The 122,767-nt window shown below is 41.8% G+C and overlaps 2 protein-coding genes across 2 annotated transcripts; both read left to right on the top strand.

The window, feature by feature from the left end:
* The first annotated feature begins 9,087 nt into the window (after positions 1 to 9,087).
* Positions 9,088 to 22,252, top strand: xiap (X-linked inhibitor of apoptosis). Its single transcript, XM_084332244.1, has 8 exons — positions 9,088 to 9,225; positions 12,019 to 12,294; positions 12,633 to 13,203; positions 14,349 to 14,448; positions 14,800 to 14,890; positions 15,626 to 15,665; positions 15,825 to 16,007; positions 20,939 to 22,252. Exons 2-8 carry the CDS (start codon positions 12,055 to 12,057, stop codon positions 21,130 to 21,132), a joined length of 1,419 nt encoding a protein of 472 aa, XP_084188370.1. The 5' UTR covers positions 9,088 to 9,225; positions 12,019 to 12,054; the 3' UTR covers positions 21,133 to 22,252.
* Positions 22,253 to 37,163: 14,911 nt separating this feature from the next.
* stag2b (STAG2 cohesin complex component b) lies at positions 37,164 to 113,446 on the top strand. The gene is made up of 34 exons (XM_084332416.1): positions 37,164 to 37,314; positions 39,322 to 39,449; positions 39,539 to 39,620; positions 42,641 to 42,784; positions 43,044 to 43,140; positions 44,207 to 44,283; positions 44,837 to 45,041; positions 46,507 to 46,658; positions 63,081 to 63,154; positions 63,311 to 63,434; positions 63,530 to 63,628; positions 64,608 to 64,687; positions 64,877 to 64,984; positions 68,308 to 68,419; positions 68,957 to 69,074; positions 69,180 to 69,283; positions 69,945 to 70,037; positions 71,972 to 72,061; positions 75,622 to 75,825; positions 78,834 to 78,904; positions 79,038 to 79,125; positions 80,080 to 80,160; positions 83,724 to 83,816; positions 84,530 to 84,704; positions 93,437 to 93,576; positions 94,649 to 94,750; positions 95,031 to 95,179; positions 101,812 to 101,940; positions 106,187 to 106,413; positions 107,623 to 107,851; positions 108,176 to 108,283; positions 108,396 to 108,522; positions 109,492 to 109,569; positions 111,510 to 113,446. Exons 2-34 carry the CDS (start codon positions 39,406 to 39,408, stop codon positions 111,531 to 111,533), a joined length of 3,828 nt encoding a protein of 1,275 aa, XP_084188542.1. The 5' UTR covers positions 37,164 to 37,314; positions 39,322 to 39,405; the 3' UTR covers positions 111,534 to 113,446.
* Positions 113,447 to 122,767: the final 9,321 nt, after the last annotated feature.

Below are 122,767 nucleotides of genomic sequence, written 5' to 3'. Positions count from 1 at the left end.
ATGCATGATACTTGGTAGGAGCGGTCGTTGAGGTGCGCAGAGCTTACAACTCCCATTCCTGTGAGGAATGCAAGGAGGATCTGATGGTTGACGTCAGGGTTAGAAATAAAAAAAAAATTCCCAGGGCTTTTTTTGTATTTCGGGGGCACCGAATTTTTTAATGAAAATTAACAAAGATTATAAAACATTGTCGACACTTTTTTTTATAGTCTTTGTCCCTATGTTTGATAACGTAATGTTAATGTCTCCATATATATGGCATATATAACCTTTTTCCCAAGGAGCACATGTGCTCCTAAATAAAACTTAAATAAATAAAATCTAAATAAAATTTTTGGAGCACACAAAGAAATTTAGGAGCACAGTGAAAATTGTTCAAGTAACACAAGTTTATTAACAAACTATTTATTACATGCATATTCTGTGCGTGTGTAAAGGCTAAACATCTGTGCAAATAGCACATACCACCAAAATCACAAATTGGCCCATGCCTACTAGACGCAAAGGATATCAGTTGTCAAGCTGCTTTTGTATGTTGTAGTCTTGTCACGATACCAACATTTTGACTTTGATACAGATAGGAAAGGCAATGGAATATATTATTAGATGACAGAACATGGAAAATTCTTTATACAATTCTTGAATTCATTATAATTGAAACGCTATTGAATAATAGTTAATTAATAGTTAATACAATTATTCTGTTACAGCTACAACCAGGGGCGGACTGGGACACAAATTCAGCCCGGGACATTCAGACGCACCAGCCCACGCACCGGCCCCGAAACTGGCCCACACAACGGCCGTTATGAAACACTCGTCCAGTATTAAACAACCCAAGGCTGTGGCTAAGGAGTCCAAATCTACACCCCGCCCCTAGATGTGCACTCGTGCACAGTGCATGCACACACACACACACACATATATACCGTTACTTCCTGTCATTGGCATATGTTCTTTTTTTTTTACTAACATCTTAGTGCCTCATTAGCCTAGGGATTAAGGATACATGAAATATTAACTACACCATAATAATATTGAGGTTTTGATCCATAGAAAGGCCTGTGCTACACAATTTCAGTTAGATTAGATTTATTGTCCTTTAATTTTGCACTCATGACATTAGTTGCTTTCCGTTTAATCAACATCGAAAGATTCCCCACTTCCTCACCCAGACACCCATTCCAAGAGCCTGTTCGCTTTCCAGGTCTCTCTCTCTCTCTGTCTGTGTGTCGCTCTCTCTCTCTCTCTCTCTCTCTCTCTCTCTCACACCTTTGTAAAACACTCATGAGACCAAAGAAAATGCCTTTGAAAACAACATGTAAAGATATATAAGATGGTATATATACATATTGTTCACACTATGGTGAGGCATAAGACATGGTGTTTACACATTCAAGTGGTTAGGGCGGGGGCGACATAACGATAATGATAATTATCGCAATATATTTAAATAATCGATATCGAAAAAACCCAGAGACAGTGGACAGACTTATCTTTCTTGCCTGCAACTTAAAGTAATGGCTTTGCTTGTCCAAATGACAATACTGACCAAATTGAGATTCATTTTTCTCTTGTCCATTTATTTTGTTTGCTTTCTAATATAAAATACAGTTTGAAACCGTCTGTAGTCACGGGTCACAGTGCACATGTGCGGTGGTTTGTCCACCAAAAAAGCGCCAAAAGATAGAAAAGAAACTAGCAGAGCCAGAACTGTTCAACTCCCCTGGTGCCACAGCCAGCAGAGAAGCCTGTTTACTTTCGCTTTCAAACCAGCTGCAGCCTGAGAACTGGAGTGTGAGGGGCTGTAACACTAAAGATGGCGGCAACGACAAAGAATTGCTGCAAAATAAACATACATCTGTTGTTTAAAAAAAAATATGATGCCTGCCTCTGCCATCTCGATGATGCCCGCCTCTACCATCTCGATGATGCCTACCTCTGCCATCTCGATGATGCCTGCCTCTGCCATCTCGATGATGCCTGCCTCTGCTTTCTCTCTGATCTCTTGCTCTGCTGCAGCCTGCTTGATGAAAGGTAGGCGACGTGGCTGGAGACAAATGGGATGAGCCAGGGTTAGAAATTAAAAAAAATTTCCAGGGCTTTTTTTGCCCCCCTTAATAGATTTTCGGGGGCTTTTTTTGTATTTCGGGGGCACCGAATTTTTATGATGAAAATGCACAATGAGATCTTCTTCTTCTTCTTATTTGAATTTCCGGCAGAGTAGACGCATCGTGGCGTATTACTGCCCTCCGCAATTCTTTTTATGGGCACTTCTTCTCCTTCTCCTTCTTCACCTTCTTTTTCTTCTTCTACTGGACCCCGTCATCAACTACATTGTCCATTGGAGTGCAGCTACTGCTGCTACTTCCTGCCTGAGCCCCCCTCCGCGGGACCCTCCTTGCCCCCTGCTATCTTATCCTGGGCTGCTTTGTCCCTCGCAGCCTTGTCCCTCGCAGCCCCCTCAGCCAATTCATTACACACCTCCTTCCAGTCCAGACCTTCCAATCCCAGATGTTGAACCGCTATCCTAACAATCATCTTCACCATCTCTGTTCTACCCTTAGCCTCTGCCATACCAGTAACTACCCCTGCCACGAAGGCCACAATACCTAATTTCTCCTCCCTTCCCCTCTCTCTTTCCACCTGCTCTACCCTCACTGCCAAATGCCCTCCTTCAACCCCCTGCACCCTTTCTTGGCTACCCTGTCCTGCCCTGCTAACCGCCCCAGCATACGTCAACTTACCCTCCCTTCTCTCTCTCCGATCCGCGACCTCCTTCATCATCACCTCGCACCCCCGAAACACTACACTATGCTCCCCACCACAACTACAGCACTTCGGCTTCACTCCCTCTCCACAATTCCCATAGAGAATTGTTGAATATATATAGAACACAAATGTTCTAGAATGTCTATTATGACATCAACTCAAACATGTTCCGTTGTGATGTCCCAGTACGATGTCATAAGAACATTTGTGATGGCACAGTATGATGTCATAATAGAACATTTGTGTTATATATATATATTCAACAATTCTCGAGATTGTTTAATTGGATAAAGGATTTTCTATTAGACAGGACGATCCAAGTACGTGTGGGGGGGCAAACCTCAAAAACTGTAAAAATAGAAAATGGCACCCCGCAAGGAAGCGTGATTAGCCCGGTCCTCTTCGATGTGATGATTAATGACATTTTTGGGCAAATTGGAAAAGGATAATGGTTGTCTTTATTTGCGGACGATGGGGCCATATGGAAAAGAGGGAAGAATGTTGAGTATTGTTTAAAGCAGGTACAAAGAGCTCTGGGGGATGTAGAGGAATGGGGAGACAAGTGGGGTTTTAAAATATCCGCCTCTAAGTCTAATTATATGATTTTTGGTTTTAGAAAGAGGGTGCCTAGGGGAAGGCTGGTTATGTATGGATCTCCCTTAGAGAGAGTAAAGGTGTTTACATTTTTGGGAGTTTGGTTTGACGAAAGATTGAATTGGGCTGTTCATATAGAGAAAATCCTGGCAAAGTGTGAAAGAATAGTGAATGTGCTGAGAAGTTTGGCTGGGAGTGGGTGGGGAGCGGATAGAGAGACCACGTGCATGATATACCAGGCGATGATCAGGTCAACAATTGATTATGGTTGTTATGTGTACGGCTCTGCGGCCAAGTTTAATTTGCGAAAGCTGGATGTGCTTCAGTGCAAGGCTTTGAGAATCTGCTGTGGAGCTTTTAAGACCACCCCTGCTTCAGCACTATTGGTGGAAATGGGGGAGTTGCCCCTAAACCTGAGGAGAGTAAAGTTAGGGCTACAGTACTGGGCAAAATTGAGTGGGACAAGTCTGTCCTTCCCAGCTAGGTGTTTACTTTCAGGAGATGGGGATAAGTATAAACCTTTTTTGGGCAGTATTGATCAGTGGGCCAGGAAGTTGAGACTGCATCAGGGGGGAGTGGCGGAGCACACTCGGTGGCTATCAGTGCCATTTTGGCTATTGCCTGATCGAGTCATTGAACTTAGGTTCTTGAAGGAGGAGGATAAGGGCGAGATTGTGGAGGAAATAGAGAGGTTCCTTCTGGAATCAGGGGCTCTGGAGGTGTACACTGATGGCTCTGTGGATCCTGAAAGTGGGAGGGCAGGATTTGGGTGGTGGGTGCCTTGGTTAGGGATCGGTAAGGGACAAAGAATATCCGATGGCAGCTCAGTATTTGTGACAGAGTTGCTTGCCATCCTCTGGGCATTGTGGTGGGTGGAGGAAGTGGGACCAAGCCAGGTGATTATATGCTCTGACTCGGCTGCTGCACTGATGGCTCTGAGTGCAGGTGGGTCTAAAGCTCGCCCTGATCTCATTCAGGAAATAATGTTGGTTTTATATAGGATTGCGAAGGCAGGCTGGTCAGTGGAGTTTTGTTGGGTCCCGGGACACGCTGGGATTGCGGGGAATGAGATGGCTGACTCCCTTGCCAAACAGAGCCTGGGAAGGGAGGAAGAGATAGGTATTTCAATGGGAAGAGTAGAACTCAGAGATAAGATAAAGAAAGGAGTTGAGGCTGAGTGGCAGGATGAGTGGGAAAGGGGGACCAAGGGAAGGCACTATTTCTCTCTGCAGCCTCGGGTCAAGATCAAGGTGGAGGGATATGGGTCAAGGAGTGATAGGGTGAAGATGTGTAGACTGAGGCTGGGGCACTGTGGGTTGAACAGTAGCTTGTTCATTGTGGGCAAACATCCAGATGGGGTGTGTGAATGTGGAGAGACTGAAACTGTCGGGCATGTCTTCCTAAAATGTGAAAGGTATAGGAAAGAGAGGGAAATCTTTTATAAAAGTCTGGTAGAGCTGGGAGTATCTTCCTTCTCTCTTAAATCATTCTTTGGCATGGATAATGAGAACCACCAGTTGATCACAGAGGCAGTGCTGACATTTCTGCATGCTTCAGAGTTGTACCAGAGGATATAGCGTTAGTGTATGTATTAGTATTGGACAGGCAAGAGGAGCAGAGAAGAAGGAGAAAGTGTGAGTTGGAGAGGCCTAAAGATGGAACACCACTAGTGTAGTATAAGAAATGAGGAGGGAAGAAATACGCCAAGAAAGAAGAAGAAGAAGAAGAAGAAGAGATCATCAAAAGAAGTGCGGAGGGCAGTAATACGCCACGATGCGTCTAATCTGCCGGAAATTCAAAAGAAGAAGAAGAAGAAGAAGATCTCATTGTGCATCTTGAGACAGGATAGATAGACTGTCTATCCTACAACACATAGACTGAAACCTGCATTTCTCAACCAAGGTGCCTTGCCTACCGTTTTGCTGTGGAAAGGTGAGTGTCCACGCTAGCTGTTCTACTTGAATACTGAATGTTAATATTGAATCAGACAATATTGAATACTGAATGTTAATATCAGACCATATTGAATACTGAATGTTAATTCAGGTTGACAGTTGACATCATTTGACAGTTGACAGGGGGCTGGAAAGTTGATTTAAAGGGGACATGCATTAGAAATGCCTTTTTTCTGTGTTTAGCATGGTTTTATAGTAATACAGATTAGTATCAACGGGTCTGTGTCTCTAATTACCATATTGACTCATCAGTCTCGAGTTCACGAGATCTTCCCTCACTCAACTAAACTGTTCTGATTTGACGGTTTCTGTGACGTCGACATAGCATTGATCTGCAGTAACGCCCCCTCTATGGTTGTAGTGCAGTGTAACCCGACACTTCCTCAAACAGGTTTTCACAGGCAGAGAACGAGCGAGAGGGAGCTAGAGAGAGAGGGACGGCGGGAGGGACTGCAGAAGTGTGTGTAATGTGTGTGCGCGCCATCTCTCCCTCGTCGGGGACACACATACACAAACTTGCCTGCGTGTGTGTCGGGGACGTAGGCATAGTGTTTGTAGACATTTGTGATGTCACAGTATGATGTCATAATAGAACATTCTAGAACATTTGTGATGTCACAGTATGATGTCATAATAGAACATTCTAGACCATTTGTGATGTCACAGTATGATGTCATAATAGAACATTCTAGAACATTTGTGATGTCACAGTATGATGTCATAATCAAACATTCTAGAACATTTGTGATGTCACCGTATGATGTCATAATAGAACATTCTAGAACATTTGTGATGTTCACAGTATGATGTCATAATCAAACATTCTAGAACATTTGTGTATCTATTCAACAATTCTCTCAGAAGATCTCATTGTGCATCTTGAAACAGTACTGAACGGTACTGAACAGATAGACTAAACAACAAGTTTCAAGTTTCTTTAATAGTTGTCATACAGAAGTACAGAATACTTTTATACAAAATGCTTCTTACTGTTACGCTCCAGAGACTGTGCTAGACAAGATAAGTATGAAATAACATAGTATAGCATGTAAATTAGAAGTAAAAATTAGGTCACAGTGTTCAGTATCAGTATAGACATTTATGTACAATGTTCGATGCAGAATAGACGTAACTGAGTTACCATATAATATACAATATACTATGCAGTGTACTAATATACAATTTAGGTACAATTTACAGTAAGGTGTACGAGTTGTAGTGCAAATCCTTTATCAATAAATATAAAGTGTGTTTAGGTGATCTAAAGTGTGGAGAGTGGGTGCTGCAGTGTGGGTGTGTGTGCTGTGTGCATTTGATGGTTGTGTAGTGTTTATTGTTCGTTGAGCAGCCTGATGGCCTGGGGATAGAAGCTTCTTCTGAGTCTTTCTGTGCTCGCCTTGAGATCCCTCCGCTCAGACTACAAAGAGTGAACGTGTCACTCTTTGTAGTCTGCTTCGGTCTTGTGCAGTGCTATTCCCAAACCAGGAGGTGATGTTGCCAGTCAGGATGCTCTCTATTGTACATGAGTAGAAGTTCTTAAGGATCTTCTGACTGACTTGGAACTTCCTTAGGCGCCTGATTGAAGCCTGCATTTCTCAACCAAGGTGCCTTGCCTACCGTTTGCTGTGGAAAGGTGAGTGTCCACAACGGCTAGCTAGCTGTTCTACTTGAATACTGAATGTTAATATTGAATCACAATATTGAATACTGAATGTTAATTCAGGTTGACAGTTGACATCATTTGACAGTTGACAGGGGGCTGGAAAGTTGATTTAATAAAATAAAAAAGACTCATTTAATCAGATTAATCACTTTATTCAAATTGAGGATTTAGTTTGAGGATATATAAAAAAGAAATAAAAAATAAAAATTATAAAAAAAATAATAAATTTTTTAATTTAAATTTTAAAATGTTTAATCCGTTCGAAAAACCCTGACAAAGTTTTAATCACTTTATTCAAATTGAGGATTTAGTTTGAGGATATAAAAAATAAAAAAAATAATTTATATATTTTTTTTGAGTGTCTAGAAATGCGCTATATAAATGCAAGCAATTATTATTATTATTATCATCATCGAGATGGCAGAGGCAGGCGTCATCGAGATGGTAGAGGCGGGCATCATCGAGATGGTAGAGGCGGGCATCATCGAGATGGTAGAGGCGGGCATCATCGAGATGGCAGAGGCAGGCATCATCGAGATGGTAGAGGCGGGCATCATCGAGATGGTAGAGGCGGGCATCATCGAGATGGTAGAGGCGGGCATCATCGAGATGGTAGAGGCTGGCATCATCGAGATGGTAGAGGCGGGCATCATCGAGATGGTAGAGGCGGGCATCATCGAGATGGTAGAGGCAGGCAGGCATCATCGAGATGGTAGAGGCGGGCATCATCGAGATGGTAGAGGCGGGCGTCATCGAGATGGTAGAGGCGGGCATCATCGAGATGGTAGAGGCGGGCATCATCGAGATGGTAGAGGCGGGCATCATCGAGATGGTGGAGGCGGGCATCATCGAGATGGCAGAGGCAGGCGTCATCGAGATGTAGAGGCGGGCATCATTGAGATGGTAGAGGCGGGCATCATCGAGATGGTAGAGGGGGGCATAATCGAGATGGTGGAGGCAGGCATCATCGAGATGGCAGAGGCAGGCAGGCATCATCGAGATGGTAGAGGCGGGCATCATCGAGATGGTAGAGGCAGGCGTCATCGAGATGGTAGAGGCAGGTGGGCATCATCGAGATGGTAGAGGCGGGCATCATCGAGATGGTATAGAGGCAGGCAGGCATCATCGAGATGGTAGAGGCGGGCATCATCGAGATGGTAGAGGCGGGCGTCATCGAGATGGTAGAGGCGGGCATCATCGAGATGGTAGAGGTAGGCATCATCGAGATGTAGAGGCAGGTGTCATCGAGATGGTAGAGGCGGGCATAATCGAGATGGTGGAGGCAGGCGGGCATCATCGAGATGGCAGAGGCAGGCAGGCGTCATCGAGCCCTCCAGTAGCCCCTGGGCAACTCCGACCAGTCTGAAAATTTTCTTTCAAGAAAAAGGAAATCGATTGCAACACTCGATAGACCTGGGGATTGAAGTTCCACGTGTGATTCCACCCCCCCCCCCCCCCCCCCCCCCCCCGCCCCCCATCAAAACTCAAAAGCATTGTTTTAGGCTCAATAGACCTGTGTGATAAAGGGCATCATTTAATCACCTTGATTAGTAAAGATACTCATTGAAGAGAATCTCTTACAACATGACAGTATTGATTGTGAGGAGGGAGTGAAGAAGGAAGAAGATAACTGTAACATAAGGAAAAAAATCAATATCATTGTGTGTTCGAGTTGTGATGTTTCACTGACCCTTCACCTTTTGTGGTGAACATGGAGTATCAATGAGACAGCATCAGAAATAGAATGCTGACATGCTGGGATTCCTAAAAATCTGCTCAAACCACCTGCATTGAGAAAGAAAGGTTGAATAATCTGTCTGAATCTGCTGCATTCTTGCATCTGATTGGTGCTGACCTCGTAGCCTATATACCATTTGGTCACATCATGATGATTAATGTCCAACGTGACTGTAGTGTCCGCTTGTCGCTCCCCAATGAATCGACAAGCGGCCACTACAGTGACGATCGACGAGGACCGAGCGAACGCACCTATGTGGAAGTACACCACCATCACATGCTGTCACACGATCGATTCCCACCCCGCCGCTCCCTGGGTCAGCTGTATGCGCACAAAGAGGTGCGCAGCAGGCTCTCTTTAGCGACGCCGCGCACACTTCCTGAATGCGAGGTCACACAAGTAAACAGTCCCTTTAAAAAAGACATTTCTCCAGTTTAATGGGACACAGACTTCATCCAGTTTAAATCGAAACGTGAAATAAACGGCTAATCGTTGTCTTAAAGGTAAGTTTGAGGCTTGATGACGTCGGAGAGGCTATGCAAAGGTTATTCTACGCCATGGATGTATGCTATATAGTTAGCCACTACAGCTCAGACACTGATCAAAGGGCAAATTGATATTTTGGGGGGATAATAACGTATAACGTTTTGTACTGCTCTACTGCAGTGATGTATAATCTTGTGATCGGTTTATTGGTTGTTTTAAAGCGCAGTTTGATACTTGTGCTAACACCGGGAGCATGCATTTTCCCCCTAAGCTAAAGTCTAATGAAACGTTAGGTTAATTGCCAGCTGCCAGACACACACACACACACACAGCAGTGAAGTGTTGTGTTGTTCTGTTCTTGTTGCGTTTGCTAGCTAACGTTACCAAACTCTAGTATTGTTGTGGTGCCTGCCCCATTGTGTGACTCAAAGCTTTTGTGAACTTTCCAGAGTGTACGTGGTCAGTCAATACTGTCTGACTTTTTATCCTCAACCCAGTCATACCCGATGAGAGATGGTTAATATTTCCACAATGAGTCGGATCATTATGAATCGGACTGTATTCTGGGCCTTCTATGGCACAATGTTGTGTTCTAAAAAAAAACAAAGGTCAAATAATGTCATCATTAGGTTTAGACAATGAATGGTAGTCTGAATCACTGGTGTTGGGAGGAGGGGTTGGTGGTGGGTATCATGGGCTTATCAAAGAATACCAATGCCAGTTATCGCAGAGAAGTCAAAGGTCATTCTGTGTTGTCAATATAAGAAAACTTAATGTTTTTGGATGATTGATTGATTGATTGAAAACTTTATTAACAGATTGCAGAATGGGTACAGTACATACAGTACGGCTCAATACACACAATTGTTAAGGGGATGCAGACCAGAGAAAGACTTTCGTCTTGTTTACATCAGGGTCCCCCATTTTCAATTAATCATAACATATGACACACACGACCTACATCTAGTACATCTCACTCAAAAAACGTTTAGTTATTAAATGGTTGGGATGCATATTGTGGTTAGGCAGTTTAGTCTTTATTTATACATGTATTTAAATTGTTGTCCAGCCAGGAGCAATGTTATGGGATTTACAAAATCACCAAATGTTCAATCGGGTTGAGTTGAACGTTTCTTTGGAGACCCTGGGTGCCACATATCTCTGTTGTGCTAAAGTGACTCCCATGTGGGAGAATGTATGAGAGTGTGAAAAGGCTGGGAGACGTCACCGTACCCTCTTCCGCCCCATGATTGATCTGTGGAGCATCGATCTGCGCTCTAATGCAGCACCAGAGATAGTTACAAATGTAGGGAACTTGTCGAATTTAGCATAACATGTAGTCACCGATCACATTGTAATCGTACATGTCCACGATCCATTAAAATCCTCTTATGTCGGTAGGTTTCCGTGTGATCCCAACATAAATTATGTAATGATTATGTAACGTGCCCAAGCCGGTTCACGGGAGCGGTGGGCGTCACTTTACATGGCAGTGTATTCATGTGCGTTTGTGGTGGGTGTATACCATTGTTTATTGTGCCCAATGAGCCTATCCCGCTTTCCCGTTTCCCCATCGCTCACATGGAACTGCCAACGCCTCCATGTGACGACGGACTGTCTGCCTCTCTCACAGCGCCCCAACAGGCTGAACTCTGCTACTGCATCCTGCAGCCACCCTCGAAATTCCATTAACCTGCCGAGTTGTTGGACTTTGAATTGTTGTTGTTTTTCCTAGGACTTTAGTATGACCTTCTTAGCTTAGTATTTCTCAGGCGGCATTCAGAGAACATCAGGGGGCGCTGGGTGCAGAATTGAGATGCTTAAAGGGGGGGGGGGGCGCTAGTTTATTTTATTTCTTTATCATTGTTTTAATATCAGGACAACAACTTGACTGGGACCAGAGAGGAGCCTACATGCAGTGAGCACTAAAGATCATTCAAAATCCAAAATCTCACTTCAGAAACAGGGAAAGTGTAACTTTTTAGCAAATAACATTTTTACTTTTTGTAATGTTTAATTTATACACACATGGTAGTAAGGAGTAAAAATCTGAATACAGAAAAAAATAATTATTTGAGAAAAATATTTTATTACACCCTACCTAGGTTGGACACCTTCATTTGACACACAACACTGATGGGCTTAACCAACCCAAAAACTGAGCCAAATAGAAACATTAATAGCTGAGAATGTCATAGATACCTGTGATAAACAGAAAATAATCATAAGCATCAACATTGAGAGTCAAAAACTCAATTCCCATTGGGTGGAGGGCGAGTTATGGGCGTCAGATAGGGGGGTGTTGACCCCAAAAAGTTTGAGAACCGCTGTCTTAGCTGATTATTTAGGCTACACAGATATGCATAGATTATAAAAAGAAATCTTCAGATTTAGAGAGCTGTGAGGTTTTTATAGATTTTATTTTGCCTAATAACTAGGGATGCTCGATATTGGCTTTTTTACCTATAACGATATTGTCCAACTCTTAATTTCCGATATCAACCGATATATGCAGGGTTCCCCCCCCCCCCCCCCCCCCCCCCAAAACAGAATAATTTCAGGTAATTAACATTACATATCTCTTGTTGTGGAATTAACACAACATTATGCATACTTTTGACAATAATTAAAATCAGAATTTGTTCTTACTTGCTTGCCTGGGTAAATAAAGGTTATAGAAATGTAAAAAAAAAAAAAAAAAAAAATTTAAACCGATACCGATATTTTCCCATATCACATTTTAATGCCAATATCCCTACTAATAACCTATCATTTCTTTTTCTTCCGTCCGTCATTCTCTCCCTGTCAAGGTGATCACTTCCAACACTACCCAGCCTGGTGTCAGGATGGCTGACCTCAGACGTGACGGCGACCTGGAGGCAGACGACTCCATAGACTGGTCCATGATGAACAGCCGCCTGGACTCCTTCCGGGGCTCCAGCCTGGCCCGGCAGGTGTCAGCGGAGAGACTGGCGCGCGCCGGCTTCTACTTCACGGGCCAGGCCGACCGCGTCCGCTGCTTCAGCTGCCAGAAGACGGTTGAAAACTGGTGTGGGGGAGACACGCCTGTAGAGAGACACAAAGAGGTTAATGATGACAATAGTGGTCTTCAAAAGTATTTAATAATTGAATAATCAGAATGTTGGGGCCTTAAAAAGGTCTTAAATATAATTTTGATAGGTCTTAAAAATGTATTGAACTCTGGAAGTTACTTCTATGTTGCGATAACCTCTCTGTATCCCGTTTAACGGAAACGTTCGGGCCACAAAGTGGAATAGGTATTCAATTATATTCAAAGTGGTCTTAAAAAGGTCTTAAATTTAACTTGTTGAAACCGGGAGGAACCCTGTAACAGAATAAACAGAGAATCCTCATTTTCCTATCCCCACTAAATAGCCACATTGTATTTTCCATCATGCTGTAGGTTTCCCCATCATGCAAGTTCCTCAGCTGCACCCACCGAGCCAGGTTCAGCCCCGCGTCCGATGTCCCGCTGACCAACGGCTCCCCCTACAACGAGGAGGCGGAGGACATGGAGTTTCGCTTGAGGACGGGAGAGGTGGTGGACGAGTCCACCTACCCCATGGCCCCCCACATGAGCAGGGAGGACGCCCGGCTCCACACCTTCCTCTCGTGGCCCTCTGCCTCCCCGGTGAGACCTCGAGGTCTGGCCCAAGCCGGCCTCTACTATCAGGGCGAGAGCGACCGCGTGCAGTGCTTCTGCTGCGGAGGCATGCTGGGGGGCTGGGAAGCCGGAGACACGGCCTGGGGAGAACATTCCAAACACTTCCCCTACTGCTTCTTTATTCTGGGGCACGATGTGGGCAACGTGCCGTCACAGGCGGTCATGGAGGAGGAGGAGGAGGGAGAGAGGAGACCACACCCGAGCTCTCATGTCCCCATGGAGAGCTTTGAGGATAGGCTCAGCAGCTTTGCGGGTGTCCAGCACCCCATTGACCATGAGAGACTGGCTAGAGCCGGGTTCTACAGCACAGGTAGCCGGGACAGGGGGGGCAGAAACCTCTTTAGATTAGGTTCAAATTGATTGTTATTATACAGCACAAATACAGTACAACGAAAATAAGTTTGGCATCTAACCAGAGTGCAAATGTAACAAGTTCAAGTTCAAGTTCTTTAATAGTTGTCATACAGAAGTACAGAATACAGTAGTTACAAATGAAATATACAATGTACACGTGATTCAACTGGATATATAAATTAGTACTACTGAGTAATAGTGCCAATCAGATGTATGTACACTACAGTGTTATAGTAATATGGTCATTGCTGTAATTTCATCCCCAAGCTTGCTTTCTGTAATCTGTTGCCAAAGTCATATTTAAAAAAATGAATTAAACTGCCACTTTCATGAGGACCTGTATGGATTTTCTCCTGAACCAGGAAGCCCAGCAGTCACTTGAAAAGCACATGGTGTGACCAGAGTCTTCTCTTCATTGGTTATTATATTGAAAATGTCATTGCAGTGAGACGACCCTGAAGTGTTTAATTTGTTCTGTCCTGTGACGCAACACATGTCATCTATAAATGTAAAGAGATGTGAACATGTAAAGGGACCTAGACATTATATATATATATATATATTTTTTTTATTATTATTGAATAGTATGACTTTGAGGCATAATAGTATGCAAGCTCCCCCGACACCACTCACAGGCAAGTGTGGTGACAGAATCAGCTTGACTTATTTTTTTTTTATATATTTTAAAATATTTTTGTATATATGTTTTTGTTTATAGTTTCCCTTGCCTCCTTCCCCCAAACATAAACACATTATTAGTTGCTGTCTCCAAGCATTTGGCACGGTCTCTCCAACACAGTGCCCACCCCAACCCTTCAGCTAGTAAATCTCTCATCCCTACATTTCCTTTTTCATCAGAGCCACTTGCACAAGCTCTGATTTATTATATTTTGGGGTCCTTTTAATCCTAGCTGACCAAAAAGGAAGTGACTAGGGAAAAGGTATGATATTATGATATGATACATTTATTTATATTGCGCCCCTCAACCAATAGTTACATCGGCCGTCCAACCAAGCAGATAGAGAACATACAGACATAATACACCACACATACAACAATACAAAAAAAAATAGTGATTGTATTTCCATGTGTCATTGCAGGAGCACAAGACAGGGTGGTCTGCTTCCGTTGTGGAGGAGGTCTGAAGGGCTGGCAACCCGAGGAGGATCCCTGGGAAGAGCATGCAAAGCACTATCCTGGGTGAGAAAAGACAACCATCACACACGCACGCACACACGCACACACACACACACACACACACACACACACACTACAGTGTTACAATAGGTATGCAGGGCTTTCCTCTGGTTTTTCAAACAAGATGGAAAGATAATTCAAAGCAATAAATAAAGTAATTTCCTGCAACTTAAAAACATAATTTCAATAAAATAGCAAACAAGGGTAAGTTCCAAATACGTTATTTATTTAAGTACAGTCTATAAGGTTGTGCAATAGTTTAACATTAAACACAAAAAGATACGCGCACACACACACACAGTATGATTATACTGTGCCTTCATTCTGACTTTTACCTCTTTTTGATAAAACCAGATGCAGTTTCCTGTTGACGGAGAAGGGGCAGGAGTTTGTCAGCAGTGTTCAGCTTCAAGACCCGCGACGGAACGGCGCAGTCGGTCATCAAGTAATCTATGATCCTTATCTTCCAACTTCCACCCACAGACCTCCTTGATACCCTTCTATCCTTTACACGTTTAAAACAACTTCTCATGAGACATGAGTTGTTGCAGGAAGACAACACGGGTCAGCTGTGGAGCATGAGAGAGTACCGCGAAAACTTTGTTGCGTTGAAAGCTAGCATAGCATTATCTAAAAGTTAAAAACAGTGGTTTGTGTTTGTGTATTTCCAAATTGTGCTAACAACATATGTTGCCCACTTTGCGTAGCGTTCATAGACTAGTATTGATTCAGACAAGCCATTCCATGAGCAGAGAGTGGAGGTAATGTAATTATTACAAATGGTAACTGTTTTGACTAATAATATGCATTAAGCATCAGGTATATTGCTGTACATTATTATGTCAGCGGAGCGAGTGTGTGTGTGAGACTGCAATATCTCGTTACTGCTGCTGCCATGCACTTTAACATGTGTTCTAAAAATGTATTTCCCTAAACAATTACTAGAGTAATTCATGCAAGTACTCAATCTGGGAAAACAGTCTGCTTACGTTGCTCTGAAAATCATACTTCTAATACATAAAGAGGGTCACGCAAAAAAGCCTGAACACTTGGTGGTGAATACACACTCCAGAGGTCATGTCTTCATGACATGAGTTACAGTATGTCAAGATGAGCCTGCTGTAAAATGAGAATGTTGCACCAGAGTGAGTTATCATACCACACTCTCTTTCATCCCCAGACTTCAAGTCATCAGAATGGATTTTCGAGCCACAGGAATGGTAAACATTAATAAGCTGGTTTAATTTTTTTGCCAACACTTAATATTTAATAAAAAAAAGTAAATTAAATAACACCTCTTTTAATATGTTTTTACAAAAAATAAACTCCCTGTAAGTCCATTCATATTACCTCCTGCTTTGGTTTTCGTCTACGTCCAGAGGTGCTGCGGTCGCCCTTGGCTCTGAGAGCTGTAGAGATGGGTCTGGAGCCCACCGCGGTCGAGAGCGCCATCCTGGAGAAGATCAGTAGGACGGGATCAGGCTATTGCAATCTGGAGGCACTCGTGCAGGACTGTCTAATCAAAACCCCGGACTGCAACATGGCCAAATCACAGGAGCAAGGTGCGTCTCTCACAGGCACCACCGACGGTGTTATAGCGACCTGAGGTGGTGTTCACATCAGTGTTAAGAGGGGCGTTGTTTGCTGCTTTGTATAGTGCAAATAAAGGTTCATTCAAACCTTTATTTGAACTCATTAGGAAGTTTCCCTCGTGTACAGCAACGACGAGTTTACAATCAACAGAAATGACAAATAACAGTCACACAACACAATACAAATGAGTTAGTGCGGCTGGGTAGCACAGTGGACTAAGCACTCGCCTACCACCGCAGAGACTCTGGGATCGAATCCAGCTGTCAGCGGTACCTCCGGCTTGGTCAGTCGTCCCTACTAATACAATTGGCAGTGTTAGCGGGTGGGAAGCCGGTGGGGTATGTGTTCTGGTCGTTGTAAACTGTGACTCCTACTGGTCGATCCTACGGGGCGGGGCGCCTGTTCAGCATGTATCGGAGGAGGCATGTGGTAGTTCTACACCCTCCCCAGGCCGACAGTGGGGCAATGCGCACAACAACCATTGGCATAATGACAAAAATTGGGATGGGTGAAAAATACAGAAAAAAGCCCCAAAAAATGTATAAATAAATAAAGAATGAGTTAAACGGTCACAGGTTGACACACAGTGATCGAAAATCCTTCCGATCCACAGTTCGCAAGGTATTTGTAATCCTGTCACTGAGGAGGAGAGGGGAACACGCTGGTGGAAGGGATGTAGATGGTACTGAGGCCAGCGTGCCGGTCACACTTATTTACTTACGCCTATCGCTCCTTTTGGGGGAGCATAGGCCGTCGACAACAGTTCGCCAGGGTCCTCTGTCCTGTGCTTTGCTTTCCAGCTGTTTCCATGTCAGTCCGCTCTGTGTGATGTCTGTCTCCAAGTCCCTGCGCCAGGTGTTTTTGGGCCGGCCTCTCTTCCTTTTGCCTTGGGGGTTCCATCTAAGGGCCTGTCTGGTGGTGCTGGTGTTTGGTTTGCGTAGTGTGTGGGAGTGTGGCCGATCCATCCCCACTTTCTTCTCTTGATTTGTTCTTCCACTGGTTGTTCGCCCGTTCTCTGCCAGAGATCATTGTTACTGATGGTATCTGGCCAGTGGATGTTCAGGATCCGCCTCAGGCATCTGTTGATGAATGACTGCACTCTAGTCATTGTGATCTTGGTTGTCCTCCACGTCTCTGATCCGTATAAGAGTACTGGCTTGATGTTGGATTTGAATAGTCTGATCTTTGTCTGCTGACTGATTACCTTGGAGCTCCAGATGTTCTTTAGTTGGATGTATGAGGCCCTTGCCTTGCTGATTCTTGCTCTGACATCTGCCTCCGTGCCACCCTTCTTATCTATGATGCTACCTAGGTAGGTGAAGGATTCTACTTCCTCAAGTGCTGTTCCCTCCAGGTTTACTGGGTCTTTGTTGTTTGTGTTGATCTTGAGTATTTTGGTCTTTCCTTGGTGGATGTTGAGGCCTAGTTGTGTTGAGGTGTCTGCCAGTATGTTAGTCTTCTCCTGCATCTGTTGTCGACTGTGGGATAGTAGGGCAAGGTCGTCTGCGAAGTCTAGGTCGTCCAGTTGTGTTGTGAGTGTCCACCGGATCCCGTTTCTCCTCTGTGCTGTTGTGGTCTTCAATATCCAGTCGATGGCCAGGAGGAAGAGGAAAGGGGACAGGATACCACCATGCCTTACTCCGGTCTTCACTTGGAAGCTTCGTGTGAGCTGGTATGACTCTGCAGGTCATTCCTTCATAGGAGTTCCTCATGATGTTGACAAGCTTTTCTGGTATGCCGTAGTGTCCAAGCAGTTTCCAGAGGGTGTTTCTGTGGAGGCTGTCAAATGCCTTCTCATAGTCTACGAAGTTGATGTATAGTGGAGAGTTCCATTCCAATGATTGCTCGACTATGATTCGGAGGGTTGCAATCTGGTCCACACATGATCTATTGGGCCGGAAGCCTGCCTGCTGGTCTCTTAGCTGCGGATCCACCGCTTTCTTTATTCGTTCGAGGAGGATTCTGTTGAAGATTTTTCCTGGCACTGATAAAAGCATGATTCCTCTGTAGTTGTGGCATTGGCTGAGGTCTCCTTTCTTAGGTATTTTGACCAAGTAGCCTTCTTTCCAATCTGTTGGCCCTTCCTCTTCCTCCCAGATCTTCTCAAACAGAGGGTGTAGGGTCTGCCTTCAGTGCCTCTGCAGGGATGTTGTCTGGTCCTGCTGCCTTACTATTCTTTAGTTGTGCAATGGCCTGTTGGATTTCCTGCTTGCTGGGCTTTCCACAGTTGATGACTATGTCAGTCTCCGCAGGTTGAATGTCCGGGGGGTTAGGTGGTGTCGGTCTATTCAGGAGTTCTTCAAAATACTCTGCCCATCCCTCTTGTTGTTGGTCCAGTCTTTGCCGGTCAGAGAGAAGAGTTAAATGGCCTACTTTACTTTCTTTTAGCAATGGGATTGGGTTTCTTCATTGAGCGCTTATCATTAGGGCACAGGTGTTTTTATATTATAAATAAATACATAGCTGTTTATTATTATATGTTCACATGTGACTGAGTGGCTCTGCGAGCAGCTCACATACGCACACACACGCACGCACACACACACACACATACACACACCAAACATTCACCATTCCCTTCTGTTGTACTGAGAACATCAAAACCACCCCCCCCATCCTTCATTTCCTTTACCGTCTGTAGAGGAGCCAAAGCTATATATTTAGGTTATTGTATTATATGAATGTTTATATGTTTATTTTTATAACCTTACATTGAAATGGCATTAGGAATATTGATTGGATTCAGATAAAGTCTTGAACCGTCTTATTTGTAATAATAGAACATTCTAGAACATTTGTTATGTCACAGTATGATGTCATAATCAAACATTCTAGAACATTTGTGATGTCACCGTATGATGTCATAACCAAACATTCTAGAACATTTGTGTATCTATATTCAACAATTCTCTCAGAACAGTCAGTGTGCATCTTGAAACAGTACTGAACAGATAGACTAAACAACATAGATTGAAGCCTGCATTTCTAGACCAGGGTGCCTTGCCTACCGTTTTGCTGTGGAAAGAGCCGGCAAGGTGATTTACGGCTTTCCAGTGTGGAGGAATTTTCATGTGTCGAGTCGGCGGTGATTTTGGAGACTGGGAAAATACAGTTTTCTTACCTTGTAGTAGTGACGTGAATATTTAGGAAAATAGCTTTAGGACCACTTCTGTAAAGAAAGCCTTCGCTGTGGAAGAGAAATAAACCATTTGGATATCTTTGTTTTACACTGGAGCGGCTGTGGACATTATTTTTCTTTATCAACGAACGTACTACTCACGAGTAAGCAATTTTAACTAGTAGAGTGGAACATTGGCCCTCATATTAGTAAGAAAACTCTGTTCCAAGAGGAAAAAGGAATCAACACGAACTACTGGAGCGCTGAAAGAAGGATAACGACAAAATGTCGTAACCTAAGAAGGCTGAGATGACACAAAAGGTCTATGAGGAAGATGTCCATCATGCCATCAATAAGAGGAGAGCTAAGCTAGGTCAGCTAACTGGTCACATGAATAAGATTAATCAATTAATGGATGAGGACGGTAACTTGGAAGGTGTACAGACAAGATTGGTAGAATTCAACAAGCTATTTGGAGAGTTCTGTGCGCTTAATACTGCAGTCCAGGTGGTACTAAGCAAAAACAGAAGCAAGACATCAGAAGAGGAGAAGAAGAAAGATCAGGATGGATGGTTCACGCCGAAGGCATGGATGACATGGATGAAAGAGGTGCATCAGCGTATAGCGGAGTCTAGGAAGCACCAAGATGAGGTCGGGCCTGAAGACCGTGCATCCAGCATTGTAAAAAAGAAAGGGTCTAGAGCACCATCCACTACACTTTCCAGAACATCATCTGCAAGCGTGCGCCTGAAAGCTGAATTAGAGTGGGCTGAGTTGCTAGCCCAGGCTTCCGCTCAAAAACAAAAACGACAACTCAATGAACAGGAGGCTCTGCTCTTGGCTAATGAGGCTAAGCTAAGAGCAGAGGAGGCTATGCTAAGAGCAGAGAGAGTGAAGTTACAGGTCCAGACTGCTTTAGCTTGGAGAGTACTGGAAGAGTACGAGGGCCAGCGAGCCTCATCCAGAGTGTCCCGTAGGGATGGAATGAACTCTTACATAGAGAAAAAGAAGCCATGTGTACATGAGGGCCATTTTGGCCAAGCAGAGGAGTCTTCATCTGCTGAGTTGCAAAGTAGGTAACATGGTGAAGCTCCGTAAGTGTCTTGGTACTTCTGTTTAGTATTGTGTTATCGTGGAACTCATTTTATATTGTAGGTATAGTGTATTTTTGTTTTGTTATTTTGCTTGTGTCACGGTTTAGTAAATTAATGTCGTCTCTGCACCTTGGGAGGCCGGCGAATAAAAACACCAACTGTACTTTTTCCGACTACGTCATTGTTTGTGGGAGTTTTGAGGAAACTAGAGAGAACCCCGCCACAGATGGTGTCAGAAGTGGGATAATTGTACATATAAATGTAATAATGCTAATATAAAGGCAAAAAAAGAGGTCTGTTATCAATGGTGTCAAGGTCCATACCTGAGCGATCCTAACCCCATACCTTTCCCCTCCTGCCCTTTGCCCCATACCCCCCTCTCCTGAACTTCCCTTTGTCCCCACACCCCTCCCCTAGACCCTTGTTCCTTAAAGGTGCACTTCATCAAAAACAATGCTGATTTATTTTGCACATAATGTCATAAACATAAACAGTTTTGCACACATTGATTTAGTTTTGACATTTATTGAATCCTTGTATCCTTGTGTTGTGTTAATTACAGCTCAATGAAACAATCCATGTTTTTGGATGTGTGTGTGTGAGATTATGTGTGCCCGATTCATCGACACCAGTACTGATCAGGAGCCACCTGGTGGGCGACTACTAATCATTCTCTTGCTTTCTTCAGATGAGGACCCGCTGGAGAAACTACGGAAGCTGCAGAGGGAAAAGCAGTGCAAAGTATGCATGGACAGAGACATCTGCATAGTGTTCATCCCCTGCGGTCACCTGGTCACCTGCAAGCAGTGTTCAGAGTCTCTGAGCAAGTGTCCCATCTGCTGCGTGGCCATAGTCCAGAAGATCAAGACCTATAACGCTTAACATGACCCCTGTTAAACAAGTGCCCAGGACCAGGCTCAGTCCACTAGATCAAGACCTATATCACTAAACATGACCCCTGTTAAACAAGTACCCAGGACCAGGCTCAGTCCACTAGATCAAGACCTATATAACTAAACATGACCCCTGTTAAACAAGTACCCAGGACCAGGCTCAGTCCACTGCTTCTTCATTACTTTTTTCCATTACGCTTTCTTGAAATTATATGTACAGTATATAGAGTTGTATTATATTCAAGGATCGTTTTGTGTATATATGAATAAGGGTATTTTCAAATGTCGGCAGATGACTTTATATTTTCACAATCCTTGTGATTTACAAATCCTTCTTGTTAATATTGTGTATTGTAAAAAGACTCACCGGGCAACTAATGACTATTTTCACATGTTGGTAGACTCTAAAGGACGTGGTAACTCCCACTTTGCCTGTTTTTCTTGCCAGAGGTGCCTTTTTTTCCTCAAGTTTAAAGGTGCTATAGATAACATTGAGCCACTAGATGTCCCACCAGATCACCAGCATGTCTGCGTGTCTCGACTAGCGGCGCATTTATCCAATCAGGATATTGGAAGTAGGGAGAGGCTACATGCATGCAACATGTAAATAATGACATTCATTTTGGACCCGCCAAAAACATGATTTGATACATTAAAATCACAAATCAATCAAACATCATAAATCAATAAAACTGGATGTATCGTTTTCTTTTAATGATTAGTCTACATAGAAATTGTATCTATAGTACCTTTTAATTACTCATGGTGTGTCATTTTAACTTGGTCATTGATCCAGATTTGAATATTACTCTGTTATAAAAGCCAACGATTGGGCTGTAAATATGATTTCAAATCTGTCTGTTTATTTCTACTCATTTGTCTTTCTTATCGTTTTTTTTGTTTTTCTGGTGTGCATTCAGCTTCAGAATTGGAAATCAGAAATACTTAAAGCCTATACAGTAAATGTACATTAAATCATCTTGGTTACATTGGAGCAGAAACACAACTGATTACATGTGGTTCAAAGACAATAGATTCAGTCTTATTTTTCTCCATGTGTGCTACCCTGTATTGACGTTTATATTTAAACAAAGATTTTGCTGCATAGCTAACGGGGGGGGGGGGGGGGGGGGGTGTTAGCCTCTGCAATCATGTGATTCTGGGTTTAATTTTCCTTTTGGCATTCCATCATGCAAATTGTTTATCACAGTGTGAAATAAATGTTCATGACTTGTTGATGCTTCCACACATTTAATGGGTCCATTTTTAGGCATAGACTAGACTTACTGATCTATGGTCACAATGTGTCCGATGCCTTCCATGCAAATTCACTCTTAATAAAATTCCTTGGATCTACTTAACTGACGAGGAAAATCAGTTGAATTCAAGATGAGTGATTTAGTGTTGAGACAAGCTCGATTCTATTGACCGTGGCCTCGTTTTAGATCTCTGCTTTATCATCTTTTGTCCATAATTTCACACATGTGTTGTTTAGTCATTCAGAGTTAATGAGTTTGATTTTGATTTCAATCATCATGACTAAATCTTTAGGAAATAAAACAATATTATTCTGAAATACACATGTAGAGATCACTGACTAGAGTTCATAGTTTACCCAGCTTTTATTTGACCGTGTATCACCTGTCCTTTTACATTATAACCAGAGATGGCGAAAAATACATTCATATTTATCACATTACACATTACAAATATTCCTTCAAAAGAATCATCAAAATAAATGACAAAATACTGGTAGGAAAAAATACATGTATTTGGAAAATACATCCTTGCATTGAAACATTCTGAAAATCTGTCAAAACTAACATAATTCCAATACCAATCATATACCCTCCAATATTCAAGGATGGTTTTGTATATACAGTATAAACAAGGGGATTTACGAACGTCAGCAGATGAAAGTCATGAAAAGATTAAAGAGTAGGAAGTTGTGTAAATTGTGGAGCACATAGTCGCTCATATCTATGGTATATGTTGTTGAACTTCATTTTCTAGGTTTGCATTCCAGGTTTTGAATGGTTGCATAATTGAACAGCTGTAGGCCCTAGGATGGGTGTACAGTATAGATGATACTCCTAATATCTATGTAAGGTAAGATATTCCTTTATTGGGGAAATGTGGGCATCATAGCAGCACAGGAGGGGGGGACTCTGAATATAAAAATATGAGAAAAATAAACAGTAAACAAAGGTGCAGATAACGGTCTGTAATGCCCTATCGGTTATATTATATACGTTACAATAAATATAGGCAATAACAAATTTGAAGTACGAGTAAACAGTATTCATTCAATTAGTCTGACCAGTGAATAGTATTCCACTGGTCTAAAGTTCAAGTTTGTTTTTATTTGTCACATATAAAGTACATGTACATTGAACTACAGTGAAATGCTTGGTTCTGTATGAGCCCCTGAGAATGCTTCATACAGTAAAAAAAAAAAGTAAGTAAAAGACGAATAACACTATACAATATACAAACTAAAGTACAACCTAGTAGAATTAATTCAAATGCAGACAATGAGGTACAAACGTTTTCTTTTTAAAGGCAAGGTGCAAATGCAAATAGGTATGGATGTAGTGCAAATCTCTTTAATAAATAGATAAATATGTAGTGTTAAAGTGAGTGTTAATTAAGCATTACATCACGAGCAGGAGTGGTTTGTGAACAATAAACCATGCCTAGTTTATTGTTCACAAATCACGACTGCAAGTGGTGTAAAGCTTTTATACAACTGCCAGATTCATCCAACCTTATTTCTATACAATAAACACACATTAATCGAAGATTTATTGAAAAAACCATCCGCCAGAAAAAGTAGTTCCCACAACTACAAAAAAGACAAGTTGCCTCCATGTGGAAGCAGCTTGAAGTGCATCCAACCAAACTAACACATCCAACTGTGTGTTATTGGAATGATTGAGAGAAGTTGCCTCATGTGGAAGCAGCTTGAAGTGCATCCAACCAACTAACACATCCAACTGTGTATTATTGGAATGATTGATTGAAAATTTTATTACCAGATGCAGAATGGGTACAATACAGTACGGCTCAATACACACAATTGTTAAGGGAATGCAGACCTACTTTCCATAGAACTTCATTCTTAGATGCTTCTATATAAAGTAGGTAAAACAAATTTAAAAGTTTTCTTTGCCCTATAGGAAAAAAACGTTTTCTTCGCCCTATTCTTTTATTTATTTTTTTAAACCTACTGTAGAGGGCCTAAACTTAACCAGTTGGAAACCAAGCGTACAGTAATAAAATTAGCAATCAATCAATCAATCAATCAACTCAATAGGCCATGCTCACTTAGAACAGCGCAGCACCCAGCTCTCTGACTATCCCCCGCGTTGCAGGCAGAGTGTGTGTGTGTGTGTGTGTGCGTGTGTGTGTGTGTGTGGGGGGGGGTGTGGCGGTGGGTGGAGACTAGAGTGAGCGCTGACAGTCGAAAGGAAAAAGAAATTGAAAAAAATTTGAAAATTAATCAATCAATCAAATCCGCGATTTTTCTTTTGTTACAGAATGATTCAAGACCCATCAATTACATCTAGGGTGACCAGATACAAAAAGTCCAAAAGCAGGACAACAGTAAGATTTTGGTGGGACAGATAGATAATGTAATTTTTTTTATTATAATAACTCGTCTTCACAGAATAGATAAAGGTTAAATCTAAATAAATACAAATTAAATACAGAATTATATCTCTCCACATTCATCTTGGCACTGGCAGCCGGCTTGTTACCACCTAACATCTGTTTTAAATATTCAAACTTTATCACTTGACAGGAATGTCTTGTGTTAGATTTTTTTTTTTGCTTCAAAAAGAGGGACATCCTCTCAATATGTGGGACGCGGTCTCAAATGGTGGGACAGTACAACCAAAAGGGGGACACCTGGTCACCCTAATTACATCATCCAACATTGTTTAAACGACTAAGATCGCTGTGACAGAATCGCTTGATATTTAGTCGTTTAGTCGCTATCAACATATCCATTTGTAAAGATTATTGTCCACCTTCTTGTGATCCTGCGGAGTGATGTGATGTGGTTCGGTTGTGGGCGGGTCCTGGGCCAGCAGCGTGGAATTGTTGCCAATAAAGACGTGTAAAATGACTGTTTCAGCCAATCAGAATCGAGAAATTTGCATGCCGTTGTATAAGCAGTGTTATAAAACATGACCTGCAAGTTTTGTTATGTTTGGATAAAAAACCTTTGATTTATAGTCAGATTCGTGTTATGCCACGTACATTTTGTGCATTTGTCTGCTGGTCTTTTCTAGCACCAGTTATGCTCTGCGTTGTGTTCTTTAGGCCCCAATGGGCATGACATCATATACCACAGGAGAGGAGACCGGTCTGGTGTCTGCATTAACGGCCATTTATTGTGTTCTGTACACAGTGGTTGGGAAACTTGATTTTAAAGTCAAAATGGAGAATGGCTGCAAATTTCTTCCCGAGTTTATCACTGAGATTATCCATGCCGTGCAACTGTTATCTGCAGAAATCGATAGACGTCAGAAAGGAGAGGCCAAAAAGGAGGGAAAAGCCCAGAAAGAAGAGGGCAAAAAGGAGGGAGAAGCATACAGAGGGAGTTCCACAAATCATGTTAAACCCAGATTCGGCTCAAACAAGGGACTAAACACGTTTTGCAATTATGCCACATCAATGTGGAACGCCCTACCCACAGCCGTAAAAAATTTGAATCCCTACCCACCTTCAAAACCGCTCTCAAAGAGCACCTACGGGAGGCTGCAATTCGAAACTGGCCCCTGTAAGTGTCCAAACCCCCCCTCCTATATGATTGCGCCTTGCACCCCCTCCCCCCCACCCACCCCCTCCCAATAATGTACAGTCTCTTCCCCCTCGTATGTATATATTTTCTGTTAGGATCTCTGTAAATGTCCGAACACCCTCCCACCCACTCCTTATGTACATTTCCATCCCCCTCGTATGTATTTACTGTTAGGATCTGTTTAACAGTACTGTATATTTGCATATCTTGTATGTCACAAATGTAACAGTACTGTATGTATGTCATAAATGTCATGATTAGATTAGATTAGATGATTCGATTAGATTCTTATATCTGTATGTTGTGTATGTCATAAATGTCATTATGAATTGAAAATGGGGGACCCTGATGTAAACAAGACGAAAGTCTTTCTCTGGTCTGCATCCCCTTAACAATTGTGTGTATTGAGCTGTACTGTACCCATTCTGCAATCTGTCAATTAAAATGTTCAATCAATCAATACATTTCAATTAAAAATGTTCAATCAATACCTGGAAGGAGAGGGCAAAAAGGAGGGAGAAGCATACAGTGAAACAGTCATTAAATCAGTCATGGTTCCTTTGGACGTTCACCTGTTACTTGGATAACTGTGGCAATTCTAGAGCTAATACATGCAAACGAGCGCGAACTCCGGGGATGGATGCATTTATCAGACCAAAAACCCATGCAGGGTGTGCCCTCGGGCCGCCCTGGCTGCTTTGGTGACTCTGGATAACAGTTAGCCGATCGTTGGCCCTTGTGGCGGTGACGTCTCTTTCGAATGTCTGCCCTATCAACTTTCGATGGATGATATCTGTCAGGAGCAATTAATGGAGATGGGCTACCTGAACAGGGGCCAGGAGCACGGGGCCCGAGGCAGAGGGGGTCTACTCCAACCACCTGCTGGGGCACCCAGAAATGTGATTAGGGGAGGTGGGAATATGGGCGGTCCAGCAAGGGGTGGGGCACCAGCGGGAAGAGGACACCCAGCAGCTCCATCCAGGGGAGCGGCAGCCTCTGGGCCCCCACAGAGAATGGGCCCTCCGCCTCCCCATGCACCAGCATGGTCCCAATGCAAACCAGTCCTACAAGCAATATTCCCATGATGAGAGCTACAGAGAGCCGGCCTACAATTCATACGACGGCTACTACCCCCAGGCAGAACCAGAGTCCTATGCCTATGGTCACGGAGGGATATGACAACTATGGCCAGGATGACTGGAATGGAACCCAGAGACGAGGCCCAGGGAAGGCCCCTCCCCCCAGATCCGCCAAACCGGGAACACCCCTATATACGGGATATTATCTAAAATGTTTATATAGCAAAATTAAATAACTTCTTTCACATGTTCTGTAATGTAAAAGAAAATGTAACAAGTGTTAAATGAACCTTGTATTTTATTTATGTGTATTTGAAATGTCACCAAATCCTGGTGTTTATTAATACTATTTTATGTGATTCTTTTATGGTTTCTTTCTACCAAATTATCAAGACAAGTGAGCTCTTAAAGTGACAGTACATGTCTTGAGAATTTGGTAGAAAGAAACCATAAAATAAACACATAAAACAGTATTCATAAACACCAGGATTTGGTGACATTTCAAATACACATAAATATAATACAAGGTTCATTTAACACTTACACCCCCTATTGGTCGATTTGAATGGGATTCTCCTGATATGTTTCCGGTCGTTATGTGGACAATCACTGCACAATTGGTGATGATTGGCCACACCTTCTTGAAGTTCATTGGTTAATATTGTGAAAACAAAAAATGATATCAACAATCCCTATACTGACTTTAATAAGCTTCATCCAATAATGATCCACAGCAAATATGGTAGTAATCGGACCTACGGTTTAGGAGATGTAAAAAATTTGATTTTACATAAAATCCAAAATAGCTTAAAATCCAATATGGCGGACTTTATGAGTCCTTGAGGCAAATTTGTAGAGATGGATGTCTGTATCAAGTTTTGTGTAAATCGGACTCAGTGTAGGAGTTCTGACCTTTCAAAATTAAAAAGTTTGACCTTTTAGGCCAATTGGGGTCCAAATTCCTCAGAGACTCAGCAGCCACCATCACCCCAGTCATCACACACATAATAAACCTCTCCATAAAACAGGGACACGTACCCAAAGACTTCAAAATTGCAAGAGTAACACCCCTGCACAAAAAGGGCAGCAAATTGGACCCAGGCAACTACCGCCCTGTTTCTATTCTTACCTGCATCTTAAAAGTCATGGAAAAAAAGTATACGAACAGGTCGAAAAGTACCTTGTGGAAAAAAATTGAATCTACGAATTCCAATCTGGCTTCAGAACATCCCACTCCACTGACACAAGTCAAGTCAAGTCAAGAGTTTTATTTGTCACGGCATACAGGGCATACAGTGAAATGCGGGTGGTCATGCCTGCAGCGATTGTGCAATAATACAAGTAATAAGAATAAGACCTAACAGGTATAATGTACATAAAGTTTAAAATGCATGGTAAAGACCCGGTGCAAGACCCCAGAATAATATGGATGTCGGTAAAGGGAATGATCAAAGACTTCACGGATAGCTTTTCCTCCAAAATGCGCAAGAATCAAAGCACAAAACTGGATGAGCTGGAAACGCTTTACTCAACGTTATTTAATTCTCTGAAATACAACAACTCAACTCGACTAGAAAATCAAGTTAACGTACTAAAAATAGAGATCAATGCCATATACAGACAACAATCGGAAATACAAATACGCAGCACAAGACAACAGCAGTACTCCCATGGTTCCAAACCCAGCCACCTATTAGCCATGCGATTAAGAATTAATGCAACATTTGCAGATATAACTACCATTAGAGCACAACAAGTACTTGTAACAGATCCTGTAAAAATAAACGATACATTCAAAGTATTCTACTCCGACTTATATAAATCAGAAATGACCTTCGATCAAAACAAAATGGACACATTTCTTAATCAAATTATTCTCCCTAAACTTTCAGAGGATGACGCTAAACAGTTAGAAATACCGATCACACTAGAGGAACTCAAGAAGGCCATAAACGCAATGAAAAGTGGTAAGGCTCCAGGAAGAGACGGTTTCCCATCAGAAATGTACCTTTCTTGTTGGGACATAATTGGCCCCTTATTACTAAATATGATCTTATACTCAGTCAAGGAGGGGAACTTCCATAAAATTGACAATATTGCACTCATAACAGTCCTCCTTAAAAAAGACAAAGACCCCAACGAGTGCGGTAGTTATAGACCTGTAAGCCTCCTCGGAACAGATATCAAACTGTACTCTAAGGTATTAGCCATCAGATTACAAAAGCATATGACGTCTTTAGTTCACCCGGACCAAACTGGCTTCATAGGAGGCCGCCTGATCACTGAGAACATAAGACGTATACTGCACGTACTTGATGCCGACAAGGAGGACACCATACCTAAGGCGATGCTGTCCCTGGATGCTATGAAGGCCTTTGACAGGCTGGAATGGTCGTATCTGTGGGCAGTGCTAGAAAGGATGGGGTTAGGAAAAGGATTAATCGATATGATTAAAGTATTATACAAAGACCCATCGGCCATGATTACAACAGGCACAATCATCTCTGAAATATTTCCGGTATCACGCTCTGCCAGACAGGGTTGTCCTCTTAGTCCCGGACTGTTCAATCTATCATTAGAGCCTTTAGCACAATATATAAGACAATCCCAATCCATAGAACCTATCGTAATCAAGGGCACACAACAAAAAATTTGTTTATATGCGGACGATGTAATATTGTTCATGAAAAACCCCAACACCACATTGCCTCATCTGCTCAAGTTGATTGAGGACTTTGGTGATTTATCGGGATTTAAGATAAATTGGCCGAAGTCGGCTTTCCTTCCACTTAACACCCCTGCAAAAAAAGATACAACCCTCCCAGGACAGATACCGATGGTAAAACATTTCAGATGCTTGGGAGTGGAAATATTCCCTACCATAAGACAAACGGTGAAGCACAACTACACAAAAATCCAAAACAAAATCAAAGACGACCTTGATAGATGGGCAAAACTTAAGAACACAGTACAAGCACGGATGTCAATAGTTAAGATGGATGTACTACCTAAAATCAACTTCTTCTGTTCAATGCTACCGTTACCCCCTCCAGAGGGTTACTGGAAAAGATTACACTCCTCCACATACAAATTTATTTGGAATAACAAACCACCACGTATAAAAAGATCCACCGCACAGAGAAATAAAGCAGATGGTGGCATGGCATTTCCAGATTTTTTCCTATATTTTAAGGCGTACTCATTAAGTCCATTGACAACATGGTTTGACTCCCAAGCATTAGCATCTTGGAGAAAAATAGAAGAAAACATAGTAGCCCCACATAGACTGAAGGACATAGCATACACTAAACTACCAATCAAGCACTGTGAACAAAAATTTGGCCCCATAATTACTCATGCGATCCGGATATGGCGTGAATCACAAAAAAAAAATCCTAACCCACAAGAATGGCACAATCATACTCCCTTATTCAATAACAATGCTCTCTTAATTGGAAAACGACCTATAAGATTCCCTATATGGGAAGAGCAAGGCATACACTCATTAGGGGATGTTTTTAACAAACAGGGTTTTTGTAGTGATAAAGAAATACGCAAAAATTTTTATCTCACCAAGTCCACATGGCTTTTTCACAAACAGTTAGAGCTATGTTTGAAGTCTCACGGTGTTCCATTAGACAGACCAATTGAACACCACAGATACCACAAATTCTTCTACTCAAGAGAGACATCGAGAGGTTTTGTTTCAGAATTTTATCATCAATTACTAACGTCCTCGTATGAAACCCTCCAACTTGACTCTGTCTGGAGGAGGGATATACCAGACCTGGAAAATGACTTTGATTGGCAAGGAGCCTGGGCAAATGTCCGACTTACATCAAGGAACCCGGATCATCAACAAATCAATCTTAACTATATTCACAGGACATACTTGACTCCTATAAGACTGTGCCGAATGGGGCTCAAACAAGATTCCAAATGCACCCAATGTACAAATGGGGACGAAGGGACATTTATGCACATGTATTGGGACTGCTCACCAGTTAAGGCATTCTGGAAAGATGTGACCCAACAAATATCAAAACTCGTATCTTGGAATATACCTGTACACCCCTCGGTATTGCTGTTGAATGATGTTTTTGAGTTTGCAGTGAATCCACAGCTAAAGAGATTGGTTTTATCGGGTATCACAGTAGCCAAAAAGCTGATCGCATCACGCTGGTTTCAACCGGAAAAAATGTGCCGTAAAGTTTGGTTTCTTACATATCTCGATGTAATTTACCATGAAATATCTACAGCAAGAATTCTGGGTCTCAATGAATCCAAAATGTCAATGTGGTTAGAAGTGGTGGAGAGAATAAAAGCTAGCTTATAATGGTAGTGTCTGGTTAGGTGCGAGGGATAGTGGAGGTACTTCTCAAGGTGGGGTCCGGGAAGGGGGGGTTCGAGCTGAGCATATGTGTGTAGGTTTTTTTTTTAGATAACAGGTATTATGGGTATATCTTATATAAAACAACTAACCAAAAGGTGATCTCATTGAATGTGCCCTGACAATTAATGCTTGTATATCTTATCGTGTGTTGTCATGTTTGTTTATATGTTTGTTTAAAAAATAATAAAAAAATAAAATACAAAAAAAAAATGCATGGTAAAATACATGCTAAGGTCCTGCGATAGTGCAATACAGTGTTAAGCTACAGATGAGGCACTGGGTCTTATATACACTACTATACAATACTATACAATATACAGTTATACTATCCTTATGCTATCTTGCTATATCCATCTATTGCTATACAAGAACCACTCCCGTTCTTTATTTTAATTTTTTATAAAGTAAGTGACCTTTTCATTTTGTAAAGTGACCGTTTGGTGTGAGCGTGTGCAGCATGTGTGTGTGTGTGTGTGTGTTCGTGCTAAAGTGACTGTTAGTGTGTGAGCGTATTGTTTCTTTAATAGTTGTCATACAGAAGTACAGAATACTTTCATACAAAATGCTTCTTACTGTTACGCTCCAGAGACTGTGCTAGACAAGATAGTATCAAATAACATTGATGCATTAACAGATTGCAGAATGGGTACAATACAGTACAGCTCAATACACACAATTGTTAAGGGGATGCAGACCAGAGAAAGACTTTCGTCTTGTTTACATCAGGGTCCCCCATTTTCAATTCATCATAACATATATGACATGCATGACATACAGATAAACAGTACTGCTACAACTATACATTTATGACATACCAGATTTACAAATACAGTACTGTTTGTGATACAAAAATAGTCTAAAAAAGAGCGTATATACATTTGACGAAGAAACTGTACATTGAAGGAGGTTGGGTAGGTGGGGTGGATGGGGGGGGGGAAACTGTACATTGGAGGTGGTTGGGTGGGTGGAGTGGGTTGGATAGGTGTGGTGGGGGGGCAATTGTACATTGGATTATCGACGAAACCTTACTTGGTCCCAAGAAGAGGGTCTTGTGTATTATTGGGTTAGGACATTTACTGTACATTGGAGGGGGTTGGGTTAGGACATTTACAGGGGCCAGTTTCGAATTGCAGTCTCCCGTAGGTGCTCTTTGAGAGTGTTTTTGAAAGTGGGTAGTGATTCACATTCCTTTACAGCTGTGGGTAGGGCGTTCCACATTAATGTGGCATAATTGCGAAACGTGTTTAGTCCCTTGTTTGAGCCGAATCTGGGTTTAACATGATTTGTAGAGCTCCCTCTGGTGTTGTGGTCGTGGTATTCACTGACCTTTGGGAAATATTTTGACATGTACATGGGTACCTTAGTCGTGTAGTGTATCTTGTAGAACAGGCCCATTGCAAGTTGCTGTACTCTGTCGTCTACTCTAAGCCAGTTTGTCAAAGTGGGCAGGGGTGAGGTGGGTTCTAGGAGTAAGGTCAAGCAGTAGTCTGATCAGTTTGTTTTGTGATGTTTGTAATTTAGTTTTTAGCCTTTGAGGTACTTTGGTACCATGAGGTGCAAGCATAGTCGTAGTACCCTTGAATGAGTGCTCCTGCCAGAGTCTTCAGGGTATTCTTGTTTACCAGAGAGGAGATCCGGTACAAAAATCTAGTTAATTCATTGGTTGACTTTTTTTATGCCTTCTTTAGACATGCCTTCTCTATTTGAACGACCACATCAAACAAGAGGTGGACGCGGGCAAATACTGCGGCATGGTCATGCTGGACCTACAAAAGGCCTTCGACACTGTCAATCACTCCATTCTGATTGACAAGCTCAATTGGTTTTGATAGTCTATCAGTGAGCTGGATGCAATCCTACCTGGAGGGAAGAGAACAGATGGTGGAGGTAAACGGTATTCTACCCCCCCCCCCCCCCCCCCCCCCAGTGAGCTGTGGTGTTCCACAAGGAAGCATACTAGGACCGTTACTGTTCCTTATTTATGCAAATGACATGTCGTCAGCTTGTGACTCCAACTTGTTCCTGTTCGCGGACGACTCAGCCCTGCTGGTCTGACAAGTTTCAAGTTTCAAGTTTCTTTAATAGTTGTCATACAGAAGTACAGAATACTTTTATGCAAAATGCTTCTTACTGTTACGCTCCAGAGACTGTGCAAGACAAGATAAGTATGAAATAAAATAACATAGTATAGCATGTAAATTAGAAGTAAAAAAATGAGGTCACAGTGTTCAGTATAGACATATGTACAATGTTCGATGCAGAATAGACGTAACTGAGTTACCATATAATATACAATACTATGCAGTGTACTAATATACAATACTATATAGTGCAAGGCAGAAATGGGATGAGGTACAATTTAGGTACAATTTACAGTAGGTGTACGAGTTGTAGTGCAAATCCTTTATCAATAAATATAAAGTGTGTTTGTGTGATCTAAAGTGTGGAGAGTGGGTGCTGCAGTGTGTTGTTTGTTTAAGTGAATGTGTGCGTGTGGGTGCTGTGTGCATTTGATGGTTGTTGCATAGTGTTTATTGTTCGTTTAGCAGCCTGATGGCCTGGGGATAGAAGCTTCTTCTGAGTCTTTCTGTGCTCGCCTTAAGACTCCGGTATCACTTGCCTGACCGCAGCAGTTCAAAGAGGCAGTTGTTCGGGTGGCTCGAGTCCTTAATAATTCTCTTAGCCTTCCCCCTGCACCGCTTGTTGTAAATGTTCTGGAGGGTGGGAAGCCCCCCTCCAATTGTGCGTTCGGCTGAACGTGTCACTCTTTGTAGTCTGCTACGGTCTTGTGCAGTGCTATTCCCAAACCAGGAGGTGATGTTGCCAGTCAGGATGCTCTCTATTGTACATGAGTAGAAGTTCCTAAGGATCTTCTGACTGACTTGGAACTTCCTTAGGCGCCTGAGGAAGTAGAGGCGTTGTCGTGCCTTCTTCACAACACTGTCAATGTGTGTGGTCCATGTCAAATCCTCGGATATGTGGGCTCCGAGGTACTTGAAACTGTTCACTCTCTCAACCGGTGCCCCGTCGATGCTGAGGGGGCTGTAGTCCTTGACCCCCGACCTCCTGAAGTCCACAATCATCTCTTTTGTTTTGCTGACGTTCAGGGAGAGGCAGTTCTCCTGACACCACTGTGACAGATTCTCTACCTCTTCCAGGTAGGCCCTCTCGTCGTTGGCAGAGATCAGGCCCACCACTACTGTGTCATCAGCAAATTTGATGATTGTGTTGTTGTTCCGCTGTGCTACGCAGTCATGTGTGTACAGGGAGTAGAGGAGTAGAACAAGTTACAGGTTGAAAAAACCCTCAGCTCGGAACTCGGCAGAATCTGCACCTGGTTTGCTGATAACAAACTATTACACCTGGGTAAAACAGAGTCCATTCTCTTCGGTTCAAATAACAAACTCAGCAAGACCGACGGCTTCTCAGTTACAGTGGGTGACAATATTGTCACAAGGAAAGATGAAATTACATACCTGGGTTCTATCCTAGAGGCAAATCTTTCCTGTGACAAAATGGCAAACAATGTAATCAAAAAAGTCAACCAACGAACTAGATTCTTGTACCGGATCTCATCTCTGGTAAACAAGAATACCCTGAAGACTCTGGCAGGAGCACTCATTCAAGGGTACTACGACTATGCTTGCACCTCATGGTACCAAAGCACCTCAAAGGCGCTAAAAACTAAATTACAAACATCACAAAACAAACTGGTCAGACTACTGCTTGACCTTACTCCTAGAACCCACCTCACCCCTGCCCACTTTGACAACCTAGGATGGCTTACAGTAGACGACAGAGTACAGAAACTTGCAATGGGCCAGGTCTACAAGATACACTACACCACTAAGGTACCCATGTACATGTCAAAATACTTCCCAAAGGTCAGTGAATACCACGACCACAACACCAGAGGGAGCTCCACAAATCATGTTAAAGGAAAACTCCAACATTTTGGGAAATTTGCTTATTTGCCATCTACCCTGGAGTTAGACAAGAATATACATTTTTTCTTCTCTGTGCATGCACTAGTAGGAAGACACGCACCGTTAGCCTAGCTTAGCGTCAGTCACTGGAAGTGGGTTCCTCCATTAGCCTAGTTCCCAACCTCTTCCTACTCCTACTGCATGCACAGAGAAGAAAAATGTATGCATCTTCTTGTCTAACTCCAGGGTTCCCAAAATGTTGGAGTGTTAAAATACATACCTTTTTCTTCTCTGTGCATGCAGTAGGAGTAGGAAGAGGCGCACCGTTAGCCTAGCTTAGCGTCAGTCACTGGAAGTCCATTAGCCTAGTTCCCAACGTCTTCCTACTCCTACTGCATGCACAGAGAAGAAAAAGGTATGTATCTTCTTGTCTAACTCCAGGGTAGAATGCAAATAAGCTAATTTCCCAAAATGTTGGAGTGTTCCTTTAAACCCATATTTGGCTCAAACAAGGGACTAAACACGTTTCGCAATTATGCCACATCAATGTGGAACGCCCTACCCACAGCTGTAAAGGAATGAGAATCACTACCCACCTTCAAAACCACTCTCAAAGAGCACCTACGGGAGACTGCAATTCGAAACTGGCCCCTGTAAATGTCCAAACCCAACCCCCTCCAATGTACAGTTCCCCCCCACCCCACGGCACGGTGGTGTAGTGGTTAACACTGTCGCCTCACAGCAAGAAGGTCCAGGGTTCGATTCCCGCTTGGGGACCCGGTTTCCATGATGCCAGTTACCCAGGTGGGGTATCTCCCAGGCCTTTCTGTGTGGAGTTTGCATGTTCTCCCCGTGCTCGCAAGGGTTTCCCCCCCGATAAGATAAACCCAAATGGAAAAACATGCACAACAACAAGATCGCTAATGCTGTGGCGTCCTTGACGAAGCACTTGGATTGGTCCCCTGGCGCGGCTCCCAGCTGCCCTTGGGGGGGAAGGACGACGGGATGGGTTAATCGCAGAGACGAATCGCATGCATGCATCGCATGTGTGCCGATTGATGACCTCTGAGCAGGTCCTAAATTATTATTATTAACCTCCTCCAATGTAGTTTCTTACCCCTCAAATATACTCTCTTTTTAGACTATTTTTGTACTCATAAACAGTACTGTATATTTGTAGATCTGATATGTCATAAATGTCTAGATGTAACAGTACTGTCTATCTGTATGTCATGTATGTCATATATGTTATGATGAATTGAAAATGGGGGACCCTGATGTAAACAAGACGAAAGTCTTTCTCTGGTCTGCATCCCCTTAACAATTGTGTATTGAGCTGTACTGTATTGTTTGTACCCATTCTGCAATCTGTTAATAACATTTTCAATCAATCAATCAATCAATCAATCAAAGTCTATATGTTGGAAAGCCACACACAACTTCCAACCAATGGGTCAAAGTTCATGTTGCTATACCATTTACCATCTCACGGGAATTTGCAAAACCAATGCGGAAGGAGAAAAAAGAAATTCACACAAAAACAATAGGGTTGTTTCTGCACTTCGAGCTTGAAACGCTAAATATATTTATACGTATTTCAAATACATAAAGGACAATGCGGTCCAGCTCTGATTATTACGACAAAGCAAAACCGGCTTCCGCGTCAATTAATTCGCAGACAGCTGCGCTCCTTTTAAACGTCCACTAGATGTCAGGTCGCGCACGGTCTACACAGGCGACGCCACTCTGGCCTCTAGGTGGCAGCACTGGACCAGGATTTCCTCCCCACCAGGTCGTCGAAACAACAAACCGAGAACTACGGAGCAAAGCGGGGTGAACGTCCGAAACCAGCTTCTGACCGCGACTTTCAAACTCCTTTTAGAGAATTGTATTGAAATTCAGACAGTGCCTTCATAAGAACAGTAGGAGCTGGGATCCTGTAGGAATTATATTTCACAACAAGGTAAGTTAGCTATAAAATGGCGGAGAGCAATGTGGAAGTTAGTTGATTTGTGTTTTGCTCTGCTAGCTAGCCGGGCTAGCATGATGATGAGCCCCAGCGCGCGGACGCTGCCTGGTTCCTGCTGAGCTCGCGACGCAGCCCCGCCGCTGCTGGGGAGTGGGAGCTAGCGCGAGCTAACCGTTACTTCGGGTGGTTTAACTCACAACAAATGAGCACAGCTGCGTGAAATTGTGTCATGTGTTCGTCAACGGTAACATTTCATTATTACGAGCCGCTTAGTTGTACTTTATATATTTGTAAACAAAGTGTTTGTTGCTTATACAATGCGTTACTGTGGAACTCCCGAGGCAAGATGGAGGACGCAAGGACGTGATGTTTTTTTTTTTTTTTTTAAGGTAGCTAGCTAATGTTAACGTTAGCAACACTGGGCTAGCTAGCGTTAGCTCTCGTCTAGCTCGCTAGTCGCTACGTATTTAAAGGTATGTCCCTCAACAATCTAATATTTTGCGCAATTGTAGACTGTAAAGAGCCATTGCTCCTTTTGGAAATAGTAGAGTGCATTTGCGTCTAGCCGTTAGCTCGCACTAATACAGTAGAACAGACGAGCTACGTTGTTTTGTTATTGTGGCCTAACTACCCCGAGCTACTAGACAACGCTGGCTTGTTTACTGCACAATTATAGCGAATATTTGTGCAAATAACATCCCTGCCGACCGACTAGTTTGGTACGTTTAGTACGTCTTTGTTTCCTCTGTTTGCTTGGTCAGTGAATGAGTTGCTAACCCCACAGGCAGCTCCCTCAGCTAGTTACCGCGAGCAGCAGCAGCACCGGGCTCTAGTTTGACAGGCGCCGGCGGAGAACACGCCGTTATCGGCTCTGTCGGCAGACACGGAGCCGCCGAATTGTGGCAACGCAACGATGGACATAACCAGATTCTAGAATGCACATTTGATAGATTCCAGTGCCGTCTACTCTCTGGGTTGGTATACTAACTTTATGACACACTTAAGCCGGGTTTGGCGCCACTTTTTCTCAGTCAACACCCCTAGAATCCTGCCGACTTGTCATGCGATCTTGCCACACCAGCAGGGAAGCAGGCATAGTGCACGACTCGAAAACAAGAGTGTCGATACGAGAAAACCAAATGAGCATTTTGTGATGCATCATCGTTCACATTGGCCATTTTGCAAGACTATATTGCGTGTTTTGTTGAACTGGGTAAGTATAGATATTGAATCGATCTGTATGATATTGTGGGCAAGGGGGCCATGCTGTTTGCCTTTTGATTTTTAGCAGTTTTCTTGTATAGCATTAAGGTCTAATTTTGAATGGCACACTTGTATGTCAGTACTGGATGGATGTTCATGTACTACAGCTGAAAGACACACCCAGATCAGGCCTATCACTTAGGTGGGAGGAGTTATGTTGGCCTCCCATAGTTGCCCTAACCCAGCTATATGAGTATTTGTATTGTTTTTTGTGTGTATAGTTTGCGCACGTAATGCTTGGGATTTGTACATGAATTTAGCTCAAAGCTGCAAGTTATGCTGGAGATGTTGAGTTCTTTGTTCATTGAGCTCAGTTCTTTCACAAATTCACATATCACAATTCACAACAGTTCTTCTGTAGCCTACTGTTTCTTGTTGATGTTGATACCTTGTTTTGATTGGTTGAGATATATATGGGGCGGATAGGCCACTGCCATATTTGGATATTGAGGAAGACTATGATCTGCCTCCTAAATCAGGGGGAGAGGAAAAACAAGGAGCCAATGAGCATACAGCTGCGCATGACAGGAGCATTAGTGTCCGCCCCCTGTTACCATGTGAAACATTTTTTTCTCCCTCTGAACATCATCAAAGGAGCAGTAGCTTACTACAGACAATGTGCTGTCTGAGAGCAGACATCCATGGACTGCGCTTTTATAGCATTTTCTCTATTTTTGTTTTGAATATCAGAGTCTCCTTCCATATGACTACCTCTAAATCACTCCTTTGCATGTCTAGGTCACATGCGACCCCTCCTGTCCTTGGGTTTCTGAGAATCTTAAGTCAATCATAAGTTGATCCTGTCCAGAAGATGTTACAGAAATGATAGCAGCACCAGAAATACCGTCAGAATTCCCCTTCCCTCAGTAAGTGGCCTCTTAATTGTTGCATTCTTACTCAGTGCTAAACTTTAAAATCGACTTGATGTGAATATGCGCTGTTTTCCTCCCATCAGGGATACAGACACCCGCTTCTCCTCAGACACAGACTTCTCTGAGGATCCAGATGGAAGGAGTGCAATCCCTGTCAAAGGAAAGGTACACAACCTGGGTCACTTTCACCAGTCTAGATCTAATGCAGATGCCTGGGACTTCCTAGTCACATTACACTATGCTTGAATGAAAGAAAAACAAAATCTTTTTTTGTGTCTCACAAGATGTACAAATACACAAATTGTTTATTCTGCATACCTTCATACTTGCCATACATTGATCTCACATTTAAATATGTACAACAAACTGGACAATCCACCTGCTTCCCAGCTTAAGTCACCAGTGTGACTTTTTTGCCTTTCCCATCAGTTATATATAAACAACAAGACCGTGACAAGCGTGTGGCCAGGTCAGATCCATCACAAAGGAAGCCTTTCCAAACAACTTGCCTCATCAACAAAAATATCTTAACGTTCACAGTTAGCAAGGTATCTCAGCTTCTCACGCCATTTCCCATGTTGGGAGTGAGGCGGGAGCTAACAGCAAAACAGGAAGTGACGGGCTTTATGGGAAATGTGGTCTTATCATGACAGTTAGAATATAATTTGTTTCAGTAATGATCTCATTTGTTTAGAGATATCCCAACCAATCTGACAATGATATATTTTGTTGAAAATTCTCCTTGTAGTAGCTGTTGTTAAAGGAAAACGCCAACATTTTGGGAAATTAGCTTATTTGCCATCTTCCCTGGAGTTGACAAAAAGATAACATACCCTTTTCTTCTCTGTGCGTGCAGTAGGCTTAGGGAACAGCCGCACCGTTAGCGTAGCTTAGCTTCATCACTGGAAGTGGGGCAGTCCTTTACCCTGAAGTTTCCTACAGTCACGAAATACACTCCAAACACAACTCCAAAACATTCCTGTAAACATGTTGTGACCTGTGTATTTACCACGTGGAGAAATAAAAAATAATTTAATTCGACAATTACGTTTTCTAAGCAAATATACTCGGAACTATTTTTTGCCGAACCACTGCTCTCTGGGCTCAGTCAGTGATTTCACGCAACGCAGTGATACTTACTAACGTGACGCCAGTGTTTGTTTACATTCTCATTTCATTCAAAGGATCCGAACCGATTGAAGTTTATGGATACCATGCCTTCCTTACCTTGACGATTAAAAGCCTCCCCAATTTAGAAAACAGTATTCCCATGGCTGGTGTTGATATGCTGCTAGCTAACGAAAACCAACAACCGGACACTAAAGCAGATAACGAGGCATAATTTTTACTTCCGGTCGGGGGGTTTCAAAATAAAAGAGCGACGTCTATAGAACCGGAAATACGTTTATTTTGTACATTATCTAACGTTAACACGAACCTAAACTAACGTTACAACTAGCAGCATATCAACACCAGCCATGGGAATACTGTTTTCTAAATTGGGGAGGCTTTTAATCGTCAAGGTAAGAGGATTTGAAGGCATGGTATCCATAAACTTTATCGGTTTGGATCCTTTGAATGAAATGAGAATGTAAACAAACACTGGCGTCACGTTAGTAAGTATCACTGCGTTGCGTGAAATCACTGACTAAGCCCAGAGAGCAGTGGTTCGGCAGAAAATTGTTCTGAGTATATTTGCTTAGAAAACGTAATTGTCGAATTCAATAATTTTTTTATTTCTCCACGTGGTAAATACACAGGTCACAACATGTTTACAGGAATGTTTTGGAGGGTATTTCGTGATTGTAGGGGACTTCAGGGTAAAGGACTGCCCCACTTCCAGTGATGAAGCTAAGCTACGCTAACGGTGCGGCTGTTCCCTAAGCCTACTGCACGCACAGCGAAGAAAAGGGTATGTATCTTCTTGTCTAACTCCAGGGAAGATGGCAAATAAGCTAATTTCCCAAAATGTTGGCGTTTTCCTTTAACCTAACCCTATCTCTTAACACATTAACTGCCACGCTTATATCCATCGATGTTTGATCACTGCCACCAGTCTAAGTCTATGGAGATGTTTACCTTCTTTGCAGGGCTATAACTTTTTAAATTGTATTGCTAAATTGACATTACTATGGCCCATTCAACATCGATTATCTATCGTTCAGGATATAGGAACGTTTTACTTTTTCATTCACACATTCATACGAAAATACCGTCTAGAGTATAAATATGTTTTTATCGTTTTCTGCAGTAATTCCTAGAACGTGAGATATAGGCATAAATGCATATATTAGATTATCAAATGCTGTTTGTTACCGATCCACGCTATATAAAAAATTTCAACTGTACATGGTCCTAAACGTTATGACTGATCACGCGCGGGTGAACGGGGGGGGGGGGAGTCGTTTATAATTCCGTGATCGTCGTTAAATGATTTATGTAGTATGGGTGATATATAGATCAGAGCAGTTTGCATCGATAATAATAAACAAAAACGATAAGTCACGGCAGCCTCCTCTTACCGTTGGGCGATGATACTGGAGCAAACAGATCCCAGTTATTTGATGGGGATCGAGGCGATCCATTTCCGGTTTGTATAATACTAATACACGCCCAAATCATGTTGATGATTGAGTTGTGGCAGCGATCCATATCCACGGTGTGTGGCTAGAGTCCTGGGATGATATGCGAGTGGCCGGACGTAATTAGGAGACTCACCGAGATCCAACCGGCATATCCGGTTTGGCAACTCGCCGATCATCCACCAGGTGGCAGTATTGAAGCGTTGCAGAGTTGTGCTGAGTCCCACAGCATCAGACAAGGCTCTGTGAGTGAAATCTGAATACCATGGCGAAAATATGAAATATGATCACAATAACGTTGTACGCCGTGATCTGGCAGAATTAACATGAACTTGAAACACGTCGTACAACGTGATTGGCGCAGGATGTGTTAAAGAAGAATTGGAAAATGTAAATGACAGTTGCCGTGGCATAAAGATAAAACCAATGATCTGTTGATCTTTACAAATCGAGACTTGATCGCCTAACAATGACATAGCCGTCACTGCTGAATTATAATTTTTATGGAATTAATTGTGACACCTCTAGTCAGGTTTATAGTGATGTTAGTGGCCTCTATTTTTGGAAACTCACCAGTCTTTCTCCTGACTCCTCGTCTTCCAGGGGGGTAAGAAGGGGAAGAAGGCAGCAGGGGAGAAGGGCAAAGGAGGGAAGGGAGCAGGCCGGATCAATGGCCACCACCAGGAGAACGGCATGGAGAACATGATGCTGTTTGAGGTGGTCAAGCTGGGCAGGAGTGCCATGCAGGTATAAACGTCTACAATTGCCTTTCTCCCCCACAGCGTGCGGGGAGGGGTCCAGATAATCTAGATTCTATTTATGGAAAGAGTGAACACACAACCATCTACAGTATAACCTCTAGTCTTCATCAGCTTTTATTTAAATTTTATTTTACCCCTCGTTTCAGTATTTTATAAACTTGACATTCGTTTAAAAATTTAGCTGTAGCTGCTTTGTAATGTATTTACCCCAAAAATGTCTGTTTACTTTTTCTCTATTCCTACAGTCTGTCGTCGATGACTGGATCGAGTCTTACAAACATGACAGAGATGTTGCTCTGCTGGACCTCATAAATTTCTTCATCCAGTGCTCGGGATGTAAAGGTGTGTGTGTTGTAGCAAACCCACAGCATGGCTTTCATTAGCTCGTAGACCCAACCTCTACTGTGCTCAACCGCATAGCATGAGGTTGGGTGAAAATACCATAGGCCAGAAAACAAATCCTTGGCAATTGGGTGTGACATAATATAAAAATGTGAAATTACTTTGTTGGCTTTGTTATTATACTACCTTAGTTGCAATATTCAGTCGATTGTTTGTAAAGTGCAATGTTTATAACCCCAGCACTGTTTACATGACATTTCCTCAAACTGAGCTATGCAATCTGACACGTGCATGTGCAGGTGACTGGCCATGCAAAAGTTAATGACCTGGCAAGTAACTCCAATTAGGGAAACCCATAGGAACTCTAATTTTGGCCTGGCAGGTCACCTGCAATGCGATCACACACATTGCATAGCTTGTTTTGAGGAAATTATTATAAACATTGCACTTTCTAATAGGGTGTAACAATGCATCGATCCTAAGGTGACGATTAGACTTGCAATTTATATATATATATAGGTTGATTTTTTTTATTGACCTATAGTCTATTTGTGATGAGTGAATCAGTTCCCCCAGCCACATTTGTGTAAATTCTTTTTGGGAATTAACTGATCGAAAATGTATCTAATCGTGGTCAAATGAAGAGATTTCATGATGCATTGAATAGTTTCCTGAAGAATCGTAATCTAATCGTTGTGGGGTCAAATATTTACACCCCTTTCTGAACAATCGACTGAATATTGTAACTTTGTAATTTCAGATCTTTACATTAAGTTGTGCCCAATTGGCATTGATTGGCAAGCATTTGTTTTCTGGCCTATGGTATTTTCACCCAACATCATACTATATGGTTGAGCACAGTAGCGGTTTGGTCTACCAGCTAGGCTTACATCTATTGTCATCAAGAAGGGAAATGTTTTGAATGACTGTGTATCCAAGGCATTGAAGGCAACCACCAAGTGCCCTGCAGGAATAGCTTCCTCTGCCATTGGATGTGGCTTGGGAGAGCTCGACCTGTTCAGCCATGTAGGAAATCACCATCTGTGTCTCCCCTCCTGTTTGTCAGGTGTGGTCAGCGGAGAGATGTTCCGCAACATGCAGAACTCGGAGATAATCAGAAGAATGACAGAGGAGTTTGATGAGGTACGGACGCCACTCTCTGTATCATTCCACATACTCAAAACAAAACACCATGTCATTTCCCATGTCGTTTTTATTTCAGTCTATGTGCGGCTGGTTGTTTTTGTTTGGTGGTTCAAGTTAATTTTAGTTGGGACAAAGGCTGATCAGTTTATCAAATTTGTATTGATATTGCAATATGACTAAACTCAATATACGTTCCGTGAAAGTTGCAATATGGGCATTTACATATATATAAGTGGAGAACAGCCTGGTCGATGCACTTCACTCCTGCCTACAGGTACTATGGCTGCATAATGCAAGGAGTTTGGTTATCACTGCCATAGTGCATTTTAAGTACATTTTAAGTTGTAAATTGTAAGTAAATATGATTACTAAAAGAGTTGGACATGAAGAGGAAATCTAGATTCTAAGGTAACTAGAAAGTTACATCGTGATCACAACATCAGTGAGAAACAAACGCACTATGACACAGCGCTCTGCCCTAACCTGCACGTGTACATAAGGCGACACGCCGTATTTACCAGTTATCTCCTTTCTTGTGCGACATCTACAGGACAGCGGCGACTACCCTCTGACCATAGCAGGGCCCCAGTGGAAGAAGTTCAAGTCTAGTTTTTGTGAGTTCATTGCGTGGCTGGTCCGCCAGTGTCAGTACAGCATCATCTACGATGAGTACATGATGGACACAGTCATCTCCCTCCTCACCGGACTGTCGGACTCCCAAGTCCGAGCCTTCAGACACACCTCGACACTGGCGGGTAAGGAGTGTTTTTGTCTTGTCTCAAAGGGTTTAGCCGCGCTGTGACCTGTCTGGCACACAGTGAAGCGTCTCCTTGTCTTTAGAACTTGGTCAAACCTGGCTGGACCCCGGCTGAGACGGGACACCTTTCATAACCTGGCCAAAGCTGGCTGGGACTGTTGTATCATCATGGTTTAGCTTGTGTACCACAGTTAGTGGTAGGGGTGGGAATCGCCAGAGACCTCACGATACGATACTATCGCGATACTTGCGTCACGATACGATAGTATCGCAATACTAAATATATCGTGATATGCTGAGTATTACGATTTTTTTTTATCAAATTTAATTTATTACCTTTTTTCAACTGCAAAGTAAAACTTTGTCAACATGTTTTATCTAATAAAATAAAGTCTGTTCATCTCACTTCAATAATTTTTATTGCAGAACATGGTATTTTCTCAAGCAGACAGTAAACACTGTAATCTGTGTTGCATGTACCTGACAAACTGAACTGTTTGTATTACAGTCATATTCCAACTTAACTGAATGCACATGTGTGTGTGTGTGTGGACTATTACAGGTATTGAAATGAACAATGCAACTTCCTTATACAATTTTTTTATGAATAATTAAATATCGATACTTGGCGTCCCTGTATCGATACAGTATCGCCACGCAACTACTACGTATCGATTTCCCCCACCCCCCCCCCCCACCCCTAGTTAGTGGTGTGAATTTTGAAAGGTTGCCCAGCAACCGGAGGGTTTACAAGTAATGCAATGGAGACTCTAACCCAACCATACCATTCTAGACCATGGCTAGCCCCAGCCAGGATGAACATTAGGGTTGGCACGGTGATGTGGAATTTCCCATGACTAATAAACGTATGACAACACCGGTATTACCGGTGACACCTGGCATTTTACAAAATTATGCTCAATATCTGTAGATCGCTTACTTTGATCTTTAATGTTATACGGCTACATTGATCCGCTGTGTCCGTCTGTCTACATCTGTTTTTAATTCATTTTCAATGATTAGTATCCATTTGTTGGACAGACAGAGTTGACGTTAGGTTATAATTAAAAAATAAACCAATATCATCCATCACTTGTTCAAATGTAGCTTGCAAACATACGTTTGCTGGTCTGGACTGGTCCTCTGAGCTCCTCTCCAGTCGAGCTGTTGCAGGGTTTAAGCTGAGATATTTCTGAACGTACACCGGTGGGGGCCATGGCCTAGTAATGTACTCGTGGATGTCCTAACACAGAGTAACACCGGTATCACAGACTACTGCGGCAGGCCTAGTGAACATAGCTAATGGAGACCAGGCATTTGTGTGTTGATCTGAGGTAATGTAATGTTCTTGAAAGGAAGAGAGAAAAACGAAGACCCTAATGACAAATTAGTCAGCCATGGGTTAATATCACACTGGATCAGAACAATAAGCAAACTGGGTCCGACTGTGTGTCTCACGGCAGCCATGAAGCTGATGACGGCCCTGGTGAATGTAGCTCTGAACCTGAGCATCAACATGGACAATACCCAGCGCCAGTACGAGGCTGAGAGGAACAAGATTGTGGCCAAGAGGGCCAACGACAGGCTGGAGCTGCTCCTGCAGAAACGCAAAGAGGTGAGGCCAGGCATTAGTTATCCACACTCGCTGAACGTGAGGGCACCTGACATGGCTATTCACAAACAGTCATTTTCGCCCCTATTTTTCCCAGCTGAGGCAACCTGTTACTTTTCAATTTGTTGGACAAATTGCTGAAATTCCATCCGTATTTAATAGTCTTGCATGATTCATGTATAGTGGTACGGTACAGTTGCAACACTCTTGAGAGGCATTAGATGGGCTACATGCTTCCACTGCCAGTATGTCCCAGAGGATTTATTTTTACCCACCAAAATGACAGGCCGACATTAACTCGTTCACGCACACACATACACACACAGACAAAGGACACATCCACCCAATGACGGAATAATTAAAACCTCTAGCCTAAAGCAAAAATGCCTTCTGATTCATTGCGTTTGTAGTCTGTTTTGACGCTGGCATACCTAGGTGTTGGGCTGGCATTGGTGCTGTTGGGGCTAAGTGTAGTTCAGCCTACATTGGTACTGTTAGGGCTAAGTGCATTTGCATTAGAAAAAATCACTGTAATGTACATGTACTTTATATGCGAAAAATCAAACGGAACATGTAGTGTAGCCGGCATTGGTACTGTTAGCACTGTGTAGTTCAGTCTGCATTGGTACTGTTAGCACTGTAGTTCAGTCTGCATTGGTACTGTTAGCACTGAGTGTAGCTCAGTCTGTATTGGTACTGTTGGCACTGTGTAGTTCAGTCTGCATTGGTACTGTACTGTTAGCACTGAGTATAGCTCAGCCTGTATTGGTACTGTTAGCACTGAGTGTAGCTCAGCCTGTATTGGTACTGTTAGCACTGAGTGTAGCTTAGCCGGCATTGGTACTGTTAGCACTGTGTAGTTCAGTCTGCATTGGTACTGTTAGCACTGAGTGTAGTTCAGTCTGTATTAGTACTGTTAGCATAGCCCCTTTCGTGACTGATGCACGCCAACAAGGTTTGGCCGAGTGAATACACAGTCACTTGCTCCTCAATGGGAAACCAACCTAGATTTACCACGAAGGACTGGTTCTAACCGAACCGTTCGTTATACAAGTATCACAGATACATTTCAAAGGTACTCACAGTTGCATGAGGGTTTCGAACAGAGAAACGCTAGGGTTTAAAAGCTCGGCGTTGCTAATAAACATTTTAAATAATTTTTATAAACTGGTCAACACAGCTTTATTTCCGGCATTGGGTGCCTGATGCGCATGCGCTGTGATCACAGGCAGCTAAATAAGGAAATAACGCAGTGTTGACCAGTTTATAAAAAATATTTAAAATGTTTATTAGCAACGCCGAGCTTTCAAACCCTAGCGTTTCTCTGTTTGAAACCCTCGCGCAACTGTGAGTACCTTTTGAAATGTATCTGTGATACTTGTATAACGAACGGTTCGGTTAGAACCAGTCCTTCATGGTAAATCTAGGTTGCTTTCCCATTGAGGAGCAAGTGACTGTATTCACTCGGCCAAACCTTGTTGGTGTGCATCACAGTCACGAAAGGGGCTACTGTTAGCACTGAGTGTCGTTCAGCCTGTATCAGTACTGTTGGCACTGAGTGTCGTTCAGTCTGTATTAGCACTGAGTGTAGTTCAGTCTGTATTGGTACTGTTAGCACTGAGTAGCTCAGTCTGTATTCGTACTGTTAGCACTGAGTGTAGTTCAGTGTATTAGCACTGAGTGTAGTTCAGTCTGTAATCTGTATTGATACTATGCTGTTAGCACTTAGTGTAGTTCAGCCTGCTTTGGTACTATGCTGTTAGCTCCGCAGGCTCAAATGCACCAGGGAGATTATGTTTTTGGTTGTGTGTGTGTGTAGTAGGGGTGTAACGATGCATCAAATTAATCGTTGTGAGGTTGCATCGTTACACCTCTAGTGTGTAGTTATGTTTGCAGGCTTCAATGCGCCAGGGAGATTATATTTCTGGTTGTGTGTGTAGTTATCTTCGCAGAGAGATTATGTTTGTTTGTGTCGTTTTGTGTATCTGCAGCTAATCTCGCATACTACTGTGATCAGCCTAATGTTGTATGTGCTGCTCACACCCACCCAATGTGCTTTGTTTGCAAGGATATTGTTTGCATCAGGCAACGGCAATTATTTGATTTGAATTCATTTCTATCGTTCATCTGTCCCGTTAGTGCTGAGTGTAGTTCAGCCTGTATTGGTACTATGCTGTTAGCGCTGAGTGTAGTTCAGCTTGTATTGGTACTATGCTGTTAGCGCAGGGCTGTACACTGCGATGATATCGTCGCGAATTGCCCCTTTAATTGGCCGTTGCGATTGGTAAATATTATCTGGGGGTGGGCTTGCGAGTAGTGCTTTCAAGCCTTGGATTCGCATTTCACTCCTAAATTATCCAAGGCGTGTGATGACGCGATGACGTCACTCACGTGAGCTGAGCAGTGAGCACTCAGCAGGTATGATCAGCGGGAACAATCGACTGAGCACTCACGCTGACTGTCTGATTTAGCTATGAAGAAAAGTAAAGTTAGTATTGCTTCGCGTTCGACCTCCTATAGTGAGCCGAACTGAACTGAACTCAGACACACGGAGAGAGCTGCGGCGTCTGCTCCTCCTCCAGCCCTCTCGCACCCGTGGCTGTTGTAAACACTGGGACCTCGGTGAGCCTGCCAGCCGGCTAGCTACTGATAGCTATCAACAAATGCTCCAGTAAGTCTAGTAGTGCATGATAGCTTGCGTTAGCTTACTGTTCAAAACGAAACGTCCCATTAAACTAAATAGTTCAGATAGCTCCGTCCTGATATCAATGTCTTATAACACTGAGTCGATGCGTATTCGAGCTGATGGCACGCTGAATATAGTCAATAGGGACCAGCTGCAGCGCCGAAGAATCCTGGCCGTAGCTGGAGGCTACAGTATAGGGCCCAGCTGCAGCTCCGGAGAATCCTGGCCGTAGCTGGAGGCTACTCAGTACACACAGACAGTGGAGCTGGTTGCATATAGCGAGCATTTAGACTTGTTGCGTGGTGGCGATGTCTCGCAGATAATACAACTACAAGTATGATTATATAATATATATATTTTATTAAAAAAAAGAATTATATATATATATATATATATTTTTTTTAAATCAAAAACAATCTATAAATAATGGTAAAATTGTTATTTAAAAATGTGCCCCTAAATTTTTTTTTTGCCCCTAAATTTCTCATTTAGGGGCAAGTGTGCCCCTAGTGAAAAAGCTTAGCGTACAGCCCTGTAGCGCTGAGTGTAGTTCAGCCTGTATTGGTACTATGCTGTTAGCGCTGAGTGTAGTTCAGCCTGTATTGATACTATGCTGTTAGTGCCGAGTGTAGTTCAGCCTCTATTGATACTATGCTGTTAGCGCTGAGTGTAGTTCAGCCTGTATTGGTACTATGCTGTTAGCGCTGAGTGTAGTTCAGCTAGGGCTGGATGATATGGAAAAAAATCATATCGCGATAACGATATGATAATGTTATCATATTTCTCTATCGATAATTATCGAATTGTTATAAGTATTACATTTTTTCTTTTCTTTTTTTAACAACAGATGTATGTTTATTTTGCAGCAATTCTTTGTCATTGCCGCCATCTTTAGTGTTACATCCCCTCACACTCCAGTTCTCAGGCTGCAGCTGGTTTAAAAGCGAAAGTAAACTGGCTTCTCTGGCTGTGGCTCCAGGGGAGTTGAACAGTTCTGGCTCTGCTAGTTTATTTTCGATCTTTTGGCGCTGTTTTGGTGGACAAACCACAGCACATGTGCACCGTGACTCGTGACTGGAGTCTAGTTCTGCTAGCACACATAGCCTACTGTGTACAGACGGTTTCAAACTGTATTTTAAATTAGAAAGCAAACAAAATAAATTAAATAAAGGAGAAAAATAAATCTCAATTTGGTCAGTATTGTCATTTGGACAAGCAAAGCCATTACTTTAAGTTGTAGGCAAGAAAGACAAGTCTGTCCACTGTCTCTGGTTTTAAAACTGCCCTGTTGCAGGTCACAAAAAAAATAAAAAAAGATTTTTCGATTTTTTTTATTTCGATATTCGATATCGATTATTAAAATATATCGCGATATTTATCGTTATATCGCCCAGCCCTAACTTCAGCCTGTATTGGTACTATGCTGTTAGCGCTGAGTGTAGTTCAGCCTGTATTGGTACTATGCTGTTAGTGCTGAGTGTAGTTCAGCCTGTATTGGTACTATGCTGTTAGTGCTGAGTGTAGTTCAGCCTGTATTGGTACTATGCTGTTAGTGCTGAGTGTAGTTCAGCCTGTATTGATACTATGCTGTTAGTGCTGAGTGTAGTTCAGCCTGTATTGATACTATGCTGTTAGTGCTGAGTGTAGTTCAGCCTGTATTGATACTATGCTGTTAGTGCAGAGTGTAGTTCAGCCTGTATTGATACTATGCTGTTAGCGCTGAGTGTAGTTCAGCCTGTATTGATACTATGCTGTTAGCGCTGAGTGTAGTTCAGCCTGTATTGGTACTATGCTGTTAGTGCTGAGTGTAGTTCAGCCTGTATTGGTACTATGCTGTTAGCGCTGAGTGTAGTTCAACCTGTATTGGTACTATGCTGTTAGTGCTGAGTGTAGTTCAGCCTGTATTGATACTATGCTGTTAGTGCCGAGTGTAGTTCAGCCTGTATTGATACTATGCTGTTAGCGCTGAGTGTAGTTCAGCCTGTATTGATACTATGCTGTTAGCACTGAGTGTAGTTCAGCCTGTATTGGTACTATGCTGTTAGCGCTGAGTAGTTCAGCCTGCATTGGCAGTTTGTTATTAGGTTATGTAACGGCAGTTCCCACTGGGCATCCATCTGCTGCTCCAGTCTGCACCCCACCACAGCATGGTGGCATATAGAGGACTATCAAGTTCAAGTTTCTTTATATTAGTTGTCATACAGAATACTTTTGCATGAAATGCTTCTTTCTGTTTTGCTCCTAAGAGTGTGCTAGATAAAATAACAAGATAGTATTAAATTATATAAGTATAAAATAGAAAGTCAAGTACGTAAACAAAAAAAGTTCTATATACAGTCTATACTTCTGTACAGTCTATACCAGGGGTCAGCAACCTTTTTGACATGGAGTGCCTGTTTGAAATATAGTTGTAACTAGTGTGCCTCAACAATATTCCATGCATCGTAATTTTTTTCTTCTCATAATCAGGTCTTTTTAATGATAATTTTTACATTATTACATCATTATTGTTATTGTTATTATTAACAATATTATTATGATGGTTGTATCAACCCTAAATCTGAGTTGGGGGGGGGGGGGGGGGGGGATGCAATGCAGACAAACAGCTGCATACAGTGCGACCATTTCACTCACATTTGCCCATTCATTTTTGGACACATCACACACCATTGGTGTGTGTACTGTACGACGTGCTGTCATAGCTCCACCTACAGGCCTAATGGAGAACACCAGGATGTGAATGGAGGGTGAATGTGAGGTATATCGTGTAAATAAGTTTTGATTGATCGCAAGACTACACTGTAAAAAAATATATAATAATAAGTTACCAGAACTTAAAAATATTGAGTTCAGTTACTGTGCATTAAGGTTTTCAGTTTTCAATCCATAATAAGTTAACAGAAAAATAAGTACACAACCACATTATTTCAACCTAATAAAACTATGTTTATTGTCATTGTTTTAAGAACACAAGTTGACTTGGTAATACTCACATTTTGAGTAAAAAAAATGGCTTTTAACATGTGCAATGTTCAATGAAATAGAAAGATAAATAATACAATTTGTTGATTAATCCCACTGGTCACAATGGAGACCGTAATAATGTTTTTGTTATAAGGCTCTGCAAATGTTACTGAATGATGTAGCAATGTATTTCCAGCTAAATTGAAATAATAAACAAATAAAGGGTCTCAATTAAATATGTGGTAGTAAAAAGAACCTGTGGGAGGATTTCAACAAGATAAATGCGACAAGTGCAAAATATTTCACTATAATATTTCAAAGCAAATTTTTTTTTTTTTTTTTTTTTTTTAAATGCTGCCCCCTGTGCCTATGCAAATGCCCCCGCGTGCCTATGCAGGCACGCGTGCCTAGGGTTGCCTACCCCTGGTCTATACAGTCAGCTTCTATAGTGTAGAATGGTGAGGTATAGCTTAGCTTGTGGTGCCACCTTGTGGTGCAATGAGGTGCATGAGATTGATGCCAATAAATATAAAGTGTGTTAGTGTCTAATAAGTGGGTAAAGTGGGTGCTACAGTGTGTGGTTTATTTAAAGTGAGTGTGTGTGTTGTGGGTGTATTTGATGGTCTGTTATAACAATAAGTCGTTGTTCATTGAGCATCCTGATGGCCTGGGGGTAGAAGCTCCTTCTGAGTCTCTCTGTGCTTGCCATGAGACTCCGGTATCGCTTGCCTGACTGACCGCAGCAGTTCAAAGAGGCAGTTGTTTGGGTGGCTGGGGTCTTTGATTATTCTCTTAGCCTTACCCATGCAGCGCTTGTTGTAAATGTCTTGGAGAGTGGGAAGCCCCCCTCCAATTGTGCGTTCGGCTGAACGGGCCACTCTCTGTAGTCTGCTACGGTCTTGTGCAGTAGGGGTGCACCGATATATCGGTCGGGTATCGGTATTGGCCGATAAGTGCCTTGTTGACTGCCATCGGCCGATGAGGCCTAAAAAATAATAATGGTTTGTTTCCGGTTGCCGACCAACCCTGCCGACCGACCCTGCCGACCCAATATATTTTATGAGTAAATTTTTTCAAAAAAAAAAAATTATTTATTTTTTAGAAACAGTTTCATAGAAATCTTAATCAAACCTTTAGTATTATGGATATTAAACATGCTGGCAGAGTACATGCATCCATGTTGTTGTAAACATTTTAATTAAATAAAGAAATTCCATAGTCTCCGTGGGAAAGAATAAAATAAAAAATAAAATAAAATAAATTTAACTGACAACCAACAGGAACCAAACAATATTTTTTGTTATGCCTCATGGTGTGTGTCTTGGATGGGGATGTGGTGGAGATTGATGTGTGGGGTGGAGTGTTTGGAAAACTGACTGTTCCGGGGGGGGGGGGGGGGGGGGGGATTCCTCAGTCTAAAGAGATGACCTTGCCCCTGGCAAGCCTTCTAGTGATCCATTGTTAAAGCGCCTCCGAGTGAATCTCTTCCAGTAATGAAGAACACTCTTATCTCAGTTTTTGGATGAATCCCACTCATGTGAAACGACTAATATGCGATTCTTCTTGTAGGGAGTGCAGAAACATCTGCACTCCTAAGATTGCTGATAAATGACATTATTAAATGTAGCGTAATACTAAAACAAACTAAAAGCTCAAGGACTCCTATAGGAGCCAAAGCACTCATGAGTTATACCTTATTTCTATTGGCTTAGTTGCCTACACTGTTAAAGTCTACATTTCAGAATACAATGGGGCTTAGCTGTATATTTAGGTTATTGTATTATTATTAGTGCTGTCAGGCGATTAAAAAAATGAATCTAATTAATTACAGGATTTGTAATTAATTAATCTAATTAATCGCATTTTAATCGCATTACCATTTTATGCCTCATATTCTATATTCTATAATCATATTTCAAATTGCATGTGTCCGGATGGCAGAATTCAGTACTGTATCTACAAAACCTTCTCTTTAATCATCTTCCATCTATTAATTTGCTTAGATTTTTCAGGTCTGGTCAATTTGAGCATGGTGTTATTCACAGTCAAAGATAATAAAAAAAAATGTATTGATATTCTCATTTGGTTCATTACAATTTACTCAAAAATAAAATGTTCATTCAATCAATCACCGCGCAGATTGATTGATTGAATGAAAATGTTATTAACAGATTGCAGAATGGGTACAATACAGTACGGCTCAATACACACAATTGTTAAGGGAATGCAGACCAGAGAAAGACTTTCGTCTTGTTTACATCAGGGTCCCCCATTTTCAATTCATAATGAATTGTAAGTAAGGGTGCAACTTGCACCGTACAATCCATTCTTTGTGGATCTAGCCCACAGTATTTCTGACACTGGGAATACATTCCCTGAGATTCATAGATGTCCCTAGAATCAGATACCAAGAACATGCAAATGGACCATATTAAAAAAAAATCTGTAAATGTGTATTCTACATGCTTATGGAATGAATGAGATACAAAAAAAATATTATTATAAAAAAAAAAAAAAAAAAAAATTTGTAATTAATTTTCATAACGCGATTATTTGCTGTGTAATTAATTAATCTAATTAACGCGATAAACTGACAGCCCTAATTATTATATGAATGTTTATATGTTTGTTTTTATAATCTTACATTGAAACGGCATTAGGAATATTGATTGGATTCAGATAAAGTAATTGAACCGTCTTATTTGTCATAGGGCCTAACAAAAATAATGGTTTGGTTCCGGTTGCCGACCGACCCTGCCGATTTAGGTGCTATCCATTTTTTTTATTTTTTTTTTTTTTTACAATAAAGTTTCATAAAAATCTTAGTCAAACCTTTAGTATTATGGATATTAAACATGCTGGCAGAGTACATGCATCCATGTTGTTGTGAACATTTTAATTAAATAAAGAAATTCCCTATCCATAGTCGCCGTGGGAAAAAATAAAATATAAAATAAAATAAATTTTAACTGACAACCAACAGGAACCAAACAATATTTTCTTTTATGCCTAAGCTCAAATGTGCAGATGGCAGTGGCCGATGAATATCCGTCAATTTGTGTTGCGTCAATCTGGTCCAGACAGACAAGCTACTGCATCAAAGTTACTACTTATGATTTAACAAAGGCATTCGTTTTGTGGCATTAAGTAAGGGATAATGTATAGCTACGAGGTCATTGTCGCAAAATAATTGACCGACACGGACAGGGAACAAAATAAGCACCCGCCAAACGCCAATGGCATGTAGATTTCCTCTTTGGCTGGTAAATTACAGAGGCTACTCAGCCACTCTGGCATGTAAAAAGATTGGGAGCCATATGAGCATATTGGAGTATTCTATCAGGGCTATACAGTGCAAGCAATAGCGTTTAAATAATGAAATAAAATAAATAATTGTATAAAGAATTTCCCATGTTCTGTCATCTAATAATATATTCCATTACCTTTCCTATCTGTATCAAAGTCAAAATGTTGGTATGGTGACAACACTACAACATACAAAAGCAGCTTGACAACCGATATCCTTTGCGTCTAGTAGGCATGGGCCAATGTGTGATTTTGGTGGTATGTGCTATTTGCACATATGTTTGTCCCTTAGTATGCACACGCACAGTATAATATGCATGTAATAAATAGTTTGCACACGCACAGTATAATATGCATGTAATAAATAGTTTGTTAATAAACTATGTTACTTGAAACATTTTCACTGTGCTCCTACATTTCTTTAGGAGCACATGTGCTCCCTGGGGAAAAGGTTAGCGTAGAGCCCTGTAGTAATAATAATTACACATGGCGATATACTAAAAAGCTATTTCAAATTTTTGGCTGGTAAAAAATCTTCCTGGCTGGTAGTTTTTTTAATCTACCAGCCACCTTGGCTGGTAAGCCAAAAAGTTAATTTTGTTCCCTGGACACTGAGTTTAAAATACAGAGCCGCCTCTGCGAGGTGTTTTAAACGTCAGTGAATGTCAATTATTTTGCGCTGATGACAGAGTATAGCTATACATTATCCCGCTTATTACATGGCTAACTTACTAACAATATACCTAATTCATTTTACAAAATCGACAAGACGCGATCAAATGCAGACGCAGTTGTTCTGTGGCTCTGTCAGCCCAAATAAAGTGATTATTATTATCGCCGGCAGCCCGGCAGGTGTGTCTAATTGCACTGAAACAGTGTGTCAGTGGGGCTTGATTGCGAACAGCTGCGCACAGCGGTCATTATTGTTCCACAGAGGTCAGTTATCAAGTAATATCGGACCTCTGACGAGCGCTATTGACCAATCACAAGCAAGCATTTTGGCAAATGTGAAAACGCCATGTAATAACGTTATATAGTTACACGTTCAATAACATCAGCATATTTACCCGAACATAGCAAGCATTATTCTTTCATATCTCTCACTTCCTTTGCTCAGAGAGCCCGTACTGAATTGTACCCATTCTGCAATCTGTTAATAAAGTTTTCAATCAGACAAATGTATAGAAAAGCTTTTATTATAACACTTGTTGCAGTAAAATCATTATGCCTCGTTTAGTACTCCTGCGGAGCGGAGCGCTGGTAGTCTACTCGTAGCCGGCGGGAGCTAACTTTATTAGCGCCGGTAGGTTTGTTGTTGATCTCGCATGCAGATCAATGGCGGACTTCCCGGAAGTAAAAAATGAATACGCGCTTGCCGATTGGTGGTAAGAACAGCAGAGGCGGGTGCAAGCGGTGTGATGTAATTGGCAGAATCGACTGTCAATCAAAATTGTTCTGTTGCCATCTACCTGCATTGCTTTGGTTGAGAGAGATAGTGCTCTCTTATTAAAACTCATAAACAAGTCTTGAGCAAGACAAGTTAGTCTGTTAGGTTATGAAAGTCAGTGAGTATTGTATGACTCAGACTTCAGCAATAATCATCACTCATGAGCATTATAAAATAAAAACACACATGGCATGGTGGAATTAATACCATAAACATATTTCTTGATGTTTCCTTTTTTTAAGTAAGTAAAGAGGCCTATGTTCATATCGGTGAGCACAATTTGTAACACAAAAAGAGAGACGTGTAGCCTATTTATTTATTTAATATTTTATTTATTCATTTTATTATTATTTTTATTTGTTGCTATGCCTAAAATAATAGTCAAGCCTAGGGGTAACACATTTTAATAAACAATATAATTTTTTGTTATATGGTTATAATAAAAGCTTTTCTATACATGTGTCTGATTGATTGATTGAAAACTTTATTAACAGATTGCAGAATGGGTACAATACAGTACAGCTCAATACAACAACAGTGCTAAGACTGGAGGATGAAGACCAGAAAAAGACTTAAGCTTTTTTACATAAGGGTCCTCTATTTTCAATTCATCAAAACATTTAGAGACATACAAATATACAGTAGTTTCATAAAAAAAAGAAAAAAAATTATTTTTTGCCACAAATATCGGTATCGGCCGATTGTGTTAGTTGAAGTATCTGTATCGGCCGCAAATTTTCATATCTGTGCATCCCTACTCTCAACCGGTGCCCCGTCGATGCTATGGGGGCTGTAGTCTAGGGCTGGACGGTATGGTCTAAAATGTATATCGCAGTATAATTTGAAGCATAGACGGTAACGGTATATATCACAGTATATTAACTTATCTTTAAATGTCTATATAAATGCTTCTGAAGGGGTAAAACTCTGGTATGGCAGCTATTACTGTACTCTTGTATTACTAGGACATATTTCACATAGTACAGAGGTATTTTAAGAACATTTATTGTGCAAAACTGCAATAGAAAAATACAAAGCCTTTTCTCAAGTGTCTGCAGGCAGGTAACGCGTATCTTGGATCCAGTGCTTTAGCCCTTTCGATCGACAGTTTGAAAAGGAACCATGTCCTTACACAAGTAAACAGTGTTACTGTAATGCTTTCATGCTTGCTTGAATTTTGGGCAGATAAAAACATACAGCAAGAACTGGACAATACCCACAAAAACCATATTTATGGACCATTTGGCGAGTTCAGACCTCAACCAAACAAGCATGTTGAGCCTCACGGCTCAGTGTATGATAAACTTCTAGATGAAGCCTTGTTACAAGCCCCTGGCTCGCATTAGGCCTGTCAATTATTTTGCTATTGCTATATACATTGGTTTCTTGTTCGAATGCATTTATTTCTATAGACTGATATATTTTTCTGCCACGAAAAATAGAGCCTCTAATAATTGCCCAAAACGTAAGCTGTAAAAGATAAGCTACAACGCGTACAAAGCCACTTATTCTGAGATGATAATTCATGTATCTGGATAACCAATGCACGGATTGTGTCGAGGCCGGTAGCGTTATTTTGGGGAAATTGATATCTATAGTAGGGTTGCACGGTGTACCGGTATTAGTATAGTACCGCGGTACTAGTGTGTTCGAAATGATACTATACTGCGTTTGGAAAAAAAATGTTTTATTTAATCTTTATTTATTCATTTATGCATGCGAATGCCTTCCTATTGGAGCACAGCGCTGCTGTCAGTAGTGACGTTGCGCTAGTTTACCGGAAGCAACCTTCTGGAATGAAGAACAACAAACTAGTCACGAGAGCTAGCATAGCTCGTACAACGAATGTTGGCATCAATGGCATGACTACAGTACTGATAGGAGCTACTGTAGCACGTAACGTTAGTTATCACAACCATCGGCAATCGCAGTGAGGATCTTTATTGATTAACGCTAGCTAGCTTTAACTAGAATTATAGTTCGCTAGCTATATAAGCTAACGTTAGCCGAGTTTATTCTATGCAAAATGTGCTAGCTAGCTAACGTTGATCAATAAAGATCCTCACTGCGATTGCCGATGGTTGTGATAACTAACGTTACGTGCTACAGTAGCTCCTATCAGTACTGTAGTCATGCCATTGATGCCAACATTCGTTGGACGAGCTATGCTAGCTCTCGTGACTACAGTTCCTTATACGAGCATTAGAAAATGTCCACAATGCTATTCGCAAGAATAGAAAATAAATTGAAAAGCCTAATAATAAACTATACATAGCCTAAACTGCTGTGCTGAAAGCTAGTAAACACACATCCCCTGTTGCCTACCCACAACAGAAATGAATTGATGCACACTGCATCTCTATAGCTTAGTCACAAACGTGATTTATACAGAGACATTTGACAATTGCCCATTAATGGTTCATACATACTGTATAAAGACAACGGAAATCTATTTTATTTTTGTTAAACGGCCTACAATATGACAACCTAGTTCTAGATTATGATGGGCTATAATCAGTCTCACTCATAAATGTTTTCTAGGTTATGGTATCTCAAACTAATTAGGCCCTCTGCTATGACGAATGTATAATAATACAACCATACTTTTTCTACCCCTTGAATTTTTTTAACTACAGAAGTCTGCTGCATTTGGCTCACAGTGACTCCCCCCACACCCCAGAAGCAACCTAACCTCCGCTTTTTTTGAGCAGCATATTAAGTACACAAATTAGTCCAAAGATGATAAAAGGATCAACAGGGCAGTCGCAGAGTTCATCTGTATGGACCAAGTTCCAATATATATACAGTTGAGAAAGCTGGGTTCAGAAACCTTGTACAGCAACTGTTTTGAGTGCAAAAAAAGTTCTCCAGCATTTTGAATGCCATTGCTTTTAATTTATTTATTCTTGTCATTTTTCATTGTTGTGTTTTAAAATAAATAACAATAATGACATCTGAGAGTGTTTCCCTGATTTTGAGAAAGTATTGAAATTCATATTGGTATAGTATCGAAACAAAATTTGTGGTATCGTGACAACCCTAATCTATAGTCTGGTGTAGTTTTCATCCACGAAAAATGGAGGCTGTAATAATTATTAATGCTTGAGAGTCTCTATGAATAATAATAATTAGAGCCTTCATTTTTCGTGGATGAAAACTACACCAGACTATAGATACCAATTTCCCCGAAATAACGCTACCGGCCTCTACAAAATCCGTTCATTGGATATCCAGATACAGATGAATTAGCATATTAGAATAACAAAATAACGCATAAAAGACACACACAACATCCAATTTGGTTTTTCTCCAGCGCGACCAGCACGTCTTTCGTTATTGACATGTCTAATAATGCTATTATTAGAAAATGCGTGCACGGGTACAACAGATCAGTCAACAATGTCGAGCTAAAAAGTGAAGAAGATGAGGCTTCAATATCTTTTCCGTGGTTTGATGCAGTGGACAGCATAATCGGCCAAAACCAACCAGTGATCCCTCCGTTGTGCACAGTAATGTGGCCGGTTAGCCCATATCCAAAGCGCCCGACATTGTGACTAGTTGTGTTCAGCGGGACTATAGTGATCAAGTATATATGCATATTATCTTTTACGTTGTTCGTTATATATCATATGTTTTGTCTAGAGAGAGGGAGGGAGCTGCTAGAGTGGAGCTAACGTTAACTTGCTGAGGCTACATCAACATTTAACATTACATAAGGTTTTAGCGCGATGTGGGCATTCCATAATGGCGAGGATGCAAAGCATGTTAGACGATTGGACCTGTCGCAGAGTTTACATTACACATAGAAACTGCGGGACTCGCGAGAGAAGTTGTCACACAGCCTTCAAACGCAGGGCGGAAGAGCTTGTTTGCTTCTAGAATTGAAGGTCCGCTCTGCTCTGTCTATTTTGAAATGACAATTGCACGTTGACACGCCCACTGCGCGAAGCCTCTGTGCGCCTAAATAACTTTTTCCAGTTCGCACATATCTATTATCTATATCTAATTCTATCTATTTTTAGGGGCAAATGCGAGTGAAATAGTTGCACTGTCGAGCCCTGGCTGTGGTTACGTGACGTCATTGCTATTTTAGAGCTGCTCTACCGGTTACAAGGTAGTCAAAATTCATACCGTTTATACCGTCCACCCTACTGTAGTCCCTGACCCCCGACCTCAATCAGTTTTGCTGACGTTCAGGGAGAGGCTGTTCTCTTGACACCATCCCGCTAGAACCTTTACCTCTTCCAGGTAGGCCCTTTCGTCGTTTGCAGAGATCAGGCCCACCACTACTGTGTCGTCAGCAAATTTGATGATTGTGTTGTTGTTCCGCTGTGCCACACAGTCATGTGTGTACAGGGAGTAGAGGAGGGGACTCAGAACACAGCCCTTGGGGGACCCCTATGTTGAGAGTGATGGATGAGGAGGTGCAGTTGCCTGCTCTCACCACCTGGGGTCTGCCCGTCAGGAAGTCCAAGACCCACTGGCAGAGGTCATAGTTCAAGCCCAGGTCCCTGAGCTTGGCTGAGTTTGGAAGAGACTATGGCAGGGCTCTACAGTACGAGCATTTCACTCATTTGCCCCTTAAAATAGATTTGTGCGAACAGGACAAATCATTTAGGAGCACAGTGTGCGAGTAATGGTTTTGGGTAGTGGGCGTGTCAAAGCGCAATTGTCATTTCATAATATACACAGAGCAGTGCGGACCTTCAATTTTAGAAGCTACAGGTATGACATCTAACTATTCAGCCCTGCGTTTGACAGCTCTGTGACAACTTATCTCACGAGTCACGCTGTTTTTATGTGTAAGGAAAAGTCCGTGAGCAATGGTCTAAACGCACCTCGTCGCGGTAAATCTCTCTCGCTCGCTCGCTCTGGAAAACTCTGCATCCCCTCTCTCCTGATTCCTGATCCTATTTCATTCAAAAGGAAGATATTGATGGACATTAGCTAATAGCTATAGTATATAGCTCAGCAGCTGTAACAATCTTTTGATTATTTATGTTTCAACAGTGTCAAAATATTAATTTAAATTATAATGATTAAAGAATTTTATAAAGAACTTTCCATGTCTGTCATCTAATAATATATTCCATCCCCTTTCCTATCTGTATCGAAGTCAAAATGTTAGTATCGTGACAACACTACAACATACAAAAGCAGCTGGACAACCTATATCCTTTGTCTAGTAGGCATGGACCAATGTGTGATTTTGGGGATGCTATTGCACAGATGTTTGTCCCTTAGTATGTGCACACACACGCACAGTATAATATGCATGTAATAAATAGTTTGTTAATAACTCTGGTACTTTTTTCACTGCGCTCCTAAATGTATTTGTGTGCTCCTAATTTTTTTCATTTAGGAGCACATGTGCTCCTTGGGAAAAAGGTTCGCGTAGAGCCCTGTATGGTATTGAATGCTGAGCTGTAGTCGATGAATAGCATTCTCACATAGTTCCCCTGCCTCAGGTGTGATGCTGCTGTGTGCAGCACATGGGCTATGGCGTCCTCCGTGGACCTGTTGGGGCGGTATGCAAATTGCAGGGGGTCCAGGTTGATGGGGAGGGAGGAACAGATGTAGCCCTTCACTAGCTTCTCAAAGCACTTCATGGCTATGGAGGTGAGAGCTACAGAGCGGTAGTCGTTGAGGCAAGCAGGCTTGGCTTTTTTGGGTACAGGGATAATTGTGGACTTCAGACAGGTGGGGATGACAACCCACACTGTCATTAAATTCACACAGCTTCTTTAGTCACCCTGTCCTTCATACTGTCTTTTACTATAATGCACTTTGCTACTAAGTCTACTATGCCTATACTACTACATATCATGCTAATATGTCTATTATATTATGCACTAAAGAGTGTAGCACTAAAGTTCGACAAACGACATCACTTACCCTTAGCCGCCAGAGTTGTACCCTTCCTGCGGACCTGTTACGGAACTTGTAAGTCGCTTTCGATAAAAGCATCAGCTAAATATAAATGGAAAGACTTCATGTTATTTTCTGCCTTTTTTTATTTCAGCTCCAAGAAAATCAGGACGAGATTGAAAATATGATGAACGCGATATTCAAGGGCGTGTTTGTCCACCGATATCGGTATGGCTCCATGTTTTCCAAATACAATAACAAACATGTTGTCCTCTGTGTTGATAGTGCTAGTAAGACACCTATCATGTTAGTATATACTACATCTCTGATTGACTTGGAACTCCACAGTGAGTGCTGATGTGTGTGTGTGTGATATTTTGACAGTGATTCAATAGCGGAAATCAGGGCCATCTGTATAGAAGAGATTGGAGTTTGGATGAAACTCTACAGCGATGCCTTCCTCAACGACAGCTATCTGAAGTATGTGGGCTGGACGATGCACGACAAGGTGGGCCAGAGAAAACTTAGCACCGCTCGCAGTGATACAAGATAAAGGCCTTTTTAATTGCTACCTTGGTAACCCGTGTCTGTGTGTGATTACAGCAAGGTGAAGTGCGTCTGAAGTGTCTGACAGCCCTGCAGGGTCTGTACTACAACAGAGAGCTCAACACAAGACTGGAGCTCTTCACCAGCCGCTTCAAGGTCAGTGCCTCCTGGTGGACGACTTGGCACACTGCAGTTAATTTTGTATTCATAGTTGGACACACTGAAATTGTGGACATGTATCCGTGATTCCTGTTTTGGGAATCCATCCTGGGTGGAGGGGGTCAAAATTAAGCCACTCTAGTAGAAATCCAACTAAAAAGGGCTGTGATAATATCAGATTGTCGTTTTTGAAACATTGAAAATTATTGCAAGTGGCTTTTAGGGTCACACAGCAATCCCTGTCAAAGCTACACAGCCCACTTTTGCTGCTTGACTGCTTCTAAACAGTTGTCGTCATTGACCATTTCAAAGTAGCAACTTGATTTTTGTATCCTGGAGGAAGGGTACATTGTTTCATCTGCTTGTGATAGTGTGTAATCGGCACTTTGTGAACACACAGGATAATTTAGTGACCTCAATATGGGGTCACCTGTGGAAAAAGGTTTTAGTCCCTGGTGTTGTTGAACTGCCAGAAGTTGATTTACTTGTATCAACCTTTAACCTTTTTCCCTAAATATCTATATTAAAATACTGCAATTTTACCAGCAGGAAATTGCACTTGAACTGCTAACCAAGTGTTGAATACCAGTGGTAAACGCTATTTACGAGTTGTGTTTTTCTTTCACCTTTTGTGGAGCAAACATACTTTATTAGTGTCATGAGACGTTATCAGAGATATGATATTACTATTGACATTCCTAAAAGTTGATTAAACCACCTGCAATACGAAAAAATATTCTGAATAATTTAATAATCTGATTGAATCTGCTGCCTTGGATCTGATTGGTTCCGACTTTGTAACCTAACTAGCACACCTGAATGTTATCACCTTGTGTATACAACTTGGTCGCATGGTAAGTTTATGATGTTACAAGTTCACAAAGACAGACTGACGCACCATTAACCAGTACAGCAGCAAAAGGACCATGTGTTTCATTACTCTTTTTAAAATGTCGTTCTTTCCCTCTTTGCACAGGATCGTATCGTCTCAATGACCCTAGACAAAGAGTATGATGTTGCAGTACAAGCAATAAAGCTACTCACCCTCGTCTTGCAGTAAGTAGGCAGTTTATATTTTGTATCGGATACTGGTTATTGCAATAAAACGAAATACATATTCAATCCATTCAGTAGAATATTACAATCACTTTAACACACCGATCATACAGGTTAGATCAGGCTCCTGAACGCTACCTTGAATGTGACTGACCCTGTCTGTGGCGCTCTGTCTGTTTGTCTCTGCAGTAGTACAGACGAGGTGCTTAGCCCCGAGGACTGTGAGAGCGTCTATCATCTGGTCTACTCCGCCCACAGACCTGTCGCCATAGCAGCCGGGGAGTTCCTCTTCAAAAAGTACGTTGCACTCCTCTCTTGATTAGAGCCCGACCTATACTCGATTTTTCAGGTCAAAACCGATATTTGGGAGTACGATATATAAGACGATAGTAGTAATATATATATATACTTTTTTTTATGTTGTCATACACCTTACTTCTTCCACCCTCAACCATCTATTAAAAAAAAGTTAGACATTATCTAGTTTGCTTTGCATGTTCTATTCTATATTCTATTCTAAATGGCTTAACCCAGAGATTTATTTAACGTTGCACAAATTGATCAATACAGTCTGTATTAAGTGATGTTGTGTTTCTTTTTCAAATGTAGTCAAGAGTACTAACTCTATCAAAACACCAGTCAAGATTTATATTTTCAGCACTACGTTTGTTTAGCAAATAATTTTTTTACGTGTTAGGGAAATATGAGCTTATATAAATCTCTGCTCGTTGCACTGGAAAACAGATGATTAGACACGAGAACAAGAAACACTCATAAAATCTCATGAAATCGTTGAAGTCTCAGTGTTTCCCACAGGATTTTGTGAGACTGTGGTGGGTGAACCTCAGCCCCTCTAGGGGGGTCTGGGGGCATGCCCCCCCCCGGAACTTTTAAAAAATTGTTTAAAGTTAAATGCATCAATCTGGTGCACTTTGAGAGCAAAATAAAGAGGCTAGATCTATGATGAACTTTGTGCTCAAAACACAAAATCTAGAGCATATTTGAGCCATCAAAGAAATGAAGCAAAAGTGCTTACCTGTGTTGAACTGGTTTATTTTTTAGAAAATAAAAAAATATACTGGATTACTATTACAACTACTACCACTGCCAATACTACTGATACATCCCTATTGGCAAACTTTATATTTAATAAAATTAAAAAAAAAAAAAAAAAACTGACAACATTTCTAAATGACCCCAAGCATTTTCTCTGCATTATGTTCTGTAAAAAAAAACAAGTTGTAATATCTGCACCTATTGGCCAACATAATTCCCTGGGTTTCTGGTGGCCAAGAAAATCAGATTCCAAGTCAATTGAAGAGTGATGAGATGATTTCAATGTTTCAAGAGGCAGGTTAGGAAAGGGTGCAGGGAGGATGGAAGGTAACGTTGGGTTATATATTTATATATATATATATATATTAGTCAATAAGTAGAATCTTTCTCCTCCCAACTCTTTGAGACTATGAAACTTCCCATTTTCTCAACATCAACAAAGGATGTTTTGAAGTGAATTTAATGGGGTACATTTTTGCATCGCTGCATATTTTGTTCATTATACTCATCCATTGCTTTTAATTGCATGTATCCATAAAGGAATTAATCAACAGTACATAAAATGTCAAATGTTTTTGCAACACTGCATATAATGCTAATTCTGTTAACCTCTTAACACATTCAGCGCTGGAGCTATATGACTGAATTAGGTCTAGATGGCCACCGCTTGAATCAATGGGAGGACTGTGATATTTGCGAGTGCTTAAAATATATCTTAAATTATGGCTATGGGTCTAATACACCCGTCGCTTATCAATGAGTTGCTTGCAGTCAACATGTACAAAACGGATTGTTTTTTCATCTGTACATTTCCGTTTTATACCGTTTTGAATATGAATATAGTTTGGGTGCTTCTGTGTAATTCCAGGAAAAGACGTGATAATAGCGTTTTAGTGGAATACACTAAACACGTTGTCATTTGTCGCTTGATTTATGAATAGTTTTCAAATAAACGCTAGATTATCGATATTATATGTGTCCTTATGCACGATACAGAAGCGGGCTGAAAAATCGCTTATCCGTGCATTGGTCGGCGCCAACGGCACGCACACACACGTTGTGATTGCTGTGAAAGAAACATCTGATTAACCCAAGATTCGTAACATAGAGTTCTTACCTCACATCTGATGTCCTGCAAAAAGATTAATCCAATTCCTGATCGCCATTCCAAATATTGATTGCGCTTATTGATCCAACGTTATATATCCAAAACACATAATCCACGGTGCTCAGTGTCCCCAGTCAATGTGGTATAATATACTGCATGCCCGAGAAGGAAAACCTGGACTGGACTTTTTTTTTTGATGCACATCCCCAGCCAATCCAATCCAATGATGTGCAATACCATCCGGGAGACGATAGGCGGTGGTATTTGCCTTTTTTGCAAGCTCAGACCCATTCCCAACGATAACATCAGGTTGGATGGATGAAAATGAATGGATATCGCTAATAAAATAAATAACGATTAAAATCCGACTATACTCGTGATTGGCGCACACGCGTCGGCGAGTTAACCAGACTATACTCGGGTCTGGCGTCCAATGTTTTAACAGGCACCCAGAAAAGTGGCCATTTTTTACTTTAACTTGAGGACTGCATACTTTTTTTGCAAAGCTTAGCTTTATACTTATAGCACATGCATGAGCCTGGTCTCTTTTGAAAGATAACATTCTGAAGTTACTAATGCAAAAAAGGAAAATCACTTGTGCTAATGAAATAGAGTAACAGAGGTCTGAACTTGACTTGAACTTGTGTACTCACATTTTTCTGTAGTGGTTGCAATAAAAAAAGAATTGGTATACGCTTGAAAACACAGCGGATCCATAGCCTGAAGTCTTATGTAGTCTGAATTTTCTTTTCAGAAATGTATCCGAGAGAGATCCGGGTAAACCATGCAGGAAAAAAAAAAGCTCATCCACAGCCGTTCATTCTGAAGTGTGATTCACTTCTGGTTTTTGCTAGTCAACTTTCACCTAGATCCCTTATTCGCACCCCCCCCCCCCCCCCCCACGTGGGGTATCATTGTAATGGTACACTCATTGGCTACAATGCTGACCATCATTTTCGCCATCAGCGGATGACTGGCAGTTCTGGAGCGTCGGAGTCCGGGGCGGTCATCTGACGCGCAGCCCGTAAAAGGACGCTCACCTGACATATCGTGATGTAACCCGAGAACGGAGGCACGGATTTGGTCGAGTGAGGTGGCGTTCGAACAACAACAAATAGATCTTTCAAACTAATTTATATGTTCGGAGAAAAATGCAGCCCGAGCCGCTAGGCGCTCGCAACGTGCCGTGACTTTCGTGTGCTCCGCGCACGGGCACGTCGGGATGGTGCACGTTATGTGGTTAATCTGGTCAGTTGGAATAAATGAGGTTCTGCTATGTAAACTGTCTCATGTTGTAAATTGCATCTCACTACAGCCCGATATACTCAGAAGAGGTCTGGACTACCTTACTCACTGCTGCTAGTGTTATTAACTGATGTCAGGAAAGATGCAAGTTTGAGGTGTTTGTGAGAGAGAGGGAGACGGATAATGATCGATCTGTTCACCCTCTCTACAGATTGTTCAGCCACCGAGAACCTGAGGAGGAAGGTGCTCCCAAGAGGAGAGGCAGACAGAGCCCCAACGCTAACCTCATTAAGACCACCGTGTTCTTTTTCCTGGAGAGTGAGGTACGCAATCCCTCCCGTTGCCTTCCTCGTCACACTGTTTGCAGGCAATACATAAGCTAGCCAAGCATTCATCCTACAAGATACATCATACTTTATTGTTATGCAACCGCATTGGTGGTAATTGTTTTGGTACAGCATGGTAGCTCAGGTCTGGTGCAAAAAAAGTAAGAAACAAACATACAGCCACCATAACCCATTACAACAACACATACAAAAAGAAACATACACATGTGAGAATATGTACAGTGACTACAAAATAATAATAAATAAATATATGCTTTTAGATGGCCTTGTAGATAGGACCACACTACTTTTAGATGGCTTTGTAGATGGGACCACACTGCTTTTAGATGGCTTTGTAGATAGGACCACACTACTTTTAGATGGCTTTGTAGATAGGACCACACTACTTTTAGATGGCTTTGTAGATGGGACCACACTACTTTTAGACGGCTGTGCCACCAGACTCTTGATGTCAGTACTATAGTCTTTGAGTACGAGGTCATGCTGACTCCGACTGTGTACCTTTTCTCTCAGCTCCATGAGCATGCAGCCTACCTGGTGGACTCTCTGTGGGAGAGTGGCGCAGAGCTACTGAAGGACTGGGAGTGTATGACGAGCTTACTGCTTGACGACCCGCTCCCCGGGGAGGAAGGTACAGCAGAGACACCCGTAAGGGGCACGGCATTCAGTCCAAGGCAGGGGGGGGGGCGCGCACGCGCATAACCAAATTTTTCTGTCTTGTGTTTTTCCTGTGTAGCTCTGACTGACCGACAGGAGACTGCTCTAATTGAGATCATGCTGTGCACTGTTCGCCAGGCTGCAGAGTGCCATCCGCCTGTGGGCAGAGGCACAGGGAAGAGGGTAAGAGGCACACAGACACTGAACTGTGGAAACATATCTGCAGGGTTCCTGCGGTAACGAAAAAGGTTGGAAAAGTTAACAATTAGAAAATTGTGGGGGAAATTGGTTAATGTGGTTTTCACACATTAAAAATGTATGTCAAGTTAGGCTGCTGCTAGATCTAGTTATCAACATTCAAACTATTCGGCAATAATATAAAAAAAAATATTGAACATACATTCACAACATAGACATTCTCACATATACTGTAGTTGATGGACATTGCACTGTGATAGACAAGTCATGGAATTTGATCAACAAAATCGTGTAGGTGGCAGGGGTGACAGTGGCTCAGGAGGTAGAGCAGTCAGTTGTCTGATAGTCGGAAGGTTCCTGGTTCAATTCCCGGGCAGCGTATGGATGTGTCCTTGAACAAGACACTGAACCCATAATTGCTCCCGATGTGCAGGTTGGCACCTTACATGGTTGCCTGGACCATTGGTGTGTGAATGGGTGAATGTGAGGAACAAAGAATTGTAAAGTGCTTTGGATAAAAGCGCTATATAAAAATGCACCATTTACCATTATATGTAATATTAATAACCTTGAATCTTTATCCCAAATTGAGTTTTGGCCTGAAAGATCAGATGTACTGAGCTTTACTGTCTGTCTCTCTGCTCAGGTGATGACAGCCAAGGAAAAGAAAACTCAGTTGGACGACAGGACCAGGATGACTGAGCTTTTTGCTATCTCATTGCCCCCTCTACTGGCCAAAGTAGGTCACATACATCCTGTTCCTTATTTTCAGCCTGACAACAGAAACTGTACCCCACAAAGACTTCTAAAGTCTGGAAATAGCTGCTAGAAATGGACAAATGTCTAAACTGACTCACAAATAGTTTGATGTCCAAGTCAGAAATCTAAATTTGTTGCTCGGAAATCATATGCATATTTTTTCTGAAAACATTTAAAAAATGTGTTTAACACTTTAACTGCCACACACGAGATATCTCTGGTTTATTTTTATGTGGTTGAAAGTTTTTTTTTAGCGATCTGAAATCGTATTGCATCACGCGAGCCTACCCGAGTATACACGAGCACCGCCGGAGATTATATGTGGAAAAAAGCGCCCCCTATCGTCTTTCAGATGACATAAGGGATTTTGGAATGGACTCAATGAAAATGGATGGGGAAAAAAATCCGGTACTCCACATTTTCCAGTCCACTGATCCAGCCGGGGTTACCAGAGTTCATTCGGGATCCTCTGAGCCCCGCTGATCATGGAGTTCTACTGTATCGCGTTGGATCTATACACTTATCGATTTTTTCGAATGGTGATCAGGAATTGGAATATACCAGTTGGATACCATCTGATGTCAGGTAAGGACTCTATGTTATCAGTGTTAGGATAATCAGACTAATTTTGATGAAGTTATAGGCTGTTTTGTGAAATGGACTCTTTCGGTTTCACTGTAAAAGTCAGAGAGGAAATCAACGCGGCGATTATCCGTGCGCGGCCCGAATGTGCTTGCGTGCACGTATAATATTGATCATCTAGCGTTTATTTGAAAACGATTCATAAAAAGGCCGACGAATATCAACGTTGTGGAATATTCCAGTAAAAGACGATTTTCATAGAATCGTCCAGAATGGGCTGTTTTTGATCTGAAAACGGGTGCTTTTCTAAATGCTCTGAAACGGAAATGACGCGATAAAAAAACAATCTGCCTTGACAGCACTGACTGGAAAATAGTCTTTGATAATGCGATGGGCAGATTAGACACATAGCCATAATTTAAAACATAGATTAGGCGATATTAACGTTAACATTGGCGCCGATGGTGGCATTCAGGGGGTAAAAAGGAAAACCCGGCGTGGCACTCAAAGTGTTAAGGAACCAGTATATCTCGGAACCATCCCTTCTCCCTCTTTTATTATAGGTTCTATAGATAACATTTGTATGTTTTTACTTTGTGTTTTTATGTTAAAAAGAATACATCCACAGAGATTTTACAAAGGTGCAGAATAAAAGTATTGCTTTCCACCCCAAATAATTATTGATTCATGAAGGCATGTATCTCCATAGACATATATATATATAACGGCTAGATGACTCACCCGCGCTGCTGGCCAATGGAGACTGACGTTGCCACATGGTGGCCATCTTGCCACAGGCAGCATGCCCACTCATAACATGTGTGAATGTCTATGGTTCATGTACTATTGAAATAACCATAGCGTGCTACATTTTCAACCGATTTTCAAATGGTTTGGTTTGTTATAAACGTCAGATGTAGTTATCATACTGCATACTTATAATGGACTTTCATATGAAAATAATTTCAACATGTCCAAGCATCCTGAATCATAGCCACGTTAATAACGTTTGTAATAAACCAAATCGGTTGAAATTTGAGCAAGCTATGTTTATTTCAATAGTACATACACCATAGACTATCATGTTATGAGTGGGCATGCTGCCTGTGACAAGATGGCCACAAGATGGTGAACTATGCTGGAGACTCCGCTTTGCACCATCTAGTTATATGTATCTCCTCCCTACTTCCCATCTCCCCTCGTGGAATGAACCTGATTTGATAAATGACATGCTGGTGCTCTAGTCAAGTGCGACATCTAGTGGCTGTAAAATATAGAAAACTATAGATAAGATTCATTCTGTTAACTTTTCAAACCTTTCTTGTCATGCAGTATGCGGTGGACGCGGAGAAGGTGACCAACCTGCTGCAGTTGCCTCAGTACTTTGACCTGGACATCTACACCACAGGGCGTCTGGAGAAGGTAAGACGGGGCACTCTATAAAGGGGCACGCTAACATTAGATTAAAATGTATTGTCATTATACAGAACAAGTACGGTACAACAAAAATAAGTTTGGCATCCAACCAGAATGCAAATGTAACCGTAAAGTGCAATAGAGAGATACAATGTACAGAGTTGTATTATTATTATGTAGGTATAAAGACACTATGGTAGTGGGCGGCTACGTGGCATAGTGGGCAAGGCGCTCGCCACGAAATGCTGGAAACGCTGGGCTCGTCAGTTCGAGCCCAGCGCTCCACATTTGCTTTCAGTTTAGCTGGTCGTCCGTACTAATACACATTGACCGTATTAGGGGGTGGGAAACTGATGGGTGGGGATCGGGCGTTGTGCACAGCGACTCCTACAGGTCGGTTGGTGCGCCTGCGCAGTAGAATCAGGAATTGTCAGGGGCAGCGTGAGCCTCCCACGTGTTACTCCTCGCCACTGAGAGATCGAGCTGCGCAGGTGAAAAAGATGCGACTGCTGTTACCTCAAGTACCGGAGGGGACTTGTGCTATGTATGACTTAGTCCACATTGCAGCCGGCTTGTGGGAGGCAAGAAACAGCGTCCGTGACAGGGGAGGGTTGAATTGGATGATACGAAATTGGGATGGGAGGAAATATAGAAAATGGGAGAAAAAGTGGATAAAAAAAAACCAATGTGTTTCCCTGAACAATGAGTGAACTAAAAACCAACAGGTAGATAGATAGATAGATACTTTATTAACACTTTGATCACCGGGGTTAAATTCATAATTTACCATCCCTCGCCAGCCCTATTTAACATGGAGAAGTTCCCCTTCTTTGCAGGGCTATAACTTTTTAAATTGTATTGCTAAATTGACATTACTATGGCCTATATCTATTGTTCAGGGTGTAGCAACGTTATACTTTTTCATTCACATATTCATACTAAAATACGGTCTAAAGTATAAGTATGTTTTTATAGTTTTCTGCAGCTTTCTCCAGAACTTTATTTATAGCCCTAAATGCATTATATTGATGATCAAATACAGTTTGGTAGGAATCTGTGCGAGATAAAAAAATTTCAACTGGACGTGCTTCTAGGAGTTACTACGTATAATCTGATGTTGACCGGATGGGGGGGGGGGGGGTCGTTTATAATTCCGTGGGCAACGTTATATCATTCATCTAGTGTGGGTGATATGATCATTAGAGCAGTTAGTATCGAAGACATTAAAAAATAACGCTGAAACTCGCCGTAGCTTCCTCGCGCCGTTGGGAGATGAGCGTGAAACAGGCATTTTTCTATTATGGGATGTCGAAATATCCTATCCATTTCCAGGTTGTATAATAGTATATACGTCCAAATCATGTTGTTTATCGAGTTATTGGTAACGGATTGCTATCCGTTGTGATCAGCTCGAGTCCTGGGACTATTAGCGAGTGATCGGACCGAATTGAAATGAGCACCAGCTTCCACTTCCTGTTTCTGCCCTGGGCGATCCGCCGATCGGCCACCAGATGGCGCTCTTGAACCGTTGGAGAGTTGAGAGGGGCTCACCAGTACATATAATGTCTCCGGGGGAGAAATATGATTTCGATCACAGATTTTTGAAATATTGATATCAAAGACGCTGTCCAGCGTCTTCGGCAGAATAAGCATGGCGGGGAAAGACGCTGAACAGCGTCTTCGGCGATTAAAGTGTTAATCCCCTTGGGGAAAAGGTATTGTGCTTTGTCAGCAGATAAAACATTTGACGCTATAGGAGAGGAGACTGTTGTGGCCTTGGTCCATGAAACAACTATTACTTGGCATTTATAGGACAGCACGCCTCAAAAAGAATTAAATAAACCAAACAAATCATCTCTGTCAAACGTCTTACATTTTGCAAACGCCTCGTCAATAGGTACAAGCCGTGCCGCTTCCTTTGCAGCTGGCTTTGGATTAGCTTAGCCTTTAGCTGCTCGGCGTCGTCGTCGGATTTTAATACACCATCGTAGCGGCGGTGATGTTTCAGGTGACTTATTAGGTTGGATGTGTTATAGCTTGTTGCCCCTTTCCCTCCTCGTGGAACTTCTGCATTTGTTACAAATAGCAAGCGAACTGTTTTCCTCTGAAACTTTGAAAAATTCAGACGACGCCATCTTTGTTTACTATCTGTGCTGCTTCTGAATGTTACGTGACTACGTCACAGCCAGGCATGAGAAGGGGAGCGGCTGGATTTGTGAAAAACTCCCTCTTCCTAAACCACACGCCATCAGTCGTACCACAGTACTGGCAAAACGGGAGGAGCCTACAGTAAAAACAAACGCCATTCATCCCAATCCACCCACACCGGATTTCTTTTAACCAAAAAATTTATTATATATTATCGGAGCTATCAATAATGTTATCGGGTTTATCGGTATGACGTCATAATTGCTGATATCGGCCCGATAATTATCGTGCATCCCTAGTACGCACCATAGAAAGACGGTGTACTCATCATAGAAGGGCAGTGTACTCATCAGGGGCGGGGCTAGGGGGTGGCTACTTGGGCTCAAGCCCCGAATGTTTTCTGAAAAGCCCCGAATCTATTAATTTTTTTTTTTTTTTTTTTTTTTGACAATTCATCATTGTTACATGAAAATATGTTTGCACCAGATTTAGCAGAAGCTCATTTCCATCTGTGGTCTATCCAGCTGCTAACTGTATTTGAGTGAGTTAAGTCTTGGTGTCATGGTAGACTCAGACCTAAGCTTTAAATCACAATCAACAAGTTGACAAAAACTTAATTCTTCCACCTTAGAAACATAGCTAAAGTACGGCCATTTATAAATCAAAAGGATGCTGAAAACCAGATCCATGCCTTTATCTCAAGCCAACTTGACTACTGTAATGCACTCCTTACCGGCCTCCCGAAAAAAATACGATGATAACTATTTTATTGCAATGCACTATTGCATTATTTTATTCTATTTTACTAACTATTTTATTGCACTGCACTATTTTACTTTGTATCAGTGAATCATAGACGCCTGGCCATAAGAGCATTCGGAGCATCTCTGCTCTCCCACTATTGAACTTGGGGGAGCAAAGGTATGCTCTTGCTCCACCACTTTTTGATCATATGAAAAATATGATATATCCCCCCCCCAATATATAAATCTAACCATAACTACGTTATGGTTAACTGAGTTTTATAGTGAAAAGAGCAGCTTTATTGGTCAAGATTGAAGGCTCTATATTGCAGGAAATTGCATGTACAGGTTCATTCAATTCAAAAAAAATCTGCCGTTCAGACCACCCCTTGCCTGCAAAAAAAAAAGAAAAAAAAAAAGAAAAAAAAAATATATATATATATATATATATATATATATAAAAAAAAAGCGGGCACCTATCTGGGCTAAGCCCCGGATCTCCTATAATCCTAGATCCGCCCCTGGTACTCATCATAGGATTCTGACTGTGAAGGTGTCAATTTGATTAATCAGGGAAGAAACATCCCGTGCGAAACTAAGTCAAACGTAGTGTCATGTCATCTGCCTTGGCTTTCATGGTGTTCCTTAAATTCTTCCAATCTCACCACCCCACAGCACCTGGAGTCCCTACTGCGTCAGATCAAGGACATCGTAGAGAAGCACACGGACACTGAGGTGCTGGAGGTCTGCTCCAAAACCTACCACTCCCTCTGCAACGAGGAGTTCACCATCTTCAACAGGGTAGACATCGCTCGCTCACAGCTACTGGACGAGCTGGTGGACAAGTTCAACAGATTACTGGAGGATTTCTTACAAGAGGTGAGGCTGACGGCAAGGAAGAGGAGATGTATGTGAGGATACTTAGTAGTGGGGATGCACCAATACCACAGCAATTAATTGCATTACCCTTCTTGACCCCAACTGTCCCATTTGTCGCGGTGTGGGCAAGTGTGTTCTTTGTTGGGAGACTGATGAGCGACCGGTCATCCTCCGAATGGCTTATACATTATGCATAGTTTCCGAATGGACGTTTGGATTAAACCAAGTTGTATAAACAATGTTATAAATGATAAAATTCCCACAAATGCAGTCGCATCACAGATTATGTAGTTCCGGAAAAGCCATATGCAAACAGCGCTGGGATTATGAAAATTGTATTTTTACAAATGATTGACTGAATATTGCAACGTTGTGACCGAGGTATTGTAATGACAAAGTAATTTCGCGTCTTTGCATTAAGTTGTGACCAATTGGTGAGCATTTGTTTTCTGGCCTATGGTATTTTCTCCCAACCTCATACTATGCGGTTGAGCACAGCAGAGGTTGGGTCTACCAGGCAGCTACCTGGATCTGTGATCAACATTGCTTGCTTGTTGACGTCTAACTTACCCAGCCCGGGGCTTGTGTCATTATAATTGTTGTGCCAACATTGTCAGGCAAGCGCAAAGTTTATATGCTTTAATCTCAAGTGTGTGTGTGAATTGACCTGGATATGAAGCATCTGTAGTGCTAAATAATATAGCATAGTTTCTAAAGAAATAAGACCGCATTTGACGGTCATATATGACGTTGCTGACGGTTAACTTTGCTTAAAGTGTTGTATTCAGAGTTCTGATGGCTTCAGGGAAAGACTATCTGGCAGACCTGGCCTGGATGCTCTGAGGAGGTCAGAGTGGCGAGAGGAGTCAACTGCTATGTTGGTGGCCTTTTGGACACCATGCATAGATGTCCCTGTCCAGTCCACTATGGCAATGTTGTTCACCTAACTCTGGCACCCCGTCTCCTTCATTATACATGGTGTCAGAGTGAAAAGCTGCAGATGTTTTTCTCAGCAAGTAGACACTTGGTGAGCAGCTTAGTAGTGCAAATTAATAAGTGCCGAAAACAGCGACAAATGATGCTTGCTCTCGAATGCTAGCGTAATATGCAGGCTACATCATGATCCTTACTCATCATGACTGGCCTCTAGCTTGATATATAGACTACATCATGAATCTCAGTTTGTATGTTGTCCATGAGGGGAATTCTTTGGCTTCTGTTCTGACTCATGCTGTGGTAACTTATTGATTGCTGCTATCAGCTATATTCCCCTCCTTATGAGGTGACCTGAGGTCAGGGGGTGTTGAAACCCTATTGACTTTGGTGACCCAGGCCTTTCTTCTAGCACCACCATCAGGCCAAACTTTAGAATTTGTGTATCTAATACCTTTTGTTCAAACATATTCTAATTTGCTGTTCACATTCATAGAGAGGATAGACGGGAGCATTATGGCTATTTATACTTATGATGCTGCTAAAGCACCACCTATTGGTCATATCATATGGCACCATATCTGTCATGGTCACTCATACATCATATCTACACATGTTCACCACATGTTGTTGCAATAGCACAAGGTGTTTAGGAGATATGACATTTGTTATAATATAACTAAGCCCTGTCCACAGTATTTGAGCAAATTTTGCGCCCCAGCTATAGCAAAACTGTGTGGAATATACAAAATCTGAAAAAGTTACTTTTTTCAGCTTGGTTCTTAGATGCAGTGTTTCCCATTAATTACTTAGACTGGGCCCCGCCACAGTCTAATTAGTCCCGCCACAGTTTTATAATGAACTTTTTTTTATTTATTTATTTATTTTTACAATTTTTTTTAAATATAAAGTTTGCCAATAGGGATGTATCAGTAGTATTGGCAGTGGTAGTAGTCGTAATAGTAATCCAGTAAAAAAAAAAAAATTCTAAAAAATAAACAGGTTCAACACAGGTAACTACTTTTTCTTTATTTCTTTGATGGCTCAAATGTATGCTCTAGTCCAGTGGTTCCCAAACCTCTCCTCGAGACACCCCAGCCAGCCGTTCCATGTATTTGTTAAATTCCACCACCAGCAGCACACCTGATTCAACTAATAAAGGGCTAATAAAGGGTTGAATCCGGTGTGCTGGTGGTGGAATTGAACAAATACATTGAATGGCTGGGGTGCTTCGAGGAGAGGATTGGTGCTTCGAGGATTTATTTTGCTCTCAAAGTGCACCAGATTGATTCATTTGACTTTAAAATGTACAAAAAAAAATTACGGGAGCATGCCCCCGGACCCCCCTAGAGGGGCAGAGGTTCACCCACCACAGTCTCACAAAATCCTGTGGGAAACACTAGATGCTCTGTACCAAATTTTGTAACATTTGTTCAAAGGTTATAGGAGTGGTCAAGAAAACGGAAATGGGCATGGCTTACATGGAACGATCCTAAACCCACAGGAATCCAGGAAACATTTTCTTTAGTTTTATAAATTTACAGGCCAAAACATGAAGTTTGTTATAGTGCCACCATCTGGCCAAATGGCACCAAATTCAACACTGCACTCTGCTGGGTCCTCAGCGATTCAATCAAATTTTGGTAAACAAGAAATTACGGATTTCCACCAAACCTGACAAATATGTTCCCTTACAATACAACTCATGGTGGCGCTATTCTCATAAAATTTAAAACATGGACTACTCCTCAGCGGCTCAGATTCGGGACATGGTCAGAAGGTGGATTGAGAATTTGGGCTGTTAGGGATATATGCATACAGGGCTTTCCCTAAACAATGGTATAGAGGCGCAGCGCCACTCGACAACCCACCAGCGCCACCATGTTTATAAAATGTTTTATATAGACATTATATTTTTGCAGTGAAAGCTAGCTTGCGGCCAGCTTATACACTGTAAATATGAATTATAAATAATTATTTGGAACTTTTGTTTGCTATTTTATTGTAATATTTTTTTGCTTGGGGAAAGCTCTGTCACACCTAGTTTTCTAACTTTCACACGTCTCCCTTTTTAGGGCGAAGAGGTTGATGAAGACGATGCCTACCAGGTCCTGTCCACTCTGAAGAGGATCACGGCTTTCCACAAGTATGGGAACTCCTCAGACAGACTAGTCTTTACACCTCTTACCATCTTTTCATACCCTCTTTTCTCTCCGTTCTACTTGCCTGTTTTTGTCTCAAAAAACTAACTGAGACTTCCTCTCCTGCTCTGTGTTCAGTGCCCATGATCTGTCTCAGTGGGACCTGTTCACCAGCAACTTCAAGCTGCTCAACACTGGCATAGAAAATGGAGATATGCCCGAACAGGTTAGTGTACACACACACACACACACACACACACACACACACACACACACACACACACACACAGCTAGAGTATAACTGTAGTCCTAACTGTATTGTAAATGATAAAACTGAATAATAAATAAAAATGGTACTAACTGTAACACGTAAAACAGATAAACACACATACATACAGTAGAGTATAAAGTTGTCCTAACTACAACATGTAAAACAGATAATCAGAATAAATTATTCTTTCTTTATTTGAATAATCTAGAATATTACATTTGTGTGTGTAGGTATGTTGATCTTAAAGGTCATTCATTTTGTTTACATAATGCGCAATAATAGATATTCAAATGGTTCGAACTAGGGATGCTCGATATTGGCTTTTTTACCTATACCGATATTGTCCAACTCTTAATTTCCGATACCGATATCGATATATGCAGGGTTTCCCCAAGAAACTGAATAATTTCAGGTAATTAACATTACATATGTCTTGTTGTGGAATTAACATAACATTATGCATACTTTTGACAATAAATAAAATCAGAATTTGTTATTACTTGCTTGCCTGGGTAAATAAAGGTTATAGAAATGTAAAAATAAAATAAAAAATAATTTGAATTTTTTGAAAACCGATACCGATATTTTCCGATATCACATTTTAATGCCAATATCGGCCGATAATATCGGACATCCCTAGTTCGAACCTATGTGTTTTTAGAAGGAATAGTCTAACGTCATTTTATACCAATTGTGAACTAATGACTAACTAATCAAACTGTGGTCACAGTGAAAAACATGCATAAAACAATGCATCAAATCTTTGCCTGAAGTGGAGTTGTTTGTTTGAGTTGGTATGATACATAAAATCTTTGCCTCAAATTGATTTTTTTTCCTGAATTGTTACCATCTACACACACACAGATTTTTCTTGCTAACCGCTTCCACTTGTTTGTTGTTTGTGAGCAGATAGTCATCCAGTCACTGCAGTGTACCCACTATGTCATCCTATGGCACCTGGCCAAGGTATCGGAGGGCAGCTCTAGAAAGGTGAGCTCAGCTAAAACTGTCTTCTCTGGTCACTGATTTTAGTTCACTTTTTGTTTAGTTTTTTTTTTAGTTTGTCCTAAATAAAGGCAGGGTGACTTCAGTGATTAAAGCAAATAAAAGTGCAAGCTATTAATTGAAGTTTTATGGTATGTATTATATACATGCATGTATGTATAATATGCAGGTGTGGGTATGTGTATTTATATGTACATTGTCTCTGTGTATATTGTATGTTAAAACATTAACACTTTGAGCGCCAGCTATTACCCTCATCCCTGTAGTCAATGCGCCAGCTTTCTATTGCCTATTTTCACTGCGTCACAATGTTTGCAGAGCTATATAATTATCTATATTCTATATTATAGCTATGGAGACAATACTATGGCTCATTTGACAGTCACTATCTCTCGTCAACATGTAAAAAAATAGTGAATTTTTTTAATGTATACGTTCGCGTGTTATCCCGTGGTGAATATTGTATAGTTTCAGAGTGATGTGGGCTAATTCCTGAAAAGCTGAGTTATGTTAAATTTGCTAACGTCGTTCGCGTTGCTCGCCTGGACACGTTACTATTTCAAAATCAAAGGTATATAATAGGTATTATATTTCATCATGAATGCATCAAAGGGGGGGGGGGGGGGGTCGTTTTTTGATGCTCTGATCATCAGCAACGTCATACGTTTTGCAGTACGTTACATATGATCGATGTGAAGTCATTGTTAGGGATGGGAATTGATAGGATTTTATCGATACGATATCTGCTTATCGATTCGATTCTTTATCGATTCCCTTATCGATACCTGATCAATTTATAATTTAAATAAATAAATTGGAAATGCAACAGAACTACATTTAGTCATTTAGCTGACGCTTTTATCCAAAGCGACTAACAAGTTCTGTACGACAAGCCATCAGGAAGGGCACAACTCTATCAGCTGAGCAACAATGTTCATCAAAGTGTTGAGTGCTACAGTGTAGGTTAGTTTATTAGGACAAGTGCATGACAGTACGGTTAGTTAGGGTTAGATATATTTTTTTTTATTCAGATAATGGTTGAAGAAGTGCGTCTTTAGTCGACGGCGAAAGATTGGACGTGATTCGGCTGTCCTAACTGCGTCTCTACAATTCGTAGCCGCATTTCTGCAGACCCCTCTCTGATTGGTTGAGCTCCATTTCTGCAGACCCCTCTCTGATTGGTTGAGCGAAGCCCCTCTCTTGATTGGTTTAGCTCGTCACGCCGTAAAAGACGGATGTAATGTTATCATATCAAGAAGATAAGCAGAAATGTACTACCAGATTCGCGTATAACGTTATTTATTTCGCGTGACTTCGCGGTTTATTCATAACGTTATGCACATTTCACAACACAGCCAGCTGTTAGAAACTGTACATTGTAACATTATATAACATAACGTTGTTGTTTCGCAGTTATTTCGCGGTTTATTCACATAACGTTATATTGTTTACACTGTCTTTCTTCTATTATAACCCTCCCAAATCATATTCAGAAAGTATCAGAGACTTCTATTGACCAAGGAATTAGTTATTATTTCGCGGTTTATTCACATAACTTTATATTGTTTACACTGTCTTTCTTCTATTATAACCCTCCCAAATCATATTCAGAAAGTTTATTATTGGTTAATGACAAACCAATTAATCCTATCCAACATATGTGTAAAGGCACACACAACATATTCCAGTTAACGGTATATTTTTTTAATGATTCGTTATGGCGTAATCAATACTTCCATGCGTATAAATTGCGTTCGCGACCTCCATGTTTTGGGGCTATTCATCAGAAAACTCGGATCCGGGATTCGGCTCCCATCCGTCGGGCAACAACTGAGGGTTTTCAGCCTCTCCCTCTGGAGCTTAACGGAGTTTCGACTCCTGGCTAGAGGAGCCTGTCGCGGCTCATGCGCATGCGCGCGCTTGGCCAATCAGAGAGGGGTCTGCAGAAATGGCCTCAACCAATCAGAGAGGGGTCTGCAGAAATGCGGCTACGAATTGTAGAGACGCGTCCTAACTGGGGTGGGTAGTTCATTCCACCATTGTGGGGCAAGGACTGAGAATAGGCGACTTCTCTTTGATGACCCTCCCGGAGCTCGGATAGGAGTAGGTCTGAGGCGGCCAGAAGATGCAGAACGTAGGGGTCTAAGCTGGTTAGAATAACAACATGCAACTTGACATTTCTGATTGTCATTTATTGTTGAGCCCCCATGTCAGAAAAATACAAAAACTGTAAAAAATAAAACATCAACTATAGCCTACACTTAAATAAAATAATGTATTTGAGATTCTCTTAAAATGTATTTATTTTTTTATTCTTAAACTAATTTAATCTATTGAATAACAGGTCGTTATTCCTCTGACTTCTGTCACTCACTCACTCTCTCTCACGCACGCACTCACGCACACACGCACGCACGCACGCACGCACGCACACACACACACACACACACACACACAGAGCGCTCGCTCCCTCCCCGGGCCCCTGTCCTATAAGGTATTGGCTTGTGTTGCTACACGGACACATTTGTATGTTGCACCACTGTACTTCCTGGCTTACAGACTTGTAAACAAACACTCTGCCTCTCATTATATGTGAACTAAAGAGTACAAGGTTTACACAACAGTCCCCACCTGCTGTTTTATTGTATTTGTACCTGTACTATCCGCTGTCAGCTGTTTATCTCTCTTTGTGAGCTTGATTAAATAGTGTTAGCTCACGTTAGCTAGCGTTAGCTCCGCGGCTAATTTTAGCTCACCCTGATCTAAATCAATGACTAGGTTCTAAAGCATTCAAGTAGTTTTCACTGCACATAGAAGTAGCCAAACAGCGGGAGCATTTCGGTAGCACCAAAACCCAGGCAATTTCGAGCCCTTAAGGAATCAAATAGAGTCTGCCATGGCTACATGCTAACGCTAACATTATTGCGCAACTAGGAAAAACCTGGCAGCGATAAGGGAATCGAAAGTCACGGGAGCCACACGGTTCCAGGCATCGGCCAATTAGGAACCCATCCCTAGTCATTGTTGGATCAAAGTAGGTTTGATGTCATAATAGTCCTTACCTTTACTAGGAGGTATCCCAAAATGAATATTCCAATTGTCTATCACGATTTCCAGTATTGATGTCCATCAGGTCCTTGACATGAACTGGCATAAGATATGCCTCAAGTGTGCTGAACGCGTTTCAAAGTGCTCGGATGAACCGTTTAACTTGCACGGTTCCAAATTCTCCGCCCGGATCATATACAATGTAACACAGTGTGAAATAAGGTTTCAAAGGGTAGGCGATACTGCCACCTAACAGGATTCGGCCGGTATTACACTCTCGGGGTCTCAGAATGAGTTCCAATGGTAACACGAGGTCCGTGAGAGTGAATATTACGTTTTTGGCGCTCAGCGGTTGTCTAGCAAACACCTAATATTACGTGATTGGCCGTGAATGAGTTAAGACATTTATCATAAAAACTAAAACTTGATTTGCAAAATCCTGGATTGGGTGAGTGATGGTGGTATTTATGATGTTAAAATCCTGTTTGGTTGTAAATCAGGAGGACCTTGTGACACTGAGGAAGCAGATGAGAGCATTCTGCATGATGTGTCAGCGCTACCTCACCAACGTCAACACGGCAGTCAAAGAACAGGTAAACTACAACTAGACATTCAGCGTATCTAGTAAGATGAGATATTCCTGTATTAATTAATTCATTCATTAAACATTGGGAGGGCTAGGTGAAGTACATGTATGTGTAACCGGTCTTATTTGACATGTCCCGAGTGGGAGTTGAACCCTGGTCTCCCGTGCCGTGGGAGGCATCACAGACCACTATACCAAGAGGTGAACTTGGTATAGTGGTAATGGGTCTGGATGCCTCTGGGGAGTGAGTTTACTTACAGTACTGCTTAACGTCCACAGCCACTTCACTACACTGTCCATCATGACTGTGGATAGACACGCGGTACCTCTGTTGCATATGGGTAGGGCAATAGTAGAGAGACATAAATATAGGCAATAAAATTGGCTCTGAATATAAAAATGGGAAAAATAAATGGTGTAAACAAAGGTGCAGATGAGGGTCTGTATGCCCTATCGGTTATGTTATACGTTACAATAGATATAGGCAATAAAGAATTTTAATCTTAATATTTACTATGAGCTTAATATATATATATATATATATTATATACTATGAGTTAAAGTAAAATGGTCTTTTCAGGCTCTTCGAGGAGTCTGATTTGTAATTGAAAACGTTACATTCGCGAGTCTCGTTTTGCACCAAGGGAAGAGATCTGGTGTCACATCTCGTCAGCTGTGCGCTTGACTGTCTGCTTCTCTTTCCGGTCCCTCCTCCCGCAGGCGTTCACCATCCTGTGTGATGTTCTGCTGATCTTCAGCCACCAGATGGTGTCCGGGGGCAGGGAGCACCTGGAGCCCCTGGTCTACTCCCCGGATGACTCCCTGCAGGCCGAGCTCCTCTCCTTCATCCTCAACCACGTCTTCATAGACCAGGACGACGAGACAAACAGCACTGGTACACACTCACGCCATGCACTCATTTACATTTAGTCATTTAGCTGTTCTGTACAACACGTCGGCAGGAGGGGTACAACTCTGGCAGCTAAGGATAAGTGATATTGTTTGTCAGACAGTGTCGAACTTGACTGCTACAATCTTGAGTGCATAGTAGTATAGACATATTAGCGTAGTAGGGCTGTCACTAACAAGAAATCGAATTCGAAATTCGCTGCAGAATTGTTCAAATTCGAATTTCAGTGTAAAAAAAACGAAACCTAAAAAAAAGTCTACGCTATTTTCAAAGTTTTGGCTACTTTTTTTTTTTACCATGGTATGTTTGGTATCATTCTTTTCAGCACAGTTTCACCTATATGACCTGACCGTTTTCTTTTTAATTAATATTATTATATAAAATAAAACCTATTTTCTAATTTCTCCCTTCAAGTTCGAATCTCGTGTTTTTATGTACATTCGGAAATAATGTGACAGCCCTAGTAGGTAGTAATATTGGCATGGTAGATTACTTAGTAGCAAAGTGCATAATAGTAAACTCGCATCTTAACCCCATGCACGTTTTACACACTTAATTTGAATCCATAATGTAGACATTCAAATGTTAAGAGGAAGGCGTGGCTTAACACATTGACTGCCGGGGATTAGTCGGGGCCCCGCTCTAGCACTGCCACGCTTTAAAAGATAGGACTGCATCACCTTGTTTGTAGAGCTATATCAGGGGTGCCCAACCTTTTTTGAACCAAGATCTACTTTTTAATTTGCCACCTAGCCGAGAGCTACCAGCCCAAATTTGACCTACTCTCGGCTAGGGATGGGCATTTTAAAGAAAAATCCAGATCGATTGATCGCATGCTATACTCGAGTGATCGTGTATTACTCGAAAAAGGAAATTATTTATTTTTCTTTTCTTTAAAAAAAATAAAAATGTACTTGATTTTGTTCATTCATGTATATGTTTAAGGAAACCAACTAACAGTTATAACACATGTGCATATTGAATGGGTATATAATATAATATGATATTTTATATATCATTGTAACGGTGTAGTGTAGGAATTACAAGAACGACAAGACTAACTTCTCACGTTGGGCATGCAGGCAGCATGACTCATTTATTTCACACTCTGCATACATACTGACAACACACTCAATTCAATGGGCATGAGAAAACATATGTTTACATTGCCAAAGCAAAAGTGGAACAATACAATCAAAAGAAAAATGATATATGTACAATTAAAAGGGAATAGGAATGACATATAAACAGAGCTGTCGCATTGCAACTGACAGCTAATTGACAGTCAATTTAATTAAAAGAAAACATGTTTACATTGCCAAAGCAAAAGTGGAATACATCAAAAAAACAATTCCATAAAAAGGTCTGTCAACAGTCACTGATAGTTCTCCTTTATCTTTTTTTTTGTAGAATTAAACGTCAGTCATATGTCATCCTCACTGTCTTGCTCTGAATTGTCAGCTGTATTTACAATGCAGTGAACTTTTCAATCAGTGGGTTTTCTTTTTTTCAAAGTGATTCTGTGATCCACATGATTTGCACTGTTTCCCAAATGCTGGGCAATGTTCTCTGCCCCTTGGATGAGAGTTGCCACAGTATTTGCATGTATAATCTGTGTCTCCAGTTCTGGGTGAATAGCTCCGTCTCCCTTGGTTATGCCTGACTTGTTGACTAGCAACGGCGTGAACAGCGTCAGCGCATGGGCTCGCTATCTCCATCGCTCTCACTCCCATATCAGCCTGTTCCGTTGCTTGGCACATTTCAATAGCGATGATTAACGTGAGCCCTTTCTCTCTCGACAGTCTGCGTCTTATGCTCTCGTTTGCAACACCTAGTACAATTTTGTCACGAATCATTTCATCTCTTAGCTGCCCGTACTCACAGGTTGCTGCCTTTTCTCTCATTCTGGTCACAAAACTGTCTATGGATTCGCCTTCCTCTTGATTGCTGCTCCCGAACACGTACCTTTCATATATGACGTTCTTCGCCGGTTTGAAGTACTTTTCCAATGTATCCAGTATGACTTTAGCATCCCCTTGATCCTGTTCGTGAGATTCAGGTTGTGACGGTAAATGTGCCTGCATTCACTTCCCATCACACTCCTCAGAGTTGCAGCCTGAATGTTCATGTCCTTCTCGGTTATACCCGTAGCGAGTGCATAGTCCTCGTATTCGGCACGGAATATGTCCCAGCTGACGCTACAGTCGCCTGTGAAGCTCATCGGGGAGGGGGGTGGAATATTAGCCGCCATGCTAGCTGACAATAGCCCAACGTTACTTGTCTCCGTAATGTTGTCTTCAGAACCGGAGTCCGACTGTGACATAGTCAGCTAATGTGTACTAGGGGTGGGAATCGCCAGAGACCTCACGATACGATACTATCGCGATACTTGCGTCACAATACGCTTTTTATATTTGATAGTATTGCGGGGGGGGGGGGGGGGGATTGACGCTTTTTTTTATCAAATTTAATTTATTACCTTTTTTCAACTGTAAAGTAAAACTGTCAACATGTTATCTAATAAAATAAAGTTCAGTCTGTTCATCTCACTTCAATAATTTTTATTGCAGAACATGGTATTTTCTCAAGCAGACAGATGTAAACACTGTAATCTGTGTTGCATGTACCTGACAAACTGAACTGTTTGTATTACAGTCATATTCCAACTTAACTGAATTGCACGTGTGTGTGGACTACTGTACTATTGCAGGTATTGAAATGAACAATGCAACTTCCTTATTTTTTTTATGAATAATTAAATATCGATACAGTATCGCCACGCAAAGTATCGCGATATTACTACGTATCGATTTCCCCCCCCCCCACCCCTAATATGTACATACATGGACGTAAGTTCAACTACTTCTGACACCATGTTTGTGTGGATGTTTCTACGGCATGAATAACGACAGACACAAGTATCAAGTTCAGCGTCTGTAATCAAAGTGCTTCACATTCCTCTACATCCGGGGTATTCCATGAAAACAACAAAAGCAAGCGATTGCCGATCGCCTCGTTCTAACTAGACCCCGTAACAATGATTTTCCAAAATAATCTCGCGGTCTACTTGAAACCAGCCCGCGATCTACCGGTCGATCACGGTCGACTGGTTGGGCACCACTGTTCTATATTATAGCTATGGATACAATACTATGGCCCATTTGACATCACCTATCTATCGTTCAATATGTGAAAAAGAATGAATTTTTCCATCCATACGTTCCCGTGTTATACCGTGGTCAATATAAGTATGGTTTTAGAGCGGTCTAGGGTAATTCCTGAAATGCTGAGTTATAGCCGTATACGTCAATTCCACTATTGTCGTTTCTTGCCTGTACACACTATTATTCTGAAATCAAATCTATATCATAGGTATTATGTTATATTGTATTATACCCGATCGGTATAAAAGCATTGCAGGATCAAGCAAAAATGTACATCAAATCGTCCTTACCTGTGATCGGGAGTATTCCAAAAATAATATTACAATTGTTTGATTGCCATCTGGTATATCCAATGTCCATTTGGTCCACGGCATAATCCACCACAACATATGGATTGGGGATATTTGACGTGCTTCAATGGAACCGAGAGAACCGTTCGCCTCGCCCGACAAGGAAAAATGAAACCCGAGACATTTGGCCGTCCCACAGGCCAAGATACAACGTTACAAAGGGTGCTCGCTACCGCCGTCTAGCGTGATGCGGCCGGTATTGCACTTTGGCATTCTCAGGATGATTCCCCATGTTAACCCTGAGTCCGTGTGCCTGTAATGAATAGAAATATAGAATAAAAGAAATAACGATCAAATAACAAGTATACTCGTAGGCGTTCAATGATTGGCGCCCAATAACAAGTATACTCGTTGTTGGCGGGGAATGAGTTAAGCACGTTTTAAGGATACAAAGGCATTATTTTCTCTAAAGGCTTTTAAACCCAACTGATTTTATCAGCTCATATTAGCTTATCACTGATTCTATATCAGTGTTTATGTGACCGATATCCCACTGTTTGATTAGCGGTCTTTAAAGGGCTCTAGCAGGCTTATTATTTAAGGCGAGACACTGCAGGTGAATAGGCAAATATACTTTTTTTGTTGATTTTGTTATATTTTGCTTCCTAAACATGTCCTCTATGAAACTAATGACAATAAAATGTCAATAACACACATTTAGTTGTTTATTTTACTTCATTTTGCCTTATTGCATCCATAAATGTGCACATATTTAATGGGGAAGTGCCTCATTTGCATATATAAACATACATTTCAGAAAACTTATTATTATTATTCAGTTATCAGGCATGTGTTTAGGTTGTCTATTACTAATGGTTTGATTAGATATTGTGTTTGTAAATATCTGTTTCAAAAAAAAAAGTATGGCATTTTACAATACAGAACTTTGAAGGCGTTTTCCCAAAAATGAGTTTTAAGAGTTTTTCCTCATACTCTGAGCCAGAAATCTCCACTTCAGTAGCACTCACATACACCAAACCTTCCAGTTCTATTCATATCTATGTTCTGAAGGTATTTACAGAAGGGTTTGTTGATATCGCATTCATACCCTGATTTATATCACATTTTATTCCTAAAAACATGGCGAAATATGGAATTTTACCATAAAAATTTACTGAATGGAGTATTTTCTGATTTATGGAGTGATAAAAAGAGATATCCAAAATCCCCTCTGTAATAACCTTTGGCTCTAATATGTCAACAAAATGAAACTATAATTTTGAAAATGGCTTTATCCAATGTTCAGATTTCTGTCCTGGAATTATATGCAAATTAGTGCATATTTAAGTAGATAATGCCTCATTTGCATATTTAAACATACAATTTCAGAAAACTTGTAATACAAAAAAGTCTTGTCTTAATATAAGTAATCAACTGGGGAATTTTCATTGTGATATCTATTAGTTAATTTGTTTACCCTATTCACCTGTAGTGTCTCCCCTTAAGATACTGGTATCATATGAAACTAGAGCTGTGGAATCAATAAGAAACGTGATACATTTAGTTTCACCAAGTTAGGAAAGTAATGTTTTAAGTCGAGCCTGGTGTTGCCTTGCATAAAAGAATGATCCCAGTCTCTTCCACACAATGAGGCATACAGTTTATTAATTGAACAATGGGTATTTACATTTAGTCATTTAGCTCAGGGGTTCCCAAACTTTTCAGGCCGGGGCCCAGAAAATAAGGCGTCAGAGAGCCGCGGCCCAATGCACATCGTCTGGCTTTTTTTTTTTTTTTTTTTTGCCAGGCGACCGATTTTTTAAGCCAAATATCACTTCAATCCTAAAGTTAGTTCAAGTTAGTTATTCATTTATATGTGCTATTTATGAGAGGGCTAACTTGTTGCAAAATAATAATGATAATAATAATAGCCTCATTAAAATACTATTGTTTCTTCGGTTGTTTTCAGCGTTTTATGTGCATAATCTGTTATTTAGTTTGAAATGTTCGTTGAAATAAGTAGATTTTTCGTTTTTGTTTATTTATTAAGTTAAAATAAAACCATATAGTCACATTTTAGAATACAATAGAATAGAATTTTAGAATACAACTAGAAACACTGTCCTGGCCTGCTTCTAAGTTCAGTGGCCTGACAAAAAAAATTAAAATAAAAAAATAAAAAATAAAAAAAACATATATATATTTTTTTTATTTTTTTTTTATTTTTTTTAAATCATCTCGCGGCCCACCCGTGGCTGCTTGCGGCCCACCTTTGGGTCGCGACCCCGACTTTGGGAACCACTGTTTTAGCTGACTCTTTTATCCTAAGCGACTTACAAGTTCTGTACGACAAGTCATCAGGTATCGGCTGAGTAACGATGTTCATCAAAGTGTTGAGTGCTACAGTGTAGGTTAGTATATTAGTGCATGGCAGTAAGGTTAGTTAGGGTTAGATTTAAAAAAGAAAAATTCTTCATTTCAGATAATGGTATGGGTATCGGATCGGTACTCTGTATCGCCCAATACCCAAAGCCAGGTATCGGGACTGAAAAAGTTGGATCGGTGCATCCCTAGTTACGAGGACCTCGCTTAACATCACTGGTTACCATGACCTCACGTAACATCACTGGTTACGAGGACATCACGTAACATCACTGGTTACGAGGACCTCACGTAACATCACTGGTTACGATGACCATCACGTTGCATCACTGGTTACGAGGACCTAGCGTAACATCACTGGTTACGATGACCTCACGTAACATCACTGGTTACGAGGACCTCACGTAACATCACTGGTTACGAGGACCTCGCGTAACATCACTGGTTACGAGGACCTCACGTAACATCACTGGTTACGAGGACCTCACGTAACATCACTGGTTACCATGACCTCACGTAACATCACTGGTTACCATGACCTCATGTAACATCACTGGTTACGAGGACCTCACGTAACATCACTGGTTACGAGGACCTCACGTAACATCACTGGTTACGAGGACCTCACGTAACATCACTGGTTACCATGACCTCACGTAACATCACTGGTTACGATGACCTCACGTAACATCACTGGTTACGAGGACCTCGCGTAACATCACTGGTTACGAGGACCTCACGTAACATCACTGGTTACGAGGACCTCGCGTAACATCACTGGTTACGAGGACCTCACGTAACATCACTGGTTACGAGGACCTCGCGTAACATCACTGGTTACGAGGACCTCGCGTAACATCACTGGTTACGAGGACCTCACGTAACATCACTGGTTACGAGGACCTCGCGTAACATCACTGGTTACCATGACCTCACGTAACATCACTGGTTACCATGACCTCACGTAGCATCACTGGTTACGATGACCTCACGTAACATCACTGGTTACGAGGACCTCACGTAACATCACTGGTTACGAGGACCTCACGTAGCATCACTGGTTACCATGACCTCACGTAACATCAGTGGTTACAATGGGTCTCATTCTCCAACGGACTTACAACAAAAAGGGCTTTCTCTTAGGGCCATTTGAGACCTTTTCGGGCAAGAAATGAATATAGACAATATATTATAATATAATATTAATTATATATGTTTTATTGGGACGGTTGGTGAATCCCAAAATCGTCCCAAAAAGGTCTCAAATGACCCTAAGAGAAAGCCCTTTTTGTCATAAGTCCTTGGAGAATGAAACCCAATGACCTGACGTTGCATCACTGGTTACGATGACCTCACGTAACATCACTGGTTACCATGACCTCACGTAACATCACTGGTTACCATGACCTCACGTAACATCACTGGTTACCATGACCTCACGTAACATCACTGGTTACGAGGACCTCACGTAGCATCACTGGTTACGATGACCTCACGTAACATCACTGGTTACGAGGACCTCACGTAACATCACTGGTTACGATGACCTCACACAACACTGGTTACGAGGACCTCACGTAGCATCACTGGTTACCATGACCTCACGTAGCATCACTGGTTACGTTTGTGAGATGGCAAAGCAGAGTCTCTGGTCTGGACTATGGCTGACAGCAGTACATGCTAGCAGGTTTAGCTGAGCTTCACAAAATGGTATAAAGAAGAATGCAATATACATGGCAAGAGTTTCGTGCAGCAAGGAAGCTCCTCTAATATGACAAGCATTTGCTTCAACCCTCCATGCACCATTTTCGACATGCCGTGGTGGACCGTCATGTCCCCAGATAGTTCGCTGGAATTCTTTGGATCAATTCATCGTGAATTGTATAGCTTGGCTTTCTTTTGCATCTTAGCAGCAAGGCACACAAGGTTGTGTGGCGGGTGGTTTGTGGTGCTTTAGTGGCTTAACCTTTGCTAGCGGGTAGCCCCCAAACTGTACTGCATGCATCAAGTGTCACTGAGCGTTAGGCAGCATGTATATGAAACACATTTTGTTAGGGATGCAGCGAAATTTCGGCACCGAAAGTTTTCGGCCGAAAATGGCCTTTCGGCTTTTGGCCGAAAGAGTTTTTTTCACCGAAACAGAAACAACCTAACAACCTCGCGTGTTGTTGTGATGATGTCGCGCTGTCGGGAGTCGCGCTGTTTCTATGTAAACTCTGCGCGCAACGCGTCCAATAAATGCGTCTTTAACATGCTTTATATCCTTATTTACTATTATGCCCGTCGCGGTTAATCACTGAGTGATCTAATATGCATATTATTCAGAGCGAGAAGGGGGGGGATTGTGTTTCTCACATTGACGCTGTCTGTCTGTCGTGCGTCTACTGTGCCGAGTCAAGCGAGCACATTCAGCTGGGGACTAGAAAGGTGCGCTCAGTAGAGCACAGATGTCCGCTGCGCAGCCAGAGAAAAGATGGAATTAATGTACTGTATGCATTCAGAAGTGCTGAATAAATGTTTTATGGACCCATAATAGTGATTATTTATTATTTAAGTTAAGTTTTGCCATAATCATATATTTTTCCATAATCATAATGTTCCACAACATTGGTTAAAAAAAATCTATTCTATGAATCATTTTCGGCCTTTCGGTTTTCGGCCAACTGTTTCTATTTTCGGTATCGGTTTCGGCCAAGAATTTCCCATTCGGTGCATCCCTACATTTTGTTTACACAGGTTGTTTACATGAATCATTCCATAGCGTTGCATGGATCCATGAAGGCATACCTTCATATTCGGTTATACCTCCCAGCCCTAAGCTTGTGTATGGATTTGTATCGCCTCATCTGATGTAACGTGTGTGTTATGGCTCTACCATCAGACGGGCAGCAGGACGACGAGGCCGCGAAGATCGAAGCTCTGCACAAGAGGAGGAACCTGCTGGCAGCCTACTGCAAACTCATAATCTACTGTGTGGTGGACATGAAGACGGGGGCTGACATCTTCAAACAGTACATGCGGGTAAGCCTGCTCTTTCCTCCCGGTGCTCAAGGCTAAGACGCCATGTGCAACACTGCTCTCTGGATCCTTCACAACAGAGAGCCGGTTAGAGTCGCACATATTCAGGGAGAGTAAATCAAACTCGTACCGGCAGCGGAGACTAACGATGGATGTTCTGCGATGATATCCTATGTGAAAAGCTTGCAAGTTATCGGTCTTCTGGCCAGAGCTGACCGTGCAGAGTCAATTAAAAACGACCCTGACCCAGACTGCCTGAGACGAACAACCCCAAACTACCCCGACCCAGACTGCCTGAGACGAACAACCCCAAACTACCCTGACTCAGACTGCCTGAGACGAACAACCCCAAACTACCCCGACCCAGACTGCCTGAGATGAACTACCCCGACCCAGACTGCCTGAGACGAACAACCTCAAGCCACCCCCGACCCAGACAAACTACCCCAAACTACCCCGACCCAGACTGCCTGAGACGAACAACCTCAAGCCACCCCCGACCCAGACAAACAACCCCAAACTACCCCGACCCAGACTGCCTGAGACGAACAACCCCAAACTACCCTGACTCAGACTGCCTGAGACGAACAACCCCAAACTACCCCGACCCAGACTGCCTGAGATGAACTACCCCGACCCAGACTGCCTGAGACGAACAACCTCAAGCCACCCCCGACCCAGACAAACTACCCCAAACTACCCCGACCCAGACTGCCTGAGACGAACAACCTCAAGCCACCCCCGACCCAGACAAACAACCCCAAACTACCCCGACCCAGACTGCCTGAAACGGACAACCTCAAACTACCCCCGACCCAGACGAATTACCCCGACCCAGACTGCATGAGATGAACAACCCCAAACTACCTCGACCCAGACTGCCTGAGATGAACAACCTCAAAACTACCCCCGACCCAGACTGCCTGAGATGAACAACTCCAAACTACCACGACCCAGACTGCCAGAGACGCCCAAACTCCCCCAGACCACCAGTTGCATTTATTGGTGGTGTTTTATGCTGTGGTTGTCTGTACTTGGTTAATTTATGTGTGTACTTGGTTTTCTTCCCTGGCAGTATTACAATGACTATGGTGACATTATCAAGGAGACTATGAGTAAGACTCGGCAGATCGACAAGATCCAGTGTGCCAAGACCCTCATCCTCAGTCTACAGCAGGTCAGAGGTCACACTCAAACACATACACACACATTATGTCGGTGCACACAACAATAACACACACAAGATATTCACACACCCATGGTAGACCCTACAGCTCACTCAACATTCAATACTATGTACATTATATACACATATATTATAAATGTATCACTAGACATATAACATTCAATACTGTGTACATTATACATGTTCTACCTTGCTAATCCTCCTCCCCCCTCATGTGAGACAGCTGTTCCTGATGTAGCAGTGTCATTAAAAGATGTTCTGTATCTCTCAGCTGTTTAATGAGATGCTGTCGGATCTGGGTCACGGGTTTGACCGCTCGTCTTCCTCGTTCTGTGGAATCAAAGAGTTGGCCCGTCGCTTCTCCCTCACCTTCGGTCTGGACCAGGTCAAGACCAGAGATGCTATCGCCATGCTGCACAAGTAAGACTCTGCTCTGCCCCTTCGCCTTAATTAGACTACAGACATCTAGGGCCGTCCTCGACTAAATACATTTGTAGTTTAGTAATATTAATAGATTTAATTGACAAATCTGTAAAATAGTTTTTTCCACATACCCAAATCATCTAGAATATGGTTTCCCTGGGGGGCATCCAGAGAGCATCGGGGATGCTGGGTGTAGAATTGTTGAAATAACCAGATTTTTTCCCCACACATAGGGGAACTATTATCAATTAGGCCCATTTGTTAATTCTAGGTGGCTCTCATAAGGGTGTGTGTCTGAATAACTTTCTATTTCTCACTGGTGTAACGAAAGAGTTGTGGGCAGTCTTGAAAACCTTTCTCTGGAGGTTCACCCCTCTGTTTAGACCTAGTAGTGTGTAGCCTACTAGGCTACAGGAAATATTAACGCTGTGGCTCGGCGTTATGCACTGAAATTACAAATGACCTGCGACTGCATTGGGCTGCATAGTTCGCTTTCACTATAAATAACAACATTAAGACTTTGATTATGGATTTTGCCCTGTCAATATCTAAACGCTAACAACTAAAGGTTGTTTTGTGTAATGGTAAATACTTTGTGGACCTTAACACATTCCCCACCAACGCAGAGTATACTCGTTATTGGCCGCCAATTGTTGAACGCCAACAACGAGTATACTCGTTATTTATTTTATTCGATATTTCTATTCATTACAGGTGCACAGACTCAGGGTTAACATGGGGAATCCTCATGAATGTAAAAGTGCAATACTGGCCGCATCACGCTAGACGGCGGTATCGAGCACCCTTTCTACCCTTGTATCTTTCTCTGTGGGACGGCCCCAGGTCTCCGGTTTTACTTTTCCTTGTCGGGCGAGGGGAGCGGTTCTCCCGGTTCCATCGAAGCGTGTCAAATATCTCCGATCCAAGGGCGGTCAGGTGGCGTAGCGGAGATTGCGCTTGTCACCAACGCAGCAGACGCTGGGTTCGAGCCCAGCTCTCGGCGTTGCTACCAGCTTGGCTGGCCGTTCATACTAATACAATTGGCAGTATTAGGGGGTGGGAAAGCTGGCGGGTGGGAATCTGGCGTTGTGGACAGCGACGCCTACAGGTCAGGTCTCTGCGCTTGCTCAGCGGGGGCAGGACTTGGTGGAGATAGCGTGCCCTCCCACGCGTTACACTTCACCAATGAGAGTCCTCGCTGCCAAGTGAAAAGAGCGTCACTGGCTTGACGGCGCACGTCTCGGAGGAAGCGTGCGTTCGACATCAGGACACCCTTGTACCGACTCGTGGGAGAACATGCATACAACAACCAGGTAGGGCTGGGCGATATATCGAGTATACTCGATGTATCGCGGCTTGTTCTACGTGAGATGTAGTAAATTACTATATCGTGAACATCGAGTATATGTTGTCACGTTGCGGCTGATATGAGACTTGCTTTAGTGCAGAGCGTTCCTCTCATTTCATTATAGATAGACCAGCGCGGACCTTAAATGACATGCAATTGTAATTTCATTACAATTTCATTACATCTTCATGGTTTAATAATGGAAACATATTTTGCAGGGACTTATTATAATCATCATATTGGTGTGACTGTATGCATCAAAGGGTTAAATCAAGCATTTTTAAGTGCTTTAGAGGAAATGTCAAAATATCGCGATATATATCGTGTATCGTGATATGGCCAAACAATATCACGATATAATTTAGAGGCCATATCGCCCAGCCCTACAACCAGGTAGGGGAGGGGGGGAATTGGCACAACGACTAATTGGGACAAGGAGAAAATCAGAGAAAAATAGGAGAAAGAGAAGGTTAAAAAATAAAATAAAAAAATCTCCGATCCATATGTTGTGGTGAATTATGCCGTTGACGAAATGGACATTGGATATACCAGATGGCGATCAAACAATTGGAATATTATTTTTGGAATACTCCCGGCCACAGGCGATTTGACATCAATTTTAGCTTGATCCTGCAATGCTTTCATACCGATCGGGCTGATAACCGTTTTTAGTGTTCAATGCGAATGCCGTTACTGACAACCAAATAATCAGAAACTACACCCCCCCCCCCCTTTCATGCATTCATGATGGAACATAATAGCTATGATGTAGATTTGATTTCGGGATAATAGCGTATACAGGCAAGACATGGCAACGTCTATAGTGGAATCGACGTATAGGGCTTTAACTCAGGATTTCATGAATTACCCTAGACCGCTCTAAAACCATACTTATATTCACCACGGTATAACACGGGAACGTATGGATGGAAAAATGTATTCTTTCTCACATTTTGAATGATAGATAGGTGATGTCAAATGGGCCATAGTATTGTATCCATAGCTATAATATAGAATATAGTTATAGCTCTACAAACAAGGTGACTCAGTCCTATATTTTAACGTGTGGCAATGCGACCACAGGGCCCCGACTAAACCCCGGTGCTGAATGAGTTTCTTTCGTGTAACGTCAAAATCTGTAATGTGCCAAAACAGCAGACTTAAACAATGCTGGAAAATATCATGTGATATAGCTCACTATGATGGTTAAATTTAGCACTTAATTCACATGTGTGCCGAACCACATGGGGGTGGGGGGGACTACGATCCTTTACGCCCCTAGCCTTGTTGGAGCCATTGTGCTGTCATACAAGACGAGGCTGCGTCCTACATCAGCCGCTGGTCAGCATTACTTTCATGTTAACCAAACAACTTTTCACACATGTATAGAAATTTACAAGTGAATAATTTACACAGCAAAACACTTTCCTTACACATTACCGCTATATTATTGATGGTGAGAATGGATACACTCGGAGCTTAACGATTCTTCAGATTCTGAATTATGTTGCAACTCAACATGATGTCCAGTGTACCGTAGTTATATCAGGATTTCCCCTGGCTTTTGGAAAGGTTTGTGTTATACATTTAGGCTGGGGTTAGTTTCACAGGGCGACATATATTTATGCGATTTATATTTATTATATTATATATATTTATTTCTAGACAACGTTTCAATCCATGATGGATCTTTGTCAGGTCAGGGCAAAAACACCTGTTCATTCATTCAATATATAGACTGGTCACCTGCTGCATGATGTCACTCTGGGAGTAACACAGGTGAAACTCATCAGTCATTATTGCATCAGGCATATATGGGCTATAATTAGCAAGATGCCTAGGGAACATGCATAAAATAAATAATTATATACATAGGACAGAAATATATAAAAGATACATCATAAATTACTTCCATATAACCATAGGGCCATAGTGGCACTAAGTGACCCATACCACATGGGACTATATGACGTATACGTGTATGAGATTGGTTAGGGGTGGTAGGGCTGTACCGAATGCTTCGAAGCTTCGATCATATTGTTGACATTCGAATTCTAAATCAACATTTGAATTTTTTATAAAACAAGAAAATAATAATAAAATGTATATATTTTTTTTGTTTTGTGTCTATTCAATCTGTTTAAACTAGGGATGCTCGATATTGGCTTTTTTACCGATACCGATATTGTCCAACTCTTCATTTCCGATACCGATATCAACCGATACTGATATATGCAGGGCCCCCCCCCCCCCCCCCCCAAAAAACTTAATAATTTCAGGTAATTAACATTACATATCTGTTGTCGTGGAATTAACACAACATTATGCATACTTTTGACAATAAAACAAATCAGAATGTGTTCTTACTTGCTTGCCTGGGTAAATAAAGGTTAAATAAAGAAAAAAAAATAAAGAAAAAAAATATTTTGAAAACCGATACAGATAGTTTCGATATCGCATTTTAATGCCAATATTGGCCGATAATATCGGACATCCCTAGTTTAAACCAATGGGGGTTTTCTTCACAGTTGCAGTTAAAGATTAAGCTATTATAATATTATACTATAAGACGTCACCATCACTTTCATACCAACTGTGCCCTTATTGGATTATTTATGTTGAGGAAACTGATGAGTTATATTCATTAAAGAAATTTTATTTAATAAAATAAAAATACTCATTTAATCAGATTAATTACTTTATTCAAATTGAGGATTTAGTTAAAAAAAATTATAGACATTCGAAGCTTCGTTCGAATACTTCAATCGAAGCTTTGAATGACATTCGGTACAGCCCTAAGGGGTGGGCTTTTGTTTTTGTTGTAGTTATTTTTCTGCTTATTTGTTTTATTGTGGTTTTTTTTAACTTGTTTTCCAGTAGCGATCATATTTATCACTAGCGATTTATATGACAAGAACATACATTTTATATAGTCATTTTCACGATTGTCATTATCCTTTACCTGTCTAGTCTTTGTGTATTGTCTTGTCTATATATAATGTTGTGTGTGTGTATATATTAGAGCTGGGCATAGATTAAATTTTTTAATCTAGATTAATCTACCTGCAATCCTGGAATTAATCTAATTAAAATGAAGGGAAAAAAAGTGTTCTACCCAAATAATGACCAGAGGAGGAGATTTATCCTCTCCTCTTCATCTGAGGAGTCACTAGCTGTTCAACAGCATGAACATGTCTCTTCTTTTTGTAATTTCCAGTGTTTCTTTTAAAACTAGATTTATCGTAAATTTCTGTGCCCTTGATGCCATTAACACCGATATTGACAGCTCTCCAGTGTCAAATCACTCTCTGTCAGTAGATTCTTCTGTGCACCTTAATTTCTTAATCCACACACAAACCTGTCTCTCAATGTGTCTTTTAGTGAATCTCTAAATTCACAATTCTGCTGACTGGTTGCTCACACACAGACTGCTGCAGAAGCAGGTTTCTCAACAAATTCAGTGCAAGCTCAGTGTAACAGTTCCATGAATGAATGAATGAATGAAAACGTTATTTAACAGATTGCAGAATGGGTACAATACAGTACGGCTCAATACATACAATTGTTATGGGGATGCAGACCAGAGAAAGACGTTTGTCTTGTTTACATCAGGGTCCCCCATTTTCATTTCATATTGCTCCACATTGTCATTAGCCCCTTTCGTGACTGTGATGCACCGAGTGAATCCAGTCACTTGCTCCTCAATAGGAAACCAACCTAGATTTACCATGAAGGACTGGTTCTGGCCGAACCGTTCGTTATACAAGTATCACAGAGAAATTACAAAGGTACTCACAGTTGCACGAGGGTTTCGGACAGAGATACGGGATGGTGCGCATGCGCTGTGATCACCCAACGGCGGAAATAATGCCGTTTTGAGCAGTTTATACAAATTATTTAAAATGTTTATTAGCAACGCAGAGCTTTCAAACCATCCCGTATCTCTGTCCGAAACCCTCGTGCAACTGTGAGTACCTTTGAAACGTCTCTGTGATTCTTGTATAACGAACGGCTCGGCCAGAACCAGTCCTTCATGGTAAATCTAGGTTGGTTTCCTATTGAGGAGCAAGTGACTGTGGATTCACTCCGTGCATCAGTCACGAAAGGGGCTACATTGTCACCAAACGGTCCAATATTTCCAATAACCCAAGCCATTTCTGTTGTAAACACTCACGATAGTCCAGTCAATCCTTCCTTTAGTGTGTAAAGTGGATTTCCTCCTCTTGTAGATGTTTCCAAGTGCCGCTCGATCAACGTGAGCTAACATGCTAACTCGCTAACGTTAATAATGTAAACAAAGCTCGCAACGGACTTCTTCTTTCTTGCATTGCGCAGATTCAGACGTCCTCATCGCCGAATTGTGTTATATCCTGAGGACTTCTTAACCTCACCTGTATAACAATGATTAACACTACTTTTTTTTTTATCCACTTTTTCTCCCATTTTCTATATTTTCTCCCATCCCAATTTTCGTATCATCCAATTCAACCCTCCCCTGTCACGAACGCTGTTTCTTGCCTCCCACAAGCCGGCTGCAATGTGGACTAAGTCATACATAGCACAAGTCCCCTCCGGTACTTGAGGTAACAGCAGTCGCATCTTTTCACCTGCGCAGCTTGATCTCTCAGTGGCGAGGAGTAACCCGTGGGAGGCTCACGCTGCCCCCGACACTTCCTGATTCCACTGCGCAGGCGCACCAACCGACCTGTAGGAGTCGCTGTCCACAACGCCCGATCCTCACCCATCAGTTTCCCACCCCCTAATACGGCCAATGTGTATTAGTACGGACGACCAGCTAAACTGAAAGCAAATGTGGAGCGCTGGGCTCGAACAGGCGAGCCCAGCGTCTCCAGATTTTGTGGCGAGCGCCTTGCCCACTACGCCACGTAGCCGCCCGATTAACACTACTTTAGTTTAACACATTATTCTGACTACAGCTCCGGTAGTGCAATCACTTCCTGGTACCACAGCTGGGAACTACGGCAAGTATTTAAGGACAATACAGACCCAACGTTGAGAAAAAGATTAACGGCGTCAATTATATTATCGCGCGATACTAGTCTCGCGTTAACGCAGCACGTTAGCGGCCCAGCTCTAGTATATATATATATAAATTATATACAGTGTGTTTTGTATCATTGTCAAATAATGGGGGGTGGGGCACAGGGAGATGTGCCTCTTGGACAGTTTTAATTAGCAGGAAAGACCCTGCTCAGCCTTGTACTGCATGTCACCGCTGCTCATACATGACTTCCCCTCTCTTCATCTATCCCTTTCCCAGGGATGGTATAGAGTTCGCCTTCAAGGAGCCAAGTCCCCAGGGAGAAGGCAACCCTCCTCTCAACCTGGCTTTCTTGGACATTCTCAGCGAGTTCTCCTCCAAGCTCATGAGACAGGACAAGAGGACTGTGTAAGTCTCGCCTGTCAAGCCTGATTGTTGGAATCCTCCCATGTCTCCGCACGACAGGTGTTCCTGACAACTGCCGCAACTGGTGTTTTTGTTGCATGTGGCGTGAAGGCTCCTCCGCTCTGAATGTGCACCTGCTTTTTAGCGTCTGGGTGCTTGTCTTGTGTGTGTTGGTTCATCTTGTCTTGTCGTGCTTAGGGATGTCCCGATCCGATCACGTGATTTTCAGAAGATCGGGATCGGGGGGAATAAATCTGGAGTAAAAAAGAATATTTTTTTTTAAATTTTATTCAACAAACATGACCATGTTCATGTCTTAAACTCATACTGAGGCCTTAGTTTTGGTTTTAAATTACATATCATCATTCATTTATTTATTGTCGCACAGCAGAATAATTTGCCAAAACAAGCGCATTTCCTTTGATTTACACCGACAGTGACGTATGCCGAAAATAGCAGACCTACAAGCTCACAACGCGTCGCTCCCCCCTTAGCCACATGTACCTGGAGTGCTTGTCTTGTATGTGTGTGTTGGTTAATCTTGTCTTGTATGCATGTATGTGTGTGTTGGTTCATCTAGTCTTGTATGTATGTTTGTGTGTTGGTTCATCTCGTCTGACACGTCTCTCCCCCTCAGCCACATGTACCTGGAGTCAGGGACCGAAACTAGAGAGCGCCACCCGCCATTGGCGCTCAGTTTTTACGTTTGGCGCCTCTCACTGAGAGGTCTGACCGCCGTGTCTTTAGCGGAGTTCTCACTCGCTGTCTCAGCACAGACATGCAGCGCACCGCGCACTGCTGCTGCTGCTCCTACCCCTCCCCACCTGTTTCTGTATGCCTGCATGTAAACAGAGGCTATTGCCTCCGACAGTCACTGTGACGTTAGTCTAGTCAGTGTGGGACCTTCGTGAGATAACGTTAGCTACCGTTACAAAATGACCCAGTCAACTATTCACTTAGTTTAATACATGAGGCATTGTGTAACGTTATCCAGCCGGCTAGCTACTGATAGCTCCCGACATCAACAAATGCTCCAGCAATAGTCCAGTGCATAATACCTCCGTTGGCTAGGTAGCTCACTAGTCACTACGAAATGTCGCAGTAAACTAAATAGTTCAGAGGCGTTGTCCCAACGCCATCCAGCAGTAGCTACAGATAGCTCCTGACATCAATGTCCTACAACAACATGCGTATTCGAGTCCCTGGCTTACATTGCATGAGTGAGGGCTGCTGAATAGGATCCAGCTGTAGCTCAGGAGAATCCTTTTGCATGCTGAATGTAGCGTTTAGGGTCCAGCTACAGCGCCGGAGAATCCTTGCTGGAGGCCACTCGAGTATACACACAGACAGTGGAGCTGTTTGCAGACAGCGAGGTGGCGATGTCTCGCAGATAACACAATCACAAGTATGATTATATAATATATATATTTTATTTAAAAAATTTTATATAAAATAATAATAAAAAGAATTGTATCAAAAGAAAGTTGGCAGGTAAGAAATATGCTTGGCGGGTAGATTCTTCCCATCTACCCGCCACTGGCCGGTGAGTCAAAAAGTTAATTTCGCTCCCTGCCTTGTATGCGTGTGTGTTGGTTCATCTTGTCTTGTATGCGTGTGTGTTGGTTCATCTTGTCTTGTGTGTGTTGGTTCATCTAGTCTTGTATGTATGTTTGTGTGTTGGTTCATCTCGTCTTGTATGTATGTTTGTGTGTTGGAGAAAGACTTTCGTCTTGTTTACATCAGGGTCCCCCATTTTCTATTCATCATAACATATGACATACACGATATACAGATAGACAGTACTGCTACATCTATACTTTTCGCATCTATCTATACACTTCACAACATACTTCGTTTTTTTTGCCCAACCCAGTCCAACCCAGGATCTTTCACTGCCCAGTTCAGCCCAACCCAGTCCAGAATAGATCCCTCTTTCATGTTGATATGTTTTATGCTAATATTAGTAGAGTAGAGACACTGTTATTAATGTTTTATGCTAATAAATATTTTAAAGAGTAGAGACACGGTGTGATTATTACTATGATTGAAAATCAATTTAGACAAAGACATACAAAGAAGTAATTATCACAATTAGCGATTTATTTTTGGCTGGTAAAAAAATATGTTTGGCTGGTAAAAAAAATCAGCTACTCGCCAGTTGGCTGGTAAGCCAAAAAGTTAGTTTCCTCCCCTGGGTGTGGCCATGGTTAATCCAGCTAACTGAACTAAACTCTGCCCTCGACCAGGTTCAAACTTTTTGATCTGTTGTCATAGTGATTTAGTCAATCGAGTGCCGGGGAACGGAAAGGTCTGGCTTAAGTCAAGCTATGCTGAAAATTATCCGGCTAACTCAGTTAGCCAGGTACGAGGAACAGGGCCCTGGAGTGCTTGTCTTGTGTGTGTTGGTTCATCTTGTCTTGTATGTGTGTGTTGGTTCATCTTGTCTTGTATGTGTGTGTTGGTTCATCTTGTCTTGTGTGTGTTGGTTCATCTTGTATGCGTGTGTGTTGGTTCATCTTGTCTTGTGTGTGTGTTGGTTCATCTTGTCTTGTGTGTGTGTTGGTTCATCTTGTCTTGTGTGTGTGTTGGTTCATCTTGTCTTGTATGCGTGTGTGTTGGTTCATATTGTTTTGTGTGTGTGTGTTGGTTCATCTTGTCTTGTGTGTGTGTTGGTTCATCTTGTTGTGTGTGTGTTGGTTCATCTTGTCTTGTATGTGTGTTGGTTCATCTTGTCTTGTATGCGTGTGTGTTGGTTCATCTTGTCTTGTGTGTGTGTGTGTTGGTTCATCTTGTCTTGTGTGTGTGTTGGTTCATCTTGTCTTGTGTGTGTGTTGGTTCATCTTGTCTTGTGTGTGTGTTGGTTCATCTCGTCTTGTGTGTGTGTTGGTTCATCTTGTCTTGTGTGTGTGTTGGTTCATCTCGTCTTGTGTGTGTGTTGGTTCATCTTGTCTTGTGTGTGTGTTGGTTCATCTCGTCTTGTGTGTGTGTTGGTTCATCTCGTCTTGTGTGTGTGTTGGTTCATCTTGTCTTGTGTGTGTGTTGGTTCATCTTGTCTTGTATGTGTGTTGGTTCATCTTGTCTTGTATGTGTGTTGGTTCATCTTGTCTTGTTTGTGTGTGTGTTGGTTCATCTTGTCTTGTGTGTGTGTTGGTTCATCTCGTCTTGTGTGTGTGTGTGTTGGTTCATCTTGTCCTGTGTGTGTTGGTTCATCTCGTCTTGTATGTGTGTGTGTTGGTTCATCTTGTCTTGTCTTGTGTGTGTGTTGGTTCATCTCGTCTTGTATGCGTGTGTTGGTTCATCTTGTCTTGTATGCGTGTGTTGGTTCATCTTGTCTTGTATGTGTGTGTTGGTTCATCTCGTCTTGTATGTGTGTGTGTTGGTTCATCTTGTATGTGTGTGTGTTGGTTCATCTTGTCTTGTCTTGTGTGTGTGTTGGTTAATCTCGTCATGTGTGTGTGTTGGTTCATCTCGTCTTGTATGTGTGTGTGTTGGTTCATCTTGTCTTGTATGCGTGTTGGTTCATCTTGTCTTGTGTGTGTGTTGGTTCATCTTGTCTTGTATGTGTGTGTGTTGGTTCATCTTGTATGTGTGTGTGTGTTGGTTCATCTTGTCTTGTATGCGTGTGTGTTGGTTCATCTTGTCTTGTGTGCGTGTGTGTTGGTTCATCTCGTCTTGTGTGTGTTGGTTCATCTTGTCTTGTGTGTGTTGGTTCATCTTGTCTTGTGTGTGTGTTGGTTCATCTTGTATGTGTGTGTGTTGGTTCATCTTGTCTTGTATGCGTGTGTGTTGGTTCATCTTGTCTTGTGTGTGTTGGTTCATCTTGTCTTGTGTGTGTGTTGGTTCATCTTGTATGTGTGTGTGTTGGTTCATCTTGTCTTGTATGCGTGTGTGTTGGTTCATCTTGTCTTGTGTGTGTTGGTTCATCTCGTCTTGTATGTGTGTGTTGGTTCATCTTGTCTTGTATGTGTGTGTGTTGGTTCATCTTGTATGTGTGTGTGTTGGTTCATCTTGTCTTGTATGTGTGTGTGTTGGTTCATCTTGTCTTGTATGCGTGTGTGTTGGTTCATCTTGTCTTGTGTGTGTTGGTTCATCTCGTCTTGTATGTGTGTGTTGGTTCATCTAGTCTTGTGTGTGTTGGTTCATCTTGTCTTGTGTGTGTTGGTTCATCTCGTCTTGTATGTGTGTTGGTTCATCTTGTCTTGTGTGTGTGTTGGTTCATCTCCTCTTTGACACGTCTCTCCCCCCTCAGCCACATGTACCTGGAGCGCTTCATGACGTTCCAGATGGCGCTGCAGCGGGAGGACTGCTGGCTCCCCCTCATCTCCTACAGGAACTCCCTGCAGGCCGGCGGAGACGACGACACCATGTCCGTGATGAGCGGCTACTCCAGCAGGGGCTCCTCTGTCCGCTCCAAGAAGACCAAGCCCGCCACCGTCACAGCTGGCACGTCGGCGGCCAAGAGGAAGCTGCCAGAAGGTACGGGCCGCTGGGTTTAATAGCGCGGCTCTTCACGCTGAGCCGCGAGGGGATTACATGTCTCGTTTTCCCAGGATTGTTTGCTCCGCGATTATTCCGTATACTTTGGACGGGAAGCAATTCTGTGTTGAAAACCCAAATCCCGATCGTTGGACATCCGCGATCTTCCGTCCAATCAAATCTCCACTGCGTAGAGCAGAAGCCACCCATCAAGGCTCTACTGTAACCCAGGCGTGATGTAACGAAGGCTAAGCTGGAGGCCAGATTAACCCAGATGCTGCCTCAATCTGGACCCGTCCCCCAGCCTGGTTCAACCGACCTAGCTGATGAGAGAAGAGATTAAACAGCAGATGGGTTCGGAGAGGCAGTCGGAGGAGGCAGCGGCTTTAACCACTCCGCACAGGGTCACTTAGATCTGTATCCAGGCCTCTGTTTGTTTACGTGGGGATAATACCGTATTGCAACGCTCCCTCAATGAGGGATCTCCAAGCAGGTTCTAGGATGACCTCGGAAAGAGGAATTATAATTCGTATAGTTATTTTATTGACTCAGGTTGCCTGTTGCCAAGTGTCTCTTTTATCTATTTGGATGTTTCATGAAATAATTGTAAGAATCCCTGGCTTAGTGCTTCCCCAGGATTGTCATAGTAGATGGTGCTGAGTCTTAACTAAGGGGTGGTCCCCCGTCCATGAGGTAAAATAATTTGCAATAAAGAAAGCCATTTGTTGTAATTTCCTGAAACTTAAAAACATAATTTCAATAAAATGGCAAACACAAGGTTAAGTTCCAAATAACTTATTTATTAAGTACAGTGTACAAGGTTCAAGGTTTCACAATAGTTTAATGTTGAACACGAAAACACATGCATGCACACACACAGTGGAACAGAGGACAGAGCAATCATGTATTAGACAATGATGCATCTGTTTCTAAGCTGGCCGTGTCTAGTTTTTTACCAACGGATTTCCAGTTCCGTGTTCTGCGATCTGATTGGCCACTGACGTTTCTGGTGCGATCTGATTGGCCACTGACGTTTCTGGCCATGTGACATGTGCGCCCAATCGCGTGACGCGCCCATTTCCGCCTCCTAACAGCCTGCAAACTACCTAACGCTTAGTTTATCACTGGTTAAGCTTAGGCGACTCTTTTGAAGTTAATTAATCAAGAATGTTAATGTGTGTATAACTGTTTGTTATTCCCCCCCCCCAGAGGAGAGCAGCAGCAGCAGCAGCACTGAGGTGTGGCAGCAGAGCATGCAGACCCCAGTGATGATGCCCTCGCCCCACCTCACCTCTACCGCCATGAGGGACCCCAAGAGGGGCCGCGAGGACAGCTTCATGGGAGTCTATCCCCTCCCTCACGACCAGCAGCAGCCACATCCCCACCCGCAGCACCACCAACAGACTCCCCAGCACCACCAAACACCCATGGATTACAAGTATGGGTGCCTCACTGTTACAACATGTTACTGGAAATGTAACCACTAAAACACCTGTTGCTTTTTCCCCTGTATAGGTTATCATTAACATACTTTCCGGAAGAGTGTGATCACTAGATGGAAAATTTCTTAACCCATTTTAATTGGAATATAGATTTAGAACATTTCATAATCATAAAATGGAACAAAAACAAGTGTTTGTCAGTCCATATATCAATCAACTGGAGAATTTCTCCATTTTGTGGTTGGGCCACCTATTTGATTACATTTTGATCACCGGTTGGGCCTTTAAAACATGTCTTCCTAATGTGTTTGTGTTTGTAGTTCCCAGGTGACGTGGATGCTGGCCCAGAGACAGCAAGAAGAGGCACGCCAGCAGCAGGAGAGAGCCATGAACTATGCCAAGCTCAGGTCCAACCTGCAGCATGCCATGTAAGACACTGCTATTGCCTAAGGATCTCTTGTTTCTAATCTAAGTTGGTTGTCTGCCATGGGGATGTCATGACAGTAAGCTGATGTGTTTTTTTTATATAAAAATGTACAGTCGTCGTGGCACGGGGCTTATGGAGGAGGATGAGGAGCCAATCGTAGAGGATGTGATGATGTCGTCTGAAGGTCGTATGGATGATCTTAACGAAGGCATGGACTTTGACACCATGGACATTGACCTGGTGAGATTCACATTTAATTGAATTTACCGCTTATGAATTCTTGAGAAATTCTCCATCTACCGGTAGATGCAGTCTTTTCTTCCGGTTCAGTGATGAGTTTGTGAAAATGTAACTGAATGTAGATAATGAATAACCGAGAATGCTGCATACGCCGTACAGTAAACATTAATAAAATGTATGGTATTTGAGTTTTTGACATTATGTGAAAATAAATTTGCATTGTTTTTTGTCCCTTAAGTCCAGAATCATTACTGTGTCTATACTGTAGTCAAGGACATAACTGTAAGAGTGAAACCAAACACAAACGTCACTCTTACACAGTGACAGTAGTATGTATTCTCTCATTGGACTAACTTCTAGTATGTGAACTTTACTAATGAAATAGTGAAATGTAACTATTCCCCCATTTTTCTGAGGACCCCCTGAAACCTCAAGGACCCCCGGACCCTATGTTGAGAAACACTGAACTAACTTACTGTGAATTGAATTCAATCTTTATTTCAAACATGTGAAAAATGTAAATTCATTAAAAAATTTTTTTTATAAAAAGCAACAACAAACTAAAATTATTCAAAATTATTCTAACAAATATTCTAACAAATACTAACTTAATATGTCCAAAAGGGAGTAGGACGAAGTATACACTTATTTAATCCTACCCCTTCTCTACCATTCAGTGATTGTGAATATACATTCTAAGTCACAATACATTATTTATATATACACATAAATGCACTATTCTTTGTACATATAAATATATGTACCCACAATTGTTAAGTAAATAATTAATAATCTATGTAAACACCTGGTGTCAAAGCCTTTCTTCATCCCTGTACCTGGTGAAAATCATGTTCTTATACCTCTTTCTGCTACATTCAGACTGTTCCACAGTTTCACCCCACAGATTGAAATTCAAAATGCATTGTCATACAAACACTAACTAACCTACTTTATTTTCCTCTCTCCTAGCCGCCCTCTAAAAATCGTCGTGAGCGGTCTGAGCTGAAGCCAGACTACTTTGACCCTGCTTCCATCATGGATGAATCGGTACACAGTACTCTTCTCTGTCTCCATAGCACCTACTCCTTAAATTATATTCAAGGGGAGGTACCCCAGTTGAATAGGGGTGGGGGGGGGTCCTTTCATCCAATCTGAATGAAAACTTTACATGTTGATTTTGGATGGAAAATATTCTGTATTATGACTTTTATATATTTTGTTATTCACATACTCAAATTAGCTCATATTTCATAAATAATTAGCATGTTGGTTAGAACTTTCTTTTCTCAATAGATTTTGTGAGTTTATTTTTATTTATTTTTTACAAACAAATTTATTTGTCATTTACAGAGGGGTTAAAGAAAAACTTGTGTTTATCGTGAGTTATTAAAAAATACTGTGTTTTGTTGCAATTTTCACATAAAATGCGGGGGGGTTATATATACATATAGCTTCTGTAAATTACTAGCTATTTTTGTTAACACTTTAAGTGCCAGCCACGCGTTTTGTCGTTAGTTCATGCCGACCGTTGAGTGCCGCCAACGCTATATAGCGTTTGTTTGTCGTATTTTTTTTTTTATTGACTTTGAATTAGGGATGCTCGATATTGGCTTTTTTACCGATACCGATATTCCGATATTGTCCAACTCTTAATTTCCGATACCGATATCAACCGATACCGATATATGCAGGGTCCCCCCCCCAAAAAATTGAATAATTTCAGGTAACTAATAATTTCACTGGATATATATATAACAAATATTGTTGTTTTTTTTTTTTTAAACCGATACCGATATTTTGCGATATCACATTTTACTGCCGATATCGGCCGATAACATCCCTACTTTGAATTCATATTTCATCAATCGAGCCTCAGGTTAGTGTTGCAGACCTCTCTGAGCTCAATTGGGAAGATACCGCCCCCTATCGTCTCTCCCTGTGTAACTGCACCCCATTACTTTAGACTGATGGGGGGGGCAGTTTCCTCATTTTACTTTTCCGTCAAGCCAACTGAAGAATCCATTGTGATCGCCGGCTCTGAAAACGCGTGGATTATGTATTTACAGTACCCAATGCTGAATCAATAAACGCGATCGATATTTGGAATGGCGATCAGGAATTGGAATAATCTTTTTGGGTAACATCTGAGGTAAGGAATTTATTTTACCTACTTATTTTTAATAGGCCGAAAAATGACAAAGTTTTTGTGTATGCCAGAATATTCCAGTAAATGCCGATTATCACGGAATCTTTATATTTTCCTTGAAAACAAGGGCTTTTCAAAATGCTATAAAACGGAAATTAAGCGATTAGAAAAAACAATCCGTTTCGACAAACAAGTCATTGATAAGCGACCGGCAGATTAGACACATAGCCATAATTTAAGACAGAGATTATGCGTTCACAACGCTATCATTGAAGTGGCTGGTGGCATTCAACCACGTTTTACCATGTTAATCAGTGGCACTGGAAGTGTCAAATTTGCATAAAGCGAATGTCATTTTGAGAAAATTGCTGTTTTTTTCAGTAGCTTGGTGTACATGATGCAGCTCGTACAAAAGCGTGAACATTTGATATTTATAGGTTTTTTTATGATTGATTTATATGTTTTACGAAACTACAGTAGTTGTAGGGTCAAAATATGATATCTCAAAATAAAATTAATATTATCCAGCCCAAAATCACAATTTTCAACTGGGGTGTCTTGCCTTAAAATATTTTGTATATGTATCCGCTAGATTTGCTATACTTGTGTATATTTATAGGTCCCCTCTAACTTGTTTTTTTGTTATTGAAATGTATTAACCCCTTCAGAACCTTCAGAAACACATAGGGAGTAGTTGTTTAGAGTTGAGCCCTTTTTTGTCATTTTGCATTTTTCTATTCACGTGGGACATGGTATTTTGGGGCGTGAAGCTGTTTGTGTCCTATGTGCTTGTTACTTGCTAATTTGTTAATTGAAGCATGTTTTTATTTGTTCCCTCTAGGTCCTCGGGGTGTCCATGTTTTAAGCTAATATTTAGAAGCTGGGAGAAAAAGAAGAGGAGCTTTGTATTTAAAGAGAATATTAGATGCGGAAACTGAAGTGTTTTCTGTAAAGAACATTTCTGACGTATACTCCATGTGGACCAATGACACCCACACTCAGTGTTGCTTGCTCAGAGAGGACTTTGTTTCAAATATTTACTTTTATAATCCTTGGGTAAGCTCTTCCTGTTCAGAAATAGAGTGACAGGCCACTTCCAAACCTATTAGATATCAGACGTGTCTGAATAAAAATCCATAATAATATTTTTTTTTTCTTTTTTTTTCTCAAATGGGGATGGATTGGTGTGTTTAACTTAAGATTTTTTTTTTTTCTTTTTTTTTTTTTTCTTTTTTTTTATGTCTAACCCTTTTTATAATAGTAGTGAGTAACCAGGTGTGAAGTAGTAATTTATACAGACTGTAGTAGCTTGCTTGTACTGTGTTAGCCAAGTGGACGGAGGTCTTTCTGTTTCAGTGTTTTTAGTCCTCTCCCCCCCCCCCCCCCCCCCTTGTCGGATCCGGTTTGTGGTCCCAATAACCACTGGTGGTTCAGATGGCGAGATGTCGTGTAGAATCAGTCAGGCTCCCCCTCTCCTAGTGCTGTGAAGATTCCCTGAGAGTCCATGGAACGCTCCACACTGTTAAGCAGTAAGTCCTGAAGCTTACCCAAAGATTCGGAACCCCCCCCCATCTCACGTAGGAATGTGTGCCCCCAACAGCGAGCAGAACCCCAACCCTCCCCACCCCCCGGTAGCGCCACTGTGTGGACTGGACTCTGAGAAAAAGCAGCGCATTTGAAGAAATCCTACATCTCTTTCTCTAGAAATCCAGCATATTAATGTTGAAATGGGTTTAAAATCTACATTTTAAATAAAAATTATATATGAATCGGTGCTGATTTTATAAATGTGCTTTTGGTTTTTCTTATTTTCAAATTTTCAACCTGCAGTCACAAAGTTTGAGAAAATGTGTAAGTAAACTTAAACAAATGAGAGCATGTGAAAGTCATGCGCAAAGGAAGATTTTTAAATTTGTATTTTTATGGTTTTTCTTTGTCTTGATAATGTCTTCGGCTTTCTACCTTTTTTCCTACGTGTAAATTAGTTTGGATAAAGACTTAAATGAAAAGACTTAAATGAAAAGACTTGTGAAATTCAGCTTTAATGGTTTTTCTCGACATTGAAAGAGTCCCGTCACAAAAAAAAAAAAAATTAAAAGTCGGATGTTTAAAAAAGAAAAAAGAAGAAAAAAAAGAAAACAACCGAAAAGTCATTCACACCCTACTGAAAGTGAACGTTATACAGCAGCGCTCTGGCAGCTAGACGAAGCTTAGATTTTGAGACAACACTTGTCCTTCACACAAGTTTTAATGAAAAACGTTTTGTCTACTGAGGTATTTTTCTTTGTAGTCATTCCATGCCTAAGCCTTAAACATGCTATGTGGAGGTCACCTTCTCTCACAGTAAATCTTCCATGTCAGAGGATCAGTCATGTTTAACGGTGGTTTAATTGGGCTTCTTAGGACATGAGACATGAGATGGTTCGGATGTAATGTGATAAAGTAGATGAACAGCCTGTGTGTGTTTTTTGCCTAATTATTTTATGTAAGTAAAAAGAAAATTCTTTTAAAAGGAGAAAGTACTGTTTGTTTGTTACTTTACTTACCACTACATTGGTATAAATTCTTATTAGATCATGTGTATATATTCAACTAAAAAGAAAAGAGAAAAAAAAGTCAAGCTTTATTTTCTTGTTTCCTTTCAGCCATTTTTCCTTTTTCTTTCCTGCACATACCTACACTTGAGTTATTGTCTTCTCCCCCATCCTCTTGTCACTCACTCTTTCTGATTTGTACTTGTCTGGAGACGGTAACTTTTGAATAAAAATCAACACATTTCATCTGTGTAACTATTTCCTGACACATTTTTAGAAGAGATCAGAACGGTTGTAAATTAGTTTCGACTAGGATTTTTTGGAACCCCCCGGTCTGCGGCGCCGTGTGCCTACATTTGGACAATTCAGGGTTAATTGCCATCGGTTGCATTAGTTAGAACCAGGTTTCTGTTCCATTTGTTGGCACAAGAGGGCAGTCTTTAGTCAAAGGAATTCCATGCCTAACCCAATCCCGCTGTAGTGGCGGTGCCATTACAGTGTCAAAGGGTCTTTGTGATATATATATCTTTTTCATTCAGTAGGAAATGCGGAAAGGCTATGAATACATAATGTGAACTAGTCATTGATCATACCTCGCAGAATGTGACGCATTTTTCCATGAATTATTTTTTTAAATTAGTTTTCCAAAAATAAAGACAATACAAAACATAAAAATAAAAAAATGAATCTGTCGCGATCGCACCTGTCACATTTGAATGTGTATGCGAAACGTGTTTGCAAAGTGAGTAGTGCGTAATGACCCGTCTCCCCAACAATTTGTTTGGATTTACTTCTTTCATGGTCATTTCCCTTCATGCGTTTTTTTTTGCTGTGCAGTAGGTGTTGAATTCTATTCAAAGTGGTCTTTAAAAAAGTCTTAAATGTATCTTGTTGAACCCTGATTGAGTATGACCAGGGGTGTGGCGGAGGAGAGCTGGGAGTGTCCTGGATGGTCGGTCTATGTGTTGTCACATTTGGTGTTAGACTATCAAAGGGCGTCCGTCGCACCGAGGGTAATCCGTCTCTCCGGAGACAGATTGGAAATTAAAAGAGCCTAGTTCCTGTAATGATAAAAGTGAGGAGATGTGGCGATAGATTAAAAAGGATGAAAGCAGAGGAGACTTCCGTGTCGATCAATGCTGCCTCATTAGAATAGGACTTGGAAGAGTTCCATTCACATCCAGACTGTAAGTGCATGGAGAGAGGCATATATATCACTGCATCAGTCCTCTTTATCACATTTCACATCTCAATCTCAGAATGGATGTTGTGGAGGAAAAACACACTGTTGCCTTGGCATCTTGGTTGATTGGTTCTCTGAGCAGGCAGCACCTCTAGAGTCTTGAATGCTGGACTCTTGCTGGCGTGTGCAGAAGCAGCAATAACTGCTCCTGAACCTTGTTGCTTTGCCTTGTTGTCTTGGGCCATAGAGTGCCCTTTTCAGGTAGAGAAATCAATATAACATTCTGCACAAGTCATTGCTGGCGTCTACTTCCTGGCTGAAAGTTGCACCCTAAAATGACACTTTGATGATGTGACACCAGGAGGACACTTGTTCCAGGATTCTTTGTATTTTTTAGGGGCACTAGTAGCGACCAGACTCAGCCCAGGCACCTTCTCCTAGAGAGCAGGGGTCGGCAACCTGCAGCTCTTAGCCACTCTGCTGTGGCTCCCTGTTACTACATTTATTATTATTATTATTTTTTTTTTTTTTACATCTCTTATTTTGGAGATCGTAAACACTGAAATGAGAAAAATATTTCATCAACTAAAATATACGTCACACTCTCCATGCCGTCTGCAAGCGGCTAATCTTGAGTTTCCGACCCCCCAGTAAACTAACCATGGATTAAAAAAAAAAAAAAAAAAGGGGGGAAAGTCAGAGGAAAACAGAACAGATTAATTTGCTTTCACGACTAACGATGCAGGCATACCTGTATGCCTAGTGGTAAGAAATTTGCGAACAACAAAAAAAATTACTTTTTATTTTATACATTTTCCACAAATAAGGGAAGGACTCAAATAGAGCTGCATAGTTGAGTAGATTTGATTTGATTTGATTTCAAAGTGGACTACTTTTTATTTGATATATTTTTCCACAAATAAGGGAAGGACTCAAATATACCTGCATAGTTCAGGGTTTTATTTCAAAGTAGGTCTACAGATACCAGTGTTGTTTCTCCTCTTCTGTGTTTTATTTCAAAGTAGGTTTACAGATGCCAGTCTTTTTTCAAAGTGGACTACTTTTTATTTGATACATTTTCCACAAATAAGGGAAGGACTCAAATATACCTGCATAGTTCAGGGTTTTATTTCAAAGTAGGTCTACAGATACCAGTGTTGTTTCTCTTCTGTGTTTTATTTCAAAGTAGGTCTACACATGGTAGTCTTTTTTCAAAGTGGACTACTTTTTATTTTATAAATGTTTCAAGTTTCTTTAATAGTTGTCATACAGAAGTACAGAATACTTTTATACAAAATGCTTCTTACTGTTACGCTCCAGAGACTGTGCAAGACAAGATAAGTATGAAATAGAATAACATAGTATAGCATGTAAATTAGAAGTAAAAAAATGAGGTCACAGTGTTCAGTATAGACATATGTACAATGTTTGATGCAGAATAGACGTAACTGAGTTACCATATAATATGCAATACTATGCGGTGTACTAATATACAATACTATATAGTGCAAGGCAGAAATGGGATGAGGTGCAATTTAGGTACAATTTACAGTAGGTGTACGAGTTGTAGTGCAAAGTGTGGAGAGTGGGTGCTGCAGTGTGTTGTTTGTTTAAGTGAGTGTGTGCTGTGTGCATTTGATGGTTGTTGCATAGTGTTTATTGTTCGTTTAGCAGCCTGATGGCCTGGGGATAGAAGCTTCTTCTGAGTCTTTCTGTGCTCGCCTTAAGACTCCGGTATCGCTTGCCTGACCGCAGCAGTTCAAAGAGGCAGTTGTTCGGGTGGCTCGAGTCCTTAATAATTCTCTTAGCCTTCCCCCTGCACCGCTTGTTGTAAATGTTCTGGAGGGTGGGAAGCCCCCCTCCAATTGTGCGTTCGGCTGAACGTGTCACTCTTTGTAGTCTGCTAAATAAGCGAAGGACTCATATACCTGCATAGTTCAGGGTTTTATTTCAAAGCCGGTCTACAGACGCCAGTGTTTTGTCTCCTCTTCTGTGTTTTATTTATTTATTTTCAAAGCCCGTCTACACATGCCAGTCTTTTTTCTCCTTCATAAGAGTTTGAGGGTTTCCTTTGTTATAACAGGTAAAAACAGCAATAAAATGTCAAAACATTTATTTTTGTTTTATAATTCCATTAATGCAACAAACGATGCTATAAGTATAAAGTATAATACATTGCAAATGACTTTGGGTATGCAATCGTCAGGCGTTTTATGCTAAATGTGGGGTATGCTTGGGGATAACTATATATAAAACGTTATACACTGTTATCTTCCTTTTAAGGGTAAATTGGTTTTGCGGCTCCAGATGAATTTTATTTTGTGGGAGGGGGGGAAAATGGCTCTTTTGATAGTAAAGGTTGCTGACCCCTGTCCTAGAGCAAAGATGCAGGCACCTTCTCCTAGAGCAGAGACTATGCCCAGGCACCTTCTCCTAATACTCCCAGAGCAAAGACTTGAATGTCCATACCCCTTCTCCTATAGGCCCTACTCCCAGAGCAAAGACCCTGCCCAGGCCCCTTATCCTATATGCCCTACCCTCATGGCATATGGAGCTACTGGCATTTATTTAATATATATTTTTTTGCCCCTGTCCAGCTTTCGCCCTAGCAGTCCATTGTGTGGAAGGAACACAGGCCTGGCAGTGTTTATACAGCAGAGAGAGGAAAAGACAACCAATGAGACCTTTTAGTCGTGGTCTTTCCATGTGGTAGTACAACTAGCGGTTAGTGGTGTGTATTCTCTCTATACTTGTTAACCCACAGCAGTGCTTCAGGTGGCGTCGTTGAATTGTGTTCAGTTGAGCTGGTGAGGTCAGGGCTGCTGAGGTTCAATCAGGACCACAGACTCAGATAGACCCTTGTTTACTCCTGATAACCCATGGTGGGGCCCCCGCCGGAGCAACCACTTCAGCTGGTGTCGGGACCTCAAGGAGGGTCAAGGAGAGCTGGGAACCAGGATACACATTCGTACACGGACAAGATAATCCTAATATTCACCCTGCCTGTGCTTTTTTGAGCCAAACGATAATAGTGTTATACATTTTACACCTCGGTAAGAATGGATCCAGACTGTCTTTGTGTAACTGATTAACCACATCAATAGAGTTTGTGAAGCAATAAACCAGACATTCCATTATTCCACAATGGCTTAAATCTACACCGCATTTTAATTCCATGGCTAAATCATTAATGAACACATCGAACAACTAATCTCCTGGAAAGGGGAGGCAGAACCCTGGAGAATCATTTACCAGGGCCCGCCACAGATCAAGCAGACAGACAAGCAAACAGCCTGAGGTCCTCTAGACACTTTTTTAAGGACTCATCTTCTGTAAAAACAAGTGAGCTCTCTATAGTACCATCCGTGTCACTGTTCACCTCGTCCATGAAATCTTTGACTCACACCCGTCATATCCGAAACACTGTGTGTGTCAATTAAAATATCAGGTATCCCTGACAAAGGAAAGAGAATCTTCCCCCGGATTAAGTGTACTGGAGACGTTCCTCTGGCTACAGCGAGATGTGGAGGTGCATGTGAAGAAATGAGATCGGATCCAATGCCCTTCATTATGGAGAGCAGGTTTTATGAGCGTGACTCAGGCAGGCCAGAGCAGGTCAGAGATTCCAGTGGGTGGCTATGAATAGAGCGCCGTGGGAACCCACTCAAGTTTGCGCGGTACTGACGGAGGGCGCAGAGCGACCAAAGGCGTGGTGAATGAGTGACGCGAGTGACAGGGCCGTTGTTGTAGTTAGTGAACAGGAACGGAGAGATTAGTGTGTCTCTCGTCCCCGTGCCGAGGAGTGAGATGCTTGCGCGTGTGTGAAGGGGGAGGATCTGTCATCGGCTGAGCCGCAGGTGGTCCAGGGGGGTCCCGTCAGGGCGGTTGACCCTGTGATCCGAGAAAACAGGACAGCTTTGCAGCCGGGAAGAGCGGGATTTTGACCCTGGGAGCAGAAATATCTCCACACGCTTACTCTCTCCCTCCTCATCTCACCCGCACCCATGTACCAGGACAACTCTCTCTGATCCCAGTGGGCTCTGGAATGAGGCAAATAATGGTATTTCCAGCTGGGAGGAGGGGGAAAAACATGACTACAAAATTCATTAAGGGAAGTGACACCTGAGTGAATGCGGTACTGAAGTATGGCGTGATCCACAGGTCTGTTCTTCCTTCTTCCAGCCCTTGAGACCCATTCAAAGGTGACTCGAGCGGACTTGACAGGCTCTTGGGACGGAACTAGCTCCACTAAATCATAGAAGTCCCTGTAAAGTTTGGATGAGCGTCTTATAAGGGTGTGATGAGGCAGGCCTCATAAAGATGACAGAGAGATCCCGGTGTCACCATCCTCTGCCAGGAAACCCCAATGATTAATGAGGGCCAGGACACCTTCTCTAATAAGACTCATCTCTTTAATTGGCTGAACAATATCTCTGTGTATTTGTGCACGAGTTTGTGTAGTCTGCATATTCATACATGCGTGCGCACGTGTGTAGACACAGGTGTTCATGTGTGCGTTTGCACGTGCCTGTATGTGTGTGTGTTTGTTTGCATATGATTGGCTCTTTCACTTTGCCATCTCTGCAGCAAAAGGAGGAGGACATGAGGTAAGTTAGCCTGATTATAAAGTGACTACTCCCTGTACCAAGATTTAGCACCTCAAGCAGTAACAATTTATTCAATCTATTCTTAAGTGTGGGATGTGCAGCTGGGTAAGGGTTGGGTTATGTAAGGGTATAACAGTGCATAGTTTGAATCCGATATGATGGCAATTATAAATCCGAGGTAGACGACAGATGGTAGGATATTTTAAGGGTTCAGCAGGTATAAGTCGTCATCCCCAAGTGAAAAAAGGGAGAGTGTGAAACAGAGAAAGAGAGAAATAATCAGAGACAAGGAGAGAGAGTGCAGACCCAGTGCAGGGAGAGCTGGTCCTCGTTAGCACTCTATTCATCAGTCTTTAAAGGTCAGGGTTCAGAGGGGCCTGAGGGGGGCCGAGCGTGGCCCCTCACCTCTCACCCGTGACCCCCCCAGCCGGCACCTGGAGCCGAGGTATTTCCCCGTAGCGTTTTTCTGGTAACATTTCATCTCTCTTGACTGACTGGTGAAACAGCATCAGAACAACATCAATGTCTGGTATTGATGTTGCTGTCATGGATCCTGCTCGACTGAGGCGAATTGCCATAAATTGGCCTAAGAATAGCATCTGAATCACACACACGCCCCTCGCCAGTGTGCACATGAGCATGCACTACCACACGCACACAAGTGTGTGTAGTATCACTTCTCTCTCTCCCTCACACACACACACACACAGTCACATACACACAAAGTGTTTGGATAGCACAGAGGGAAAGGGAGTGGCTGACCCAGGGCATGTGGGAGTGGACAAGGCAGAAAGGAAAGAGGAGGGAGGAGAGAGGAGAGGCAGAGAGGAGGGGGCGGGGCGGGGGGGGGGTTGAGGTAGGTCAGGGTCACAGCTGTGATAAAGAGGTCACCGTGAGAGAGAGATGTTGGTTCAGTCCGACCGAGAGGAAAATAAACATCCTCCTAAAAATAGTCTGGAGCCACGCTCGTCTGTCATCGCCGCTGCCCCGGCCAGGTGTGAGCAACTCTGCTCGGGAGAGGAGCCACCGAGGACCCTGGAATCTGCTGACATCCCCCAGCGATGTGGGTGAATAATGTGAAAACCGTGTCCGGGGGGGTTGGGGCGGGGGCAACGTGATACCCCCGTAACGTCTCCTGGGTTTAGGAGCACTCTGACAAACAGACACACTGATCACTTTAACCCCTCCAATAAATATGACAAGCCGGTCTTAGCTTCATATCTGCCCCTGACCTTTAAATCCCAGCAACGGTGACCCCTGACCCCTAACCTGGGCTCTCGGCCTTCCATGCGTCTTCATTTCCGGTGAAGCGGTCCTTTCTTGCCCGACGGCGGATCCGTTCTGGGGGGGGGGGGGGGGGGGGCGCTGTTTGAAGCTGCTGGTGACGAATCTGCCCCAAGTGAAGTTTCTGATTGGCTGATTGTCAGATTGCTTTGTGGATGATCCCAAAAGGCCCACGGCAAATTAGACAAGCAGGAACATACCTCCTGTCCCCTCTCTCTCTCTCTCTCTCTCTCTCTCTCTCTCTCTCTCTCTCTCTCTCTCTGTCTCTCATCCCCCTCTCTTTCTCCATTCCCTCTCTCTTCTCATCCTCCTCGCCCCTCCTCCCTCCCTTTATTTATGCCTGCAGAGCCACTTTGTTGTGCTTTTAGTGGCTGGGTTTGTAGATGGAGCAGATGCTGGAGCTGATATTCCCAGATCTTCCAGCGCATGGAGATAAGAGTAGATTTATGCCGGAGTGAGGCAGCATGGATGTAATTGCCAAGGCTTTGATGGTGCGGCTAAGAGCCTCCTGTACCATCGGCTGCTTACTAACAAGGACACCCTCAGATTTAAGAGTTTGTCTCCCAGTTTTGATTGTGTTTTATTTGTCTCCGGGTTCCCAAATATGTTTGTGTCTGTTTGTGTGAATTGTAATGCCCTCTTTTTGCTCTGAGTGTGTGTGTGTGTGTGTGTGTGTGTGTGTGTGTGTGTGTGTGTGTGTGTGTGTGTGTGTGTGTGTGTGTGTGTGTGTGTGTGTGTGTGTGTGTGTGTGTGTGTGTGTGTGTGTGTGTGTGTGTCAGTGGAGGTTTCTCTATGACAACACGTGAAACACAAATTCACTCATAATTCATAATTATTATTAATTTACATATACCTATATATATATAAAAAAAAAAAAAAAACTATATATATATATATATATTTTTTTTTTATTATTATTATTTTTTTATTATAAATGTTTTCCTCTGTAAAAGAAATGCAAGTGAATAATTTTTTCTTCAAAAATTGCCAAAATTGACAGCTCTGAGCAGGCCTGCACTGCAGTATTGCCTGCAGTAATTATTCGTGAAGAAAACTTCACAGGTGTGACCCATTGTTAAATAAATAATAAATAACAGCGAATCAAAATAGGCTATTAACTTCATCTAAGCACGGTCTGTGCAGTTAAACTCTTGCCATTGAATGGAGGATTGATTGATTGACAGCCCTTGACATCCAATACACGGAGGTTGAATATGATTGGCAGCCTTGTAAATCCAATCAGAGATTGCTGCATTGCAAAGTCAAAATGGGTCCAGCTGCATGTGTGGAGGATAGGTTTAGCTCAGGCCAATCTCAAGTTTCTCAAGTTTCTTTATTAGTTGTCATACAGAAGTACAGAATACTTTTATACAAAATGTAACATAAATAAGCATTTTGTATAAAAGTATTCTGTACTTCTGTATGACAACTAATAAAGAAACTTGAGAAACTTGAGATTGGCCCGAGCTAAACCTATCCTCCACACATGCAGCTGGACCACACATGCAGCTGGACCCATTTTGACTATGTGAAAATTGAGACTATGAGAAAGTTGTTGTTTAGTAGTTAGTAAGCTGTACAGCTATAACAAGTCAAGTCAGGCTAAATTAAACTTTGCGCCAACATTAGGACCAAAGTATAAACCAGCAACTGAGCAACATGAAGAAGTGGATTTATGCATCTGGATCAGAAAAAACGTTGTGGATGAAAAAGTAAGTAGGCTACAGTGCTTGTATGCTAACAGTAGCTAGCCAGCTTAGCCTACATCACAATGATAATCACCAAGCTAACTTACTGTACACACTGTAGGGCTGGGCAATTAATCGAAACAGAATCGCGATATCGATTCATAGACCTATGCAATCTCATTTCTAAGTTATGACTATTTTCTTTTATTAAATTTTTTTTTATTTTTTTTACTTTTTAAATTATTTTATCTGGGCTGAACATGATTTGTGGAACTCCCTCTGGTGTTGTGGTCGTGGTATTCACTGACCTTTGGGAAGTATTTCGACATGCACATGGGTATCTTGGTGGTGTAGTGTATCTTGTAGACCAGGCCCATTGCAAGTTGCTGTGTCTACTCTAAGCCATCCTAGGTTGTCAAAGTGGACAGGGGTGAGGTGGGTTTTAGGAGTAAGGTCAAGCAGTAGTCTGACCAGTTTGTTTTGTGATGTTTGTAATCTTGTTTTTAGTGCCTTTGAGGTGCTTTGGTACCATGAGGTGCAAGCATAGTCGTAGTACCCTTGAATGAGTGCTCCTGTTAGAGTCTTCAAGGTATTCTTGTTTACCAGAGAGGAGATCCGGTACAGGAATCTAGTTCGTTGGTTGACTTAGTTTTATTACATTGGATCCCATTTTGTCACAGGAAAGATTTGCCTCTATAGGATGGAACCCAGGTAGGTAATTTCATCTTTCCTTTTAAGATAAGATAAGATAAGATATTCCTTTATTGATCCCCTTGGGGGAAATTCAGGCATCATAGCAGCAT

Source organism: Notolepis coatsorum (genome assembly GCF_963971535.1).
Source record: "Notolepis coatsorum genome assembly, chromosome: 16".
Taxonomy (NCBI): domain Eukaryota; kingdom Metazoa; phylum Chordata; class Actinopteri; order Aulopiformes; family Paralepididae; genus Notolepis; species Notolepis coatsorum.
Note: the sequence above shows the minus strand (reverse complement) of the source record. Positions and strands in the feature narration are given on the sequence as shown.

What these genes read in the sequence shown, in the direction of transcription:
- xiap (XM_084332244.1), top strand. Translation starts at nt 12,055, where the DNA reads ATGGCTGACCTCAGACGTGACGGCGACCTGGAGGCAGACGACTCCATA. An exon ending in AGCCGGGTTCTACAGCACAG is followed by an intron (nt 13,204 to 14,348) that starts GTAGCCGGGACA and finishes GTGTCATTGCAG; the next exon opens with GAGCACAAGACAGGGTGGTC. An exon ending in ATTTTCGAGCCACAGGAATG is followed by an intron (nt 15,666 to 15,824) that starts GTAAACATTAAT and finishes GTCTACGTCCAG; the next exon opens with AGGTGCTGCGGTCGCCCTTG.
- stag2b (XM_084332416.1), top strand. Translation starts at nt 39,406, where the DNA reads ATGATAGCAGCACCAGAAATACCGTCAGAATTCCCCTTCCCTCA. An exon ending in CAATCCCTGTCAAAGGAAAG is followed by an intron (nt 39,621 to 42,640) that starts GTACACAACCTG and finishes CTCGTCTTCCAG; the next exon opens with GGGGGTAAGAAGGGGAAGAA. An exon ending in CTACTCACCCTCGTCTTGCA is followed by an intron (nt 64,688 to 64,876) that starts GTAAGTAGGCAG and finishes TTGTCTCTGCAG; the next exon opens with TAGTACAGACGAGGTGCTTA.